The sequence below is a fragment of the Rattus rattus genome, chromosome 1 (genome assembly GCF_011064425.1).
Source record: "Rattus rattus isolate New Zealand chromosome 1, Rrattus_CSIRO_v1, whole genome shotgun sequence".
NCBI classification, from domain to species: Eukaryota; Metazoa; Chordata; class Mammalia; order Rodentia; family Muridae; genus Rattus; species Rattus rattus.
Genome location: NC_046154.1, coordinates 55,222,446 through 55,362,445, shown reverse-complemented (window position 1 = coordinate 55,362,445; position 140,000 = coordinate 55,222,446). Strand labels below are relative to the sequence as shown.

Sequence of the window (140,000 nt, the reverse complement as noted above, 5' to 3'; positions counted from 1 at the left end):
AGGCCCCAACTATCTTTAAACACCATTTTTAGAGACTCTAATCCTATACTAAAAAGAGTCCTTGAATCTGTAACCTATCCTCTTGGCCAGCCAGGGTGTTTCCGTTGTCTCTGTTGGCCCTGCATCCGGTATACTGTTCCAGTTTGCTCAGGGCAGAAACTCCAAGAAACTTCCTAGTAATGGCCTCATCTAGCAATGTGCTTATCTGTGCTTATTCATCTCCAGGGCAAAAGGAAGACTTCCAAATCCTAGCCAGGTAAAGTTAATTTTAGGATTTTTTTCTAAAAAGATCCAGACATAATTTTCCTCAGGAAAAAACATAAAAGGAATCAAAATGCAGAAAGTCCCCAATAATGCAACACACAGAAACCAAACCCCAAAAGTTAGAAAGCTAGGGGGACAGAGATTGTAGCAATGTACTCAGCTTTGCTGGAACTGTGTCACGCGCCCGTGCTGGCTTCACGACTCTCGCCATATCCAGTAGCTATGGCTGCACCACTTAGGGAAAGTCTGGCCTTTGTCGTCAGAATATCCAGCCATGCAGTAAACCAGCAAACCAGCAATGGGTGACAGGGGCAGCAGCAAGGGGAACAGTGGCTGCCTTCTTCTTCAGAGCCTCTGGGGGGGGGGGCTCTGGCATTTATAAACTCTCTGGAGTCCCCAGGATTAATCTATCTGCAGCTGGCAAAGATAATGTCCCTCCTATAGCATGAGACAACCCTCGTTCACAGCAGTGGATAAACTGAAGTAGCCCCATATCCCTTATCTGGGATTAAAACAAAACACATTCACATAACATAACTGGGTTTTTTAAAAAACCAAAAATCTCACTACAGAGAAATGTGGCTCTGTCATTTCCCAAGAACTAAAACTCCCAGGATCCCGAAAGTTATCTTGCCCTTGGGCAAGTGGGGCTTACACTACAGGTTGGCTTTGGCTCTTACATTTAGAGAGCAGCTGGTGCTCTTAACTACTGAACCATCTATGCCTCCCATATTAACACTTTAGTACTCAATTTAAGTCTAGATAACGGAAGACCAAGATCAATCTCTTATTACATTTTTTCCAATTTCCATGATATAAATATGCCCACTTCTGCTGTTTTCTTTTTACTTCCTCTGCCTCTCTTCATCCTCTCTTCCTTTCTCCAGTCTTGGGAAATGAACTCCATGTGCTACATCTCCAGTCCTTTTTCAAAGTTTTGCTTTGAGACAAAGTCTTGCTAAGATGCCCAGGCCGGCCTCAGTCATGACTCCCCTGCCGTATCCTTCCACATTGCTGGGATCATAGGTGTGCACATGTGTTTAACACACTCTGCCCGTCTCAGATATTTATATAACTTCTCTGAGTGTGGAGTCAGGGGAGCTTTACGGCGTCCCATCACAGAATATTCCAGCACAAAGACACAATCCATGTGAATAACCTTAAGGAAGCAGAAGGTAATAAGCTTTGAAATGATTAAGTAAAGGGTTTTGAAATGTTTACATCTGTTTTTATTGTTGGTTCTTTTTTTTTTTTTGGTTCTTTTTTTCGAGCTGGGGACCAACAGGGCCTTGAGCTTCCTAGGTAAGCGCTCTACCACTGAGCTAAATCCCCAGCCCCTACATCTGTTTTTAATAATCTTACTTTCTAGGTTATAAATTTATCTAATTTTTAATTGTCTTTGGACAACTGACTCAAAAAATTCCTGAACATGAAATAATCTATTTCCGTGAGTCAGTATGAGCTGGCTATTGTGTTGTTGGAAACATCTTGACATACTAACGTTTGTGCTTTTGCTTTTCTGTTCTTCCTTGTAATTTGTCTTCCCTGAATAACTCAGAAGTATTCAGGCTGCCTTGAGAAGTGTGACAGTTATAAAAAGCCAACAATAACAACTACGCTGTTATGGTCTGACCCCACCCCCCACCCCCCACCCCCAGCATACCTGTGGTCATTTTGTTCCACTCCTGCCAGCTATTTCGTGTTGTTGCTGTAACACGCTTGCCAGTCACTGACACAGAGAAGTGTGTCATAAGTTCTGTATGTTCTGAGATTTGTTAATCTTAAGAAATTCCACAAAGCTTTACATAGGACCGGTCAGACGGAAGGTCAGTGTGAACTGTCACGTCTGAAGTGGCTTAAGTCAGCGCTGATGACAGCAGTTCCTTCACCTGCGCATGAACTCACTGTGGTTTCCGTGGGTTTGTTTTCCTTTATAAGCTGACAGAGAAAGATGTTCAGTGTCTTAGTTCAGATAATTCTTTCTGAATTATGTCTCTGTTCTGACGAGTATTAAGGGTCTGTGTTTAATAAGCCATGCCTGTCTGACTGAGATCAGTATTCATGTGGTTTGTGGAGTGACTCCTAGACCACAACATATGCAAAAGAGTCTTCATTATAAACAGTGGATTAAATGTATGTGGCATCTTAAAATCCGTTTGGTCTCCATTGACACCAGGCATGCACATGATAACACACACACACACACATGCGCGCACACACACACACACACACACACACACACACACAGAGGCAAAGCACCCATACACATTAAATAAGTAAATAGAAACTAGCAACACTTCAAGTGGAAGCAGGTACAGAGATACCTTAGGAGGACAAGGAACAATGAGAACTACAAATGCAGTGGAAACACTGCGGCTGTGAGGCATGAAATTTAGAAGTAGAAGAGGAAAAACTGTGCACTACTTTAAAAAGAAAACACAACTATTTATGTGTGCGATGACATGTATACAAAATGCACACATCCTAATATTGAAATAATTTTCAAAGGTTATTCCAGATGGCAAGCTATTGTGATAAAGAATAATAGAATAATGCAAAATGTGGATAGCTTGGAAAAAAAAGAAACAAGACGAACAAACAGCAAAAAAAAAACCCCAGAAAACCCCAGTGGGTTCAAAGGAAGTAAAAAAACAGCAGGGGACTCAATAAATCCATAAAATCAAAGTAGAAAATATACAATTATTTGACATTTAAAACCTCAGAAATATAGTGGATATATATATCCACTATAATATATATTATATATATTGTAATATGTATAATATATATATTGGTGGCCTGTGTGGAAGGGTAGCCCGTCTGTCTGGCAGGAATGAATACAGCTGAGGAAATGCTGGGTTCCAGTCTACTGTAATAGACTAGTGGAAGAAAGGACACTGAGAAGGTAGCAGGTACGCAGGACTCTCCTGCTGGGAAAGGAAAGGGTGAGGCACCGAGGGCTTCCAGAGGGTAAATTTATCTCCTGTAGAAAGATTTACAATTTATCTGATGGCCTTGCAGTCTAGGACATTGATTGATGGCCAGGGGACAGCTTAGCTGTGTCTGTTTCCTGCTTTTGATTTAAACCTTACCTTTATGTCAGGGCCCTCAAAGACAGGCTTAGGGGAATCCTGGATCACTGTACCTCTCTTCCCAGAGTGGCCACATTAGACATCTCTCTTTTTTTTCCCTGCTTTTCATTATTACTTTGCCCCTTTTAATTAGTTTATTGAAGACAAGTGGTTGAACTTGCTCTGGTAGCAGTACCTGTAACATAAGGGATAGCGTGAGGATACCGTGGACACAGGCTGAGCACGCAATCTCATCTGAGGCTTACAGAGGGTTCCCATACAGAGGCTTAGTGTACCCAGAGACATGATATAAACACCATTTCAGCACAGAGGTGACAAACAAAAAGAGGAAAAGTATCAGTAAGGATGCTGAGAGAAACTTTTTCTATCAAAGATGATCTGCCTGCCGAGGGCATTCTATCAACCTTTCCTATCTCATGATATAGCTTTGCCCAACCCCTGGATGCTGGACACTCCTGGGAGTTGACCCTGTCACACACTTCGTCTTTGCAGAGAACATGAATTTTTCACCTAGTCAGGTTGTGAGATCGAGCTCCCACCAATGCAGTGAGACACCGTCACCACTCGGCATTAGAAAAGAGGCTAAATTGAACTTTCTACCCCAGCGGACTTGCTTGTTTGCCCAGATTGGGTCCTTCCAAAACCTTGAAAAGCTAAATTGGCTTGCCGGATTACTTTGGCTTTGGTGTGTCCCTTGGTGTGACACTGGGAATAATACTCTTTTTCCAGCAACACTGAGAACACAAGCAGGGTCACTGAGCCCGGCCTGGGAGGTGCAGCAAGGACCTAGAGAAGAGAGCAGCCAAGACTGCGGGGCAGAAAGGATGAAGGGTGCTGCTTCAGAAAGGTTCTGAGTCTTCACGTGAACAGGTTGGAAAATACTGTAAGCCAACAGTTTAACATTTGTCTGTATCTATTTGCCTATTTATTTTCAAGCCTACAACTTAACATATTGATTGATTGATTGATTGATTGATAATTGAATGAACACAGGGTCTCATTCATGCTCCCATGTTCTGTCATTGAGTTGCAACTTCAGTCCTTTATATCTGGCTGAATATTTTAATAACACTTAATAGATTTGGTGTAAAAAGGGAGAAATAGGTCTAATTATATAACACACACATATACACACACACACTATATAAGTGAGCGAATGGGATTTGGATTTTTTTTTTTATGGGTTTTTTGTTGTTGTTGTTTGGTTGGTTAAGTCTGGTTTGCTTGTTTGTTTCTGTTTCATTTTGCTTTGTTTTGTTGAGGCAAGGTTTTCTGTGTAGCCCTGTCTTGTCCTGGAACTTGCTCTGTAGGTCAATCTGGCCTCAAACCCAGAAATATACTGGCCTCTACTTTGGTAAAGAGCACAATACCTGACTGATATAAATATTTTTTAAGATTTTTATTTATATTACGTATGTGAGTACACTGTAGCTGTCTTCAGACACACCAGAAGAAGGTTTCAGATACCATTACAGATGGTTGTGAGCCACCATGTGGTTGCTGGGAATTGAACTCAGGACCTCTGGAAGAGCAGTCGGCGCTCTTAACCACTGAGCCATCTCTCCAGCCCCCATAAATTTTTTTTTAAAGAACTTTAGAAAAATTTTTTTACTAGGATTGCATCATAATCTTGCAACTGCTATTCCTCCATGTCTTATATTGGGCACACAGAACTTCAGGAGATGCCGCATTCCACACTTTGGGGGTTTTCTGAAACATTATCTCCATTTCACTCAGTTTTATAATGTTAATAAATGCATTATTCACTAACAAATGTTTAATATTTTATGTACTACTACCATTGCAGAAACTTGAAAATCATTCCAATTTGATTAAAAGGGACATAAAATATTATCTTTCTTTTGCTGTTACAACTCGAAGTATGTTCAAAAATAACATCTTTAACAGTTAAAACATTTTTACGTTTATTTATTTATTGTGTGGACGCACATGCATGAACATGAGTAGAGAGGTCAGAGGATAACCTGTCTGAGTTGGTTCTTGCTTTCCACCATGTAGGCCCTGCCATTAAACTCAGGCTGTGAGGTCAAGCATCTTTATGGGCTGAAGCATCTCAGTAGTGTGACGGCTAAAGTTAAGTTTTAAGTGTAAATTACTGTACTTAGGAGATCTATAAAACGAAAATGCCTCTAAGCCGTAAGCTCCGCTTGCCCAAGGACAGATAACTGCCTGGAACACTGGGGGCTGTTGTTCCTGTGAGACAACCCATGTGTTTTCGCTTCTGTAAACAAGCTTGGTTGCCTCAGCTGCACCGGATGTGCTTGATCACAGTCAGGTGAGTGGTACTTCGGCAGGAAGTGCATCAGGGTGCATGCTTACCTCCGACTGGATGAACGTGGGAAGTCATAGGTGTGGTTCTGTCTTTTCACTTCTTCCCTTGTGATGTCTAAGACTACTGCAGACCAAGTAGGGAAGGATGGAGCGAAGCTGAGTTCCATGGTCCACAGCTTCCCTTGGGGTGTCTAGACCCGGATGCACACCTCGTGGGAAAGGATGAAGGAAAGTCCAGAATGGGTAGGTAGGTCAGCAGGATCCTGGTTGGGCAGTGGATACCGGGGGAGGAGGCCTCCTGTGAAGATCTCAGTGTTACGGCTGTTTAATGTTACCGGTCTTTTAGACAACATTCAAAGCAGCTCACTCAGATAGTACCCAACGAAACAGGCTGCAGACATAGCCTTTATTCATGGTGAGTGAACCTTGGAGAGTGGGTGAAGTTCCATTGGCTGGCTCTGGAAATCGCCATAATCGCTCCTCCAGACCCAAGTGTGCTTGTTTAATCTCTAAATGTCCCGTGTCAGTCAGGACACCCAACTTTGTGACAGGGATGAGAGCAAAAGAAAAAAACGGCAAAAAAAAAAAAAAAAAAAAAAAAAAAAAAAGGACAATTGGTTTCATTTAACTGCCTAAAACTTTTTCTAAGATATAAACTGTTGTAGATTTGGGCTAACACGTATATTATGTTAAGTGAGTTCCCAAAACTGCATGAGGATCTGCAGGTAAGATGCTGAGGGTCCTTGCCAAAGTTGGTGTTGATTGGTAAATAAAGTTGCCGGAGGCCAACGGTTGGACTGAGAGACAGAGGTGGGACTTTAAGATTTGTGGACAAGGGGACCAAGAGAGGAAGGAGGATTTAGAACTACCATGCCAGGAAAGGCGTAAAGACCATACATGAGAAGGACAGGACAGAAAGACAGCTTAACATATAAAAGTCTGGGATCATGACCCAGGAGGGCTGCAGGCCTGTGTCCAGGGCAGCCAGGATGAAATACAGGTTTTAGTAGTAGTAATTCAGGAATATTGGGGGGGGGGGGAGTGTGTTAGCCACGTGGAAGTTTGTGAGTGGCCCAGCCTTTGAGCTGTTCAAGGCATATTAAAATAGAAGGTTGTATGTGTGTAATCTTTCATTCAGGAACCCAGAACACTGGGGCAGGTAGCGAGGAATGCACTGCCAATGGGGTGATTTGAGTAGCATTAATTGCCCACAGCAACATAAACCTTATCTCAAGATTTGTAAGACTATTATGTGAACTTTCTGCACCTCAAGATTTTGTAAGTTTATGGTTATGATTAAAAAGCTGTAATTAAAAAGCTAACTTAGCACAGGGTTGATAGTAAAAAACATCTCTATGTAAGTAATCCTATAGTAACCAGGCGGTCTGATGCTTCCTTGGGATATAAACAACATGTAGTTTGCTGCCGTCTTAGCTGTTTAGCCTATCAGGATGGAGGCAGCCATGTGGCTAGAACCCTTCTTTGTAAGGTTTTGAGCTGCACTTCCATGTGTTCATACACAAAAATGTACCTCATGCTGGTAGCCGAACTTTTAAGACCAATAACCCATGTGGTGTTGCAGGAAATTTGATCTCACTGAGAACCTGGAGATTGTGTTGTTTACTGAAAAACCGTGTTCTAGTTATGGTGTGGCTCAGCCTTAGACACACCTTTAATCCCAAACAATAAAGGTAAACTTAGTCTGTAGAAGGAAGCACTCAGAGTGATGTCTAATTGAGTGGCAGACGGAGTGATGAATCACAGTAAGATTTAACAGAGTATGGGGCTGGAGAGATGGCTCAGTGGTTAAGAGCACTGACTGCTCTTCCAGAGGTCCTGAGTTCAATTCCCAGCAACCACATGGTGGCTCACAACCATCTGTAATAAGATCTGATGTCCTCTTCTGGTGTGTCTGAAGACAGCTACAGTGTACTTAATAAATAAAACAAATAAATAAATCTTTAAAAAAAAGATTTAACAGAGTAGGATCTGCCCAACTCTCATGAGATGAGAAGAGAGAAGAAAAGGAAGCTACTTAAGAGAGAACAATGCGGGGTTGGGGATTTAGCTCAGTGGTAGAGCGCTTGCCTAGCAAGCGCAAGGCCCTGGGTTCGGTCCCCAGCTCCGAAAAAAAGAAAAGAAAAAAAAGAGAGAGAGAGAGAGAGAGAGAACAATGCAGGGACAGATGGGGAGAGAAGGAGGCAGTTTTACCAGGAAAGTTTTACAGAGACAGATTGAAGACACAGGTAAAGACAGAATGAGCCAGGGAATGAGGAAGAGCCAGAAGATTAGAACAGATTCCTAGAGTTAGTTTGAGCAATTCAGTGAGAGGCCAAGAGAAGCCAGATTGAATCAGTCAGCTCAGAGAGGAGTTTGAGCTAGAACAGCTGAGTTGAACCAGCCAACCAGAGCTCAGAAAGATTTAGAAAGGGTGAGCTTATTCAACTGTAGGTCACAGAGGCTGAAAACACTCTAGACCGAGATAAGATTGTATGGAAACTAGAAGCTTCCAGCACTAGGCCTAGGTTAGCAGAGGAGGCAGTAAATCTTGGAGGTGACAATTACATCAGGCGAGCATGTTACATTTACAAGGTTTTAGAAGCAGGAAGGTCTTAGAGAGCAACTGAGACTTGGCACTGAGTAGCAAAGATGGAGTTCCTGAAGAGAAACTAGGGGAGGGACATTAGCAGGGTTGGAGATGCTGGTGACCTGTGATAGCTCAGAAGCCACAGCCACAGTGAAGTGGAGCTGGCTGGAGCCTAGAAGATGGCTGTATGTGTTACCAAGGGCAGAGACGGAGAGGGGACCCAAGTCCCTTGGGAAACAGAATTGTGAGTAAATATCAGATATTAAATACTGAATCATTTCCACCTTCGAAGTTTTGTTTTTCCTTGTTTAGATTATGGCTGTTTCTCCCCTCTTGAAGTTAAAATTGGTACTTTACTCTTGATATTGTAGGCACCCACAGTTGAGAGATCTTAAACTTCTTTAAAAAGAAATTTTTGAGTTTTATAAAAAAGTTAAATGGGAAAAAAAACCTAGATATTTTCTTTAAATATTTAGATTTATAGGGCTATGGGACATTTTAAGTTTATAAAATGCTTTATATTATGTTGTCTTTAAATATATGTAATCTTAAAGAAAATAAAGTCAGTGCCACAGCTCTGAGTATCAAACTCTAAACTAGAGAAACTGGGATATTCCTATCTTACAATGTAGCAAGACAGTGACCTAAGCACATGTAAGAGAATGTCTCTCCTTACCACAGGTCTATTCTACATAGCAGAGACTGACTTAAGAATATACGTCTAGCCTCCTTGTCTTTGCAACTTTAAGCTTTAGCTATTTTGATGAACTGAGTCATAGAAGAAACGGCAACATTCTGTAATGGTGTCAGGACCAGGAAAGTGAAGTTGCTTGTCTCTTTAGAGACTGTATTTATGACTTAAGGTTTTATTTTGATATGAAAAGAGCTTTAATTGAGAAATTGTTATTTTTTTTTAGTCTAAACCTACCAGGGATAATTTTTATCCCTGGCAAAACTAATGTTATAAAGTTACTAAGTTACTATAAACTGCTAAAGATGATTAAGATGCAAGTTAATAGTCACCTTATAAATGATAACACTCTTTAATGAGTTCAGAAGTATACTTGTAGTCATTCTGAGTACTAATGTGATTTATTACAAGAGTAAGCTTTATTTCACCTCCTACATATGCAAGAGGTGAAATACAAGTACAGTTTATTTAAAATCAGATATACTTTATCGTCATCTTCAAACTCTTCAGATATCTGCTGAATATAGCACTTACATGGTTAATGAAAAAGGATTCCTGTGATATTTTCTTTAAATATTTAAATTTATAAGGCAGTGTGATTGCTAACAGGCTTCTTATTAAGGGATAAACAGATTTCAGACGTAACTTTTTACTATTCATTATTTAAAGGAACTTGTTTTGCAATGACTGCTCTCATTAATTAACCACTCAATCTTATGGTAAGTGATTAGATAGAAATAAAAGATTTAAAGTTTATGTAAGTTATGAGGGTCTAAGAAAGTAATTTCCAAGGGTGTGAAAGCTTGGATAATTTCTGGAGGTCTGAGAAACTGACTTACAGTGTATAAATACAAGTTGTTTAGGTTTAAGAAAATGACCTAGAATGAAAGAAGTTTCAGACTTCCTTTCCCTCTATGTTCCTGTTAGACTGGATATTTCAAATGTTCATAGTCTTAACATTGGTCAATGGAGTTTTGATAAGTTGATAAAGTTATAAGCTCTAGGTTTTAAATCTCCTTTGTTTGTTGTTGTGATTTGAATATGCTTGGTCCAGGGAGTGGCACTATTAGGAGGTGTGGCCTTGTTGGAGGAAGTGTGTCATTGTGGTGGTGGGCAATGAGACCTCCTCCTAATCACATGGGAGCCAGGCTTTTCCTAGCAGCCTTCAGATGAAGATATAGAACTCTTGGCTCCTCCTGCACCATGCCTGCCTGGGTGCTGTCACAAACCCACCTTACTGTGCTCAGGAGACTTATAAAACGTAAACGCCTCTAAGCTGTAAGCCCTGCTTGCCCAAGGACAGATAACTGCCTGGAATGCTGGGGGACTGTTGTTCCTGTGAGACAACCCATGTGTTTTCCCTTCTGTAAACAAGCTTGGTTGTCTCAATTGCATAGGATATCCCCAACACGTATGTATACAGGAAATATATTACGAGGTATGCTTGTTCCTGATTGGATGAAGATGAGAAATACACAGCCTAGAGGGGTTTGTCCTTATATGCCTCTGACTAATGTAATTTGGTGTCATACTCTGGGAATCCCAGGTATGGACCTGGTCCTGACCACCACTGAATAAAGCTTGCTTCAATTTGGCTCAAAAGTTGTGCTAGTGGTCTTACTTTCCTGCCTATCGGGGCTAACAATAGCCCAACCGTCAACTCTTTTAACATAATTCAGATAGGGGCTGGGGATTTAGCTCAGTGGTAGAGCGCTTACCTAGGAAGCGCAAGGCCCTGGGTTGGTCCCCAGCTCGAAAAAAGAACCAAAAAAAAAAAAAAAAAAAACATAATTCAGATAATGCTAAGCAGCGGTGGTGCACACCCTTAATCCTGGCTCTGAGAGGCACAGGCAAATGGATCTCTGAATTCCAGTTCAGTCTGGTCTACAGAGGGAGTCTCCCAACCACTGTGACTGCACAGAAAAATCCTGCCTCAAAAACTTTTAAAAAGAAAAAGGGGGGTTGGGGATTTAGCTCAGTGGTAGAGTGCTTGCCTAGCATGCGCAAGGCCCTGAGTTGGTCCCCAGCTCCGGAAAAAAAAAAAAAAAAAAAAAAAAACAAAAAAAAAAAAAACATGAAAAAAAAAAAAGGAAGAAAGAAAGAAAAAAAAAACCAAAGAGAAAATTCAGATGATAAAGCTGTTTTAAATAGGTAATTTAGATGATAAAAGTTTTAATAAAAGCCTTTCTCACAAGCTTAATAAAATGTGCACATGGTAAATTTGATTATTTTAGTATCTCTGACACTCTAAAGTACTCTGGTTCTCAGAGTTGAGTCCCAACAGCTCCTAGCTAGTGAAGAAAGCAGTTAGTCCTGTCTAGCCATTGTCCAGGGCTCTCTAGGTTTGCTCCAGCTGGGATCCTCCACCAGCTCCCAGTCTAACAGCACTTGGTCTCTGCTTCTTCTGGCCTCCTGCTGTAGTCCCTTGGTCTGATAACATTAGTCCTCTCCACTTTGACCTCTCCTGACCCCGTGCAGGACTAGAAAAAGGAATGTTATTCTGCTGATCAGATTTGCTTTGAGACATTCTTCACAGCATGGGAAAACACACTATGCTTGTCACAGTATATGGAAAAACATAGCATGCTGATATTGCTTGTTTCAGGGGTGGGCGCTGGGGAAAGGGCGTATTTATATGGTCCAGGTTGACCTAGAACTCCTTTCTCCAGTGCTGAACTACCTGTGTGCCCGCCATACCAGCCTTCCGCTAGACGTTCTTCTTACTGGGAAACTCAGCGACTTCCACTTTTTCTTATTCTAATTTTCCTGTAGTAAACAAAAGCAAGAATAACAAACCAAATCTGTAAGACTTCTGCTTTTTAATTCCTCTCTACAGAACAGCTCAGTTTTCTGTTTTATTTTTAACTTTCATAGTATTAATTTATTTTTTATTAACATGAAGTATTTCTGTATGTCAGTGGGGTCCAGTATGGTATTCTGACACATGTGTAGTATACTGACCCACTCAGGGTAATTAATATGGCGTCTCCTTGTGACTTTGCTTTGGGAACCTTCAGGATCCTGTCTTCTAGTTCCTCATAAGATCTATAACAGGTTATTATGAACTGTGGTCACCTGCTGTGTTTTGGATCATAAATATTTATGGTTCAAACCGAGAATTCAGCATTGCAGTTTCTGGTGGTTGCTGAACGTTAAGTACACAGAATCATCTCCTTGTGTAGCCCTGATTAGTCTGGAACTCATATATAGACCAGTCTGGGCTGAAAATAAAGAGATCTTCTTGCCTCTGCCTCCATAGCACTGGAATTAAAGATACATGCCACCATGCCTGGGTCCAAATGAATTTTTAAAAATGTTCATTTTATTTTTGTTTATGTGTATGTGTGTATATTTACATAGATAGGGGTGTCTTTAGTGGCCAGAAAATGTTGCATTCCTTGGACCTGGAGTTACAGGAGGTTGTGGGCCATCGGACGTGGGGGTTCAAAAGCAACTCTTGTCCTCTGCAGAAACTGTACAGAGCTGCCTTTCCAGACCCCCAGCTGGATATTTCACATCTAAAACCTTTACATTTCTTTTTCTTTCTTTTTTTTTTTTTTTTCGGAGCTGGGAACCGAACCCAGGGCCTTGCGCTTGCTAGGCAAGTGCTCTACCACTGAGCTAAATCCCCAACCCCTACCTTTACATTTCTTGTAAGTCTGCTGTACCTACCAGTATGAAATCACCGTATTTGGGCATTAGTTGTTCCAGCCCTAGTGCTGTGATGGTCATCTTCTTAAAAGCAGAAATTGTACTTGGGGGTTGGGGAGGTGGCTCAGTGGTTAAGAACAGTTATTACTCCTGTCAAGGACTTGGGTTCAGTTTTCAGCATCCGCATGGCAGCTTATCCTTGTCTGTGAGTTCAGTTCCAGGGGGTCTGACGCCTGTCCATCCTCTGGGGACACGCAGTTGGTGTACTTAGGGTTAGTGCAGCCAAACACCCCTAAACATAAAATAAAATGAATCTAAAAACTGTTTTTAAAGCATAACTTGTAATTTAGCCACAGATTTCTATCCAAATAAACTAATTTATTTATAGGAAAAAAATCATCCTAGGGTATGAAAGTCAAATGCCAGCAAAGGAATGACCTTAGCTATGGAAAAACAAAGAGAGAAAGAAATCAGATCTGTTCTGATAAATCTAGGACAGCAAGTTGTTAGGCGTGACATGTGCCTTTTCCCTCCGGACATAGGTCACTGTCAGTGTTTGCCAAGGCATTGGGTCAGCCAGCTCCGGAGAAAGCTGCCCGGCTGTGTTTTAGTAAATGTAATCAAACGCTCTGCTCCTGTTTTATCAGGTGTCTCACTTTAACTACGGAACATTTCTCCCGAGGATGGCAGTGGGGAAGCAGTCATTGCTTACTGGTTATTATTGATCCATGTGTACAGTTGTCTTAATGTACTAATGATTCTGATTAGAGATCTAAGGACTGGGGAAACAAAGGTTTTATATGAATAATAAATGAACTGTTCATCTGTTTTTAGAAAAAAATCTGGAGACTGGGGTACATGGAAGACACAAACGGACACACATATACATGCATATGTACACACACACACACACACACACACACACACACACTTACTTCCCTGAGCAATGAAGTGGGAGGGAGTCGTCAGTAAGTCTCAGGCCAATCCCTCAAGGCAGCAATTTCCTCTCTGACTTGCTGCACCAGTTCTAGCTATCTTTACCTCCCCAGATCTTGAGCTCAGTGAAAACACGAAACGGGGTGATCATGAGGCTCACATGTTGTTTTCTCTGCCTAGAGATTAGTGACCACTGACCACTTCGTGATCAGGGTCTGAGACCCATTCGTTCTCATCTTTTGTATGGTTTTAAAATTACTTTATGTGGACTCGTAAAGCTGGCCCGTCATGGTACCTTCAAGTCAAGTCTCTGGGCCAACAATAAGCCGGAGCCTGGAGGTCACGTGCCAGGCACCTGAGATGTGGGCTTTCTCGGAGCACGTGATCGGGTTACAGAAAGATCAGCAACAGATCTGGACACAGGGATGGCAGGATCTAGGATAGAAATGATTGATACCTGTCAACGACGTTCCCGTGACCCTCTCCTTTCTGAGTATGTTTCTTCAGTGATTTTTATTTTTAATATTTCACACTGATGTGATGTATTTTGACTAAATCCACACACCCCCATTCCCTTCCCTCCAATTACCTTCCTAACCCTCCTCCCACTACTCCTTACCAATGTCATGTGCATGGGTGAAGGGCAACTTATCGGAGCATGGCTGTCCTCTCCAGGGTGCAACCCTGAAGGAAACTGACCTCCCTACCCCCACGAGTAGACATCAACTACCAAAGCTACTCAGACTTAGGCAGGATTTCACGGTCCCCGGTTCATCCACGCTGGATTTTTCAGCTGGCTTAATCTTGGGTTCCTGTGAGTATGTTCTGATCCTGGGGATTGACTCCAGGCCTCACACATGCTGGGTCAGTGCTCTGTAACTGCTCGATCCTCCTAGCCTGCGGCTTTTTTTCCTCAGTTTCAAAATGAGAAATGTTTAGAAAGGAACTCTATGCCCCTCAACTGCCCAAATGCCATATTGAACTGCTGTGATTAGCAGAGTGAGGAGGTTGAACGGACTTCTGGGATCTCTAGCCAGAAAGGGCCACAGGGGAATTGTTTGGGCCAGTTTCTATCACTTCAAAAACGACTTGAAAATAATTTCAAACTTGACTGTGTTCACCAATGGTTAGTCTTGAGTCAGCTTTGTCTACTACAGTGCGCAAAGAAGCTAATGTAGACATGAACGTGATGTTTGAAGGAGTGTGGCAGAGAAAAGCAGAATGTCATAGCAGGAAGCCTAAGAGCCTCCACAGGAACCAGAGAGAGGGCTTCAGGTTAGTTTAGCCAATGCTGTTAAAAAAAAAACCCACGCCAGAACATCTGAAAACATTTAGGCTAACCCTGTCAGCCTGGAAGAAGAAACTCCCATTTTGGAGTCATCTATGGTTGGTATAGACTTTTGAAGCTTCCTAGCCAGGGAGGCATCAAGCACCATCCACCTGCCTGTGAGCAGCATCCAAGTCTGGCCCTACCTGAACTCTACTCACTTCTTGCCCAGGGCTTGGCCATCTCTCACTGGGCTTGTGTCAAAAATCTTCTGGCTTCGACCCCAGCGTTGACTTCTGTAGCGGACGTTATGTTTGCTGTCCTGAATCTATTTTTGATCCTTGTGTCAATTCTGTCAATGTTCATTCATGAGACAGCCTTTCCTAATTTCAGTCGTGGATTATACTCAGCTCCGGAAGTGGGTCCCGGGAAGACTACCTTCAGTGGGCATTGATTTCCTCCATTTGCCAGATCACTGGGTGCATTTACCTTGACCTTGTAATCATTTTAGACTAATTAGACACGAAAGAGTATATGTTGGGGGCTTGTGGGAAGACAACTTCTTGCTCCAAAAGATGTCTTTCTCCTCTTGCGTATGGAGGAAAACAGAAAGATGGGTGGCCATCATATGAGCCAGCTTTAAGGACAACAGAAAAAAGACCAAATAAAAGAAAACAAGAGAAGTCTTAGCAAGTTCATTCCACCTCTGAACTCAGTTATATTGGACAGAGAGAGAGAGAGAGAGAGAGAGAGAGAGAGAGAGAGAGAGAGAGAGAGAGAGAGAGAATGAATCTGAAGATCTTAGGTTGAGTTATAACTTTGATCAGGCTAAGCGTAGACAGGTGAATGAAGTCTGAGAACCCAAGAATTGTGCCTGTAAAGTCAAATTGGACTGTATTTTTCTTACAAACTCCAAATCTATGCCCAGGCACCGTTTTATCGTTTTGCATTTTTATTAATTCAGTAAGAACTTACTAATTAAGTTCATTTTTGCATTGCTAACGATGTGAGATAGGATGGATAAAGTAGGTCTCCGAAGGGATTGACAGTCTAGTTAGAGAGGTGTGAAAACAAATGGCTTATGACACCGACATTTGACAAGCGCAGGAGGCCGAAAACAGTGCCCAGGGCTTTCTTCAGGCAGCTTGAGCGCTAACCAGGAGTCTCGGTTGCTAGGGACAGATCCCCAATTTCTGAGAGTCTATATGTAGAAAATGGAATTAAAAATTCCATGGCAAAGCTGACTGCCGGGCTCCAGTGAGGTTGGTTTTAGTATTTCTTTCCAGCTTAATTTCTTCTCCTTGGATCTCATTGTCTTCTTCAAAAACCTGTCTGAAATGGAGTTAATGGCGCGCTAGCCAGCCAGCATCTAGAGTAGTAGGTGTGGCTTCCTCAGCTCTTGGATTGCTGGCCCCAAGTTCAGCCTCCCTGTGAGAATTGTCTTGGTGCCTCACTCCAGGCTCTGTGACCTCCCTGAGGGCAGCCTGCATCCAAAGACCCATGAAAGGGTACAAGTGCCTGAACGCTTGTCTTGATGTTTGAAGGGATACCCAAGATTTAGGGTCACCTATGGATTAAGTGTATGGGCAGTGGGGTCCAAGGATCTAGAGTCTGACTCTTGGTAGAACTTTTATGGAAATGAGATCGAATTCACCTCCCCCTCTGCAGCCTCCCTCTCAGCGCTTCCACCACATGTTAGATAAGATAGGATAGAGAAACAAAAGACAGTTCTGAAGAGTGAAGGGCCAGGTGATTGCACGGTGCCCTGAGACCCTTTGTGCAAAGACAGTGAAGAGTCTGGCCTTTGCCTTGGGCTGGCCTGGAAATGGGGATCCATCTGCAAACACAGTCATGCCTGGAGGCGTAGAGACCTCCACATGACAAAATAAGTCCTACAAGTTTTCAGAAGCACATCTAGGTAGAATTGGTAGATGTGGCTGTTTTTTGTGTAGCCACAGATACCTTGGCAAGTGGTGGATATTTAAATGGTAAATAACTCCCGTGTCTGAGGAGTTAGCAGTAAAGCTAATAGTCACCAGGGAAGAGTCAACCTCAATTGAGAAAATTCCTTCATAAGACTGGGCTGTAGGGAAGCCTGTAGACATTTTCTTAGTGATCGTTGGGGAGGACCCAGCCTATTGCGGGGTGTGGTTCTGAGCGCCGTGGTCCTGGGGTCTATAAGAAAGCAGGCTGAGCAATTCACGAGGAACCCGAAAATAACAGTACTCCCTTATGGTCTCTGAACCAGTTCCTGCCTCCAGGTTCCTGCCCAGTTTGAGTTCTTAGCCCGGCTTCCCTCAGTGGACTATGACTCGGGATACAGAAGGCAAATAAACCAGTTCCTCCCGAGCCGCCTTGCTCATGGCGTTTCATCACGTCTTTTTGTTTGTCTGTACATTATCACAGAGCTTTATGATATAGAGAAAAATGGTGAGAAGAGGCAGCCAGATCTAAAGTTACACAGAAATGATGATGAGAAGGAATAGAAATTATTGTCTATTAAACATAGAACAGTTTGGTTTGGTGTCACAGAGTCACGACTTGTGAGTTGAACTATGATGAAAGAGGAAGACTCTGACGCCAGCCTGGGCCAGCCTGGGCTACGTAGCAAGTCCAAGGACAAGCTAAGCTCACGGTGAGAATCTGTCTCAAAAGGGCTACACATGCACCCTGGTGATACAGCATTTGGTTTGCATGTGTGGGGCCCCGGGTCTGAATTCAAACACTGTATACACACACACACACACACACACACACACACACACACACACACACTTCATTTATGACAGACAAAACAATTGAAATTCTAGATCAAAATTTTATTAACTATTACAATATTAAGTTTAAAATACGGAGATTTTGGCAGAACAGACAACTCTATATGTAAATTTATTATTGTGGGTGTTAAGTCTTATTCGAATATAGGCTAACTCATCCCACAATTCCTGTGGGAGTAGGTCTACCCCGTGTTTTTTTTTAAAAAGTGTTCTTTTAAACATAGAAGGAACTGAAAATCAAATAACAAGTTACTATCGCCATCTACTGGCCACAGGATGAACTATGTTTAATTCATTATGTTTTTATCCAGAAATGGGGACTGAGCAAAACTTCTGGGGGAAGCTTGGTCCACGGAAACAACGTGGCACTATGCTTCATAATTAGGGAGGGTGTCATTAATACATGAGGAGTTCCCAACTTATAACAATTACTTTCATGCTTGGGATTTGCTTGAAAGAAAAATCTGTGACAGTTAAAACTAGAAAACCAATTAGCTTCTATCCTCTCATGGCTTGGGTGTCCTCGGCTGCTTTCTGTCCATCCTCATCATCCGACACTGCCCATGCTTGTTCTCCTTCCTCAATGTTCTCCTGTAGTCCCATGCACAGCAGCATACGCTCCCTCCCTCCCTCCCCCGCTCTCGCTCACACACACACACACACACACACACACACACAAAACTAGGAACTGTATATGAAGAACAGGTGACTTTACCTCAATTAATATTGTACAGTCTAACTCCATCCATTTTTCCTGCAATCTTTTCCTAAATGTTACATTATTTTAAAATTTTTATTAGATTTATTCATTTTTTATGTGTGTGTTTTGCTTGTATGCACGTATGTATACTACTTGCATGCCTGGGGCCAGCGGAGGTCAGAAGAGGGTACCTTGGAACTGGAACTACAGATGTAAATGAACCACCATGTGGGCATTAGGAATCCAGGTCCTCTGGAAGAACAGCGTGTGCTTTAATTGTTGAGCCATCTCTCCAGTCTTGAAATCCTCTCAGTTCCTCTTGTTTGTATTTTGTTTTTTGGTCCTTTTTTTAAAGATTTGTTTTATTTATATGACTATAGCTGTCTTCAGACACATAAGAAGAGGGTATGAGATCCCATTATAGATGGTTGTGAGCCACCATGTGGTTGCTGGGAATTGAACTCAGGACCTCTGGAAGAGCAGTCAACTGCTCTTAACCTCTAAGCCATCTCTCCAGCCCTGTTTTTTGTTGAGGCAGGGTCTCAGTATGGAGGTTTGCCTGGCCTGGAGCTCACTGTGTGGTCAAACTGGCCTCACTCACTCACTGTTTAGACCGCCTGCTTCCCTACCTGCTGAGATTAAAGGTGTGTGCTACTATGCCTGCCCTGGATCGCTTCTCGTTAGAGCTGAATGATGCTCTGTTTTGTAACTGTAGCAGGTTTTCATTATCCAGTCATCTGATGATAGACATTTAATTCATCCCGCTGCCTTGCTGTAGTGAACAGAACAGTAGCAAACCTTGATGTGCAAAGGTCTCTATGGTAGGATATAGAGTTCTCCGGACAACTCCAGGAGTGGGCTGTCTGGGTCACATGGTAGTTGTACTTTTAAAATTCAGAGGACCCTCCATGCTGACCTCCCTAGTGGCTATATTATTAACTTGCACCCCATCAGCAGTGAATACATTTCCTCTTTCTGCGTGTCTTGTTTGACATCTCTTGTCAGACTTCCTGATGACAGCCATTCTGCCTGGGGTGAGGTGGTATCTCAAAGTAGCTTTAATTTTCGTTTCTCCACTGACAAGTTATTTTGAACTTTAGAAAAAGTTATTTGATATTTCTATTTCTCCTTATGGAAACTGTATTTGGTTCATTAGTCTACTTCATTGATTAGCAGTTTTATTTTCTTGGTATTTAATTTCTGCAGCTGTTTTTATGACCATTTTGTGATCATTGGTTTATGTTGAAATAGAATGTTAGAAAAGACCAATGATTAGACTCTGGTTTATTGGTTTTTTTTTTTTCCTATTCTTTTTTTTGGAGCTGGGGACTGAACCCAGGGTCTTGCGCTTGCTAGGCAAGCACTTTACCATTGAGCCAAATCCCCAACCCCTGGTTTATTGTTTTTATTTAGTGATTTACCTAAAGCACTGTTTGGACTGAATGTCTGCCAAGCACGACTTTACTTGCTACCTGTAGCAGAAAGACCTGGAAAAATAGCAGAAACAATGGGTCATTGCCCCTAACACCCTGCCGACCGTCACGTATGCTTCTGTAAAATCTCGCTTGCTTGCCCATCCCTCCTTGTGATTTTAAAGTGTAAAATGAGAATTCGAACTGGACCTGGGATCAAAGCATTCCAGGAGCTGTCCTGGCTTTGGTCCACCATGACTTTCCTCTCTTCCGTCCCACTGGTGTGGGAGTGCTTATTTCAGAAAGACTCCCATACAGTGTCTTTAATGATTAGCCAGGTGGAGGGTAAACCTCAGATGGCGGCAACAGCAGTCCTGTGCCAACCCTTTTCCTGCTTCTGGCTCTCAAGACCATGAACAGAAGTCCTCTGGTCCATTCTGGGTGATTCTGAGTGGTGCCTCGGGGGTATCTGGTCCCATGGCATGCTGCAGTGCTGTAGAGAATACTGTCAGAAGAATGCCTCCCATTCCTGGGGGCAGGAAGGGTCCAGCAGCTTGTCCAGAAAGAGCATGACGCCTTGCACATGAAGCCACCCCAAACGCTTTGGTGTAGAATTTATAACCCATTGGTGATTTTCTGGGAAGGAATATCCATCAAGTAGCACTCATTAATGACCTACATGGACCCTAGTACTGACTTTTGCTTCAAACTACCAAAATGAGCCTTTGACAAATTGAATTTTAAAGTACGACTGGTGGACTCTGGATGTGGCCTCTGTGAACCAATCCCTACGACTGATCCCAGAGCCACATGACTGAGTGTGGTGCTGCACGCCTGTAGGCCCAATCTCAGGAGGTAGAGGCAGGAGGATCAGAAGTTCTGTCTTAAAAACAGAACAAAACAAAACAAACCAACCAACCAACCAACCAAACAAACAAACCCAGACAACCATACACAGTTGGGCAAAATTTAACCTGTCCCTAGAATTCCTGAAATAAAAGGTTTAGGAAGCTACTTTAGTTTTGAAATTTTAAAATCTCACATTGTGTGCACGTAAGTTGCTATTCTTGACATGCTTAATTTTAAACATTTTTTTCCTAGTGTGTGTATGTTCCTTAATATGACATCCTCATGATGATTCTTGGCCTACAGTTATCTCAGCCATTCCTAGCTGAAATTCAAATTTTATTTTAATTCAAGGGTTAAGTTTAGGGACTTGAGAGATGGCAAAGGGGTTTACAACTGTCTGTAGGCACTCAACATTCAAGCGGTGCACAGACACGCATGTAGACAAAGCACCCATACACATACAATATAGATAAAACATATTTTTTGAACTCACTCTGTAGACCTGAACTCAGAGTTACGCCTGCCTCTGCCTCCTGAGTACTGAGATTGAAGGCATGCAGTACCACTACCACCACCTGACATGAATAAATATGTTTTTTAAAGTTAATTTTTTTCCAAGACAGGTTTTTTTTTTTTATTTTAATGTAAAATGCCCTGTCTATCCTGGAACTCTCTTTATAGACCAGGCTGACCTTGAACTCATAAATATCCACCTCCCTCTGCCTCCCAAGTGCTGGAATTAAAGGTGTGTGCCACCAGCCCTGCTAAAAGGTTAATTTTTGGGGCTGGAGAGATGGCTCAGTGGTTAAGAGCATTGGCTGCTCTTCTAGAGGTCCTGAGTTCAAATTCCAGCAGTCACATGATAGCTCTGTAATGAGATCTGATGACCTCTTCTGGTGTGTCTGAAGACAGCTACAGTGTGCTTATATATAATAAATAAATAGATCTTTTAAAAAAAAGAAGATTGCTTTAAAAAAATTTAATTTTTAAACTTGGGTTTGAAGGGAAAAAGGGTGAGGGATGACTTTAAAATTCAATGGCAGAATATATTTTTTCCATGAAAATTAAAAGGACTCAGATAAAATTTAATATTAAAAGCATTACATAACCTTTTAAAAACATTTTAGAAAGGCCAGACAATTTTAATGTTTATTTTATTTTTACTTTGGTTTTGTGATGGGAATACAGAATGTCACATATGCAAGGTAAGTGTTCCCCTGCACAGTTTGCCTGCCAGCCAGTTACCGTGGCTAATTTTCAAAGCCTGTCTTATTGCCCATGTAAAGAACTGGTGTCTTACTTCATAACTTATCACATATATCTATATAAATGTGTATATGTACTATTTAGTATTATAAATACCTCAGTCACACTGTAGTTATGTATTCTGCATAGCGAACTTCCTCAATTCTTTGTGGCTTGGAAAAACATTTATTATTTCATAACTTTTTATTAGAATCTGGGTATGGCCTCTGCTTCAGGTCTTTAACATGGCTACACCATAGTATAGACCAAGGCCTTTGCTCTCACTTGAAGGTATGGGTAGGGGAGGACTGCATCTCCATACTATCCAAGTGTTCACAGGATTTAGTTCCTTGGGGTGACTGGACTGAGAGTTTTAGTTCCTCCTTGGCTATTGGCCATAAATCACTCTCGGTTCACTGCTACCCAGTTTCTCCAACAATAGCAACTGGCTTCATGGAAAAACATGTGACCCAAAAAGCTCATAGTGTTGGTTAACAAGATAGAAGCCACAGTTTTATGCAACCTCATCATGGGCCTGGCAGCCAGCACTTTTTTTATGTTTTAGTAGTTGGACACTATCCACGAGGCCTTAGTCATGTTCAAGGGAAGGTGATTGCACAATGAAGCAAATGCAAGGCAGCCAGTGTCACTAGAGGCCAGTTCTGAAGACTGCTCACCACAGTCAGCATATCCATCTGTGCAAACATGCCAGTTCAGATAGGAACACAAACAGAATCAAGAAAGTAGCTACTTGGTTCTCCTAAGCAATGGTCTAAATGTTCATCCAGCTGTTTATGCTCATCCTGACAGCCTATTTCCATGTTATTATAAGTTATTTATAAACATTTTTTAAAAATTCATGACACTTTTTAATACTTTCCATTAATTTCCAAGGAAAGTCAGATACGTCCTTTAGAATCTTTAGGGTTTTAAATATATAATCACACTGTCTATAAACAGGAATAGGTTTGACTTCTTACTTTCTCATTTGTAGCTCTTTTATTTCTCTCTCTTGCTGTATTAGTCTGGTGAGGGGTTAAAGCCCTGAAGAGTAGAGAGAGAGTGGACACCCTTGTCTTATTCCTGACTTTAGAAGAAGCACTTAGAAGCACATTTCCTAGTTGGGAGTTTGTTGGCAAGACACTTGTTGTACATAAACTATTATGTTGAGGTTTGCTCCTTTCTTTCTTTCTTTGAGTGTATATACATATATACATACATGTTCAGTGGATACATGTATATGAGTGTACATGCCCATGTGTGTGGAGGCTTGAAAGTGACATCTACTGTCTTCTCAATAGTTCTCTGTTTTATTTATTTTGGTAGGGACCTTCACTGAACCCAGAACTTTCCAGTTAAGACTAGTCTAGCAAGCCAGCATGCCCTGGGGAGCCTCATGAAAGTCAAGATTCTATGTCACAGCCACACCTGGCTGGCTTCTCCCCCTGTGGATCCAAACTCCAATATCCACGTGATCCACTAAGCCCTAATTTTAGTTTCTTGAGGGTTTTTAATCATGATTTTCAGAAAGGCCTTTTCTGCATTGATTGAGATGGTCACGTGATTTGTTCTTGGTTCTACTTTTGTGCTACCTCACATCTCCTGATCTGCCTGTGTTTAGTCTTCATTACCCGGGAATAAAAGCAACTTAATCATGGTGTACGATTCTTCACTGTTTTATTGAATTTGCTTTGTGTTTTGTTGAAGATTTCCATTCATTAGGAAAATTAGTCTCTCTCTGTGTTTTCCTCTCTGTGGTTTTGGTATCAAGAAAATTTTGGCTTCATAGAAATAGTTTAGAAGCATTTCTTTTGTTTCTATTTTATAGAACAGTTTTATGGGCATTGGAAATAGATCTTTAAAGGTACAGTAGAGCTCAACAGTAAGTTTATCTGATCTTGGGCACACAAATAAACTTAAAGCAACAATATTTAAAAATCCACCTAATCCTACAGTTTTGTTTGTGGGGTTTTGCTTCACTCTTATTGAAAACCTAAGCCCTTTTCTTTACTTTTGTGGATTTATGTCTTTCATTATTTCAGTTTAATTAAGTTCACTCATCTTCTAAAATAAACAAATCCTCTTTTCATAAATCTTTTGCCCTTTTTGCCCCTACTTTACTTATTTCAACCCTGATTTTTTATTACTTTCCCCTAATTCTGGGTCTGGCTTATTCTCTAGAGCCTTGAGGTGCAGCATGAGGTTATTTATTTGAGGTCTCCTTGCTATTGTTGTTTACATTGGGACCGGGTCTCCTTATGCAGCCTAGGCAGCCTGTACACATGGGATCCTTCTGCGTCAGCCTGCCGAGTGCTGGCACTGCAGGCTGGCATGACAGGTGGTGCCACCATGCCTGGTTCATGATTCCAAATATGGGCCTAACCATCAGACGTCTTAGAACTTCCGTATCTGTATCCCAAAGGTTTTACCAAATGATCTCTTCCTTTCCCTTTGACTCTAAGAGCTTCTCATTGCCCTTATTGATTGATCCAATGACCCACCAAGCATTCAAAAGCGTTTTGTTCAATCTCCATGTGTTTGCATATTTCCTGTAATTCCACAGACTGTTTTCATATCTGCTGGGAAAAATGTGTATTTTGCAGATGTTTGAATATTTTTGTGTTTGTGTGCATGTATGTATTCATATGGGTGTGTATGTGTGGGTATACACGCATGTGGAGGCCAGAGGTTACCTTTTTTCCTCATTGTTTAACACCTTATTGTTTTCTGAGGCGGAAGGCTCTCCCCGAGCTCATTAATTCAGCGAGGTCTGCTGGCCAGTGAGCTCCTGGGGGCTTCCTGTCTGCTCCTGGCTGCTCCAGCACAGGAGTAGACATGCAGTGCCGTTCTGGCTTTTATGTGGATGCTGGGGACCAGATTCAGGTCCCCGCGTTGCATGGCGGATACTTTACCAAATGAGCAATCCCAGCCCCAGTAGATTGCTCTTTCATGGTTATCAAAGGTGGCATTCTGATTAATAAAGTATTCTGGTTAGAATCATTATTTCATTATGTAACTTGGATCACTAATGAGAAGAAATGCCTGAGCATTAGAAATAACCTATATTAGCCAGGTGTGGTGGCACACACCTTTAAGCCAAGCATTTGGGAGGCAGAGGGCAGGTGGATTTCTGTATCAGGTCAGCCAGGACTACACAGTTAAGACCTTGTCTCAAATAATTAAACAAATAAACAAATAAACCAACACAACAACATTCCTCAAAACAAAATCAAAAACTAATGCTACTTTAAAGTTAGACCTGGTAACATAGGGCTGTAATCGATACTCGGGCACCTGAGGCAGGCCGATTGCAAGCAGCAGGCCTGCCTAGGCTACAGAGTTAAGTTCAAGGCCTGAGGAACCCAACAAGACCTATATAAAAACAAACAAACCCAAATAGTTGTCTAGGTATATAGTTTAAATGAAATACCATACATTAAAAGTACTTGGAATTTAGAGGCAGGAGCATAAGGAGTTTAAGGTCATTCTCTGACGCTCTGTGAGTTGGAGACATGCTTGGCCCCTGGGAAGCTGTGAATCTCAGTCCAGTGCAGGAGGGACCCTCCTCCTGGCTGCCTGCAGAAGAAGACTCCCCTCTGTCTGCCTTTGGATCAAGATGTAGAAATCAGCCACTCCTGCACCATGTGTGCCTGACTGCTGTTGTGCTTCCTGCCATGAGGATAATGGACTGAACGTCTGAAACTGTAAGCCATCCCCAAGCAAATCTTTTATAAGCACTGCCTTGGTCATGGTGTCTCTTCACAGCAATGAAACACTAAAACAGAGGACTATCCTGTACTACAGAAAACCCTGCCCCTAAACAAAACAACACTAAAACCCACACATTAACAAGAGTCAATAGTACTAATGAGAAGGATGCTGGAGAACCTCTGCATCACTGTGCATACGAAGAAACTCTGGGACGCTTTTTGGTTTGCACCAAATGTAGTGTTTGGAGTCTGAGGAACACACAGGTTCAAAAGGCATTTTTTGGGGTTGGGGATTTAGCTCAGTGGTAGAGCGCTTGCCCAGCTCCGGAAAAAAAAAAAAAAAAGGCATTTTTTGCCTTTTAGAAGGTAGATCAGCTAATAGATAGTTACAATTTAATAAATGTTAAGTGATTGTGCAGTCAGGGTTATATACATTTTTCTTTTTTTTACTTTATAAAAGCTGAAGGTTTCTTCTCTGTCCTTTCCTCTTGACATTTCTCCTAATCATCTCCCAATTATCAAATCCACCCCTGCCCTGGGGACAGCTAATAAGTGCTTTGTCCCTAACCTGTCTGTCTGTCCAGTTTTGACTCTTGTGTATATGGCAACTGGCTGAAGTAGACAAGGACACGTCTACAGGAGAGACTACTGCTGGGAGCCGCAGCTCTAAGAACCTCTTAAAAAGCAGTCCGTTAATTAAGTTATGCTTTTTTTAACCTTCCCTCTGTGTCCATTTACACAAAATAACATTCAAACTGCTTTAGAAATAAGTCTACCAGAAATGCAGCATCTTTCAAAAGCTTCCTTAATATCACTGTAACTTCGTGTTTATTTAGCCACAAACACCAGTGACTCCCATTCCTCCTAACTCTAGCACATCAGCATTCCCACCCAGTCGCTCCTGGAAATGTTCTCCCCCCACTGCAGCTCCCATTTGGTGTATGAGTCTGAAAAGCAGCAGACTCTTTTCCATGATCATAGATTTTAAATATTTACTTGCTTGTACTGCATAATTTAGCACGCCGGGTTGGAAAGCGGTTTATATGGTAGCTGACTCCTTGCCAGTGTTAGAGAATAGAAAGTCCCTCTGTGGCTCCTGTGTGAAGTTGTAAAGATGTAAGGCATTCTCATTTCCTTTCTTAGTCAATTAAAGTTAGTTTTACCACAAATCTACAGAAAGTCTCTGCTTGTGGTGTACATATAATATACCATAATTTTCTGTGGTTACCATAGAAATCCAAGCCCTGGTTCTCATGGTTCGTTAATATAGTATGCCAAAAAATTAAAATACAGCCTTTTTGGTAGTACACCTGTGATGGTAAACCTTGGTGGTCAATTTGTCTACATCTAGAATTACTTCAGACTAAAATTGCTGGGCACTGTGGTGAGTTTTCTTTTTTTATTTATTTATTATATACGAGTACACTGTAGCTGTCTTCAGACACACCAGAAGAGGGCATCAGATCTCATTACAGATTGTTGTGAGCCACCATGTGGTTGCTGGGAATTGAACTCACAACCTTTGGAAGAGCAGTTAGTGCTCTTAACCACTGAGCCATCTACCTCTCCAGCCTGTGAGGGCTTTTCTTAATCAGATTATTTGAAGTAGAAAGACCCACCCTAAATTTAGACCACTATTATTTTGGTCGCCGCCCAAATAAAAAGGAAGGAAGCTGTTCTATGTCCATCCCCCCCACCCCACTCTGTTTGCTGGCAAGTTCATTTATCCTGTAGCTGCCAGTACTAAATCCAACTTCTTTGGAACTGAAAGGAAGACAGCACTCCAGCAATCTTCTAGGATCCCAGTGCTAGACTGGGACTTCTGAGACCTCTAGCCTCATGGACCAAGTAACTACCAGAGTCTCGGCCTTTCCAATATGAGACAGCCATTGTTGAATGACTTGGACGACATCCTGTAAGCAAGTCTAATAAATACCCTTCTAATATATACTCATTCTATCAGTTCTGTTCCTTTAGAGAACCCTCATATAAGTCCTTACAGAAGTTATGAAAAGGCACGGCACAGCTTGTGAGATTTGTGTTATCTTGTCTAAGTCATCAGAAAGTGTTCTGCATTTCAAAATATAAAACAAACTATTCAAGCAGACAAAGGAGCAGATACGTTGTTATCTTGCTAATAAATGCTGGTCCTGTCTTGTCATACCCCTCTATTGATTATTTAGACTGTCTCACGTGGCTGGTGAATAACTTGCTCTAGTAATTATAGGCAACTGTTTTCATGAGAATAACGGTAAAAATAATTTTCCCAGTGTCATAGCACAGATCTCCTTTTCCAACATTAGGTGGTTGAGAAAAGATAGAGTTCTGAGCCAGCCTGGCCATATTGCAAGATCCTATCTTAAAACAAAACACCACTCAATTCTTGTCGTGAAGCACAGTTAAAATTCAAAGAACATATTTTGTATTCCAGAAGGCTTTCATTCTCTCGCTGTTTAACTGTCGGGTAGCAGAGATTGTTGATCTTTTTCCTTGTAGTTTCTGCTCTTATTTCTTATGCATTGCTCCAACAGTCTGCATTACTGAAAACGATATATTAGTAGAATTACATTTTGTTAGCATTTGCTATTTCTCTCCCCATTTCTTTTTTTTTTTCTCTTTTTTTTTTCGGAGCTGGGGACCGAACCCAGGGCCTTGCGCTTGCTAGGCAAGCGCTCTACCACTAAGCTAAATCCCCAACCCCTCTCTCCCCATTTCTTAAAAGGCAGGTCCTGTACTACAATTCTTGACAAAAATTTGAATGTGAAAACTGAATGCACACGTCCCTAGATGCTCCACCTGGATGTAATCAATACCCCTACCACAGCTTGCCTCGGAGTAGATGTGGGTTTGGTCCTAAGGACCCAGAGCTCTGTGCATGCTGGATCTTGTAGTCCGAGACCGCAGGCGCTCACGGTGCGTGGCGGCTGGTAGCTGAAGTGCAGTAGTTACAGCTACGAGGGACAGCTGTAACACAGGCCTGCCGCTCACAAATACACGGCGCTAGGCTCTGAGTTTGCAGCCTGGGAGCTTAGGGTCTCGGACAGGGCTGTCTTCAGGACCGCGGCCTACGGAGGCTTCGGAGTCCTGTGCTACGGTGGCCGCGCAGGGCCGCGTGCCGCAGGTCCCGCGGTGCGTACGCGCTGTTCCGAGCGGCTGCTGGAGCCTGAGCGTGTGCTGGTGTGCGGACTCCTGCGTAGCAGTACAGTTATTCAGTCCTGTGTCGCCGAGGGGATCGCTTGAGGCTGGCGGAGTGGAGAAGGTTGGAGCTTGGTGTTTGTAGTCTCCGAATGGCCGGTTCTGGGGGGGCCCTGCCCTAGGTGCAGACTCGTGGCCAACCGTCTAGGTTCCTGGAGGGTTTTGGAGCTTCCTCCTGCGGGTTATCTTCTGACTCCTCCTCGCCCTTTGAACTGTTAAGCCTTCCAGTGGCCAGCTGTTCTGTCCTTCTTGACCAGGAGAGGTTTCTCCCAAGCTGCCTTATCCCATTGACTCTTCCTGTGCCACTGATCTTCACTGCTCAGTTTCTCTTCATTTAAAACAAAAAGTGTATGTGTGTGGGAAATGTTAGATCTCAATCTGTTCATTTGTAGCCCCATTGCCCCTTTGGTTGTTTGTAACCGCAATCTGTAGCACTAGATACCGTGGCTGTACTAATACTGCTGACTTCATAGTCTGGCTTTTGCTCATTCTCACACCCACATCTGAGGGATTTTGAAATTGGAAACTCAGAATTCAATCTTCCGTGCGATGACCCGACGTCACTGGGGTCAGCTAAGCGTGACTCTGCTTGAGTTTATATTTCTCAGGGTTTTTGTCTTATATTTTTGTTTTTTATTGATTACTTTACCACATGGGGTTCGTCGCGACCTCGGAGCTAAGTATTGTGTTATGGCTTTTTAATATTTGAATTACTTAGGTGAAGATTTCCTTCTGTTTGTTTACCTTTCCTGACCTTACATTCCCTCAGGAGTTGGGAATTGATTTCGTGTCAGCTGATAGCAGATAGACACAAAGGAGAGATCTTTGCTGCCCTGTTTTTGTGGTTTTTAATTAGATTATGAGTCTTTTGAAGTGCCCAGAGGGATTGGAAAGGCTTTGAAATGTATTTTCTGAGTTTCAAATTATAAAGCTTTTATTTTTCCAAACAGGGAAGAGTCCAAATTAGTGTAGTGTCATAAGCTAATTGACTGGTTCACCTGCCGTAAGAATTTGACAACTGAAGTTACCAACCGGGCATTGTGAGTAAAATGAGTTTAAGGGCACTTAATTAATTAATCTATAAAATGGAATGCATATATGTTTTTAAAAGAATGTTTTGCTATGTGAGTGTTTTTCTACACATATGTCTGTTCATTGTGTGTGTGCCTGGTGCCCCCTGAAGTCAGAAGAGGGCACCTGATCCTAGGAACTGGAGTTGCAGATGATTGTGAGCCACCATGTGGGTGCTGGGAATCGAACCAAGGTCATCTATAAAAATACAAAATTAGCCAATGCTGGTAACCACTGAGCCAACTCTTCAGCCCCAATGCTGATATGTTGAAAAATGTTTTGTGAAACTCTTTTTTTGAAGCTTTGTTCTTAATAGTTTGATAGCATTGGTAAACATTTTTATATTACTATTTACTAGTTATACACAGAGATATTTTGTGTCTTATTTTCTGGGAACCCTATAATTTAAGTAATTTAAGTGACTTTCACAGCTCCCCTTCTAATTATGGTGTTACAGTGTTTCGAATGCTGTTTTGCTTTGCTTTAAAACTGTCTAACTGCAACCTGAGCTGACTGCAACTGTCTTCCCTCCTCAGTGTCCAGAGTGCTGGGTTTATAGGCCTGTGTCTAGTGTCATTCTTCTTTAAGAGATACAATTTATAACTATCAAAAAGATTAAAACATATACTCCTGAGTTAGGATTATTTCTAATCAATCTGAAATACTTTCAGTTATGTTTATAGATGTATATTATTTTAGAACTGGTGCATGCCTGTAATTCCGCCTTTCAGGAGGCTGAGGAAGGAGGGGTTCCATGGATTTGAGGCCAGGCTGGGGTACATAGTTTGTTCTAGGTCAGCTTGGGCCATAGAGTGAAACTCTGCCTCCGACCATAACAAAACAATTAAACCCTAAACCGCCAAACCAAAAGAGAAAAAAAAAATGACCTCCACAAAAAACCAAAACCCAACAAAATTCATTTTCAGAATTCATCCATTCATAAAATTCTTTATTGGAAAAAAGGTAAGAAGCTACACAACTACATAATTTTAAAAATCTGTTTTTCTGAGAGTTTTGAGTTTCAAGTTGACGTTTTCCTGAGACTTCAGTCATTTCCTAGGCAGTTATTGGGTTCTTACTATTTAATGAAATGATGACATTTATTGGTCAGATCGCCTTGCCTCCATGGCTCATCTATTGTATGATTTCAAAGCATTATCGCCACATTCTGTGAGCTCAGTGAGCTATCATTTTTGATGTCTTGCAAATGGAGAAACTAAAGCTCAAAGAGTTTAAGTCCAATTCTTTTTATTTTTATTTTTTATTTTTTAAATATGTATGTGTACACTATAGCTGTCTTCGGACACACCAGAAGAGGGCATCAGATCCCATTACAGATCCCATGTGGTTGCTGGGGATTGAACTCAGGACCTTTGGAACAATAGTCAGTGCTCTTAACCACTGAGCCATCTCTCCAGCCCCAAGTCCAGTTCTTTTTGATGCTTCTCAATGCACCAAAGCTGCAAAGACTTGTTCGTTATCTTGGGATGCACAAAGAGCATTGGTTCAGCAAATATGTGCTCAGTGGTCATTCTATATCTATCCATTTCTATCTTTCTGTTTATATATTCATTTATCTGTTATGTATCTCTTCATCCATATTTAACTCCATGTATCCTTCCATCTATATAGCTATCATCTACCATCCTGTGACAGGGTTTCATCTATCTTAAGTAGTGGGCAGAGATTGCTTTAAGTTATGAGGAGAGTGATTTCAGGTGGAAGCATTAAGTGAACAAATCTTTAGAGATTTTAGCTGAATTGTGGAGGCTAGAGATTCGAAAGACACCAGTGTCGACCGCCTTGTGTCGTCAGCTGTCATGCACGTAGCAGGTACACAATGTCTGCATTCAAAGAAAACTCTTTTCAGTGAGTGAGAGACAAGACTCAGATGTGAAGTGCTGAGCTGCACACTTCCCAAGGATTACATCGAGAATGGAAGGAATCCGAGAGCTGTTGGTGACCTGCACCGTGTGTTTGCCATTGAGTTGTGGGCTGGGCTAGCAGCTTACAGACCAGGATGGCTGGTTGGCAGCTTTGAAGACGTAGACCAGGAAGGTGGCTTGGAGATTCACCTGTTTCTGATCAAATCATAGGATTTACATAATTGTCAGAATTTACTATTTTATGAGTTACCGTCAATTAAACAGGCTATGATTGTCGACTATATGATATGTTTTGGTTTCAGAGTTAAGTTGCAAGATTCTGTTACCAGAATTTATGTCATTAGGTATTTCTTATGTTGGAAAGTGAGCTGAGCCTTATAACCACTTTATTTTTATTTTTAGGACTATTTATGAATCCATTGTAGTCTTTATCTCACATATAGCTTTTATTTATTAACTAGGCATTCTTCTAGGTCACAGTGTAGCGAGTGCCTAGTTTCTATTGCTGTGACAAAACACCATGACCAGAAGCAAGTTGGAGAGGAAAGGGCTTACCTGACTTACAGTTCTACATTGTTGTCTATCTTTAGCAGAATCTGGAGGCAGGAAATGATGCAGAGGCCATGAAGGAGTGCTGCTTTCTGCGGTGCTCATTATACCTGGTCCAGTCGGCTTCCTTGTAGAACCAAGGACCCCTAACCTCGGGATGGCACCACCCACGGTGGACTGGGACCTCCCCCATCAGTTACTAATTAAGAAAATGCCTCGTAGCGGGATCTTATGGAGGCATCTTCTCAATTGAGGTCCCCTCTCTTCAGATAACTCCAGCTTGTGTCAAGTTGACATAAAACCAGCCAGCACAGTGAGTAGTCTATCAAAATCAAAATGTCTGTGTAATAGAGAGGGCAGGCGTACACCAGAGAGTCACATTTGAAGTTACAGCTGTGTCAAGTGCTCTTACAAAAGGACCTGAAGGTGGGAGAGCCCAGTAAGGAGAGAGTTGGGATAGCCTACTTGCGGATGAGACAACCTGGAGAAGGGTAGTCAGGGCAGAAGCCAGTGGATGTGAGAGGTGAGGGAGACGATGACGTCAGTGACTACCCCTTGGCAGTTAGCTATAAGACAAAGGTCTTGTGCACGGTGGGCGGTGGTGAATTCTTTGAGATAGAGATCAGTGAAAGATCGGGTTTTTAGGAATAAACCTTTGCTATTGATATTTTTATTGTGACAGTGATGTTATAGATTAATGTTTTTACTTAAATGTTTTTCTTGTATGTCATTGCTTTTGTGTGTGTGTGTGTGTGTGTGTGTGTGTGTGTGTGTGTGTGTGTGTGTGTGTGTAAGATAATGTCTCACTATGTAGCCTGGAATTTACTGTGTAAACTGGAATCGCTTCAAGCCCATACAGATCGGCCTGCCTCTGCTTCCTGAGTTTAGTATATTAGAATAATGGAATGTCACTCAGATTCTTTTGGTATTTTTATCCTTGAAGGCAAAAGCGGGGAGCTATAGATGAAAGAATCTGGAAATATGTCAGCACCTGTTTTGAATTTGCATGTGACATAGTAAAACCATTTACAATAGTTTGAGTGCAGTGGTTTGAATGTAAATCCCCTCCCTCAGCACTCCCCTCCCCGCCAAGGCTTATAGGGAGTGCATCATTTGAAAGGATTAGACACAAGGCCTTGTTAAAGTAGGTGTGGCCTCATTAGAGGATTTGTGTCCCTGAGGGTAGGCTTTGAGGTTTCCAATGCTCAAGCCTGGCCTGGTGTTTCTCTCTCTGCCTGAGGATCCAGATGTAGAACTCTCAGCTACCTCTCAGTACCATGTCTGCCTGTGTGTCGCCATGCTTCCCACATGAAAATAATGGATCAAACCTCTGAAAACATAGGCCATCCCCAATTAACTGTTTTTGTTTATAAAAGTTGCTGTGGTCATGGTGTCTCTTCCCAACAATAAATCCTAACTAAGACACTGAGTGGTACCTTATTAAATAACCTTTTTACTTTTTTGTGTTGAGATTTGGCAGTAAATAGGGCATCTGGCTAAATTCTGACTTCACTTTGGTTCTTATATGAATACACATGTACATAGAACCTTTTTCCTTCAGGACCTCTCAAGTGTGTGCTTTTTGATGGGTCCTGAGTCAGTACAGTCAGTTTTGAGTTCATATTTCGCATCGTGGTAATGTAGAGGGGTAGTGTGGAGTATATTACAGAGTAATTGGGCTTGGAGTCAGTATAGTTGAATTGAGCGTCTCTTGTTACGTACCAGAGTACAGCCATACAGAGTTGTGCAGAAGAGCTTAGACACTGAGACTAGTAGAGCTGGCCTTATCCTTGTCATAAGGTCAGGAGAGCTGCTGTGCGCCCAGGCTCCCCAGCGTCCCTGGTGCAGTTTTGGTGATTGTTATTAGCGTGCATATTCTGAGATCATGTGACTTTGGTGACAGTGCTTCAGCTGTATTGCTTGGCAGTTGGTATTTGGCTTTGGAGAAAACGTTATCTAATTTAGCCTTTTCTATTCATTATGGTCCTGAGATGACTTAGCACAGGGTTCTCAGGCAAGTGTTGGATTGGTTTGTGATTACTTATCAATTGTTAGAATTGTCATTCCCGTAAGTCCTCATGGGTAGTGGAGGAAGCAGTTAAGCCGCTGTAAGGTCAACCTAACGTCTACCTTTTCCTCGAAGCCCAGGCTTAGGTTGTTAGCTTGAGCACTAGCCCTCACTGGAGCTTTGTTATTGTGGATTCGCTTTCAGTATTTCCACATTCACAGATGCTCCTTTCTTACTGGGCTGTTCGGAAGTAAGATGACACCATTATGACACATCCCTTCTAAATGTTTCCTCAGGCAGATTTGATAATGAGGTCATTTTCTTATGACCAAGCCACCATTAATACACCACAGAACCTTAACCTTCATGTTATCTATCGTATCATCAATATTCAAAACCCCGACTTTTCCCAAACAGGACAACAATATTACTATACCTTAATCTAGTTATACTTCATGGAATATATTGAGTTGTCATATTTCTGTTTTCTTTTCTCTTTGTCCTTTACTTTTGCAGTGCTAGAACCCAGACCTAGGGCATCTGGCCTGCTCGTGTGGGCAGTTGCTCTTCCATTAGCTTCTCCTCTCTCTTTTTTTCTTTTGCAGAGAACATCTCCTCCTCTCCTGCTCCCTCCCTCCTTCCCTCTGTCCTTACCTTAAAAGGCAATTGGTATTTTTTGAATACAAACCAAATTATTTTTGCAGAGTACCTCACAGAATCAATAGGTCTGATCCCCTCCAATCAATTAGGTTCTGGGTGTCTTGGTTAGTTTTATTGTGGCCTGGGAAGAGGAACCTCAGTTGAGTTGCCGTCAACAGACTGCCCTATGGGCACGTGTAGGAGGTATATCTTTGATTGATGACTGATGTGGGAGGCCATCCCACTGGGCAGTGCTACTGTGGGCGGGTATTTGTGTGTTGTGTAGAGAAGCAAGCCAGTACTCACTGTTCCTTCATGATTTCTGCTTTAGTTCCCACCTCCAGGTTTCGCTCCCACCTGCCCTTAGCTGCTGATTTGACTTCCCTCCATGATTTAAGAATTCTTAAAAACATTTTTGCAGCGCATTATAATCTGTTGCCGTCATTCTGTTTTTGTTTTTGTTTTCATTTTTTTTTTTTAGGTTTTTTAAACGAGTGCTTATTTGCATGTATGTCTGTGCACCATGTGCATGCAGTGTCTTCTGAGGCCAGGACAGGGTGTCAGGTCCAGTATCAGGTGTCATTCCTGACACTGGAGTTACAGATGGTTGAGAGCCATCATGTGGATGCTGGGAACCTGGCTCCTCTGGAAGAGCAGTCAGTGCTCTCTTAACCACTGAGCCATCTCTCTAGCCCCACCACCTTTTTGTTTGTTTTGATGATAAATTATCTCCGATTTGGTCCATGGCAGCCTTCAAGCTTGTTCCCATTTCCTTTGGATATGTTCTCATCGGGTGTTGAACATTTTCTTATACTTTTGCACTGTAAGATGTTCTGTGCTCATCTGGTCCAGTTTCTGCTGGAGATCTGGAATCAGCTATTTAACCATAAAGTCCTGGATTATTTACTGTGAGTTGATACTTAAGAAACCAAGATCTGGGCATTGAATATGCTACTGGTATTTTTGTTTCTAAACCTTTTAAACAGCCACTCATCTGTACTCTTTTACAATTTTTTTTTTTTTGCAGTTTTTTTTTTCTTTCCTTTTTTTTTCGGAGCTGGGGACCGAACCCAGGGCCTTGCGCTTGCTAGGCAAGTGCTCTACCACTGAGCTAAATCCCCAACCCCTCATCTGTACTCTTTTAAAAAGAAACCATGAGTTCATAGAATAGTTTCTGTTCAAGTTCAGCAAGGAAGAGTTTTCTTCACTTCTTCAGTTCATCTCTTTCTCCCATATGTTCTCGTGTGTGTGTGTGTGTGTGTGTGTGTGTGTATTTTACTATAGGGAGAATTGGGCTTCTCAACCGTATCAACATATTTGCTTATCCATTCTATTCTGTAACACACACATAAGGTTTTAAGATTACTAGCTCATCATTGTGCCCAACAACACATCTAGGAAATAAAGGTTACTTTGCCATTTTATGACCCTAGACTATTGTCTTCAAAGTTATATTCTCAATTTAAAATAGGTATCTAGTAAACTACTTTTTAATAGATTATCAAATCAGTCATTTACAAAACTACTAAAGTAGACGTTATAATGTAAACTTTATCATAGTATGTAGTTCTAGAGAATTCAGGAGCAGTTATATCCACTAAGAACATATAGCTTATAGTTGTTTTTACCTTTGTAAGGATTCAAAATTGTGGGTATCTTTCACAATTGCTGCAATATTATTTAAAAATAAGAATCATTTAAAAAACCCAGCTGTTTCTATTTGAAAGGCAAAGCGATTGAAACAATGTTCTTCTTTGGAGAGATGACACAATTCAGGCAACACTCTTTAACAATGGACACAATTGTTGAGAATACTAACACATTCCTGAGTGTTATGTGTTTTCCTGCATTATGTTCAGAATAGAAAGATGCATTTGTATGTCTTTGGTTTTTGTATCTGAACAGTGCAGTTGTAACTGTGTTTGTCCTGTGATACTGTTTGTGTGATGCTCTCACTGAGAAGGGGAAATATTTCTGCCCTGTTACACTTTGTATCCCTGTGTGATACATGACCATTTAGTATATTACCATCTAAGGAGGCAGGAGCTGAGTTTCACGGCTTGAATTATTCCCTTAGTGCTTTGCTTCTCAAATTGATTGGTGAATGAGTGAGATATTTTGTATATAAATGGTATGTAGTTACTGCCCTCAACACCTGTGAAGCTTTTCTGGGTAAAAGTGACCAATGAAAGATAATATGGGAAAGAGTATATCCATATTTCTTACAAATTTCAAACTCAATGTCTTATTTCATTAAAATTTTATTTATCATCTCTATCTATCTATCTATCTATCTATCTATCTATCTATCTATCTACGAATGAGTGTTTTGCTTGCATGCTAATCTGTGCCCTACATACATGGCTGGTGCCTTGGGAGGCCAGAATATGATGTTGGATTCCTGGGATTAGAGTTATGGATGGTCGTGAGCTGCCATGTAGCTCCTGGGTCCTCTGCAAGAGCAGCCAGTGCTCCTAACCATTGAGCTATGTCCCCAGATCCTTACTATATCTTGTTTTAAACTTAGCCTCCTCCATTTGGTTTCTTGTTTCTGTTAGTGTGAGCATTGTCCTCCTAGATGTCAGATCTTTGTGTTATTTAGGAATCTGTCTTATGTGTGCGTACCTTCGTGACCCATTCTAGCTGTATGGTCAGTTCCACCATTTCAGCTTTCTGCTAGCATCCCGTTTCTAACCCTTCATCAGTACTTTGGTCAGGCCTTCATTATTTACAGCCTTCTGATCTGTTGAAGGAACTGGGGCTCATCCATGTGGAAAAGAGAAGATTGGATGGGATTAGGTAGGGTGTTTTAAAATAATCAGCTGGAGACTGCATGTGGGGGCAGAGGCAGGTGGGGATCCTTGTGAGTAAGAGGCCAGCCTGGTCTACATAGCAAGTTCCCAGGGCAGCCAGGATTACATAGACCCTGCCTCAAAGACAGAAAACCCACCACCACCCACACAGACAACAAAACAACAAAACAAATAACCAACCCACACTAGCTGGGATTTCGAGTTGAAGAAGAATTAGTTTCTAAGGGCTGAAGCATGACCAGTTATTGGAAATCATAGGGGAGAATTCTGGTGCCATATTATGTGGTTTCTGGAGACTGAATTTGTGTTCTCATACTTGCCAGGCAAGCAATTTATGAATGGAGTCATCACCCTAGCCTACCATATACTAACTATCTTTCAAGGAAATGTAGTTGTTAAACATGAGCAAATATCCTGAAGTTAACATGAATTCTCTAGAACAGTTCACAGGAGAATGAACAGTTTAAAACAGCGTTGGGCCTTTACGGTTATAACTGTATATTGGGTTTTGTACTCATGAAGTACCTTGATCTGGAAGTTCAGTCAGAGGCTAAGGAGGTTTGGCTGGCAAGGGTGTTGCAAAGGAGGGCTCATTTCTGTGGGTTAATGCTGGGTTCTTGATTAGGGTAATGACTTGTGATAGGTGAGTGTGAACCAGAAAGCAGATTGAGGGGCTTTGCAATTTGAACGGGATCCATTTAAAGCCTTTTAGACTTCCACATTTTCTCTTTTGCTACTCCTTTCTACCAAGCATCATTGGTTAAGAGAAGTCACTGATGGGCTGGAGTGTATCACACAAGGACCAGTGATTGAGAGCTACTCATGATTTCAACGCTGTCTGGTTATTAGCTATTCTGTAAGTTCTTTTTGAGTCTGGATATTTGTGTAAGCCTCAGTTCTTACAGTGTTGATTTTTATGTACAGACTGAATATTTAACAGCTCAGCAAGCTGCATTTTAAGTATAAAATCTTCAAGTGTTTGTAGTTGACTCGAATTGATCAGAAGTTACTGAGATCCTGACATAACATTTATTAATCAAAGTGTAGCAAATACTAAGTATATATTGGAGATAAAATCAAGACAATAAGGCTATCTTCAGATAGTCCAGATATTAATAACTTCTTTTTGAGGCAGGGCTTCTCTGCATAGCCTTGGGTGTCTTTTTAATGTTTTGAAGGAAAGACGACTACTTATTCTTTTCCTTTTTAGGGTTTCTGTTATTTTCATTTTACATATATGAGTGTTTGCCTATATGTATGTATGTTTACCATGTGTGTGTGTGTGTGTGTGTGTGTGTGTGTGTGCCTCGTACTCTCAAAGGCAAAAAGAGAGCACTGGATCCCCTGGACCTTGAGTTATAGATGCCTATGAGCTGTCATGTAGGTGCTAGGAATCCAACCCAGGTCCTTTGCAAGAGCAGTGAGTGTTCTTAACTGCTGAGGCATCTCTCTAACCCCTAAGAACCCTTTACAAAGTTATTTATTTGTATTTTATGTGTATGTGTGTGTCTGCTTGTCTGTATGTGTACCACATGCACATGGCTGTAGAAGCCAGAAGAGAGCGCCATAGTCCCAGGGACTTGAGTTACAGGGTCTGGAGCTGTCCAGTGTGTGCTGGGAGCTAAGCCTGGGTGCTCTGCAAGAGCAACAAGTGCTCTTAACCACTGAGCCACCTCTTCAGCTTCCTCATTGATGTTCTTACAACAGCCTTCAAGTAAACCATTGGGTTCATTTCAGCCCATGTGTTCCACGCAGGGTGGTTATGATGAAGACTTTGCACAGTCTGTGAGCATGACGTGGACAGTGCAGCACAGGTGTGCACCTGAGCCATGACACAGGTGTGTGTGTGTGTGTGTGTGTGTGTGTGTGTGTGTGTGTGTGTGTACAGCACAGCACAGGTGTGCACCTGAGCCATGACACAGGTGTGTGTGTGTGTGTGTGTGTGTGTGTACAGCACAGCACAGGTGTGCACCTCAGCCACAAGACAGGTGTGGAAAATGAGCTTCTGCTTAGGACTCAGATTCCTCTCTACCATTTGGATTTAAGATGATGTTTGAGTATTGCATTTCATTTAGGCAATCATTATGAAAGAACTGTATCAACAAAATGTTTTTGCATGGAAGATATGAGGAACCCTCACAGTATTTACTAGATGCATTCTCGGGGCAAAGCTCTTATACTATTCATTTTGCTATTGGTCCTTCATTGTTTTCTAAGCGTGTTCTGAGAATACAGGTACTCTCTATCTTGTGTTTGGAATTTTTTCTTTTTCTTTTCTTTTAAAGTTTTGTTTTAGTGCCTTCATCTTGTCCATTAGCTCTAAGAGGAGACAGCTGCAGTAGCTATTAACACCCCTGCCTCTTTTGTGCTAAGTGTGCTGGACTCTTAGGTGTCATTTCAGGAGGATTTGCATTTTCTTGAGTTTAAGCTCAGAGCATAAAAATAGCTGACTGGCAGGTGTGGGAGGGAGTAGATGTGGGTGCAGTGTGAGTATCTCTATAAATAAAAAACGGAGATGAAGAGAGAGATCAGGGCACAGAGGTGATAGCTGAGAAGGGATTTCTGTTTATTAATAAAATACATGAGCATGAAGAGGTGGCTTCAGAGAGGAGAGCATAGACTGGCCTCGCAGAGCACTCAAGTTCTGTTCCACCACCCACCTTGGCTCACAGTCGCCTGGAACTGCAGCTCCAGGAAGATCTGGTGCCTCTGGCCTCCGCAGGCTCCTGCACCCATGTATGTGCATGCTTCCCCATATAGGCATGGGGACGGTGCTCAGTCATGTACGCATGCGCACTGGGACTGAGGTGTATTTTGCAGTCATCCAGCAATTGAGAAGTGGTTGTTATTTTGATGCTTTTTCAGACTGAGTATTTAACATCAATTGTTTAGAATAAAAATCAGTCTGACACAGGGCCAGTCAGGCCAGGCATTACACACTGGAGGGAATGAAATACACCAGAAAGGGTCTATTATCTATGCTTTCTAGGCTAATGAAATGATTTCCCCCTTCTTTAAATCAGTGTTTTAAGTAGACCAGGCCGGCCTTGAACTTAACCCAGGTGGCCTTTCTGCTTCAGCCGTCAGAGAGGCTGGCCCTCTACATGCATGAAGTTTGCACAGACTAGTTTAATTAATTTTTAAAATTGTGTCCAGACAGGGTGGCACACGCCTGTCCTCCCAGTACTCAGAAGGAGGGTGGTACATTCCAGGCTGGTTGGGCTTCCATAGTGGGACTCTTGAAACAAACAAAACCTAGGGAAGTTGCTGGGAAGGGAAATGGGGATGGCAAGAGAGTTCAGAATCTTACAATAAGACAAATATTCAATGTTTTCCTGAAAATAAAGTGTGTGTGTGTGTGTGTGTGTGTGTGTGTGCGCGCGCGCGCGCACGCGCGTGCTGAGAGTGCAGGTGACAGAAGACAACTTTGGGGAGTTGGCCTTGCGGCCTGGAGGTGAAACTTAGGTCCCCTGCTCTGCCCAGTAAGCCTCTGTACTCACTCAGCTGTCTCCTGGGCTCGGCTACCCTTATTTGAAGGTGAAACTACATTAGTGAATTAACAAAAAGATCTCAGTAATTTCCTTGAGTCTTGCCTTCCTAAATGGAAAGCACCATGTGGAAGCCAAGAGTTGGTGCTGGATTCCCTGGAACTGGAGTTAGAGATGGCTGTGAGCCACCGTGTGGGTGCTGGGAACTGCTTCACAGTAGCAGACAGTGCTCTGGAGTGCTGGAGTCATCTGTCCAACTCCTGACTGGACTAATCTTAAGAAAACTAATCGTAATAAAATGTTTAGAAAAATGAAAGAGCGGCTCTCAAGTCCTCTTACTTCAGAAGAGGGGGTTAGGAGAACATTTTTAGAGGGGAACACCTGGAGTTTGGTCTCATAAAGTTATGCCTATTTTCAAATCACAGGTATTAAATCCGTGCATATTCTGGTATGTAAAAAGAAAGAAAACAAATCTCAGTCCTCATCTCTGATGAGCGGCTGACCCAGAGTAAGGTGTGCTCAGCACATCAACGACTGCCTCTGTTGCCATAGCAGACCTTTGGGGTGTCACAGGTCCACTCAGATCAGGAGCATGAACTTAGTTTGCCCTGCTAGCAGGATGGAGAAGCTGTCCCTCAGATGGCTGGACAGACAACTGTCTCCTGACAGCAGAAACTAATCAGTTATCGGGAAGTCCCAGGTCTGCGAGGGCCTGGGGACTTAGACTTAGTCTCCCCCTGTGAGTAAATGGAGACTGAAAACACAATGATAGTACTGAGGACAAGTTCCTAAGTAACTCAGTGCTGTTGGGTCTAGAGATTAGAACTATTTATTTGCACATGAAAGCAAACCATTTATTCAGTTAATCTTAACCAGAGTATATCAAGAAGGAAGCACATTTAAATATCTTAAATATTTTTTACTTTAAACATGGTCCGTGTTCAACTATAATTTTTTCTTAGGTTCTGACCATGCTTCTACTTTAGGAAGAAGTTATTTCTAATGGCGTGAAATGCAAGATTTATAAAGAGCGAGCACAGAATTGTAAGAATAATTAGTGGGAAATGACTGAAGGTCCTAAAGTATATGACACTAGCTATACATCAGCTTCCGGTATTCTGTTTCTTCCCAAGTTCATATAGGGAGACCTTGGGAAATCCTCAGCAGGATACTTTGCAAAAACCACCTATATATACATAGTGTTTAGCTTTTACTGTTCTTGATTCAATTTGGAACTCAAATTCTCTCCAATCCATTATTACCATTTTTTTTTTTTTTTTGAGGCAGGGTCTCTTTATGTAGTCCTGGTTATCCTAGACCTCACCATGTTGATCAAGCTGGCCTCGAACTCACAGAGATCTGCCTACCTCCACCTCCTCCTCCTCCCCCTCCCGTGTGCCATCATGCCATCACCAGCAGTTGTATGCAGTTTTGTAAAGCTGTAGTATACCAGCAGGCAAGGCCAGCCACACCTGTTCAACAACGTATTATCTCCCACTATGTGCCCTGTGCGGGTCCAGCCCGGGCTCTGATCATGGACTGTGTGGACATGTCTCCAGAGGTTTTGCACAGCTTGCCTTTGCCTCTTTGAAGCTGAAGATTTTGTAATTTGATTGCCAGGTTCATGGTTTTTGGGTTCAAAGATGACTGAACGACAATTCATTTCACCAGGTTTCAAAGTCAGCAAGGTGCTGATGTGTGCGCGCGCGCGCGCGCGTGTGTGTGTGTGTGTGTGTGTGTGTGTGTGTGTGTGTGCACGTGTGTGCGTTTGTGTGTGTGTGAGTGTGTGTGTGTGTGTGTGTGCGCGAGTGTGCGCCTGCACGCATGCGTGCGTTTATGCTTGTGCTTTTAGTTGGGTTTCTTATCAATCTTTTGCCCTATTCACAGTCTGCAGGATGGCTTGCAGCTCACTACCCTAGCCCAAGCTAAACCCCAACAGGGCTGCATCCTGACCTCGGGGTTTCTTCATTTTCCCTTTGAGTGTCTTTTCAGTTGCTCGAAGACAGGTTTCTTTGACTCTAACTCACAGAGCCGGTAGGAGCAACCTCAGTCTGACATTGTAGCTTCCAGTAGGTGTCCTTTGGAATTGCCCACCACCGGGATTTATAACTTGCTTTTCAAAGCAACTGAACCTCTGTCAGCCAGCCCTGGACCTCGTTCTTCCGGACAGACTCTTTATAAGTAAGGGTTTTATTAATAGAGAAGCAGCTGTGAATTTTTAGTTTTTGAAAAAAACTTATGCATGTGGGAGTTTTGCCTCCACCACATGTGTGTAGCTGCGGCAGAGCCAGAAGAGGATGTCTGGTCCCCTGGGTTTAGAGTTAGAGATGCTTGCGAGCCACCACACGGGTGCTGGGATGCGCACCGGGTCCCCTGCGAGAGCAGCCAGCAGCTCTGCCGCGCCGCGCCGTTGTGAGGTTTTACCTCATTGATACCACCTGTCTCAGGCCAGGTTTCTCGAAGCATTTTCTAGCATCACCACTTTCAGAGGCCTCAGACCTTATTAATTTGGGTGATAACATGTGGCAGAACACGGTAGAGCACGTGGTGAGCGAGGCTACCCATGTCATGGTTTCACTCCAAGCTACTTCAGTGGGGGCAGTTTTGGTCGTCTCCTTAAAGTTTAATACTGAACCAGGGGTCGTGCTTGTATTTCATGTATTAACTTTTCGTGTCAACAGTTTGTGTTTGAATTTGGTTTTTCATTTGTTTATTTATTTTGCTTATGTGTGTATAGTACATGTGTAGAGGTCACAGGAAAATTCTCAGATGATTTTTGTTCATTAACGAGGTGGATTCTGGGAGTCAAGTTGAGGTTGTCGGTAGCAAATTCCTTTTACCTGCTGAACGTCTCACTAATTTTGTTATTTTGAAAGAGACCCAGCTAAGCATTTCGCCTTATGCCTACAATCCCGGATGAAACTGAAAGAAGATTATGAATTTTTTTTTTAAGTCATCTGGGGGTCAACAACTTAAATAATAAAAATAAATTACAAAGGTAGAGTTTTTATTTCGTAGAGATTTCACATAAAATATTACTGGCATTTTGTATATGGTTGACTTCCACCGTTTGAATATATAGTTATTACTGATTCTTTTCCTTCTTTTTGAGAAGTTGTAACTCAGCTCTTTCCGGTCTCTCCTCCAGGCTGCCGTGCTGCTATAGTTAAGCAAACAAACCCCCACAGAATCTGTCCCCCCTGACTCAGCTGCTCCTGGGCTTCAGGGCCTTCGTACCCGCCCCTTTAACCCTTTAACTTCACCCCGGAGTCACAGTTTTATATTTCTTGTTCTGTTGACACATTTGTTTTTTGCATGTTCCTTGTACCTCAGGGTGTGTAGTTAGTAACTTTTAATTGATACAGTGAAATAGGATGGCGATGAAGAATGATTGCCAGTGTTTTCCAGAAGATACTTAGGATCCCCAAAGCACAATGGGCTGTGAAGCAGGCTTTCCTTGAAAGCTAAAATGCAAGCTATTGTGGATAAACACAAACATTTCCTGTTGTAATTTGCTCACCTCTCAGATCGTATCCCGAATCTCAACTTTCCTTTCAGGTTCCATTCATTCTTACTTAAAACCAAAAGCACTTTCTGTTGTCAATTTAAGCCATTCTTCTTCCTTTTAAAGGCTTCAGTATTGACACAGGAAGAATTGTTACCTAAAAAAATGTAACAATTTCAAAAGCAAAACAATTAGACATCATTACACGGAAGCAAGGACTACTTAGTCAGTGTAAGTGGAAGTTACTGAAGGCAGCCAGCCTGGGTAGGGACCCAAGCAGCTTCTGTAATTACAGCGAAGGCTTGGGTGCGTTTGCAAGCTTTAGAGCGGAGCTCTGCTCTTCAGGCACTTTGTGAGCGCCTGAATGAATACATTCACTGGTGAGCTATTGGGGCCCTATTGTTTGGCTTTATGTTAATTCTAATTTACATACGTTACTTATATACTTTCTGTAGTTAAAATATTTGTAAACTGTCATATTCTAGAAAAAATATGAAATGAAAAAATCTTCTCTCCCTCCCCCCTTCCCTTTCTTTCTTCCTTCCTTTTTTGATGAGGCCATTGTAGCTCAGATTCAAACTCACTACACAGCTAAGGACAAACTTGAACTTCTGATCTTTTACTCTTTCCCTCCAGAATTCTGGGATTTCAGATATGCACCCCTGTATTTATGTGGTGCTTGGAATTAGATCCACATTTTGTGCATTCTAGCAAGTATTCAACCAATGGAGCTATAGCCTCAGCTGGTTTTGCTTATTTCAGTTTAAATTATATTTGATAGTTTAAGTATCTTCAGCAGTGTGGTGCCATCTAATGTGTATTGATTACTTATTTGCTTATTTTTTCTTTCAGTACATTGGATTTTCTAAAAGAATGGAATCAAGTGATGGCTTTTTCTTTAGAATTTGAATATGGAGGCTTCAGGAACAGATGAAGTTGACAAGCTAAAAACTAAATTTATATCTGCTTGGAACAACATGAAATATAGTAAGTATTGTGATTTAGGTGTTGTGTAAACTTACCTGAGACGGAATAGTTTATTATGTCTGGAATAGTCATGGACTAGGGAAATGTAAGCAGGGCTGATGAGAATCTCTTGAAGACAGTGGAATATACTCACAAGATTATATTCTAATCTTGAGATCAGAGACTCAAATATTCTGTATTGAAATGTGGGCATGGTAGGATCTACCCATACACCCAACATTCTGGAGGTGGAGACAGGAGTTCCAGGCTGGCCTGGTCTGCCTAGTGAGTTATCTACGTAAACAAATACTGTATGTATTCCTAAGAGACCCCTTCAGTCCCAGGTCTTTCCCCTTTTGAGATAAGGTCTCATCTAACTTTAGTGTCCCTAACAACCTGGCTTGGGTTAGTTTTGAACTCATGACCTTCCTCAGGCAGCTTAGCACTAAGGTTCCATGTGAGGTTCCTTTTTATATGTATGTAATCTTTCATCGGTGTCTGTACCCGACATTTTGATGCTGTTTTCATCAGTTAATGTTGAGTTTCTGTGAACAATGTTGCTGTGGATGGTCTTGTACAGATTTTGTGTGACTACATCTTTTTTTTCTTCTCCATCTTTATTAAATTGGGTATTTCTTATTTACATTTCAATTGTTATTCCCTTTCCCAGTTTCCAGGCCAACATCCCCCTAACCCCTCACCCTCCCCTTCTATATGGGTGCTCCTCTCCCCATCCTCCCCCCATTACCGCCCTCCCCACAAGAATCCCGTTCACTGGGCGTCCAGTCTTAGCAGGACCAAGGGCTTCCCCTTCCACTGGTGCTCTTACTAGGCTATTCATTGCTACCTATGCAGTTGGAGCCCAAGGTCAGTCCATGTACAGTCTTTGGGTAGTGGCTTAGTCCCCTGGAAGCTCTGGTTGGTTGGCATTGTTGTTCATATGGGTCTCAGGCCCCTTCAAAGTCTTTCAGTCCTTTCTCTGATTCCTTCTACGGGGGGGGGGGTCCGTTCTCAGTTCAGTGGTTTGCTGCTGGCATTTGCCTATGTATTTGCTGTATTCTGGCTGTGTCTCTCAGGAGAGATCTACATCTGGTTCCTGTCGGCCTGCACTTCTTTGCTTCATCCATCTTATCTAGTTTGGTGGCTGTATATGTATGGGCCACATGTGGGGCAGGCTCTGAATGGGTGTTCCTTCTACTTCTGTTCTAAACTTTGCCTCCCTGTTCCCTCCCAAGGGTATTCTTGTTCCCCTTTTAAAGAAGGAGTGAAGCATCTGCATTTTGTGTGACCACATCTCTAAGGCTGAGTCAGGACCAGCTGAGGAAACGTTAATGCTGAGTCATGCCGGGCAGTGAATGTAACTTTTCGAAGAATTGCCAGACTGCTTTCCAGAATAGCTGCGTCATTTCACACCCCCGCCAACATGTCTAAGGTCTGAGTTTTCCGAGGTCCTTGTCAGCTGATCAGCATGGTTTATCTCTGCCCCTCTCAGTCTGGTTTCACTTACCATACGTCAGTCTGTATTGCCAGCGTCTCAGCGCTGCCATTTTTGTAGGTTTATCATCAAGTGTAGAACTGGAGGCTCAGTTTTCCAACTTTATTTTTCTTTTTCAAGGTTGCTTTGCTTATTCTAGAACATTTGTGCTTCCATAACAATTTGATAGTTTTTCTTCTGCTCCATCCAATCCATTGGTAATAGTGTCTATGTGATTTATTGAGAAAACCGACTCTACCAAGAGTCCTCTGTCTTTTACAGGTGCCGTGGCATGTGTGTCCCACTCACATATCCACACACAAATAATAATTAATTATTAATAATTAATAGTAATGCATTAAGTAAGAGATTGTTATTTATGGCTCTTATCCGTTGGCTCCCTGCTTTTGTTTTCGTTTGTTTTTTTGATATAGGGTCTGGTCTGTCTGCGCAGCCCTGGAACTCACCGTGTAGACCACCCTGGCCTCAAACTCACAGACGTCTGTCTACCTCTGCCTCTCAAGTGCTGGGATTAGAGGTGTATGAGCCCACACACCTGGTTGTATAATTTTTCTGAACATGATATTTTTATTTCTTCTTTGAGAATTTCATACACGTGTATAATATATTTTGATCTGGTTCACCTCTCCAACTCTCTGGTTACTTATCTCTCCATCCCACTCCCAGTTTTGTTACATGATCCACGGAGTCCAGTTAGTGTTGTGCTGCCTCTGTATGCACAGATGTGCATCCACTGGAGCACGGCCAGCCTATGAGGAATCACAGCTCTGAAACAAACAAACCCAAAACAACCTTTGCCTATCAGCTGTAAACTGCTTAGCTAGGGGTGAGGGCTGTGAGCCCCTCCATGCTGGAGTGGGGACTGCTGTGATCTTGTGAGAGGTCACGAGTGCAGTGGTTCCGCCATGTTTAAAAGATACTATCTTGCCCTAGTCCTTCCCAGTCTTTCCCGACTTCTCTTACCATCTTTCTGCTCCTTCTTTAGTGATGATTCCTGGGTGTTAAGGGGAAGGTTTGAGAGAGAGAGAGAGAGTGTGTGTGTGTGTGTGTGTGTGTGTGTGTGTGTGAAGAAAATTTATAAAATATTAGGTTTCCATATGGCTTTTTCAAACATGTGTTAGTGCTAATTCCTGCTCTTCCTCCAAGCTTCCCGGCTTCCCCATGGCTCTGTATTTTGTATCTTCAGTTTTTTACTGTCTGCCCCATAGTATCCTGATTTAGCATCAGTAAGCTGAAGCAAAGATAGGCAAGGAGTTTCATACAGTGAACGCATTTATAAAGATGAGTGGAAAATGGTCAACCAAAACTAAATAGTTAAAAGAGAAAGTCCAGTGTACGGGTTAATCTTTTGCTGTGTTCAACTATGCAAGTTCTCATGAGCTTGTAGGAAAAGAGAAAATGTCAGGGTCCTTTGAGAAGCACTGGACTGTCTTCTGTACTGAGCATAGAGCAAATCAGTCAGCTGTGAGGTCTCACAGGGAAGAGAAGGGCAGGGGAGAATGTGTGTCCTGTGATTGATGTGGGACAGTGAAACACTGTGACCCTAAGTTCTTGTTAGATGTGAGCTCATGCAGTGCCTCAGATCGCATTTTCTTCCTCTTCTGAGGAAAGATTGGAGAGCGGTCAGTCAGAAGATGGAGGTGGACAGTAAACCACAGGGAGGGAGACGGTAAGAGGTTTCTTTTTAAAGATTGGTTCTTGAGCGTGTCTTTACTGAATTCTCAGAAACCTGTTGCTTTTTGAGAGAAAAGATGGCTGCTGTGGTGGGGCTTTGATCTAATATTTATAAAAGATAATACATGGGAAACCCAAGCCTGGTTCCTGGTATACACAGCAGGTACATACCCGTGTCAGTGAGTTTAGAAGAGAACCAGATCTAAGTGGAAAGCGGGGAGGTCGTCCCCAGTGACGACTCTGAGAGGAGTAGAACTTCGATGGACTGACATTCTGGGAGACATTTTTATCAAGTAGTGAGGCACACACAGTAGGGATGGAGAATAGAGATCTAATTTGTACCCCAGTCTTCACTGAGACTGAGAAGTCTAAGTCTGATACATAGTAACAGGATGGTTTTAACGTTTTTATTTATTTTTAAATTCTTTTATATTTTAATGATAAGTATGCATGTATGTCTGAGTGTGGTTTTGTGAACCCGAAGGCCAGAAGAGGGCAACAGATGCCCTGGAGTTGGGGTAACAGGCAGTCGGGAGCCATTTGACATGGGAGTGGGAAACTGAACTTGAGCTCTCTGGAAGAGTAGCAACTGCTCTTAACCTCCAGCTGTTTCTCTGTCCCCTTAGCGTTTTTAGTGTGTGTGTGTGTGTGCATGCGTGTGTATGTGTGCGTGTGTGGTGTGTATGTGTGTGTGTGTGTGTGTGTGGTGTGTGTGCGCCGGGCACACATATGGAAGTCAGTGGACGGCCGTGGGCCTTGTTTCCTCCTTTCACCGTGTGGGTTCTGGTCAGAGGTCAGGCTTGGCAGAAGGCTTTTCATTGAGCCGTCTCGCTGGTCCAATCACATGCTTCTGAACAGAAAATCTGTCAAGGCCGAGCCACCGGGGTTTAACTTGGTAGTGATAGGGGAAGGGGAAAGACTGTGAGCAGGGAAACTTTTTTTAGCACCTTACCGTAAATCAAGTGAAGCCCAACGAAGGCTGAACAGTGTCTGACTTCCTGTCTGTCTCCTTGTCTAGCAGAGAACTCTTCTTGAATCATTGTAACTTTTAGTTCATATTTTTCTTTATTTGTATAAGTGCTTTAGGGAATATAAAAACCGAGTTTTAAACTTTTGTTAATAACTCTGTATAATGTAGACACAAATAGTCTGTTAGACCTATGTCTGCTAACTTTAATTCTGTCTGTACATGCCCTTGTGTTTAGAAAACCATCCACTCTGCTTTTTTTCTAGAGTCTCTCTGTGTAGACCAAGATGGCCTTGAATTTGTGATTCTCCTGCCTCAGGCTCCCGAGTCCAGGCCTTACTGACACATGCCACTGTGACATATTCAACCCCACTCTTAGCATTCAGGGTTTCCATAGGCTTGGCAGTCAGTGTTCAGCACTGTAGGGCACCACTGCTCTTCACCAAAGATTCAGAAGGGTCCCTGCCATCATGGATGCCAAGGAGAACACCACCTCTCTCTTCCATTTTGATAATTAGAGTTTGTGACTTCAGTTGGGGCTTAGGACAGGGGATTGAAAGCCCAGAAGGGATGACTGAGTACGTGTGTACATCAGACAGTTACATCAGAGGCTGATTTTACCAGGTGGGCCAGCCTATTTCGTGCTTTCCTCAACTTCCTCTCCAGGGCTTTCAACTACTTTGCACCTTTAAAATGCCTGAGATGGAAGACAATTCAAACAGTTGATAATCAGAGTTCCAGCCTTTCTAGTTTGTGTCAGGAGAGCATTGTGACCTGCCAAAATATATCAAAATCACTTTTTCCTCTTCCATGTTTAATAAGGAGGAGATTATGGTTAAGAGACTGGAATTTGTTTAAACTAACAAGTTTATTTACTTAAAACATTTTTAAAGAATTTATTTATTTTATGTATTCATGTACAGTGTAGCTGTCTTCAGACACACCAGAAGAAGGCATCAGATCCCATTACAGATGGTTGTGAGTCACCATGTGATTGCTGGGAATTGAACTCAGGACCTCTGGAAGAGCAGTCGGTGCTCTTAACCACTGAGCCATCTCTCCAGCCCAGTTTGTAACTTCCAAACATCCATATTCATACCTTGCAGTCAGCTACAAGGAAAGAGATACTATAGGGCTTTTTCTTTAATTTTAACTCCAGAACTTTCTTTCTCTCCTTGCAGGTTGGGTGTTGAAAACAAAGACATATTTTAGTAGAAACTCACCTGTTTTATTGCTTGGAAAATGTTATCATTTTAAATATGAAGGTAAGTGATAAACGTGTAAAGCATTAACAAAATCTTTGAAGACTTTCATTGCTAAATGTTTTGTTACTTTATTTCCATATTAAACTGCCGTGACACGTTAAGCACCTACACATGTGCTCCCGTTCTTTGTTAAGTTCCCTGGGAACTCGAGTGTGTGATGGTAAAGGAAAGGGTCTCCCCAGTGACGTCACCAAGCATCCGCCCAGTGGTCACATTCCAGCCTCTCCACTGAACTCCTGTCAGTCAAGCAGGCTCTGTGGGTGCAGACTTTCCAGAACTTTCTCTGTACCTTCCCTTCCCCATCCTCCATTTCCCCCCTTGCTGTCAGGCTTCACACACTGCTTTCATGGCACACATACCCACGTCCTTCTCGTAAATGGTGTCAGTACATCCCAGAAGCTCTGAGCTGTTATGTTTTCATTTTCATTTGGTTCTAGGAGTTCTGAAAACTCCTTCCATCCAGTGGAACAACCCTCTGTCTTCGAGAGTTTCTTGTTCATTTTCCACCTATTTGTATAGGTTTTGTAGTTCTTGATATTTCTTAGTATTGTGTAGTCAGCCTCGACTCAGCCTCCAGTAATCAATGATTTTCTTTCTTTTCTATGTTTGTTTGCTTCCTTCCCCCCACTTTTTATTATGTGGGTTCTTGAAATATTTCTTATTTTTCTTAAAGCTCTTGGAACAAAGTTCACTCAGTACTGACGATTTCCCCATAGGATTTAGTGTTGTCTGGGTCTGAAGAGGTTAAATGACTTGACTTCCAGAGAGGAGATTGGAGCTCTGCGTGTGTAGGATGAGGCATGAGAGTCAGGAACTATCGTAGCACATTTAAAACAAATACACATGTCGAAGGGGCCTATTTAGACATATTGTAGTGCCATGTTTGATTCCCAGTCACTTTTATTTGTGACTCACTTTAAGTTCTGTATAATATTGAGAGAAAGTCATGCCAACGGAGGCTTGGAATTCATTTGTTTATTACCATCTGCTGAATATAGGTGAAGGTTGAATGATGGGAACTTTTCGGAAGGAGCAGAAGGGATGGGTGAAGGAAGAATGAAGACAGACCGTATTGTAAAGCTCGGCCTTTCACATCCCACAGAAAGGCTTTGTTCAGATGCTGCACCTCGTGCGATTGAGGGCTGTAGTTAGATGTGTTTCCGCACTTGTGTGTCCACACCTCCGGGCCAGCCAGCACTGATGATGCTCACAAGACGCTCCTAACACAGAGAGTGTCTCTGGCTGCAGGGAAAGGTGAAGTGCTTTCTCTGGGAATAAGTGAGGAATGGCAGGTCACTGAGAATAGTGTTCCATGAATTATTCGGCAAACAATGGCTTTTTCATAGTAACCGTGTTAGAGATAATCAGTTTGCAAAGGCCTTTAAAATGATTTGTGTGCATAGCAACAAATTCTGAAGAAATGGTATTTGAACATAAAGGACATTTATGTTTTAAACTTTTTATATTTTACTCTGTAGCTTATTAGTTTTGACTTTAAAATTTGAGTATAAATATCCACAACAATACAATGTGTACTACATGTGACTGCATACGTTGTTACATACTGACAAGCCATGGCATCTTATTTGCTTGTCACTTTTCACAGAGCTGGAATGTGTGTGTCCTGAGCCAACGGAGGTAAAAAGAAGGTGTATATTACCCTCTTGTCCAAGAAGTGATTCACAGAGGTGCAGATGTCACTGTGAAAAGCAGTGTTTTTCTCCAGGGTCCAAACCACCTCGGGGTTCCTTCTCATTTGATAAGACAGCAGAGGGCTTACAGTCCTCCTAAGTGAGATGGCACAGTAATGACAGACACACATACCTACCATTATGCACACTTGGTCACCTACCTTTATCCTATATAACTTATGTTTTAAACATTTTGTAGATGAAAGCAAGGTGTTGCCCGCAAGATCAGGATGTGCCATTGAAGATCATGTAATTGCAGGCAATGTGGAAGAGTTCCGTAAGGATTTCATTTCTAGAATATGGCTGACCTACAGGGAAGAATTTCCTCAAATAGAAGCTTCAGCCTTGACGACAGACTGTGGCTGGGGCTGTACACTGCGGACCGGCCAGATGCTGCTGGCTCAGGGACTCATACTACATTTTCTCGGTAGAGGTAAATCAAGTCTCTGTTTCTGGCTGCTGCTGTTTTACTCTGGGTATCGGTTTGTATCCACCTTGCTCAGGTCAAGGTGTTCACTGACCTAAGAGCATCTGTTCCGCCTGTACGAGCTGAGCTGAATGTCTTACACATCCGTGCTCCTCACTCTCTGAAAACTGTAGACTCAGCATGCTCACCACAGCGAGTTTCCTTCACGTTTTATTGTTGTGGTTGAATTCTCTAGCGTACCCCATTAAGTTCATTAAGCCCTGGGCAGAAGAATTTTTACTCTGTTTTTCCTTTGTACATGTCAGTAGTATTTTGAAATTTTCATCATAAATAATTTTATTTATAATTATTTCATATTCTATTTATATATTATACTATTTAACAGTATATATGAATTATATATTATAAATTATGGCATATGCAGATTATGTCACATAATTATAGATTAATTATTTTATATAATATAGTAATATATTATATAGAAATTATATGTTATATAATAAAATTATATATTTAATAGACAATATAAATATATAATTATATCATTATATTTGTAAATTATATTATCTCTATATTATCATATATAATCATCACAAATGATCTATAATTCTCTACTAATTAAATTATTATTTTATTTTTAGAGACAAGGTCTCACTGTGTAGCCTTAACTGGCCTAGAGCTCACAATAGACTAGGCTGGCCTTGAGTTCACAGAGGCCCACCTTCTTGTCTCTTGCATGTTAGGATTATAACCACACCTGGCTATAATTCTTTATATTAAAATTTTAGTCTAATTAATGAGAACATTATGTTTAGAGTTTTAAAAAGATTTATTAAAATAAATAAGTGTGTATCTGTGTGAAGGCCAGACGATGTCAGATCGTCTGGGGCTGGAGTTAGAGGAAGTTATAAGCTCCCGAACATGGGTACTGTTGATTCATGTCCCCAACCCCAGTGCTTAGACATATATTTACTTATCTGTCTGTCTGTCCGTCCATCTGTCTGTCCATCCGTCCATCCATCCATCCATCTATTTGAGACAGGAGTTCTCTGACTGTCCTGGAAAACTCTCTAGAGACCAGGTGGCCTCAAACTCGGATATCTGCTTGTCTCTGCCTCCTGAGTCCTGGGATTAAAGGACTTGTGTTTAGACTTTTAAACCCTCAGAAAATCGCTTCTCGGCTTTTTGGCTAAGATCAAGTGTAAACCCTCAGAAATCTCATCGATAGTCAACTTACTTGTATTTACTTTCTCATGTCATTTCCCTATCAGTCAGTTTTTTAATAATGTGTACATTTGTAAGAGAGTTTTGTTTTACCATTTTCAGGCTGTCATCAAAGATAATACTAAATATTATCAGATTTCTCTAAAGTGCTAGACAGCATCCTGTACTCTAGAGACTTCTATAGAGTCATTTAGCAAGCAAGTGTGCGAGTAGAGTGACTAATACAAAGAACAAGGTGGGTTTTTTTTTTTTAATTTTTAAAAGTTTTATACATTGGATATTAATCTCAGGGCCTTGGCTGTATGCCAGAAAAGTGTTCTAACCACTAAACTCAACTAAGACTCAGTTTACACAGGTTTTCTGGGGGTGATTTATCTGTGGTCCTGTGTACTCATGAACAGGGATGGGAATGTTGATTCCTGAGCAGATCTGAACCCAGGACTTAATCTAACTGGAAGATGATTCGCTTCATTGACTTATAAATGCCGTTTGAAGATTGCGGCATAATTAAACAGTAAAATAACGGTTCTATTTGCTGCGTTTAGGTCTGATCTCTTCTCTGACTGTATTCATTAGGTTTTAATTTGCTAGAGAACCGCTACTATTATTCTCTAACAAACCATCATAGTATTCTGAAGGAAGATATCTGGAAAATATCTTGAACAAAAGATATTTAAAAAATATTTTTTAAAAAATTTAAAAATATTTTTAAAAACTACTGAAAGTTAAAATCTCAGCAGTTTTGCTTCTTTTTTTCTTCCTTTTTTCTTTATTTTATGTGTATGAGCACACTGTAGCTGTCTTCAGACACACCAGAAGAGGGCATCAGATCTCTTTACAGATGGTTGTGAGCCACCATGTGGTTGCTGGGACTTGAACTCAGGACCTCAGGAAGAGCAGTCAGTGCTCTTAACCACTGAGCCATCTCTCCAGCCCTTCTTTTTCCTTTTAAAACATGTAATCAAAATGAACCCCCTCCTAAAGGCATCTACTCAGAGTACTATGAATGTTAATAAATACTTTCTATTTACTTAATTTTTATTGTGCCTTTGGGAAGCCTAGAGGTCTGACAGACTAGGAGTAGAGTATAGGAGTCTTTATTTCAACTGAAGAGTAACAAGAAGAAAGGAAGAAAGGAAAGAAAGAAAGAAAGGAAGAAAGGAAGGAAGGAAGGGAGAAAACCATATTGAAGGACCGTCCATTTGTACTAGAGTTTAGCAGCTTTTATTTTTTTTGTGATTTTCCCTTAATTATGTGTAGTACAGTACCAGTTTGTTAAAGTTAGAAATCATAGAGTAGTTCTGAGACAGTCAGATCTAAGCATATCATCAATTTATCGTATTGGTTTGCTTATATGTTTATTGTTTTATTTTATAAGCACATCTCATCTTTGTCCCAGTCTGGTCCTGCCCCTACCCCAACCCCTGCCTGGGTCTCCTGAGCACTGCTCCTGCCCCTCCTCCTCCCCCAACCCTTACTTCCTCTTTTGTTCCTCTTTCCTCTATTTTCCCTTCTGTTTTTCTTCCCCTTTCAGTACAGGGATGGGTTGCAGGGCTTTGAGTTGTTAGACAAACACTAATCTATGCCCCCATCCCACTGCTTTTGCCTTTTTCTTGAGGCAGGCTCTCCCTGTGTAGGCTAGTCTGGCCTCTGTACCTTAGCCTAGCATGTGCTGGGCTTAGGGCCTTGAGTCACGTGCTGGGCTTGCTAGATTTGTTTCCTTTTCTTTGTTTTGTTTTTGAAACAGGGTCTCACTGCATATCAGGCTGGCCTTGAACTCCAGAGATCAGCCTTCCTCAGTTTCCCAAATCCTGGGACTAAAGGAGTGTGCCTCCATGCCTGGCCGACATTTTTTTCTTCTTCTTTCAAAGCTGCTTTTTACAAGTGTTCAGCCCTGAAATCATACACATACAAGTGATACTTCATGTAATGAACAGGTTATACTTAGATCTTTAAAAGCACACACACACACACACACACACACACACACACACACACACACACAAACGCACGCACACACACACACAAAACAACAATAAAAAAAAAAGAGGCCATGAATTTGAGAGAGAGCCAAGAACTAGGTACAAGAGAGTAGTTGGAGGGAGGAAGGGGAAAGGAGGTAATTATGTAATTATATTTTAATTTCAAAAAAATTATTAAAGCAGCTTTATTGGGATATAACCTATTTCATTTAAATTACTTTTATTAAATAAATGTACTCATTTAAAGTGACCAGTTCAGTGGTTCTTAGTATTCTTACTGAGTTCTGTAGCCGTGAGAATAACCAATTTTAGAGTTTTTAATTATCGCACAGAGAACCCTTTGACAGCCATCCTACCATGCTCGTCGCCGTTAGCAACCGTCACTCTAGTTTCTGCCTGTGCACAGCCTTGAGTGTCTGTTTTGGTTCAGAAACCTGGTTGGCTTTACACACCGCATACTGTCTAGCGCGGTCGCCAAGGTCTGTGTCTGAAAGTCTGAGTCTTGCTTGGATCTGCCGCAGCCTGGACCTGGCCCGACGCACTGCACATTGAGAGTTCGGACTCCGACTCATGGACCTCCAACACCATCAGCAAGTTCACTGCGTCCTTCGAAGCCTCCCTTTCAGGGGAGAGAGAACTCCGGACCCCAGCAGTCTCTCTGAAGGGAACGTCCGGGAAGCATCCCGACGACCATGCAGTACAGAGTGAGATTTACCACAGGCAGATCATCTCTTGGTTTGGAGACTCCCCTGTGGCTGTCTTCGGCTTACATCGCCTGATAGAGTTTGGGAAGAAGTCTGGGAAGAAAGCTGGTGACTGGTATGGACCAGCAGTGGTTGCTCACATTTTAAGGTATGGTTGTTCTCAACCCCTCTGTTCTGTGCTTGGAAATACCAACTTTGACAGGGAGGGTTCACAGCCGAAGCTCTTACGAGCAGCGACATGGAAGCCTGCTTTTCTTAGCTAATGGAGGGTGGGGTCAAGACAGAGGGGCTACAGCTGCCTTTACCTACAGACAGGTTCCTGCTCTTGGTTACAGGTACAGACATCCAGGGTCTCTTCGTAGGTAGGTTCTCCTTAGATTGTACTGTTGTATGTTCTGAGAGCTGCCATCTCTTTCAGCCTGACACTGGAAGGCAGGCCATAATAGGTTTTTTTTTTTTTTTGTAGTAACCAATTTATTGATGTCTAATGAGATGTCAGGGGCTAACATCATCGTTTCAGCATTTTCATGCACACTTCACGTTCCTATGAGTGGCAGGTCATGAAGCAAACATTTATAGAAGCATAATCACAAAAGCATAGTTCCTAACCTCCGAGATGTCCCTAGGCTCCGTGTGCTTTCCTGTAGGGAGATGGCAAACACTTGGGACTTTGCAGATCGACACGTTTCTGTTGTTATTCTTTTTCCCGTTCAATATTTGAACCTGTCAGAACTGTTCTTAGCTTACATATAAGAACAGGCCGCATATTTAGACATAGTTATCTAGTGTTTCTTCTAAACTAATATACAGGAGCATACGTGGTAAAGATATAGGCAGATTAAATATTTTAGTTGCCACATCTGCATAAGTCCTTTTTCAGCTGTGGGCTTTGTCATAACACATGTCACTGAGAACGCTCTTGCTGAGAAGTGCCTTTTAGTTTGCAGCTTTGCTTACAGAATTCCAACTCGTTAAATTAGGAAAGTCATTTGCTCAGGTCGAATAGTTGTCCCGTTCCTCCCCTGTCCCGTGATGCTAGGATCAAACCCAGGGTCTCTGGTTGCTAGGCAAGTGTTCTACCACTGAGCTCTGCTCTCACCCTTCATACTGATTTTTGTAAGTGTGAACTAACTGTTGTTCAGAGGGGGAGGGGCGAGTTGCCAAGTGTAGTTGGGGACAAGCCCCGTAATACATCCTTTGCAGTGGATGTTTACTGTGAAGCAAACCTTGAAGCTCTGTGACTCACTGCTCAGAAAGCATTCTGTGCAGCCAGGGAGCTGATGAAGAAGGGAAGTCCTTTGAGGGCTGCGAGATTAGTTTATACCCAGGGATTCTAAGGTATATTTTGTGGCTTCGTTTAGAGCCTTCGGGTAACTTAGTGTCATGTTCAGCTTTGCAAAGTGCAGCTGATTCCCGACACTCTTCAGGTGATGGGTTTGACAGCAGGCATCCAGGGTACATAGGGCAGGCAGGGCAGCTAAGGATTGCCCTCCTTTTAAAGCTAAGTCCTTAGGTGACAACAGGAAATTGTAGGTAGGATTTTAAGGATGTTTATTATTTTCCTAGAAAAGCAGTTGAAGAAGCAAGGCATCCGGATTTGCAAGGGCTAACAATTTATGTTGCCCAGGACTGTACAGGTATGGAGTGTTTGACATTCTAGCCATGTATTGTGTTGGCTCAGACCCTTTATGTGTACAGAGCTTATCTCTTCCTGGTTATATTGCAAATGGTTTTGAAGATGATAGTCTTAGCTAATTCATTGTTGTTCCTATATAACATCCCTCATGTCATAGGAATTAGTATATTTTGAAAAAATGCCTTAATTGCTAATTTAAATATATTTGCCAGAAAAAATTTGAGCATTTAAAACGATTATTTTGCTATTATTTTTACCCTGAGAGAGGCCATCACTATTTAGGCTGGTCAAGTCTTGACTTTATAATTCTAGTTCAATCTACCCCATCACCCCTGCAGGCAGGGATGAGAGTGTATCAACACACTGGGTCTAAACTGGTTAGCCAGTTTAAGCTGGTTAAGATGACTCTTGCTTGTAAGCCTGATCCAGGGAGGCCAGGGCAGGAAGGTCAGACATCTGAGGATAGATAATTTCCCTTAGAAGCATGGTTCCCCCTAAGGTGCCAGTAAATCATCTCATGATTGTTTGGGGTCTTCTGTTGATACCCAGTATCTATAGTCATCTTGAAACCAGAGAACAGAAATAGAGCCCCTATTTACTTCCTGAAATACAGCCATCCCATGCTGTAAGTTAATTTTTTGTAGAAAAGCTATTAAGACAAAAATTATTGTTTTAGGAGAGTAAGAAATATGTCTGTCGGGTTTAATATGAATATATCTACAAACCGGGCAACCATCGAGGGCTCAGACTGTGGAAAGACTGGTCTGCTTGGCATTTTGTATTTCCTAAAACACGTACTTACTGTGTGTGGGAGTCGTGAGCATGCACAAGGCAGAGGACAACTGCAGGAATTTGTTCTCCCTTCTGGCATCTGGCGGTGGAGCTCAGGGTGTCAGGCTCGGGGACCAGCGCCTCCCTGCTTAGCCAGTGTTTGTCATCTAACCAAGCTAAACACTCTCTGACTTATCCTACGCTTGTGCCTGCCATAGTTTCCTGGCCAGAGCATATGCTTGGGGAGACCAAGACTTTGTTTTACTACTGTTGAGTTTCCAGGGGCCATGAGTATGGAAATTTAAACTTGTTGATACTTTGATGGTGAAACCAGAGACAGATGACCAATCAGTGGAGGGGTGGAATTAGAGTAAGAATGTGTATACAGCCACCTTTATGACATTTAATACATATTCATTATGTTTCTCCCAGTTTACAATTCTGATGTAATTGATAAGCAGACTGATTCTGTGACGGCTGGAGATGCACGTGACAAGGCTGTTATTATTTTAGTTCCTGTTAGGCTTGGTGGAGAAAGAACCAACATCGACTATCTGGAGTTTGTGAAGGTAAGAAGTGCTCAGTTCTTTTTGTTTTTATGTTCAAAGCAGTAGCACCTAATATAAAAAACAGAGAAGAGGGGTTGGGGATTTAGCTCAGTGGTAGAGCGCTTGCCTAGCAAGTGCAAGGCTCTGGGTTTGGTCCCCAGCTCCGAAAAAAAGAAAAAAGAAAAAACAAAACAAAACAAACAAACAAAAAAACCAGAGAAGAGTTGCAGTCTCCTTTTCCACAAGTGAGTTGTGACCCTACAGTTATACGTTGTGAAGTTTGGCATCAGGTATTTTTAATGTCAGCATTGAGAGATCCTGTGTGAGTCTGAAGAGCATCTTCTGTGAGGAGTGAAAGCCTTTCAGTCTTTGTGCTAATTGATAGGCTACAGAAGTGAGGTTTGCAATATGGCTCCTAATTAGTATCCTTTTCTGATTAAAAATATATTTATCTTAGTTACTCTTAAAACTAACAACCCATGTCAACCTAACTGTTAAAAAACTTTTAAAATTGCTACCATATTTTATAATTTGCTATTGTGGCACTATGGTGCCAGTGAGACATTGATTGTATAAGCAGAAGTGAGAGAGCATGGAGAGCCAGCCTCGCTCTCTTCTGAGCCAGTCTAAAGTCTCTCCAGCCCCATTGCATATAGGTGTGCTTCTCGAACCAAAAGAGCCTGTCTGTTCACACCCATTGTGTTGCGATAGGCACTAGACATTCAGTTTTAAAGCAATGCCTTTAAAGTTATTTGGTTAAGTTTGTACCCTTACTATTTCAGTTTTAATAAATGACTTTTCTCCTTGCTGCGATGAAACACTTGGCAGAATAAACTTTAGGGGGTTGAAGTTTGTTTTGACTCCCAGTGCAGAGATGTTCAGTCCTTAACCTGCAGGTGACATGTAGCCCAGGATAGCTGTGAATGCTAACCTACACAAGACTGGAAATGTACTTAAGACAGCATGAGATGTTTTTCTTTCCCTTCCCTCTCTGCTTTGGTAACTGCATTTTGTGGTCCTTTAGTGTGAACTTTGGTGATGACAATGTCGTGTTGCAGTGTCACACAGAACAGATGTGGGTGCACATGACCTTCTACTTGCATGTCTGTGTGTCTTCCAAGTGCAGACAGTCCGGTTACAACACCAGACAATGTGTGTGCTCATGGTGACTGGAAGCCCAAGTCACCACCAAAGCTTTAAACAGCCACCGCAGATAACGGCATTTAGAGTTCCTTAGAAGACAGCGTAGGGTTCATATCTGATGACGAAGGTTGCTTCCACTCCTCAGCTGTGTCTCCTGCACTGCCTACCACGCCTCACAGCTGGCTTCCCTGTGCACTACAGCAGCAGCTGGGATACAGAAGGACCCCGACCTTGCTTTTTACTTTCCCACCAGTTACTTTTTATGGTCAAAGTAAATATAATCCCCTACGTGTTACTGTGTTTTAGTCTTAGCACTGCTTTTACAGTGTCTCAAAGGAAAACAGAACTGGGGCTAGGGAGACAGACAGCTTAGCTAGTCACGTCCCATGAGGACCTGAGTTTGAACCCCACATGCCCACAGAAAGTTGGGCATGGTGGTGTGTTCCTGAAGTCCCAGTACCAGGGATGTGGACTTGGACTTGATGGCCAGGCAGCCTAGCCAGTCAGTGAGTAAGGTCTAGTGAGAGACTCTGTTTCAGGAAATAAGGTGGAGAGCAACTGAGGAAGGATCTTCATGTCATCCTTTGGCTTCTATGTGCATACCCGGACGGACACATGTGCACACTCATACACTCCTGGATGGGGGAGGAGAAAGGAAGCTCACAAGAAGAGACATTAAGGATAGAGAAAGAATGTTCAATGGTCAGATGACTAGTTTTCTAGGTGAGGTAAATAGTAAAGGCGTCTGCCTAGCTTGTTTGGAATTTACGTAAGTTGTCAAAGACTATAATTTGCAAAGTTGTCACATGTGATACATTTGTCAAATTCGATGTGCATCAGATGTGTTGTTTGTGATGAGAACAAAATAGTGGAGTCAAACAAAAGACTGTTCTCAACAAAATTGGCTTTTGAAAGTTATGATATGGACAGATTCTTGTTACATAGCAGCATTTTAAATAAGATTTATTTATTTTATGTATATGAGTACACTGTAGCTGCCTTCAAACACACCAGAAGAGAGGACCAGATCTCATTCCAGATGGTTGTGAGCCACCATGTGGTTGCTGGGACTTGAACTCAGGACCTCTGGAAGAGCAGTCAGTGCTCTTAACCACTGAGCCATCCTCTTCAGCCCTAGCAGAATGTTTAATAGCCAAAAATCAAAACCACTTACTGGTGGCGAATTTATTCACTGTTGTATGTAGAGTGAGGCAGGTGTAATGTTACATGCTTTGAGAAAGGGGACATAATGTCTAAAGTCAGTTTGTTTCACCTGACCACAGCCACAGAAACTGAAGAAATCAGAGAATCTATTGAAAGGAGCTTGCAGAGCAGAGCCACTAACTGTAAGATTCCTAGTCGGACTCTAGGTTACAGCTGGACCACAGATAGATACAGCTCAGCTGGCCACCTATAGTGAAGGTGTGGACATCGAGTCTGAAGCTATGGCTTCCTTAGTGCCATTAAAAGGCACACCTAGTCAAGGGTTTTCTATACAGGAGTAAGAAGAAAAGGCATTTGTCACTGTGCTTGTAGTAATTACCAATGGTAACTACTGGTCTTGGCGGGGGAAGAGAAAGGCCTTGTACAGACGATTTCACCACTGCCTAGAACTTGTATTGAGTGAAGTATTGCATAATACAGCACGAAAATATGTGTGCACGGCATTAAGACTGGAAACGACAAAAAGTCCTCACTAGGACTGAAGTTTTAAGGACCAAGGATTTAGTCCTCACCAATTCCAGGAATTCCTTAAGAATGTTGATGCCGACCGTGGCACCATCCGTAACATTTTTGGAATTGAGAGGCTAAGTCAGGGCCAGATGTTGAGATTTTACCATTTGCAAACATTATCAAGTCCTTTCTGATAGCAAAACCAAAATTTGTATCAGAAATTGACAGTGAAAACTGGCTAACAGCATCTAACCATCCCTTTTAATGGTTGGACAATGTGTCTTCAAGGTTAAAACCAATTGATCAACACCACTTTTCAAATCATCTCATTTTAAGCGAAGCTAAAATTGTGGTGGCTTAAATTCAGGCTCTTCAAACAGTTCTATACATTTCATCACGCCAGCTAAACACAGCCCCAAGGAGACCGAGAAATAGTGACAGAACTTGAAAACAGGTTTCAAGAACTTTGAGTAAATAATATTTGTGATTCCAGTTTTAGTTGCCATAAATTTATTACCCGCCAATATCCACACAATGACTAGCACTGCACTCTGGCTTTCATCTTAAAGAAGCTGATGTCTCTTACTAGACTTCCAGGGGCCTCAGTCTTCCAGAGACAAACACTGCTGGCCTCCCCTCACACCTTACTCACACCACTGCCCTTTTGCCTTTTGCAGCACCCATATTCATGAGCCACTAGAGGAACAACTAGGGCCAGCACAACCCAGGTGCACCTGGGTGACCCATTGAGAATCCCATCCCTTCCACCAACCAGCCACTGACACGTTACTTTCTCAAGCACGATGCCAAAGACCCTGCTAGTTTTATGTTATATAATAAAACTACTTTTAAAATATTCGTAAATCCTTGTTTCTTAGATATCTTCATTTTCTCGATCCACACTTAGCAGCTGCCCAGGGATTTCTAGAGGCCATCTCAGTGGAGTGCTGCATAAGCAGGGTTATAGCGCGGGGACTTTGCATTTGCTGGCAGATGGCTTGGAAGTGACACACAGGCCTTCTTTAGTGCATCAATGTTTGCTTGTGTATTGAATGTGTGACCCGTGGCTGTTCTCCTTCATCAGAGAAGCTAACAAGTTGGGTACCCCTGGTGTGGAGGTTAAGGCACGGAAGGCACACCGTCAAGATTGGCTGCTGCCTGTGGTGGTGGGAGCATAAAGAGCCTTGCCCACATCTTGGAGCATCAGGAAACATACTGTTCAAAGTGGAAAGGCGGCCAGGCTGTACCCTTCAGAGGCCTGTTGCTAGGCCCTCAACTTCTAGCAGTCATCCCCCTCACCTGTCGGTGCCAGCACCGACATGGTACCAAGAATCGGCTAAAGCCCACGGGATGAAACACAACACACACACACACACACACACACACACACACACACACACACACACACACACACACACACACACACACACGTTATCATGTCAAGCCAGGAGAGGAGGAGAGGGAGAGAGAGAGGGTGGGGGGGGGAGAGCGGGAGAAGAGTGAGAGTCTCCTGTAGCTTTATTCACCACTTATATACCCAAGTTCTCCAGGTAGAAAATATCTGGGAAGCACAGTGGGAAAGCCTGGCTCGTGACTACCTGGCTCGTGACTTCGGTAACAAAGACCCACTACGAGACCTGAATTAATTCAGGAGAAATCCGAGAAGACCAGCCTTAATCTCAAGGATAAAGGCTGAGGAAGCAAAAGGCAGAAGTAAATTGACCACCACCCAGGTGTGGTCCAGGTGTGTCGGTTCCACATGCATCAGCAGAGGTCATGCAGTGGAGACACCCGGTGTTTACTACTTGGTCTTTTCTTCCTGTGCTGTAAATACACGGGAGAGGCCTCTGTCCAACAAGTCCATGACTTCTTAACTGTGGCCATGCAGTTACAAAGTGGCCAGGCCCAAATCCAATATGGCTCACTACACTCACCCAATGCGTCCATCGCCTCCCCAGACAGCACCAGTGGCTGAGAGCCAAGTGAGCCTGTGGAGGACACGTCGCATGCCAACAATACAGGGCCCTGAGTCACAGCTTTTTCTTTGTGGAGGAAGTTGCCAGGGCCTTCTAGGTGCGTTTGATTTGGCAGACAGTTCTGTTATTTGGTAGCACTGCCGATGCCATTCTGATGTTCCTGAACGAGCGAAACAAGAGCTGTTAGTGTGACAGGCTCTACCCTCATGCGGGAGGTACACGATCAGTCTTTAACACATTTTTGTTGTACTTCCCAATATAATTTATCCTCTTTGCACTCACGGTAGCCAAGTACATTGCCTTCATAAACTAGGAAAGGTCCAGAGAAATCAAGTGGTAGGTTCAAGTTCAAATATTGAACTGAGGATAAAACCATCACTTTTTTATTTTAAAATCCCTCCCAATAAAGAATGTTCATCTCCTTGACCAAGCTAGTCGGCTTGACACTAGTTCACTAAAACAAGAGCACTTTTGTGGGTTGAAACATTATCAGATAAAAACGCCTGAAGTGGTTGTGTGAGGATTATACGGATTGGCCAGAGGGAGTTTGTGAAGGGCTGCCCACCTATGGTGAAAAGGCAGGGTGCCTGGAAGCCCTGAGAGAAGGGCACCCCTGGAGCCTCCCTCCCCTACCCCTCCTGTTCTCTCTCTGCTCACCCTTTTGTATTTGTGATCAGCAGTTTTATCCCCACCCCCAATCAGTGTACGGCATGGTCTAACATGCACGGTGCAGTTTTGTGATTTAGGTGTATTATCCGAGGCTGTTCTACACCATCCTAGAGAGAGTACCATCCACAGAGCCCTACTGCATTCCACGAGAGGGACATCTGCGGTGTCATCGTCCCTTGCCACAAGAAGCTCATTTAATTAGTTTTATTTCTGTAAGGAGTTACAGCGAGGAGAACTCAAAGTTCTTTCTTCCACAAGACAAATTAGGACTTTGGTTTCTGATGGGTTAGCTTCAGTTTTAGCTATTGCTTTGTGGATTCAGCTCAGTAAATCCTCACACTGGCTAATGGTGGAGCAGCACCGTGAGGAGCTGAAAGTGTCTAAGTCTCTAAAAATACAGCCTCTTCCACAGTGTGGGGTTCAAGCTCCTAGTCACTAAGTGTGCATTGCAGGGTCTGCTCTGGGCTGAAGTGGAGGAAAAACAGATGTCAGGACGGAAGGCTCTCCCTTTCAGGGCCACACTCTTTTTCTGAGAAGAGTAGGTAATGATTCCTGGTATAGATAGGTCTCTTTCTTTTCTCAGTGTTAGGTTTTAAGTAAAAGTTAGGGTTTTACTTCTGTGAACAGACATCATGACCAAGGCAACTCCTATAAAGACAACATTTAATTGGGGCTGGCTTACAGGTTCAGAGGTTCAGTCCATTATCATCAAGGCGGGAGCGTGGCAGCATCCAGGCAGGCATGGCGCAGGAGGAGCTGAGAGTTCTGCATCTTCATCTGAAGGCTGCTAGTAGAAGACTCACTTCCAGGCAGCTAGGACTAGGGTAGTAAAGCCCACTCCCACAGTGACACATCTACTCCAGCAGGGCCACACCTACTCCAACAGGGCCACACCTACTCCAACAGGGCCACACCTACTCCAACAAGGCCACACCTACTCCAACAGGGCCACACCTCCTAATTGTACCACTCCCTGGGCCAAGCATATACAAACCATGACACTCAGCTATGAGACACTTAGAATCTTCACTTCATTTGTCCCTAGGACATAAACATTTCAACCAGCTGGTTCGGTTTCCTTGTGAAACTAAGACAGTTTTTATTTAAAGAGAAAGAAATAGAAACCTCACTGTTTAAAAAAAACAAAAACAAAAACAAACAAAACCCCATTGCTGTTAAATGCTTCTCTTTTATAGGATAAAGATTACTTTTATTTGTTTTTTTATTTTTTTTTGGTTCTTTTTTCGGAGCTGGGGACCGAACCCAGGGCCTTGCGCTTGCTAGGCAAGCACTCTACCACTGAGCTAAATCCACAACCCTAAGGACTTCTTTTTAAAGATTTATGTCTGTTTTATCTGCACACTGTACGTGTGCGTGGTGCCTGAGAAGGGTGGCAGATCACTGGGACTGGAGTTACAGACAGTCGTGAGCCTCCAGTTGGGTGGTGGGGACTGAACCTGGGTCCTCTGCAGGGGTAACAAATGCCCCAAACCACTGATCTGTCTCTCCAGCGTCATGAGGCTGTTCTTTAGAGCCTGATATAGTGTGTTTCGTGCTCCTGTAACAGAGTACTTGAGTTTGGGCAATTTATAAAGACCAGAGATCCATTCTCTTGTGTTCTGGATGATCCTGACCCAGGGTCAAGGGCCTGGCTTCCGATGCAAACAAGCAAGACAGAGGCACCTATCCCTCAGGCCTATTTTAGAGCGTGGTGAAATCCATTCAGAAGGGCGGAGCCATTAGGATCTGAATATCCCCCAAGGGCTAGCCTCTTACCATTGTTTTGCTATGAATTAAGTTTCTAGCATGTGAATTTTAGAGGAAATAAAAATATTTGAACTATTGCAAATATTTATAATAGGAAGTGCCTAGACCAATTAAAATATTATGAGGGTTTATAACCATAGACTATAACTATTAGTTATCAAAGAGATTTATGTATTTGTTGATATGAAAATTGGTCGTGGCGTAATGAGTGCCAAAAATGTGGAGTAGCATGGGGCTGGAGAGCTGGTGTAGTGGTTAAGAACACTTACTGCTCCAGCAGGGCCTCAGGTTTGGTTCCCAGCACTCACATCAAGGGGCTCACGCTTTTCTGTATCTCCAGCCCCATGGAGTCTAATGCCCTCCCGCTTTTGTAGGCACTTACACGGATAAAGTGTACGTAAACTTACACAGGCATACATATACATGTAGATTTTTTTTTAAATCCAAAGAAAGAAAGTGGCTACAGTATTTAGCTACATAATATTGTACTAGTAAATCTGGATATGTAACATTGGCAGATGTCAAGGAGACATTCCCCCAGATTTTAATAATAACGAGCTCTAAGCTAGGTGTGGTGGCACACACCTGTAATACCAGCACCTGGGAAAGCGGAGGTAGGGAGGGAGGGAGGGAGGGAGGGAGGGAGGGAGGTTAGTTCAGGGTCATCCTCAGCTATGTAGTAAGCTTGTGGTTGTTCTGGATAACACGAGACACTGTTTCAAAAATGAAAAAACAATGGTCCTTTGGGTATTCTAATTTTTTGTGTTACGTACCACATATTGTTATGTATAAATAGATAAATATATTTTAAGTGACCACATATTATTTTTAAGAAAACAAGTTAAATTAGAAAATACTTTCTCCATGAGGTAATTTGAAGACTGTATGGTGAATAAACTCAGCACATTTATATAAGTGCTCGATGGGGAAAAAAAGAAAGAAACCACTTTCTCAGGGTAGCACTTGCCTAGCAAGCTCAAGGTTTGGTCCTTAACTCTGGGAACAAACAAACAAAAACAACAACAAAAACCCACCTTTCTCTGAGCCGGTTTATTTGCTAAAGGAAGAACATCATGTATACACAGATGTGTTGATGTGTTAGTTACCTACCTCAGTGCTGTGACAAAATGCCTGCTGCTCATCCCAGCAGGGGTGTGAGGTAGCAGGGGTGTGAGGTGGCTGGGGTGTGAGGTGGCTGGGGTGAGTGTGAGGTGGCTGGGGTGTGAGGTGGCTGGGGTGTGAGGTGGCTGGGGTGTGAGGTGGCTGGGGTGTGAGGTGGCTGGGGTGTGAGGTGGGGGTGTGAGGTGGCTGGGGTGAGTGTGAGGTGGCGGGGGTGAGTGTGAGGTGACTGGGGTGTGAGGTGGCTGGGGTGTGAGGTGGCTGGGGTGTGAGGTGGCTGGGGTGTGAGGTGGCTGGGGTGTGAGGGGGCTGGGGTGAGAGATGAGTTCTGGTAATCTATTTGTTGGCTCCTCTGTATTCAGGCCAGGACCCTAACCGACAGGATGGTGTCACCCATATTCAGTTAAGCCTCCCTGGCGACATCCTCATAGCTATGCCCAGAGCTGTGTTTCTTAGGTTATTCAAGTTCTGTCAAGTTGACAGTTGTCTTAGGATTCCTGTGACTGTGATAAAGCACCGTGACCTAAAGCAGCCTGGGGAGGAAGGGGTTAATGTTTTATATCTCCTGGGTCACAGTCTCAAGGGAGACAGAGTCATGCAGAGGCTGAAGAACTGTGCTGCTTACTGGCTTGCTCAGCCTGCTTTCTTTTTTTTTTTTTTTATTTCTAAATTTTATTAGTAAGATAGTTAAAAAGCTCAGAATATTCTTTTCTTTCTTTCCTTTCTTTTCTTTTCTTTTTTTTTTTTTTTTTTTATTAACTTGAGTATTTCTTATATACATTTCGAGTGTTATTCCCATTCCCGGTTTCCGGGCAAACATCCCCCTCCCCCTCCCCTTCCTTATGGGTGTTCCCCTCCCAACCCTCCCCCCATTGCCGCCCTCCCCCCAACAGTCTAGTTCACTGGGGGTTCAGTCTTAGCAGGACCCAGGTCAGCCTGCTTTCTTACACCGCACAGGACCACCTGCCCAGGGTGGCACCCCCCACAGAGGGCCGGAAGCCCCTTCATCAGTCATTAATGAAGAAAGTGCACTACAGACTTGCCTACTGGCCATCTGCTGGAGGCATCTTCTCAACTGAGCTCCCTTTCCCCAAAACCTTCTAGCTTGTGTCAAGTTGATAAAACAAAAACCAAGCAAACAAACCCAACCAGGACCCTAATCGGGATTAACCATCCCAAACGCCACTGATCCAGACAATGTCAGTGGTCTGGCAACCACAAGCAAGTTATTGTTGGTTCAAATACCTCCTCCTCCTCCCCCTCCTCCTCCCCTCCTCCTCCCCTCCTCCCCTCCCCTCCTCCTCCCCCTCCCCTCATCTATTTTCTTTACAAGATGTTGTGGTTTGCCCTGGAGTTACCTGTATTTTGATGCTAATTCGCTCCTTCAAGAACAACTGTCTAGTCATGTACACAAGACTCCTGTGACCTCACCCAAACTTTCTCCCCATTTAATTTGTAAAATACAGGTGAGGGGCAGGTACAGGATAGAAGGAGGCCTGTCATTGGAGGAGAGGAAGGATGGGCGGGAGAGAAGTTTGAAGGAAGAGGAGGAGACTGGAACAGAAAGGAGGAGAGACAGGAGGGAGAGGATGAGAAGCCATGGCAGGTGACGTTAAGATTCCACTCTGTGTATTTACAGGTTGTTATTAATGTTCTTAAGGGATGGATGGTACTGGGCTCTGTATGTTTAGGTGGGCAATTATATCTTATCAATTGGGCCAAAGGTTATTGTGTTGTGTGTTCTTTCATGTGTAGATTTAAGTGTAATGGAGTGTGGGGCGGCTGTCTGGGCTATCACAGAGTTGGGATGTGTGTTTCTGGCATGGAAACCTGCCTTGGGAACTAGATAGGTAGAGAGATGGCTGCCAGGCTCAGAGAGAGGCCTTCAGCAGTGTGATATAGGATGGAGCAGAGCGGGTGAGACGCTTTGCTGACTGAGAATTAAGACATCCAGCAGACATCTTGGGAGCACTGCGGTGCTGAACCTAGCAAGATAAAAGACAACCATACTTTTTTTATTCTTTATATTTTTACGACAATATGAGATATGTTTTGGGTTAAAAGTAATGATGTTATTCTCAGTTCTTCAAATATCAAGACTCATAGGATACTTATAGAGACCTATGAGTTTGTGGAATCCAATCCTCATAGGGTCTGTACACATCGTGAAGAGGTTGAGATTATGAGTGGAATATGTCAACCTACCACACCCTGATAGACCGACTGACTGCATCTATGTCAACCTACCACACCCTGACCGACCGACTGACTGCATCTATGTCAACCTACCACACCCTGACCAACTGACTGACTGCATCAGAGTGCGTTCTTCATATCTTCCCAGGACCTGATAGGCAGGCTCCCAACTGATAGACGAGAATGTATCAGAATGTCACCAAACAACCTGCAGTCAGAACACAAGGGACACAGGACACAGGCCTCCAACACCCTTAGTCTCCTCGGTCCTGCTGAAGAATTTGGCAATTGCGATGATAGGCTGCTTAGGAATTTTTTTCCTCCCTCAGAACTCTATAGTAGTCTCGCCACAGCACCTCAGGGATGGGAGCAGCTCCTGTTGTTTTTTTCAGCAGTGACCCGTGTCTGCTCACTCACCAGTGTCCACAGTTTATCTGGGTTGACGGTTGGGCAGAAGCCCTGGTTCTTCTCTAAGTGATAATACCTCATCCCGACCCTCCTAGACTCACCTCATGGTATCTGTGGAAGTTAATCCTGTGCAGATGCATGCCTCCAGCACTCCCCTGGCCTCTTGGCTACGTCTTGTGCTTCCTAATGAGGTGGTGTGGCTCAGTGGCCCCTGAGTTTCCAGGGCTCCCTTAGTGAGGACAGCACAGCAGTGGCCGCCTGCCTGAGCACACTACCCTGTCAAGCATTGTAGCTTAGCAATCGTTACACACTTTCCCTAGGAAGATGTGTGATAACGCCTATTCACCCCAGGTAGGACACCAGCAGACCAGAGAACTTACTCTAGTTAAGAGCAGCTTGGCGAGCCCATGGGGTCACCTGGGATCTCACAGGAACATGGTTGAGTTGGGTGACTGTCACTGCAAATCCTTACCCTAGCATGCGGTGACTTACAATAGCTGTGCTGCCAGAGTCTATTTCCTGTCAGCCTTTCACCTCCTGTGCACTCTAACAGAGTCTATTTCCTGTCAGCCTTTCACCTCCTGTGCACTCTAACAGCTGGGATACAGGAAGCGGGGCAGGGGGGAGGACGGAACCGGAAGGAACAAGCACCTGGAATCCCTGCCCTCTGCTAGGGAGCGTTCTGAGGCTGTTTGTGTGGGTCCCATTCAAGCGGTCACCGCTAGTCTGATTTAAAGATGGCAGGCCTGTGTCATAGCAGGGGATAGAATCGTACAGCTACAGAGTTTCTGTTGCTTACCCTCCTGATTGCTTGCCTGGTGGGAACCTGCACATCACTCACCACCACTGCCTACCTCAAAAGATGACTCCACATTTGTTCATTATTAGCTTAGGAAAGATCAAAATCCAAGATTCAGAGTTTTTTTTTTTTTTTTTTGAGACTAGTTTTGCTTCGTGGCCCAGGCTAGCTTTGAACTACTACCTTCTGCCTGCTTCAGTCTCTCGAATCCGAGGATGGTGCATCCATACCGTTCACCTCCAAGTACGCCCTCTGATGAATGTACAACGCTTTTGCATTGTAATAAACAGTCGAGAACTGGATGGTGTTAAGGTGGGGAGGTGGGGGCCATCTGAGCCTTTATTTGATCCTCAAGATCAGTGGATCTTAACTTAATGCTGCGACCCTTTAATACAGTTCCTCATGTTGTGACCCCCAACCCTAAAATTATTTTCGTTGCTACTTCTATAATGTTAATTTTGCTACTATTACAAAGTACAGTGTAAATATCCAATATGCAGGATGGCCTTAGGTGACCCCATGAATGGGGTCATTTGACCCCCAAAGGGGTTGCGACCCACGGGTTGAGAACCGCTGTTCTAGATGGTAGAGAATGTTCTCATTAGGAGAAGGACAAGAGCTTTGCTTTGGTTGAACTTCTTGTGCTTCTTGATGCTAGTTTTTCTGACACACCGTGGCCTGTCCATGTTGTCGAGCAACATCCTGATAAAAATATTTGATGTGAATTAATACTGAGTGGTGATAAGAAGAGGGAGGTAGTTTGGAAGACAAGGATTCCAGGACACCGAGCAAACGTAAAAACAGTAGTAACTGTTGGCAGGAAGTTGGGGCACTTGTAAAATCAGCAGTGCGGGCTCGGCTGTTTCCGGTCCTCTCCACCTGTCCCCTGATCTAAATCTGTGGATTTCCTTTGACAGGGTGTTTTAAGCCTTGAGTATTGTGTTGGTATCATTGGCGGCAAACCGAAACAGTCGTACTACTTTGCTGGATTTCAAGGTCAGTGACTAAGTATGATTATTTTTTAATTATTTTCTTTTAAAAGTGGAAAGTAATTATGAGATTTTTGGAGACAAGCTGCTTAATGGAGACCAACGAGTCCCTCATTCTGTGGGCCGTCCCTGTCAGCCACTCGCGCTGGTCATTTGGTCCACAGTGTAATTGGATTCCTTAAAATTTGTGCTTAATTTCTGTTAGTGCCCAAACAAAGCACAATCTATTGGTTTCCATGAATTGCAGAAGACCCCGCTGCATTCTGCAGCTGATATTTACATACTTCCTTTTCCCCGGTCTTTAGCGGTGTTAGTTGATTAAATGACAAGCAATATGTTCTTGCTGTCAGCACAGAGAAGCCAATGCATTTTTCATATGCAAACTGTAGAGTATAATTGTGTGTTTGTGAAAGTAATTTCATCACCAAAAATTAAATGACAGTCTCATCGCTTTATAAAATTCTGCTTATACAAGCATATTTGATTATGCAAAGTTAATCTATGCCGTGCAGACCTGCGTTTCCGTTGGCGAGCCTCAGGCCGGCAGGCTGTTACACCTAGCCCTTTTTTTCAGCTGCTCTACATAGAAATTGGATTGTAAGCAGTGTCATAATAAGGTGTTTTGTGAATTACTTGTCTTCTGTTTTGTCCTTGCAGATGACAGTTTGATTTACATGGATCCTCATTACTGCCAGTCTTTTGTAGATGTCAGCATAAAGGATTTCCCTCTCGAGGTACTGTACGTGGAGAGCTGGTATTGTTCTCTGACTGTACGAGGCAGACTGTTATCTAGAGGTGTGCTAGGCAGCCATGCTTTTGCAGTATTACAACCACAAGTTACTATTTCGCTAGTCTGTAAAACCATAGTCAACGCTGGTCACAGGCTGCGAGCTCGGCTGCTGAAGTTTCATTTGTGATCTGCTATCTTCTTCATTCATGTCCGTCCCTCACTCCTTAGAGACCTTGATCTGAAATAAATGATCAAGGCTCTGAGTACTTGTGTAGCCAGCTGTCTAAGCCAAGAAGACTTTAGAGGGTTAGGTCTGTCCCGGAAGGAGAGGAGACAAAAGGACAGTTTCCCAAAGAAAAGTGGACCGCTTGGTGTGGAGCGGTGGGGTGAGATCTTGGAGCCCTGCCTCTGCGTACATCCTCAGGGGTTTATTTGGACTTCTAGCAGTCACTGGTCCTCATTTCATAGACTCTTCTGTCCCTGTCATTTATCATCCAGTGTTATAGTCAGAGGAGTTTGAATTTGAAAGGGAGACGGGTAACTATTCTGTCAGACCAGGACGATTTTGGTCAGGATTGGCAAGGGCAGTGGTTATAAAGGGAGGTGCTGGTGCGAAATATGTTAAATGTTCTGCTTCAGAAATGACTTTTGAGCTGATATTAACACTAGTATTCAAGGGGGTCAATATGAAAACGAACTGCAAGATTAAATAAAGTCTGGTTTAGGAAGATATATTATAGAACAGCCTAGCCTCTTCTGTAAGTTATGTGTTCCTCAGTTCGTAGAATGCCGCATGTGAGCCTTAACAAACCTTAGGAGGTCCACTGGGCAGCTATGCCCTAGCTGTCTAGGTCAGAGCACTGCCACAGGGCCCTCACATCTCACCTCTGCTTCACTCATACCACATGAGGATGTCAAACCGCTGTACATCCCAAGCAGCCTTGCTGCGATCTGTGCACACGCTACTGAAGCCTTGCACAGACGAATAACATTCATACTCTAAAACCTCTTTTATACTTTAATGCCAAAAATCAGTTTTGTAGATTTTTTTAGTGGATGAAGAAATTTAAATTGCAAACCTTTTTATCCAATTCCATGTAAATAATTACTTGCAATCCTGATGTTTTAAATGAGTGATCTAAGTCTAACAGGGTTGTGAAATCTGAACGAGATTTAAGATAGAGAATATATTTAAATATATTCTTGCTATTATTCTTCTTGTTGATCTCTTACATTTTTACAGTTGAACTTTTAACATTTTGAAATTAAGTTAGGCCAACTTCTTTCTGAACTGTCATTTATTAAATATTCTAGATGAAAGTCTGTAGACCTCTCTTGAACTCTTCCGTGTATCACCAAGTGCTTTTGTTATGTCTTTAACTAATTTTCATCTTTGTGACACTGCCTCAAATACGTTAGGATATATTGTTGATTTAGCTCATGTAATTGAGTAGAGTCTTCCCCGTCTTTAGTTATCTTCATTGAGGGTTTTTGTTTGTTTTTTAAGACAAGGTTTCTCTCTCTCTAGCCCTGGCTGGCCTAGAACTTGCTATGTAGCTCAGGTTGGGCTTAGACTCATGGGGACTTACTTGCCTCTGCCCCAATCAGCACAGGGATTAAAGGTGTGCATCACCACGTCCATCTGAGGGCAGCTATTAGTGTGTAAACCACACATGTGATTTTCCGAGGAGACAGTGGGGTTCAGAGGAGCTGTTTAACAAACTTAGAGAAAATGCTGTGAAAAGATGGTGAAAAAGCAGAAGAGAATGAGGGTAACGTGGGGCCTTAGCAGCGAGTGCAGACTGAGTTGCAGTTTTCATTGTTAGTGACCAGAATAAGACAGAGTCTTAGTTGTTGGAGTGGGAGGAGGACGCACATGTATGCATTCATGTGTGGGTATGTATTTATACATATGCCCATGTGTATAGCTTACAAATATAATTTACGTGCACATGTTTTTGTGTACTCACATGAAATGTATATACAATGTTTTTCCTACTCAGCTTCAACTCAAGGTTGGGGGGATTGCTTCCACCAGCCTGGCCTGCTGGCACGTCTGTAGGGCATTTTCTTCATTGCTAGTTGGCATAGGAAGGCTGTGGCTGGTGTCACACTTAGGCAGGATCCTGGGCTGTAAGAAAGTTGGCTGAGCTGAAGCTAGGCTGTGGGGCAGTGAGCAGCACTCCTCCATGGTTTCTGCTGTGAGCTCCTGCCTTGAGTTCTGCCCTGGCACCCCTCATTTGTGAACTGTGACCCAAAAGCTGAAATAAACTTCTTTCCAAGTTACGTTTGGCCCTGCTGTTATCAGGCAACAGAACCCAGACTAGGGCAATATTATATAAATATTATTAGTGAAGTAAGGCTTCCTAAACCAGACACTGCGAGTTCTTATTTCATATGCTTCCAGAATCATAGACTGTGTTCTTTAAGATGATATTTTAATTTTTTATTATTATGTTTTGAGATGGGGGTCTCACTGTGTCACCCTGGCTGGCCTAGAACTCACTTTGTAGACCAAGCTGGCCTTGAACTCACAGAGACCCATGGCCTTCCAAGTGCTGAGATTACTGGCATGTGTCAACACTGCTGGCAAATGCTAAGTTCTTAAAGGAAAGAAAAGTCCTGTTAATGGGCATGTGTATCTGTTCCAATTCCTAGGTCCCCTATTCCAACTTCCAGACCCTAGAAGGACCAATCACCACCAATAAATTAAGAGAAATAGTGGCATTGAAGTTATTAGACAGACAGACAGACAAGTGAGGAAGGTGAATTTGTCAGGCAGAGATACATTCTTTATGACTCACACATGTGAACTGCAGTTAGCAGGCATGTTCTCTCACATGTGAACTGCAGTTAGAAGGCATGTTCTCTCACATGTGAACTGCAGTTAGAAGGCATGATCTCTCACATGTGAACTGCAGTTAGAAGGTATGTTCTCTCACATGTGAACTGCAGTTAGCAGGCATGTTCTCTCACATGTGAACTGCAGTTAGCAGGCATGATCTCTCACATGTGAACTGCAGTTAGCAGGCATGTCCTCTCACATGTGAACTGCAGTTAGCAGGCATGTTCTCTCACATGTGAACTGCAGTTAGCAGGCATGTTCTCTCACATGTGAACTGCAGTTAGAAGGCATGTTCTCACATGTGAACTGCAGTTAGCAGGCATATTCTCTCACATGTGAACTGCAGTTAGCAGGCATGTTCTCTCACATGTGAACTGCAGTTAGCAGGCATGTCCTCTCACATGTGAACTGCAGTTAGCAGGCATGATCTCTCACATGTGAACTGCAGTTAGCAGGCATGTTCTCTCACACGTGAACTGCAGTTAGAAGGCATGTCCTCTCACATGTGAACTGCAGTTAGCAGGCATGTCCTCTCACATGTGAACTGCAGTTAGCAGGCATGTTCTCTCACATGTGAACTGCAGTTAGAAGGCATGATCTCTCACATGTGAACTGCAGTTAGCAGGCATGTTCTCTCACATGTGAACTGCAGTTAGAAGGCATGTCCTCTCACATGTGAACTGCAGTTAGCAGGTGTGTTCTTTCACATGTGAACTGCAGTTAGCAGGCATGATCTCTCACATGTGAACTGCAGTTAGCAGGCATGTTCTCTCACATGTGAACTGCAGTTAGCAGGCATGTTCTCTCACATGTGAACTGCAGTTAGCAGGCATGTTCTCTCACATGTGAACTGCAGTTAGCAGGCATGTTCTCTCACACGTGAACTGCAGTTAGCAGGCATGTTCTCTCACACGTGAACTGCAGTTAGCAGGCATTCTCTCACATGTGAACTGCAGTTAGAAGGCATGTTCTCTCACACGTGAACTGCAGTTAGAAGGCATGTCCTCTCACATGTGAACTGCAGTTAGCAGGCATGTCCTCTCACATGTGAACTGCAGTTAGCAGGCATGTTCTCTCACATGTGAACTGCAGTTAGCAGGCATGTTAGAAGGCTCTCTCACATGTGAACTGCAGTTAGCAGGCATGTTCTCTCACATGTGAACTGCAGTTAGAAGGCATGTCCTCTCACATGTGAACTGCAGTTAGAAGGCATGTCCTCTCACATGTGAACTGCAGTTAGAAGGTATGTTCTCTCACATGTGAACTGCAGTTAGAAGGCATGATCTCTCACATGTGAACTGCAGTTAGAAGGATGTTCTCTCACATGTGAACTGCAGTTAGCAGGCATGTTCTCTCACATGTGAACTGCAGTTAGAAGGCATGATCTCTCACATGTGAACTGCAGTTAGCAGGCATGTTCTCTCACATGTGAACTGCAGTTAGAAGGCATGTTCTCTCACATGTGAACTGCAGTTAGAAGGCATGTTCTCTCACATGTGAACTGCAGTTAGAAGGCATGTTCTCTCACATGTGAACTGCAGTTAGAAGGCATGTTCTCTCACATGTGAACTGCAGTTAGCAGGCATGATCTCTCACATGTGAACTGCAGTTAGAAGGTATGTTCTCTCACATGTGAACTGCAGTTAGAAGGCATGATCTCTCACATGTGAACTGCAGTTAGAAGGCATGTTCTCTCACATGTGAACTGCAGTTAGCAGGCATGTTTTCTCACATGTGAACTGCAGTTAGCAGGTGTGTTCTTTCACATGCGAACTGCAGTTAGTAGGTATGTTCTCTCACATGTGAACTGCAGTTAGTAGGCATGTTCTTTACTACTTAGGAAGCTTCATCCCAAGCTCCACAATAGCATAAGCATACCTAAATATAATTGTTCTGGTATCGTTTATATGTTTAGGTAATAAAATCCATTATGACAATAATTATTATTCTTAGAGCATATATAAAGAGTATGGATCCACCATATCTCTTTTAGAAATGAAATCTTAATTAAACATGTAATCATGTCTGGAATTTAATAGGTGCCTAATAATTATTTGTTCAGGCAATGAATAAATGATGCATTAAAACGAAATAAATAGGAGTTGATTCTTCTTTTTCCAGAAATATATTTCATTGTTACAGAAGGAAGTATACATAGTTATTACTCCCTAAATTGTGTATGTAGGTAGAGGCTGTTATTACCAGACATCAGAATTTTAAAATTATACACGCATAGCTTAAAGAGTTATCATAAAATGAACCTAGACCAGCAGCACCACTTTGGAGTATATTTAAAAGGCGGACTTATTTCACAATGAGTAAAAATGATTCGAAATTTAAATTAATATTGTTTTGACTTCAGAATCTTAGGTAAACACAAAACAATGTGACTTAAACAGAAATGGACCTGAGGTGCCCTTCAGAGTCCTCCTCCTCATGCAGGGACAGCCAGGAGCAGCTTCACTGTTGAGTGAAATCAGGGACTTGTAGCTGTGCTTTGTGGGTAATGAACAAGTTCGTTTTAGACATCAAGGAAAGCACAAGTTACAGGTCAGTGTTTGTGGCTCTTGTCTATGGACACTGTGGTGGAGCAGGCACATGCTAGTCTAGTTACTGATTTAGGAAAGGCTCTAGTCAGTGCTTTGTGGAGAGACGGACATGGTTACAGGTGAGATAAACCTGTACCACTGGACCTTGTACCGACTTTCTGACTGCCTTCCTTACCAGGTAGTAAGAACTGAAGAATCAGTTCTTGTTACCGGGTTTCAACAAATCGGGCTATTTTTAGATATGCTCTATGTAAGATAATTTATTTTCTTATAAATATGACCTAGAACTGTGCCTTGTACCCCAACACACTCCTCCATATTGCAACTTACAGTTTTCTTAGCTATTCTGTGCTTCAGATCTGTTTCTTAGTCTCTTTAAAATAAAATAATTGAAACCGTAGTAGGGAAAGTCCAGTGAAACAGCGCTTGTATTGGGTAGTGCCGGAGAGATCTACGTTAGCTATCGTGGACCCCACTAATTGAAGAAGGCATTAGCTAGGCGCTTTGTACAGGTCAGGGTTGGTGCGTGTTTACTGTGTGCTGTCGACTCAGACACGTATGCCCTTTGCAGAGCTCCCCATGGGCGAGTTTCACCTGCCTCATCTCATGCTCTTTATGGGAATGAATATTAGAAAAGAAAATTGGAAAAATGGAACAATAATTTTACACTCAGGAGGCCGAGGCTGGTGGGTTCCTGTGAGTTGGAGGCCAGCCTGGTCTACATTGCCAAGTCTATGCTAGCCAGGGCTACACAGTGACAGCCTGTATCAAAGAATAGACGAACAAAACCACAAGAATGGCAAAATCAAACAAACAGAACCCTGAAGCTGTTTGTGTCAGTGCAGGGCATTTGCACAAGCCTGTGGTTTGGGTGTTATAGACTAGTCTTATTAAAAGAGTTAAGCATTAGGAGGAACCTTCATATATCCATGTGCACACACAAGACTAAAGTGAACCCTCATCCACATGCACATGAAAGGTATTTGTTCTACTTTAATTCCAAACAACTATGGTACGACTTGAATCTTTATTTTAAAAAAGACTTATATATTTTATATTAGGTGTGTGATATGTGCCTTTCGTGTGTGCAGTGCCCATGGAGGCCAGAAGGGGGCATTGGATCCCTTGGCACTGGAGTTACTGGCAGTTGGGAACCACTTTGGTGGGGGTGGGGGGGGTGGGGGCTGGGTCCTCTGCAACAGTAGCCAGTACTCTTAACCACCAAGTCGTCTTTCCGGCCCCTGAACATAACAGTTTTAATTCAGCAGCCTGTAGGTATTTGGTTCATTTCTCACCTTTAGCTATATGATAAAACTGCTATGAATTCATAAACAATGAAGAATCTCTAATAAAACAGACTGAACTCAGCCTCGCAGAGATGGCTGGCTAACAGGGCTGGTTCTGGATTGGACCATACACGCTGACTCTGGTGGTCTGTGTTTCTTCCTTTCTTCGAGTATCAGAAATGTGTCCCGTGTTTGGTGAACTGGCTTTATTTTGCTGAACAGTATAGTGTCATGAGGCTGAAGGTTTGGTTAAAAATACACAAGGCTGGTTCTTGTGTTTTGCATCTTTATAGAGAATGGTAAGGGGTAAAATGCTCCTTAGAAAATGTGTTTATTATATTTTTAGAAAAAGTCCATCAAGTAAGGGAAAATTAATTCCAAACTGTTTTAAAAATTACAGACATTCCACTGTCCATCTCCTAAAAAGATGTCATTTCGAAAAATGGATCCTAGTTGCACGATAGGATTTTACTGTCGAAATGTCCAGGACTTTGAACGAGCATCTGAAGAAATCACTAAGGTACCTTATTAAAAGCACTGCGTAATAATGTTCGTAAATTATATGATTTCTATTCCATGACAATAAGTGTGTAAACTGTTACGTGTACATACATGTACATTCCTCCTTGAATGTTACCAACTTTGGGGAGCCAGCATTTCTGTCTGATGGAGCCAGTGACTAGTTAAAAGTCTTGTCCACTAGGTGGCAGTGTTGAAATAAAAATCCTGTCATCTGTGGCCCTGGGCAAGCAATTAGGTTACATCCTATTTGAAGAGGATTTTAAAGGGCACTCCCTTAGGGGTAGAAAAAAAATTAATGAAGTATTTGATCAAGTCAAATTTCATTTCTTTTTAGTCCAAGTGGTTCTTTTATTTATTTTTTTAAAAGAGAAGTGATATTTTTGGGTTTCTTAGAACCGCTTTAATAAACCCTTGCAGTCACTGTGTCTTGTCTGGTCTGGTTTACTTAAGGGCTTGTTGAAGTAGTTACTCAGCCAGCCCCTCGCTACATTTAAGCGTGCTTTTGGTACACGGGTACTGCTGAGCCACACAGAGCTTTAAAGCCTCCTGTATTCAGTACGAGTAACTGGACGGCTGTCTTTATCGGGGCCAGGGGTTACGTAGGCTGCCCTTTCACGGCAAGTCAGAGCAGACGAGAATCACTGTGAGGCACGCAGAAGTCATAGGAATTTCGGAACTGTTTGGCATCCAGTTACTTTTATTCATTCAGGAAGGTAGACATAGGTTAACATTTTACTTCAACAATGTAAACATAGTATGAAAATGCTAAATACAGTGTCTCAAGTGGGAATTTTAGTTTACTTGACCTGCCAAGAGAAAAAGGGAAATTTAACAGGATTGTGACAGAAAAAATGAGCAAGGAGAGGGTGAGCCCTTGAGCCCCTCCTCTGTCCACCACAGACCTCACCTCCTCACCTTCCCTGGCCACAGGGAGGCCAGCGAGCAGAGCAGAGCACGGGGCTCTCATTGCTTCCTCTCCTGAAATCATGGTTGACAGTTCGTATTCTGGGTTGATAATCCTTTGTCTTCGTAAAATACCATGTATGTCCTAAAATAAATAAATCCAGGCAATCTAGTGATAGATGCTGATATTGATAAATATTTCCCACAGAAAGGCGAATTTCTCTGTTTTCTTTGGCTTACTTTCTGTTTGGAGTAGAATAAGTGTGTTTGAAACGGAGTGCAATACTGTGGCCGAGGTCAACCGAAGCATTTACCGAGGAGTTGCATGTGACTTTCTGATCGAAAATAGTCACCATGGCGTCTTCACCAGAAATGCAATTAGAACTGGAGAAGAACTGCGAAACTGCCGAGATGTCTTCTGGAAGTACCGAGAATTTTTAAGAACCAGTAAACCGTTGTCTTAAGCCAATGGCCGTGGAGTAGCATCAAAGTAGCTTTGTCACTCACTGTTGCTTGGGCAGTTCTGAGTGAAGCACATACCCCCAACACCAGAACTCGGCATTTTCAGTCAGCCCAACCGTTTTCTCTCTTTTTTTCTAATAGGATTTATCTTTTGTTTTCTTATGTTGAAAATGAAGCCAGGCAGTCTAGAGTACCCTGTTTAGTTGTAATGTTCTATGCTGTGTGATTGAACAGTGTTAATAAAAATTATTAAGGTAATAATCAGATGGAGCCTAGTCTCCAGGTATGTACATAACCAGTGCACACAGAGCGTAAAATGACTGGGATGCAGTTCCTGCTTCGAATAAGACACGGAGCCTCTAGACCGGAGTAACAGCTGAAGGAGGGAATACGGCAAGCAGACATATATTACAGCGAATCTGATAGGCATCCTTTGGAATCTAGAAATAAATTGACGAGGAAGGAAGTGAGTTGAACCCAGAGAGACAGCATATCCAAGTCAAAGTATTTTATTGTGCTGATGATATTTAAGCCGAGCCCGAAAGTGTACGCATAATTTCCATTGCTTAGTAAGAAGGGAATGTACTTAAAGCCAAGGGAACGATCCAGGAGAAGGCCAAGAGAAGGGCCACTGGGGGCACACCCAGGCAGGGGCACAGCTGGGCAGGGGCACAGCCGGGCAGGGTTCACTTTGACGGAAGCCCAGTGTATATATGGGACAGGGTCTCTGTCCTCTGACCATCTGAGCAGAACCCTGAAGGGTGTGCTCTGGAGAGTTCAATTCTACCAAAGCGATCTTTTACATCAGCCTTGGAAAACTACTTGTAAATTAATCCAGGGTGTGTTACCTTATATTTTCATGTGGCACTAAAGACAAACACATACACACACACACACACACACACACACACACACACACACACACACAAAATACCCTTCATATTAGAAAACATTGTGGGTATAGTGATCATGATTTCCCCTTTCACTTATTTGTACAAAATTGTTTAAGTTATAAGCGATGAAAAGAAACGTGTTCGTTAATGGTGCAGCAGTCACACACGTGGGAAGCAGTGAAGACCATGCAGGAATGTCTGTGGCTTAGGAAACACTGCGCTAGGAAGTAGCACAGCCTGAGTGACACTAGGGACGTACGCTGACATAATATTGTAGAGAGGCATGAATGTCAGGCTGGAGCAGCACATTAATAATGTATTTTATGCCATTAAAATTTAAATTTCAGGCATATAGACATGAAAAAACTGCCTGTATTCTAGCACCGAGCTTATGAAAAATTACACATATACTATAATTGGTCATAAACCCCGTGTAAGTGGCTCCTTCCCCAGCTGCCTTCCTTTCCTACTTGTTTCTGGTAACTTACATACTGGGTCAGTCCATCACACCCATTTTGATACATCTATAAACATCATACGCTACTTTGTTACCTAAGTTCTCAGTCTTTCTTTTGTTGATGGTCATTTAGCTTGTTTCTAAAACCTAGAATTGTTTATTTCAAGTTTTAGTTAAAAATAACATCCTATTGTATTTTCTTTTTAAAAGTTATTTATTTATTTGTTCATCTTTTTTCAGGATAGGGTTTCTTTTGTGTAGCCCTGGCAGTCCTGGAACTAGCTCTGTAGACCAGGCTGGCCTTGACCTCACAGAGATCTGCCTGCCTCTGCCTCCTGAGTGCTGGGATTAAGGGCGTGCACCACCACCTCCTGGCTAGAGTTATTTATTTTTGTGTGTGGGTGTTTTATCTGCAACCATTAAGCATATCACATGTACTGCAGTTCCTATGAAGACCAGAAGAGGGCGCAGATCCCCTGGGAGTGGAGTTACAGATGGCGCTCCCCTGTGGGTGCTAGGGATTGAACCGAGGTTCTGTGCAAGTGCTTTAATCACCGAGCCATCTGTTGATCCCTACAAACAGTGTTTTAAAGAATATTCCTATGCATACCTAATTCTTCACAATTGCATTAGACATTCTCTGTACATCGGAGTAGAAATGCTGGACACAGGGCTGCGACGTTCTATTTGCCTCCTGTTGTCGGATGCTGTCCAGAGTAATCCTAAAAGCAGTATGCAAGAATTCCCAACACCTCATGGGCTGGCACTTGAGACTGCCTGACTTAAAACTTATAAACAGTCTACTAGATAGAGTTAGTATGTTTGTATTTTTTTTAAAGATTTATTCATTTATTATATATAAGTACACTGTAGCTGACTTCAGACACACCAGAAGAGGGCATCAGATTTCTTAACAGATGGTTGTGAGCCACCATGTGGTTGCTGGGAATTGAACTCAGGACCTCTGGAAGAGCAGTTGGGGCTCTTAACCACTGAGCCATCTCTCCAGCCCAGTATGTTTGTATTTTAATCTGTATTTCTCTGACTGAAGGTGACGCTGACCACTTGGATGATGGTGAATCCATCTAGTCAAGAATCGTTCGAATGCTTTACGCCTCCCGTTCTACAGAGCTCCTCAAAGGCTGTGATCTCTTATAGCCACACCCACTGATCTAGTCCTGTTTTTCCTCTTCATGTCCTGACAGGAATTTAACACCCGGTTTCCTTTGCACAGCCAGGTTTGCTGAGGATGAATTCGCAGTGGCTGCTGACTTCTCAAGACTTGAGGGAGTAGCTCTCTTCAGCCCTGTCCCTCGTCTTTCTGTCATCCACGGTCCCTCCTTCCTTTCCTCCCTCACATTTTGTATGTCCTTTATTTCCCTCCATGCTTTTTAGCTTAGTATTGAGGGCTAAGTGACTGCTGTGGTTCAAATCTGAGGTGTTCCTCACAGGCTCGCGTGCATGTGCATCTGATCCTTAGCTGGTGAGCTTTAGGAGATGAGCCCTGGCGTGTGGGGAGGGGTCACCAGGGGCAGAGCTGTTGATACCTCCATGCCTTCCCACCATGATGAACTGAAACAAACCCAAGTCAGTCTTACAGTGTGTTTTATTTAATGTTTGCATTGCTGTGAAGAGACACCATGACCAAAGCAACTCTTACAAGGACAACATTTAATTGGGGCTGGCTTACAGGTTCAGAGGGTCAGTCCATTATCATCAAGGCAGGAGCATGGCAGCATCCAGGCAGACATGGTGCAGGAGGAGCTGAAAGTTCTACATCTTCATCTGAAGGCTGCTAGGAGAAGACTGACTCTCACACGGTTAGGAGGGGGTCTCATTGCCCAGCCCCACAGTGACACACTTCCTCCAACAAGGCCACACCCACTCCGAGAAGGCCACACCTCCTGATAGTGCCATCCCTGGGCCAAGCACATTCAAACCGCCACACAGTGCTTTTGCCAGCTCTTTGTTACAGCCATGAGCTGTGCAAGAGAATCAGGACACTGGGCCATCACGATGGCTCAGGAGATAAGGGGGCTGCTGCCAGGACTGACAGCCCCGATTGTGGGATAAGTTCCCACCTGCGGGGATAGAATTCTCTTTCTTCTTTATATTTTCTTCCACTTAGTTTTATATATTTTGTGGCATATCATTAATTATGTACAATTATGATTATTAGGTCTTACTCTCCAATTGAACCTATTAAGTTTTTTCTATTGATTGATTACAGTTTTTTATTAGATTTATTTACTTTATCTTAGTGTGACACTTTTGCCTGCACGATGCATGATGTCTGTTTCCCCTGGACATGTTTGGTGCCTGAGAAGGTCAGAAGAGGGCATCAGATGCCCCGGAACTGAAGTCACAGATGGTTGTGAGTCCCATATGGGTACTGGACACCAAACTTGGCTCCTGGAAGAGCAACAGATGCTCTAAAGCACTGGGCCATTTCTTTACCCCTGGATTGGTTTGTTTGTTTGTTTTCTTTTTAGACAGACCCTAGTACAGCCCAGCTAGCCCTGAAAACTGTGTAGCTGAGGCTAGCTTGGTGTTTATTCTTTCTCTCTCAAAATTATTGTATTTATTATTTGCATGAGATTTATTATTCGTGTGTGTGTGTGTGTGTGTGTGTGTGTGTATGCGTGCACACATCTGTGTGTAGGGATCACTCTTCCCTTCTCCCATATGGATTCCCATAACCTAACTCACCATCAGACTTGGCCGCAGGCCCCTTACCCCACTGAGCCATTTCGAAGGCCCAAGTCTCTGATCCTCTGGCTTCTGCATCACAGGTGTTGGGATTACAGGCCTGCCCCACCTCGCCTGGCCCAGCTGAATCCTTTACAGTTATGTAATTACAGTAGCTTCCTCTATCTCTAGTGGCATCTCCTGCCTTACATTCTGTTTCTGCGACTTCGCTGTCCAGAATCTGAGTCTTGTAGGATTCTGAATTCCTTGTGTTGTAGTGAGGGGTGCCTTCCTGACACCTCTGTTCCTTTTTCTCACGCTGCTTCTGTCCGGGTCATTTTGTGTGGCTCTTAATTGTTTCCCTGGTTACTTCTCGTAGTGCCTTTTGTTGATGAACAAATACTGTTATTTGTTTCACATCCATTTAGAAGAAGTCTTAAAGTTAGAAGTCTTAAAGAAGAGTTGAGAACGTAATAACAGTTAACTTTGCTCTAGACCCGTGTGAGAGTCGTTGCTAACCTTGGCCCATTCTGCTTGGAGAACTGAGTGTGCACTGCTTACAGATAAGGATCTTCTGCACATGCTCAGTTCAGCTGCTCCCGTCAGGGACGTGACACTGTTCATCACGTTAGCATCTGAGCTTCAGAAGGTGCCACGTAGCATCTATGAATCTTGAACCTGCTTTAGTCCAGAGGAGTTTACCATCTTCCACGAGTCTCACTTTATCTTGTGCTTTTAAAGATGACCAGATTTTCTTAAAAAACAAAAGAAAACCAAAACCAACCAACCAAAAACCAATGACATGTTTGGTAATTCTATGGCTTGTCCCTAATGGTGGGTTCACCTGTTTCCTCACGATTCTCAGGCTCCCCTCTCAGGTCGTACACCTTCCAGGTCAGGTGTCTTACAGCAGGTGACGCAGAACACTGTCTTCCTACTGACTTTTAGTGGCTGGCGCATGATTTCAGTTTGTCCCCTTGCTGATACCTAACTTCCATCGCCTCAGTGCGCTTAGTAGGCCAGAGACACACTGCTCCTGACTGTGTGGAAACCTGCTTTGCCCAGCCCCGCCTACTGGCTTTGGAAGTGAAGGTATCTTCATGGGACCCAGGGCTCTAAGTTTCGGCCTCTGGCATCTGCTCCACTCTGTCCTCCCAGGCTCTCCCCACACAGTGCCCTCTGCTCGCTTCCTTCCAGAAGCGTGTGAACGGGACTTTTATCTATTCTACCCGTGCTTATGGTTGCTCTTGGTGATGGAGTTATCTTGACACACGCTGTTTTATCCGCTCTCCCAACAAGCATATTTATAAAGTGGCTTTTAGCTATTTTTTTTTTAAAGCGGTAAGACTTGACTATAAAATAAAAAGATCCATTTTAAAAATTGTAAAATTATTTTTATGTTTTTATTTCACTAGAATTCGGCCACAGGTATCATGTATGGGAGGAGACCTGTTACCTTTTATCTGCTACCCATCCAAAGGAATGTGGGTGCTAAAGTCAGTGATAAAAAGTGCTAAAGAGGGTTGGGGATTTAGCTCAGTGGTAGAGCGCTTGCCTAGCAAGCGCAAGGCCCTGGGTTCGGTCCCCAGCTCCGAAAAAAAGAAAAAAGAAAAAAAAAAAAGAGAAAAAGAAAAAAGTGCTAAAGAGAAGCAGAGCAATCCACAGGGGATTTGCTTGCTCTGTGCGTCAGCAATGCGTTTTCACGGGCCCTGCACTCAAACTGGGCCCTTCTCCCCTCACCCCATCATCTCCCACCCAGCGTGATTGGTGCCTGCTGACCTTTCTCATCATGCTGGCCCATCACGACACCTAGACAGGTCTGCTCCAGTCACTTAACAGTCACTTGCTACAGTCTGTTGCCAACACAGCCGCCACAGTGGTTTTGTTTAACATGTGGAGGGGCTGGCGAGGTAGCTCCACGGTGGAGAACTCTGGCTGCTCTTCTATAGGAGCCGGGTCTGAGTCCAGCACCCATGAGGTGGCCCAGAGCCCTTTGCAACTCCAGTTCCCAGGGATCTTATGTCATCTTTCGGCTTCCATAGCCACTGTGTGCATGCAGTGCACAGACAGACATACAGGCGAAAACCCATTCCTATAAATTAATGAAATGAATTAAAAATGAGATTAAGATTGTGCTAGGAACTTCTCATTCTACCTTCATAGTTTCTTTCCAACCTTTCAGAGTCAACACTCAAACCTCTACTAACTCATAAGGCTTTATAGGCCCAAGAGGGATCCCTGCTTCCTCCACCACCAGCCCTGGACCTCCTTCTGCCCTCTTCTCCCAGCTCTCTTGTCCAACCACGGTTGACCGGCCATGTTCCTGCTTTGCTCTGTGCATAGAATTCCCTCCCGATAGATGCACTCATGTTCTTTCCTTTGCTTCGTCCAGGTCTTTATTCATGCTCTCTGCTTAGATCTCTGGCTGGCTGTGTGCAGCTGCCTCCTTCCTGTTTGTCTCCTTTCTGCCTGCCGTTCATTTTACACGCGTGTAACTTGTCTTGTGCATTCTGCCACTTCAGGCATGCCCATGTCCTTTCCACTGCAACGTTACCTTGGCAAAGTTAAGGAAAGTGGTTGAGTTTGTGGTTGAATTGCCAGTGCTACGGAGTGCTGTCACATTCTAGGGGTCAGTATTTGTTGAATGAAAGACTGAATTAAAGAGGCTCTGTACAAAGACTTTCTTGTAAGTCATCAAAGAGCTCAACGATTGAGGTACATAGCGAGTCTTCAGGATGCGTTCACCTATTCAGGGTTATTTTCCTTAAATTGCTGTGGCCTTATCTTAAAATTTACAGTACTCTATTGATTTAGTACTATTAATATGTGTAACTTAAGGTACACTTTTCCAAAAGCTAATTTCTCTCTGTAATTATATATGTGTGTTTGTAAAGGTAATACGTATATATATATCTTAAAAAAAATCTGTTGATTGTGCCCAAGCTTCTCCATTCAGGAACAAAGTGATGACTGGAGTGGGGTTAAAACCAAGCTTGGCTGACTCTGGCCTTCCCATTCCTGTTTCCCTGGGGCTCCTCCGTCCCCTTCCGAGTCTCCAGGTCTTTCCCGGGAATGATGAGCCCAACTTCAAATTATCTGTCTTTCCTCTCCTCTTCTGCTCTGGGGGTCTGCACTCCTGGAGGGAATTGGCTGCTGACAAGTTTGATGTTGTTGCAAACTATTGTTCCCCCAATGGGAGCATCTTTCTTTGGAAGTTCTCAGGTTTGAACTCTTAACTGCTACAACCTAAGATCTGATATGCTGTGCATCTGTGACCACACTCTTTGCCTCTCTGATGTGCTGTGTTTCTCTCTCATTGGTGCATTCTGAAGACTGGGACTGAGTCAGTGAGGTTTGTGAAGTGTGCGCGGCCTGGTTTACTGTTTTACTGTAAGTTGGCAACTGCGATGGCTTCACACATCCTCGTTTGGGATCCTGTTCACTGGGTGTCCAGTTTTCTCTGTTTAAGGAATTTATCTTGAGATTGAGAACATACTTTGTTTTCATTTTGTTTCTTCTGCTTTTTTGTGTTGTCTCTTTGCATCTGTATCTTGTTTCTCTCTGAGTTCCACAGGACGGACTTCAGAGAACAAACAAGCAGGACAAACAAGACAAAATGAAGTAAGATTTTCCTTTTGTTGGCAAGCATATTACCTGATAGTGCTTCTGTTTGAGGGCAGAAGTCACACAAAACAAGAATTATAAGAAATTAATCACTGTGGCTGGAGAGATGGCTGAGTACTTAAGAACACTGGCTGTGCTTCCACGGGACCTGGGTTCAATTCCCAGCACTCACATGGCAACTTACAGCTCTAGGGGATCTGGCACCCTCTTCTGCTCCAAGGAATCAGAAGACATAGAACTCAAAGAAGCACACGCACACATACACACAAATAAATGATAAATCAGTAAAAATAAAAAAGAAATTAATTCATTATAGAATAGGGATTAACAAAAAATTCTATGTCTAGTTATCCTCTGGCTGCAGAAGAAAGTTACATTCATGGACTTTTGAGATCAGAGGGGCAGTTCAGTGCATATCTATCTAGTGTTTGTTGGGTCTTTTGCTAAGCACCCTACATATCTCACTGTAATTGAACTCTCTGAGGTAAATACTGTTACATCCCTTACACAGCTAAGGAAGTTCTAGGAAGCTCAGCAACTTTCACAAAATCATAATTACTGGTGCCGAGAGCTGGCTTGCAGAGGACCCCAGTTCGATTCCCAGAACCCACGTGACAGCTAGCGTCTGTCTGTAACTCCAGATTCAGGGGCTGACCTCTATCCTCTGTGAGCACCAGGCATGTGTGTGGTGCATAGCCTTATACACAGGCAAAACACTCATACACATAAATAAGTCTTTAGAAAAAATGGTGATAGCTACTGAGTGGTAGTGCTGAGCCAAGCCCCTTGCAGCCGCTGAAGACTGCTCACCGTCTCTGTCCAGTCTTCTGTTTTCCTGAGAACCCACCTTGCCTGGGGTAGTCTTATTTCCAGTAGCAGAAGCACATTCTTTTTTTTTTTTTTTTTTTTTTTTTGGTTCTTTTTTTTCGAGCTGGGGACCGAACTCCAGGGCCTTATGCTTCCTAGGCAAGAGCTCTACAACTGAGCTAAATCCCCAGCCCCAGAAGGCACATTCTTTTTTTTTTTTTTTTTTTTAAAGATTTATTCATTTATTATGTATAAGTACACTGTAGCTGTCTTCAGATACGCCAGAAGAGCGCATCGGATATCTTTACAGATCGTTGTGAGCCACCATGTGGTTGCTGGGAATTGAACTCATGACCTCTGGAAGAGCAGTCGGGTGCTCTTAACTGCTGAGCCATCTCTCCAGCCCCAGAAGGCACATTCTTGAAAGTCTTTTCAATTTTCAGGTAGATCCTGTTGTTTGCTCTTGGTTGCTTGTTTTATATTGGGTTGGAACCCACCTCTGTGTGTCCTCAGAGTCAGAGTGAGAGAGTTAATCTGCTTTCTCTTCTCAGGTCAGCATCCGGCCTCCTCCAGCAGCTGTTTCCTTCTCTCCGCCATTCCCTCACCCATCGCTGTCTGGGAAAATGCCTTTGTGAAATCACTCTTGTGTTTCAGGCGCATGTTTACAATTGTATTTCCCAGAGATGCTCCTTTCTTTAGCTCCGTGCTCTCCAACTGCATCCTTTTCCCTTCCGGATCTGGTGATGAGAACTCTTGATTTCTTGTGTAATCTTCAGGGGTTTATAGTTTCAGTAAAAAGACAAGAATGGACATTAACAACAAATGACTATATGTTTAATAAATGCCAGCAGACTAATATTGTGATAATAATGGCAATAACAGTATAGAGCCGGGGCTGGAGAGACGGCTCAGTGGTTAAGAGCACTGACTGCTCTTCCAGAGGTCCTGAGTTCAAATCCCAGCAACCACATGGTGGCTCACAACCATCTGTAATGAGATCTGATGCCCTTTTTTGGTGTGTCTGAGGATAATGTACTCATATATAGTAAAGAAATAAATCTTTAAAAAAAAACAAAAACAAAAACAAAAAACAGTATAGAGCCACCACATCAGGCACCGGTCTTGCAAGGTGGCGGATTCAGTCCGCACAGGAGCTCTGTGGGTCGATGCTGGCAGCGCTGGCATTTACGCCTGAGTGAGGCGAGATGGTCTGGTCAGGCAGCTCACTCAGGCCCACACACTTCTTAGGTATCTGGTTTTGAGCTGAGTCTGCCCAGCCACAGCCAATGTTAGTCATCTTTGTGCTCTACTGACGAGTCTGTGGGCCTTGGAGGAGCCGTCAGTGTGGGCTGAGATAGTAGAATCTGAGGGAACTGGAAGACTGGTTGGCGTGCGGTCAAGAAAGAAGTGTGAAGAAGAATCAGAAGACACTGTGGGGAGAAACCCTAGGAAGAGCATTGTGAGAAAATTGTGGTAGAGTGGTTATGAGTTGAGTGTTTAAGCAAACAATGAAACCCAAACCACCTTCTCATCTGACTTAGCAGGACCTGTGAGATCTGCTCTCGAGGACCATGTTCTCTGTTCTGTCGTCTGTCTGTCCAGATGTGCTAAGAATGTACTAAGAATGTAGTCTCCGATCCATCTGCTGACAGTGCTAGTTACCTTAGTGTCCTTCGGGTCTCAGCCTAGCCCTCTCTGACCACAGGCTTGAAGATGTCCTTAGCACATGGCCTTGCTTGATTTATCCGTGAATGGCACACTTGTTTAATTCCCATCTCTTCTTTTTTCTTTTATAAGAAGGAACCTGATTGTATTTATGGTGTTAATGTGCCCTCTGGATCCTGGGGTCTCAGTCATGCAGATACACTTTGAGTGGTGAAGCCAGGGGGTGTGGACTAGGACTTTCTAGGATGTTTCACTGAGGAAATGGGATATAGATGCAATGTTGTTTCTCTTCTGTCCACTTCCCCCATCCTGAAGGCAAACTAAAAAGGGACATTAGTAATCTCACTGTAATTAGGAGAGGGAGGCCAGGGAATTATAGAGACTGTCTTTTAATGTAAACTGAACAATCCAAGTTTTCTTTAAAGACTTCTTGTAGATAAAACAGTTCCTATAATTTAAAACCTTTGTTAATTGTTTTCTTTAATTTGCCATTTGCAATAACTCCACTACTAATTAATATAAAAGATATCACTATTGATAGAAATTCTTGATGAGAACTAATTTGGGGAGAAAGAAATTGTTCTACTCTATTATGATTGATTGGATCTGATGTTGCAATGAGCCTTCATTTGCTGTTGAAGGCTGTATAGAATATTAGCTATATTAGAATTAAGCTGCCATGGTCAAAACCTGGCTTTATCAACTCCCCATAGCCTTGAAACCACAGAGACGTCACCTGCTCCTCCATTGTTCACCACCTCATCTGCACACAGTGAATGGCAACAATGCTTGACGGAGAAATAGCTGAAGCTGAGGACAGATAATATATATTTTTAAAGATTTATTTATTATGTATATAGTGTTCTGCCTGCATGCATGCCTGCACACCAGACAAGACACCACATTTCATTATAGATGGTTGTTAGCCACCATGTAGTTGCTGAGAATTGAACTCAGCACTCATCGGGTGTTCTTAACCTCTGAGCCACACCCCCACCCCCCAGCCTGCAGGTAATATTTTTAAGGGGGTGAATGTAGAATGACCTAATATATAGGGGAGATGAAGGATCGATTTTCTGTCTGTGTTTTGGGATTTGGAACCAGATAGAGACAATAAGTGAATAAAGAGTTGTTCTAAATGTTAAATGAGATGCTGTAGGACCAAAGGAAGTAGTGCTTCAGAAAGAAAAGCCCTAGGTGTTCATTGTCATGGAAACAAGGTGAGACTAGGAGCTAATAACAGGGTTTTCCTCTGAGATCTAGAAGAATGGGTGGGACTTAAGATTGAGTATGGAGGAGACGTAGGGGAGTTAACAGCACCTGCAGCGTTAATGCAGTTCAACCACGAGGCTCTAAGAATTCATGTTACATATGTATCTGTTTGTTTTCTTTTATGTGTGTGGGCGTTTCACCTGCATATAACTGTGTATCATGTGTGCTTGCTGCCTGGAGAAGCCAGAGAGGTATCAGGAGTTACAGATGGTAGTGAGCCACTCTGTGGATGCTGGGGATTAATCCCTGACCTTCTCTAAGTGCAGCCAGTGCTTCTAACCACTGAACCATCTCTCCAGCCACTCTTTAATGTCTGTCTGTCTATCATCTATCTATCTTCCATCTATTATTATTTTTTTTAAAGATCTATTTATTTTTACTTATCTGAGTACACTGTAGCTGTCTTCAGACACACCAGAAGAGGGCATCAGATCTCATTACAGATGGGTATGAGCCACTATGTGGTTGCTGGGAATTGAACTCAGGACCTCTGGAAGAGCAGTCAGTGCTCTTAACCTCTAAGCCATCTCTCCAGCCCCCATCTATTACTATTTATTAATTCATCTATCTACCATCTATTATTACGTTTTATGAATTTATCTATTATCTATCTACATCTATTCATCTGTCTGTCTGTCTATCTTCCATCTTGTTATTATTTATTCATCTATATATCATCTATTATTTTTCATCTATTATCTACCACCTGTTCATCTGTCTGTCTGTCTGTCTGCCTGTCTATACCTGTATGTGTGTGTTCATAGGTACATGGATTTAGTTTTAGTTGTGGCATTTTAAGGCAGTATGCTGATGTATTTAGTCCAGGCTAGCATCCAACTCCTGATCCTCCTGGGTACTTGGGCGTGCGCCACACTTACGGATTGGTGTCACCATTTCTGACTCACAGTATATGGTAGTCCATGTTGTAAGTTTACACATGTCACTGAAAAGGGCATGCATATAGTATTAAGACTGACATACTTTAAACAATTGAAAGGCTTTTCAAGGTGATTTTGACATTTTATTTTTCATGGTTTTGGCTGGCTTTGGAATGTGACCAATGCATATGCCATAGCACATACAGTGACCATGGAGAGTATCACCCAAGTGCTGTGGACTAGCACGGTTTTACGTGTTTGGTGGCAGCTGTAGTAGCAAGGGCTTTGGCATGGGGAAAGGGATCATTCCCCTGTTTTACTTACGTCCTCCTAACTAGCTTTATGATGACATAAGCTACTCAACTTTGTCCTTAGGCTTTCCATGTCTAAATTCTGTCCTTACCCGTCACCCCAGTGCACAGATAAAGTATGATCGTATTTCTTTCCTGTAAAGAAGTCTATGACTTGCTTTTCAGGTAATAAAGCAGTGCCAGCATGCATTTAGCTATGCTGTGAAAACAGAGTAGAGTTTAGAGCACTCAAGTCCCATTTTAAAATTATGCTTTTGTAAGCTAAGTTATCTTAAAAGTTTAAAAATGAAATTTTTCTTAATTTATGGACAAAGTACATGATTAAAAGTTTAGAAAATTTCTCTCACTCTCTCTCTCTCTCTCTCTCTCTCTCACACACACACACACACACACACAAACACACGCACACACACACAACACACACACACCAACGAAGAAAAGCTCATTGTTAATATTCCCATCCACAGACGTGTTAGTGTTTTCATTACATTTGCTTCTAGAGTTTTATAAATAGATTTATATCTTGTCTTTAAAGATATAGGATAGGGCTGGGAGATGGCCCAGCAGGTGAAAGTGTCTTCAAGAGACCCTGATGATTTGAATTCCATCTTTAGTATCCACGTAGCTGGAGGAAAGAATCAATCCTGCTAGTTTTCTTCTGACCCACATAGGTGCATGCACAATAACGTATGATAAAAAGTTTGTAAAAAGGCTTGCCTAGGAAGCGCAAGGCCCCGGTTCGGTCCCCAGCTCCGAAAAAAAAGAACCAAAAAAAAAAAAAAAAAAAAAAAGTTTGTAAAAGGTTGTATAATAAACCTGTGGGTCCTGGAGAGATGGCTCAGTGGTTAGGATGCTTGCTGCTCTTCCAGAGAACCTGAGTTCTCGCCGTTCGCAACCACTAGTAACTCCAGCTTCAGGGATCCAGTGCCCTCTTCTGTCCCCTACCTGCACTGTACACACATGGCATATACATGCACACACATGGCATACCCCACACAGCATACACATGTGTACACTCAACACACACAACATATACACACACATACATACATATAAAAGCAAATCTAAGAAAGATTATAGAATAAACATTTCCCTAAATCATCATTCAATTGGCATGTATTTTACCTTGAATGGTGTTAAGTCAGTGATACTTTGTCTCTAATTTGGAACTTTTAAATGTAGGTTTTGTATTATACGCTTAGGAAAATCCCGAGATTTTTGACATTGCCATTGTTCTAATTAGGATGCCAGATGTTCCTTTTTTTGAAAAAAAATTCAGGATTGATTTTCTTTTAAAAAATGTATTTGTATTCTTTATTTATGTACCTGTGTTTGTCTGCGTGGGTGCCCACAGAGGACAAGAGGGCGTTGGATCCCCTGGAGTTGGGTGTATAGGTGGTTGTGAGCCACCTGACGTGAGTGCTGGGGACCAAGCCTGGGTCCCCTGGAAGACAAGCAAGTGCTTTCAACCACTGAGCCACCTGTCCAGCCCCAAGTTTTAAGCTAGAGTTCCTCGTATTCTTAAAGATGTCTTGCCGTGGTGCTCCTCGCTATGGAAAGTGTCTGGAAAGTCTGTTGACAGGTCGCTGGACAAGCACGTACCCATCATGAATTGTCGATGTAATTGTAATAACGGAATTGTTGATGCCTTGTGGTTGTAATCATTTGAGTCCTGAATTTGTTGATTTAGAAAAGAGTGAGCTAGACAATTCACAAAGCCCCCTTTGGCATCCAGCTTTTATTTGTCTTGAAATGACATCTTAGCTGCTCTAGCACGTGGCTGTGCTGGGAAGTTTTCCCTTGGCTTCATCTTCTAGTCAGCTGTCCATTATCGTGTGTTGAATAATCTTTAACAGTTAGATTCAGCTTCACATCAAAACTGACCAGGGACCTTCCCACACGCCTCCCCCCCAACTATCAGTCTCCCCTCTCGGGGAGTGCATTTGTTACCGGGCAGCTCAGATTGACAGTGCTATTGTCCCAGTTCTGGAGTTTCAAGATCGACTCTGTACACTGTATATTCTGTGGCTTTTGACAGACATATTGGGACACATGTCATTATGACATCATAAACAATAGTGTAAGTGTCAGAACATCCTCTCAGCTATGCCTGTCCATCCTCTGTCCTCTTAGACACTGATCTTTGTACAGTGCCCATCATTTTGCCTTTTCCAAAACGCCTTATAGCGGAGGCCATCCAGTGTACCGTCTCTTTAGACTGGCCTTTTCCACGTGGGAGCATGCATTTGAAGTTTTTATATGTGCTTTCATAGCTCACTTCTTTTAGTGTTCCATTTTCTGGGTCAGCACAGTTTGTTCTCTCACTGAGAAACAACAGCAGCATTTTGATTACCTTCAAGTTTTGACACTGTCAGAAGGAACCTGCTATAAACATGTGTACAGGGCTTTTAAAGAAGTGCATTTATTTCTGTCCATGAGTGCTTCTCTGCATGGATGTTTGTGCCAGACATGTGTTCCTGGTGCCTGTGGAAGTGAAAGGGTGTAGGAGCCTGTGAAACTTGAGTTACCTGTGGTTGAAGATGCTGTGTGGGTATTGGGAACTAAACTCGAGGCTTCTACCAGAGCAGCCAGTGCCCTTAGCTGCTGAGACACCGCTCCAGTCATACGATGCAGGTTTTATGTAGACACTGAATTTCAACTAATTTGGATAAACCTTCATTTTTAATTTTAATGTGTATGGGTGTTTCCCCACACGTGTGCCCAGTGGAAGGCAGAAAGGGGGCTTCAGATCTGGAACTGGAGTTATGGATGGTTCTGAGCTGCCATGTGGTCCAGTGTTCTTAACTGCCGAGACTTCTCCAGCCCCCTGGATAAACCTCTGTCTTCTTTTGAGATGTCCTGTTCTCCTTTGAGTCTTTAGTGTTATTTTAAATAAACTCAGGAAGATTTGCCACTTATAGTTCTCAAAGCTGGAATCAACAGGTTTTATAAAGGAGGCCTTAGATTCAGGAGGGGCGATGCATTTTATAAAGGGTAAAGGTTTTCTTTCTGACTCTTCCCCTGGGAAGCAGATTTAACTCTGATAGTTGATGAGCATCTCAGTCATAGCTAACAAACCCGAATGACTCCTTTCTGATCTTGAAAGGGAAGTTGGAAGATTCTGTGCTGTGTTGCTCTGACGGCACTATGATATGGACACTTGCCTGTGGGACTCTGGACTCTACAAGTGACAGGAGATGGGTGTGAAGTGACAGGCGTGTCTGGTGTGTATCCCAGCTGGTGGCTTGTGGAGGATGATTCCTCAGATGCAATCCTTTCTGCCTCTTGTTCTTTATTTTGATTTTTTTTTTTTTTTTGCCCATCTCCTCTTTTTTTGTAGAATGCAAGTCAAATAAATTAGAGCAATGAAAAAAAAATGCCTGAAACAAGTTATAAGAACTGGTTTTATCCACTAATGTTTTTAGTACTTGGTTGTTTTAAAAATGGTTTGTTTCCACTTAACCACAAAGAAAAAAATGTGAATTATGTTAAATGTCTCATTGAAATGTTTTAAACATTGTTTCTTTTGCAAGAGCTACTTATTTAAGCCACGTTTCAAGAGAATCTACAAATGTAATGTGTGCATGCATGTGTGCTTGTGTGTGTGTGCTTGTGTGTGTGTGTTTGTGTGTGTGAGTGTGTGTGTGCTTGTGTGTGTGTTTGAGACAGAGAGAGAGAGAGAGAGAGAGAGAGTGTGTGTGTGTTGTGTGTGGTGTGTGTGCTGTTGGGGGGGGGGTCTCTGTGTTGTGTGTGTCTATGGTGTGTGTGTGCTGTGTGTGTGTGTGTGTGTGTGTGTGTGTGTGTGTGTGTGTGTGTGTGTTGTGGCCCTACGTGCATGGGCGCATCGTGTTCTAAATCTCCGGGTGATGAAAGCCATGTTTAACTGATGATCAGTGGTATGTTGTAGTTGATATTCTCGCAGCCTTTGCTCTGTAGCTTGAACTTCGCTGAGTTTTACTGTCCTTATTTACAACAAAATTTTGGTTTCTGCTTGGCCTCTTGGCACAGGCCATATACAACATAACCCCAACTTTTGGGAGGCAGAGGCAGTGAGACTGTGGCAAGTCTGGGGACATAGTTATATCTTGTCTTCAAAACAAAAGAGAGAAACAAATTTTTGGCCAAAAATTCTAAAGAGAGTTTTCATTTTTATGAACATGGTTTACATTTTAATAGAACTTATTTAACAGAAAGAGTTAAAAACGTTCACATACGCTTGGGTCAGCAATTTACAAACATGTATATTACATAATAGTCGCAGGTCTCCCACAAGATTTTAGGGGCTGCTTTTTTTTGTAAGGAGACAATTTGTCATCACTGGACAGGAGATCACTCTTTCATGTTGACTAGATGAAGAGGTGCTTCAGTCAAAAATTTTAGTATAGAAATCTTTGAAAAGACAGCCTATGTTTTAAATTTTTATACATTTTAAAAATTGTGAGTATGCATTGTATACATGTATACATGCCATTGTATACATGTGGAAATCAGGACAACTAGTAAGAATTAATTCTCTCTCCACCACACTGGTGCCGGGTATTGAACTCAGTTTGCCAGGCTTGGTGGCAGGCGTCTTTACCCACTGAGCCATCTCAGGGCCCTCAAACTTAATAGTTAAAAAAGCTTTATATTGCTGCTTCTCATCTTTTAAAAACAAGTCTCTGAGGTAGGGAAATTGGCTGATTTAGGCTGTGTCATAGAGAATAAGGGAGAGTCATTACCCAAAGTCACTTGGAGGTAGTTGCAGACGAGATAGGACTGGGCCTTCTGACTCGGTATTACATTGCTTTTATGTGTGTTATCTTACCATCCAATCTTTCCCAACATTTCACCGCCATTTTGTCACATTCTAGTTACTTGCAAAAGGAAGATTAAATATGAGTTAGTTCTTTGGCCTGACTTGAAGACTGTGGGATACCTCGGGGTGAAGGGGACTGATAATCCATCTTGTATGTTTCTGGGTAAACTGTGGTGCCGATCAGCTTTAGGCCTGTAGGCAGGACGGTTAAAACAGCGGCACAGGATAAGAAAGGAACAGGGCAAGGTCAGGGCTGAAACGTGTATCCTAGCTGTGTCACTCAGCCCTACTATGCGCATTTGCGTCTGGTGAATGATTCATTGTGCTGTCTCTTACAGATGTTGAAAATTTCCTCTAAGGAGAAATATCCATTATTTACTTTTGTAAATGGCCATTCCAGAGACTTTGATTTTACATCCACTGCAGCCAGTGAGGAAGACCTTTTCTTAGAAGATGAAAAGAAGAATTTCAAAAGATTTAGCACAGAAGAGTTTGTCCTCCTTTAAAGGTGAAGACATTTGTGCTTCTGAGAAGTGCTTGAGCACAGTGGAGTCGAAAGACCGACGAGTGAGCTGGAGATCCTCACTAAGCACATCCCTTTAACAGTGCACATTCAGAGACACCTTTTCTAAATGACTTGATGGCTCTTGCTTTCCAGTGATAAATAACAAGCTATTCTGGTTGCATTCCTGTTTCCCAAAGATGTGCTAATGGAACACTACATTAACTGCAAGCCTTTCGGTTCCCAGCATTTTCTACCTGAGCCCATTGGTCCCCTGAAGGTTTTATGATATATGTTTCCTCCAAGATTCAGATCACCAAGTTACTTTTAAAAGCCTCACTTTGTATTAATGACAGGAGACTGGATCTTCAGCGCTACCCAACCTCCTGCTCTCAGTGTAACCAGAGGATGTTTTGGGTTTATGTATCTGGATAATAAAATGGACACATAAAATTATATAAGCAGGATTTTAAGGCAGTACTTAACAATATGATTTTATAGCAGCTACTCTTTCTGTGTTTCACAGAGTCTTCCATGAGGAACAAATATAAAGCATTTGTTTTCCTTTCACTTCTCCCTTTCCTTCCTTCCTTCCTTCCTTCCTTCCTTCCTTCCTTCCTTCCTTCCTTCCTTCCTTCCCCCTTTTCCTTTCCTCTTTCTTTCAAGACTGGGACTCAGGATTGAACCCAGGGCCTTGTATATGATAGGCAAGTGTTCTATCTTTGATTTTCTCCACATATTTAAAAGTTAAGTTTTCGGTTGTATCTATATTTATTTTAATTAGGTAAAGGAAATTACAGAATTGTAGTATTTGTTTCCTATCTTAGAAGTGAAGTTTTATGGAAATCCAATGTACTACTTAATTTTTAATCTAATGATGAATGCAAGAGAAATATGGATGCTTTCTGATTTTACTGTTTGTATAAAATGATGTCATGGCATTTCGGAGCTGAGACTATGTACAGGTTAAATCTGCCTTAAGTGTGCTGTGAGTTTACTTTAAAGACAAACTTGTGATATAAGAGTATAAGAGTTATTAGCACGTCAGGATTATAAAAAAATACTTTAATTAAAAACATGAGAATATAAGACACTCTTGTTTTTGTTTTAATGTTGGGATTATTTTAATTCATTGAGAAGTTGTTATCTTGGATAGATTTTCTGTTTATTTCTGATGAGTGGAAATGAAGCTGTTGCTCAGGATGCAGGCTCTAACTGTTTATGAAGCTCTGTGTTTCTGTCAATGATGACTTACAAAGACACAGAAGTTTGTGTCATGTGTAGACATTGACCTCCTTTACCAGAAAATTCTTTTGTTCTCAGATGCAAGCAAATCCACAACAGAGGCTTCAGTAAGCCTGAAGAATGAAAACAGGTTTGACAGTTCCCATTGACGATGGTTTATTGAATTGAGGCAGTCTAAAATCTAAATTTTTCCCTTTGCCATAGATAAATCTGGACAAATTAAGTTCAATACTAATTTTCCTAAAATGTCAAAGCAGCAGAAGAACGAGAGGCCTCGAGTTTGCTGGGTTTTGTGTGCTTCACTCTCCTGAGATAGGCCACTGCTCCCAGCAGCCACAGGAGGATGTAGACTCAGACCTTCATGTGGATCAGTACTGGCTGTGAGTGTTCCCATGTAAGAACTCTAATAAAAACGTGTTACAGTTGAAGCTCAACACTTTCCTAGCTTTTTAAAAGATAATATCAAAGTAGAATATTGGAATGAAACAAAATCCTACCTGGAGAATGGTAAGGAGAGAGGGGCTAGCACGCTTTTGACATTGAATTCTGTTTTAAAATACTGTTTCAGGATTGTGTAGTCAAAAGAAACACATCTTACAACACAGTCATCCATCTGGCAGAGACTAAGTGTCTAGACTCAGAAACTTTGAGGTAATGATATGCATCTACAGTGTATTCAGTGGTGTGTGGGGGTGAGTAGATGTGTGGGTGGGAGGTAAGAGCAGTACTGATTTGCCCTCATCTGAGGACCAGCAGAAGCTAGGTTACACTTTCACCATGGAAGCAGCTGAACCGTTAGGATCAGGACGGAAGCCCTGTGCATCCTGTCCTCACACTTTGCATTGAACACAGACTTAAAGTTCCGTAAGACAGGAAGCACAGCCAAGCAGGGAGGCTTGGGAGTGCTCTCCTCCAAGGAACATTCTAAGATTCTAAGTTAGAGTCCTGATGGGAGAGAGTCTCCTGTTAAGGATACTAGATTTCACCAGTTATATTTCAGAGAGGACCTTCCTACAAAGCCAAATTTTGATACCATGTTTAACAAAGGTTTCCTTTTTTTTTTTTTTTAAAGGCTTGATGTTATGAATTGATTTATTTTTTTATTTTTGGTTTTTATTTTTGTCAGTGTGTTAACCACCAGCAGGCAATTTTGAAAGTCCTACTTTACGGACTGAATGAATGAATAAGTAAATGAAAAGATCTTTTACAATATATTTCCAAAAATTTACTCCAAGGTGTTCTTTTTCCTTGTGTTGCATTAAACCAATCCCATTAAATCTGTATTAGTGAGAAGGTAATCTCAGAAGATTGAAACTCAGATCACTTTAGAGTGTGTTAACCTTGGGATTTGCCACTATTGTGTGTGGCAAACACAACCTTGCATGCGAACTCTGACTCTAGAGTGGTTGATGTTAAAACAGAAAGCAACAAAATGACTTACCTGTGCAATCCATCCAATTTTGGGTAAGAAACCTGCTTTTTAGTGATCTCTATTAATAGATTTAACCTAATAATAGAGTTAACCTCTATTATTCCTTGCCAGAAAGCACTTTATTCTAGTCAGAACCGCAGTTTCCCCCTTCTACCTCAGAGAAGTCTCACTGCCATGGTTTATTACAGATCACCAAGAGTAGCTTGGGTTTGACATAGAGGTGTTTTCATGTGGAAGCTTTAAAAGAAAAGAAAAAAAACTATAAAGGATTTTCCACAACCAGGAAACAAGAGGGAGGACAGATAATGAAGAAACAGTTTGTAAAAATAGAATCACTAAATGTGTTATTAAAGCAGACACACGCTGAGGCAGAAACTACATTTAAAGAACGGCTAGGATAGAAACTAGGCAAGAGACTTCAAGGCAGCAGGGGCGGGAGCTGGCTCACGGTAAGAGGGCTTGCTGTACAGTCCCTAGTAGCTGAGTTTGCATCCCCAAATCCCACGTGCTAGACGGAAGTGGAGACAGAGGATTCCTGAGACTTACTGGCTAGCACTAAGAGAGCAGGCTTCAGGTTTAGTGAGAAACCCTGTCTGAGACTGGCTGAGAGAGACAGGGAGAGCAGGGCGCCTAGTGTCTTTTGGTCTTTGCATGCTTATGCAAGGGCATAGGTGACCTGTAAGGCTGGCTCCCTCCCCGACAACAGAGAATACACAAGAAGAGCAGTTCCTTGGAAAGAAGAGATTCTTGTTTTCCATGAGAGTGAAAGCATACCTCTTCCCCCCAAGGCCATGTTGGGCAGAGGCGTTAGGATTAGAGGCCCCCTGCTCCCTGGCATGAGCACTGTGCTTACACAGGGCCTGCTTTTCTCTTGGCAATGTTGAGATCAGTTTGCTTGCACTAGAACACAGCAAAAGGATGCAGGGATCAGGGCTGGGTGGGAAAGCCTGCTGTGGAGAGGAATTTGCACAGCAGTTTCAGTGGGGAGCGACTGCGCATGTGCATTCATTTACTGTATTTAATAGATAACGCAAGAGAAAACACACCCACCCCTGGCTGCCTAAACATGTTCCTTCCATCTTCGTATGTCACGTTCACTGTATCACAGAAGCATATCCAGTCGCTTGAACTTGGATTTTTATTCGATTAATCTGTTTATTCTTGGTGAAGGGGCCACCATGTGCTCAACCTCTCGTGTTTATTTCCTTGGTAGCGTTATTTTAACCTTCGGCTTGCATGCTGTTCATTCCTGTAACCTGTGACCTGTGACCGCTTCCTAGCCACAGCCCTTCTGGCTGCTAGCCCATGTCTACACTCAGAGACACTCCTATTTTTGCATAAAATTTGTTCCCATAAAGACTTGAGACAGTTGAATCTGAAGGGCCTGAGTAATAGATGTTTTAAAATAATAGTTTAAGAAGATTTAAAATATTGTAAAAGGGAATTTACAATATTTAAAAATATTTGAAACTCAAATTATTTTTAATCATATAGGCTTGACACGATCTTGATACAGCGGTAACTCATTCTCTTCTCATTCTTTTGCACAGGGGCACGAATACTTGTCTGCTTTAAGGTAGATATACATTCGCCTGAGCATTTCACAGAGGACGATTATTTCTGTCTGTGCATTAATTAGATTTGTGAGATCTGCATTTCTTACCAGTAGTTTTATCACTCCTATTTTTCTGTCTTCATGACATAGTTACAAAATAACTGGTAATAAAATCCAGAAATTGTGTAGTCTGTGATTTAAGGTGGTTACGGGGGTGGAGACGGTGGGGGGCGGTGCAGCTGGCAACATATAGCCAAAGTGCATCTAAGTCCCAGGTAAGAGTTTTCATTGAACTCATTTGAGTTTGCAGTTCATTGCTGTCACAAAATACCCGGGACAATCAACTTAAAAAGTGGAAAGGCCTATTTTAGCTCATAGTTCGGGAGGTTTCTATTCACAGCTGCCCCTGTTGCTTTTAGACCTGTGATCAAGTAAACGTATCAGGGCAGGGGTGCATGGTGGGGGCAAAGAGAAGGGAAGAGGGTCACACCATAATATCCTCTTCAAAGTAATTTCTCTCCGCTGGACCCCGCCTCCTAAAGATTGCAGTGCCTCCCAAGAGTGGCTGGGACCAAGTGGACACTTGTCCTATGGGGCTAGTTCCCCAACCAGAGTGTCATCACAGTGACGTGAGATGCCATCTCGGGGCTCACAGGTGGTTTTCTTTTTTAAACAACAGCCCCCTCCACCCGCCCCACACCTCTTTTTTTTTTTATAGCCAGGTTCTCACTCTGTTGCCCTGGCTGACCTAGAACCGGCTGTGTGGAGCAGGCTGGCTTAGAACACTCACAGATCTGCCTGGTCCTGCCTCCTAAGTACTGGGATTAAAGGTGTGGGTTTAAACCACAGCTTTGTTGTGTTTAACTTGTGTGTTGACACTCATTGGTTTTTTAAATGCACAGTTCTATGGGTTTAAAGTTTTGTTAGCATTATCTCTGTGTGCCTTTGTGTGTGTGCATGTACGTGTGTATGTACATGTTGTATGTGTGTGATTACATGAGGCCAACTGTACACGGGTGGATGTCAGAGGACAACTTACAGGAGTTGGTTTGTTTCTTCTATCTTGTGAGCTCTAGGGATCAAACCCAGGCAGTCACCTTGGTGACCACTGAGCCATCTCACCGGCCACCTCGTTTGTTTTTTTTAATGTAGTCACAGAGCTGTGATGATCAGCAGTGTGGACGCCAGCTCGTGCTCATTATCCTGAGAAGGAGCTCTGGGCCTGCTCTTACTCTGTTCTCTGTCGCCCAGCCTGACAGCTGCCAATTTATATGAATTTACCTCTTTTGGGTATTTCTTCTGATTTCTTCGTTTAGCCCGACTTTTTCTTCTTTTTTTATACATGCTCATGCACTGCCTTCCTTTTGTGATTGGATAATATTCCTGTAGACCAATAAATCACATTTTGCTTATTCACGGACTGATTGACGTTTGTATTATTTATACTTCTTGGCCTCTATCAATATGGTGCAACGACCAACCATGCCCATGATTTTATGTAGGCGTATATTTTGATTCTCCTGGGCATATGCTTAGGAGTTGAAATTGCTAATAATGTGGGGAAATGTGTGTTTAACTATTTGAAGAATTACCAAAATGCTTTCCGGGATAGGTACAGCGATGTTTGAGGTAGGGGCCTTCCAGCTTTCCCCTACCTCGCCCTCCTGGATTTTCCCAGTTAGTGACAGCGTTGGGCATCCTGCTGTGTGCTTTTCAGTTCTCCTACGCCACAGAGGAAATCCATGTTGATTGCTCATTTCTAAGCTAGGTCATTTGTCACTGTGTTACTGAGTGGTAAGGGCTCTTTCCATGTCCTGGGTCTAAGTTATTTACCAGTTGTATGATTTCTGGACTTCTCCTCTCAATCTACGATTGTCTTATTTTCCTGATAAAGGTTTCTGCCCATGGTCAGTTGGCCCCGTTGCTTTGGGTCCCGTGACAAAGGACCGAATGGAGGGGGGGCATAGCAGAGGAAGAACACAAAATAGTTCCACTTGTAATCCAAGTCTCATTTCTCTGTGTTCTGTCTAACCCTCCGTCTGTGCTATTGGGGTCCTATTTCTTAACCTGTGGTAAAAAGAGTGGTTTTATAATTTTATTACATTGTATTCATTTTGAGCTGATTTTTGTTTGCTCTGAAGTAGACATCTGGATTCATCCTTGGCCTCTGGCTGTGGCGTGTGTGAGCCCCACTGTTGAAAGGACTCTTCAAGATTGTCCATGTTCTTTCTTCCTTCCTTTATTGTTTTACTCTCTTCGCCCTCCCCCCTTCCTTCCTCTCCCTGTCCCCACCCCTACTCCTCCTGTCTCTTGTCTCACTACGTAACTTATGCTGGCCTAGGGCATGCCACTGTTACCCAGGCTCCATCTCTGCTCAGGCTGAGTCTGTGATTATAGACACGCCCACCACACCCAGCTGCCTTGACAATTCTTAATCCTTATATTTTCCTAGTTTAGGAGTTTGCCGATTTCTGCCAAAATTTCCTCATTTTTTTCCCAATATCTACTTTAAAAACATAGAATATTATTGAGCTTTTTCATAATATAAAAGTGATCCCAAACACTAAAGGCAGATGCTTAGAAAGTAAAACGTATTGCACAAGGACACCATAGTCTGGTAGATTACACTGTCAGAGAGCATTTGCTTAGAACCAAGCTTCACAAGTGTTGCTTTCTTAATTGACTTAGTGCTGTTAGTATGATTTTTTTTTAAAGGAATATTTACTTATTTGTCATTCATTCATTCATTCATTCATTTTGCTAAGCTTTCAGCATTCCACAGGAGAGATGGCAGAGCGGCCCGTGACACACTGGCTCATTCAGCTGTCTCTTCGACACTTAGTAGAAGCATGGCCGCGAGCCAGCTGTTTAACGTGTATTAACTGGAATATTAACAGCTGCAGAAGCAGGCACAGTCACAGCCAGGGGTGTGTGAAGTTTCAGTGCGGAAAATGCCTGGCCAAGCTGATCGATAAGTGCTAAACATGTGATCCACCGTCGTTAATGTCTGACTTCAGTTTTGAAAGGACTGAAGTGATTTATTTTGAATTGGTGTCGGGATACAGGCGTTAGAAATGTACTTAAGGGTGGACACTAGACACACGGAACTGGACCCCCAAAACAGGCATATTAGAAATTCTATAGGGTAAGACGATGGTTTGTCCCAAAATAGAGCTAACATATGTTATAGAATTAGAAAAACCTTCATGGAAGGAGTGACCTTTGATATAAATTAAAAAAAATCAAATATGGCTGTTTGTAGGCAGAAATGAGTTAATTGTTAGCACAGAGGCTGGAGAAGATGGCTTTGTGGTTAAGAATGCCCTCTTACACAGGACCAGAGTTTGGCGCCTGCCCCCACATTGACAGGTAGCTCCCAACAGCTTCTAAGTCTGGCTGTGGGATCTGATGCCCTCTTTTGGCCTCCATGGTCACTGCATTCATGTGCACAAGCCCCTCCCACACATATATACAGACAGTCAAATAAAAATAAAAATCTTTTTAAAAATGTAGTGTAAATACCCAGACTCAGGGTCCATAGGCATGCTTTCTAAATGGCAGTGAGGCTGGGAAGAGTCATCCCATAGGATCTTTGGAGGTGTGTGTGGCCGCTTTGACACTGGCTGGGAATGGACAGTCACAGGGAACCGCTGTGGCGTCAGTAAGTGATGAGGCAGGCAGTTATGTGCAGTGAGGGAGGCCAGACGACTGGGGCTGTGAGGCCCGGGCTGCAGTATGGGCTTAGAGGGCAGAAGACACAGAGGGAAGGGTACTGTGAAGAAACAACGGATGGAAATCAGAACTGAAGTTTAGTCTCCACACATTAACCCAGAAAACTGAAAACTGGAAGAGTCCGCAGCCCTTCTCTATGGTTTTACGTAGGTGTAAGTCTACAGATTCTGTGGGCTCTCTTACTGAATGTATACAGGTCACTAAATGCATTTCATTCTTAATGAACCTCCAAATAGTCCCCAGGGATCTGCATCTATATTTCCATTAACATGCACTTGAGACATAGAATTTATTTTATTTTGCAAATTTCCTTATTAGGAATGTCAGAAGCAAAGTACAGTGTCATCAGCTTAACTCTAACCTTGTCACAGATGGGAATCCGATGTTTTCATGTTAATGCATGAAATAATTGATATCTTTGAAATTAAGGTAAGGCTGTTGCTTGGATTTATTGATGTGTTAGTAAAGAAGCAGATATTTTACTATATATCACACTTTTAAAGTACTGAGCAGCTTGCTTTAATCATACATTTATTTTCATTTGAACTGAAATGTTTTCTGGGGGCATCCCATAGGAAGTTTTGAGAAGTGGAAGCCATTGAAAGTGTCATCCTGGAAGAGCAGACTTGAGGCTGGTGGGCAGAGCTAGGGTGTGGTAGGTGGTAGGGTGTTATTGTAAAAATATAAAAAATAAAAAATGTATGGTTGTCTTTTATCCCCCACTAGGTCCGGCACCACAGTGCCCCAGGTATCTGCTAGATATCTTGGCGGAAACACATCCCAACTCCGCGGCGGTGGCCCAGTGTTTCCAGCCGCTGTACACTTTCCTACACTCAAACCATCACATAAAAGAACACACGACACAATAACCTTAGATCCAATTGATAAAATATAATTGCCCATTTAAACATACAAAGCCCAGTACCATCCATCCCTTAAGAAGATTTACTTAATAACAACCTGTAAATGAGCAGAATCTTAACGTCAGCCTCCGCTGTTGTCTCTCGGGTCCTCTCCCTCTCCCTCCTGTCTCTTCCTTCTTTCCATTCCAGTCTCCTCCTCTTCCTTCAAACTTCTCTCCCGCACATCCTTCCTCTCATCCAATGACAGGCCTCCTTCTATCCTGTACCTGCCCCTCACCTGTATTTTACAAATTCAATGGGGAGAAGGTTCTGGTGAAGTCACCTGAGTCCTGAGCATGTGACTAGGCAGCAGTCCTTGGGGCAGTGGAATTAGCATCAAAATGCAGATGACTCCAGGGCAAACCACAAGAGTAGGGTGTCATGAGCTCCACAGGAAAAGGCACAGAGTGATGGTGGAGCCAGCAGCCTCTGGAGATGGATATGCAAAGCCATGCTCACCCGAGGGACTTAACGCTAGGAGGAATCTGTTGGGTAAGTTTGGGAAGGACTTAGCATCCTCAGACAAAGGAAACGTTGGAATCAGCCTGAAGAGATAGAATATGAAGTGAAGGACTGTGGCCCCGGCACGATTTGCCGTGCACTGTGTGTTATAAAACCCACACCCACTTCATTCTTCACAAATGCAGATCACTTCATCTCCATTCTCATAGACAAAGTGGAATGCCTTCAAATGCCTGTTCCTTTGCAGACCTGGAATTTAAACCCTCCTGATTCCACCACTGAGTCTAGGTGTCCCCACACCATAGTGAGTTAGACATGCCGAGGGATGGAGGAGCAACCTAGAGAGAGCAAGTGGCACTGAGAGATGGCGTCTTAAGGCAGATAAGAAAATTAAAAATTCCAGGGCATCAGGTACTGACTCATTCACCGGCCCTCCGAATGACTCCGGAAGTGAGTAAACGAGTAATGAGCCCTGTAATAAACCTCACCTTTTGTGTATTACATTCAAGATCGGTCTCCCGTGTGTCTGGGGTCCTCAACTTCTCGATACTTGAGGGAGGGTCTCCCTACGGAGATCTTTCATTTTTTTGCTATCAACCAACAAGCCCTACCCCTGTGATGTTTGTCCAAGTCCTTATTGTATACTGCTCTAGTCTTTGTGTCCTGCAGATAGAGTTCCGGGGAGACGGAGCCAAGCCTATCCAGATGTTTATCAGGTGCTGGAGCTTCATCAACTCTAACAAACTTTTACCCCAAAAGGACAAAGAAAAGGCCTGCTTTGGGAACAATGAGGAGACCTGACCTTCCTCCAGCCTCAATAGCCCTGCTCCAGGAACTAGCTGACCATAAAACACTATCATGAGGACAATCCTGTGACTTTGAGAGTTTCCCCTTGTGACATTTTTGGCATTTCCTTCTGACATCCCCCCATCTCCTGGAGCTTGTGACTTCTTCCTTTAAAAAGCCCTTCTCCCAGCCACTCAGGGTCGACACCTCTGAGTCCTGCGTGGGATACGTGTCGGCCCGGAGATCTCCATAATAGATCTCCGTAATAAACCTCGCCTTTGCATATTACATCCAAAATGGTCTCTCTGTGTCTGGGGTCCGAGACTTCCCAAGACTTGAGTAAGGGTCTCTCTTCAGGGATCTTTCAGCATATGGGTGGTGGAGGAGGACTACACCAGATGGGGTAAAGAACTTGGTGGTGGAGAATAGTCTTGGGCCTAAGCTAGGGGGATCGTGAGTTAAAGAGCAGGCAGTGTGAGCAGTTGGCTGGGATGGATGGACTGGATGAGGTGCTCTTGAGAGAATTGTTTCTCTCTATGCAGCATTGAGAACCCAACCCCTGTTTTGGGAAAGCAAGTTGTGTGCTAAGGGGCGGGGTTTACATTGCAAGTTCCTTTCTCCCCTTTTCCATGGCCCATCTTGCCCACCCTGAGGTAAGGGTCTGATCCTAACAGCCTTAGGAAGAAACATTTGTGCTTTCTCGTCTGTGGCTGGCTCTCAGACCCCAGTTTTCCAGACACTGGTAAAGGGAAGACCTTTTGTTACTGTACAAAGTGAGGAAACACCCGGTGTCACAAAACAGACCCAGGGCTTTGCAAAATTTAGCAAGTTCATGTCTGCTAATACGTTAAGCCATTTGGCCTTCCTTGTCTAAGTAGCAATTTGTTGTTTTCTATGCTAATACAAATTCTTGTATTAATAGAAGCATGGCCCTGGGTTTCTTCATCCGCCTGGGAAAAAATTACTTGTTTGATGGTAAACAAAGAACAGAAGAACCAATTCACCGTCCTCGGTTAAAAAAAGACGCTATGAAGCAATAGCAGAGTCATTTTAATTGTGGCCGTCTAACACTTGCAATGAGTAAGATCGCTTGTGTTCTGTTTTTAGGAAATGAAGTATTGAAGAGTACATAGTACATTAGAAATGCAAAACATGACCACATGTTCTCAGGGTTTTGTCAGAGTTACATGAAAGCGCACTTGTGTTGGGATGCCCAGCTCTGAGGGTATTCTCTGTTTCAGCTTGTATTTACAGAGATGTATGAATATTTGATTAATGAGTCATGGTCTCTGGAGAAATTTAATAACTGTATTGCTGTACAAAGCCAGGCCCTTAGCTGTTAACACAGATGCCGATAGTGTCATCAACACTGAGGCCCCTTCTGAACCGAACATATTCTGTGGGGCGAATTCCTCGCCTTAAAGAAAAGAATCTTTGAGAGGCATTCTGGTATCTGTTTTGAACTTCGTTCAATTCACAGGCTAAGGTTTGTAAAGATTTTTCCAGTGAATACAAGCAGTGCTGGGAAAACTTCGAAATGATTTCGGTATTTTAATGATTACTTTTCCCAGAAATTAGTTGTAAAAAATCACTAATAAATTAAAAAAATTTTTCTCTTTGGAATTATCTGTTAGAGTTCGGTTAAAATTTTGTCTTCATCTTTTAAAAGATATCCACAAGAAGGGGGAGTATGAGGAGGCACAGGTCTGATTTACGTATGTAGATTCGATGTCCATTTGAACGCCACATCATTAAAGAAGGGAATGATTGTGGGGGCAGTAATTGATGGCTAACTTATCCTTTCTCCATCCTTCACGCTCTCCCACCCCCTCTCTTTTTGTTTTGTTTTAAATGGCTGTGGAGAAATCAATTGTAACTTTTAAAGTTTGGTAGGTGTTTTAGTGATGTTACCTCAGTTTAACTGCTCAAGTAACAGAGAGAAATGTCAAAAAAAGATAAATTCAGTGTGGGAGCTTTGGCTGGAAGCTGTAACCTCGGGTTAGAATTATCCATGCTATGCAGAATTTCCTGCGACACCTCTCCTTAGGGCCACAATGCATTATGGCAGACGTGTAATGAAGCCGCTATAAAGTCTCTGGTAATTAAGGGGGATTTGACAGTAATTGCAACAGTGAATCAACTTAATTATTACCTGCTTCAAAGAGAGCTAACCTGATGTTATAATCTAACCTTTTCTACTTTTAAAATGGGAGATTAAACAAGTATATGTAGCATTTAAGAATTAAATGTGTTGAATTAGAGTTGTATTAATATACTTCTAATATACACTTTAATGCCTGTATACATATCAAGTTCTGAAGAACTATGATCTATTAAAATTGTCTGATATGCAATGAAAATGGAACCAAACTCATATCTCTTACTCAAATTAGCTTTTTTCCCAAGCTACAGACAGACCTTGATGGCTCTGGTGACCCTGCTTGTCACAAGAATCAAGGATACATTCTTAATGTGTTTATCTTACAAGGAAAAGGCACTGAAGCTGTTATAATTGTTTGCATCTTGGCAGAGTGTCTTTTAGAATCTCAAAAAACTCATTAAAGCCACAAGCTCACCAAAGGTGAAGATTTAGAACTGTGGAAGCTCTTAGGTCACTCAGTCCATCTAACCTCAGAACAAAAGCAAGACACTCAAGTTTCAGCCCAGACTAGGCCTGTGACAGTGCTAGTGGATGGCCTCTGTGCACTTCTTATCTTGTTGCTTGCAGAAGTAGGAGTGGAAAAAGATGACAGAGACAGCATGGCTCCGATGCGGTCATGTCACGTGTGTGTTCTTAGCTCCTGAGAAAATGTCCTTCATAGCAGTTTCATGTGTGGTTCAGCCTCCTCTATGCAACTTTTCTCAAAATGGCTCCTGCCCCTTCCTTACTTGGCATTAGCTCTGCTAATAGCCATGGTGACTACGGTGACGGTGATAGCAATTACAATTGGATAAAGTCTGATCTACAGGGGTTGGGGATTTAGCTCAGTGGTAGAGCCCTTGCCTAGGAAGCGCAAGGCCCTGGGTTCAGTCCCCAGCTCCGGGGGGAAAAAAAAAAAAGTCTGCTCTACAGTAGTCTTATTTTGGAGCACAGGTGTTTTTGTTTGGTTTTGTGTTATTGTATGAGGAGACCAACTGAACTGGCTGACTTGGCTGGTGAGGACTTGTCAGATACAATTAGAGCTGGAGTAGGATCACCCTTAGCAGTTGTCCACAGCACCGCATGTGCAATCCTATGGAAGTGAACCTGACTTAAGTCTTCAACATGGGCTGCAGTGTTTTGCTGGCCAAGGTTACGGGCCTTTGATCATGGATCTTCTGGTGTATTCCAAAATCAATTTGAATTCCTTGAAGAAAGCATGAAACGATGTGTTATAAACCTTGTTTTCTAATAATGCTTTATAACACTGACTACATTTTTTTCTTAATGTGAGAGACGAATGTGTGTAATAATGGAATATATGGTAAATAATGGAACAATGAATGAAGAACTGTAGAAGTGTGAATTCTGAGGGGCTTGGTTTTTGTTATTGTTTGTTTTGTTTTGTTTGTCACTGACTGACCTGTCGTAAGTAGACCAGAACCTCTCTTAGTTTTTCTCTTTACCAAACTGAGTTATAACAACTCCACAGGTCTCTTAAAACACAAGGTCTTTGGTTCTATAAGAAAGCTTTTGCAAAGTCTGTTGCCAAGGTAGTAGCTTTGACGAGTCCAGCTTCCAAAACTGCCTTCTTTCTAAGTCTCCTGTCCCATTAGTTCATGCTCATAGGATTTAACTTACTGTCAGCCTGTGTACATCCCCACCCCTCTTTTAGGTGACTTATTGCCTATTAGTATGAGCAGATGAGGTAAAAAGATATAAAGCTCAAACTAAGCGATTTCTGTGAGATAAACAGTGTAACACTGTTAAAATAATGTAGAGACACTGGCTAGAGTAAGAATCTTTCTTTAGATATCATGTCTGTGTGCTTGAGGAAAAAAATGAATCAGACAGGGCTCCTGCTCTGCTGATGCTCATATCCTAATTATTTAATCGTACAGTTATTACATAGTGTATAATCTGTTCTGTTCTTGCTGATCTGGGCTCCGTACTGAGTGTTTAACCTAGGCACTTTGTCATGTTACACTATCTGTGCTTTCTAAGGAAGAACATGGAGGCTTAGGTTAAGAAGATTACCGAATGGGCTGGAGAGATGGCTCAGAGGCTAAGAGCACTGGCTGCTCTTCCAGGGGTCTTGAGTTCAATTCCCAGCAACCACATGGTGGCTCACAACCATCTGTAATGAGATCTAGTGCCCTCTTCTGGCCTGCAGACATACATGCAGGCAAAAAGCTGCATACTTAATAAATAAACCAATCTTTAAAAAAAAAGAAGAAGATTGCCCAAGAATACTTGGCTGGGGAATAACACATGCAGGGTTCAGTCCCACATCTGGTGACTCCACCTGTGGCTGAAATGACCACATTGAGGTTTTCTGGAATCAGTGAACCACATTGTTCCTTTCCTAGACACAGGTGGATATTTTCAGTGTTTTGCCCAGACACCCTGAAGTTCAGACTCACTTCCAGCGCCAGCATTTTCAGTATCAGACACAACACGGAACAAGTGGGTTTGCAGCCGTCACCTTTTCTCAGTTCCTCTCGGGGTCTTTCCCACGAGCAAAGTGTGGACTAACTTGCCGTGAACTCTTGGAGACCTCACGGTAAAGACAAACGGTCATAGTTCTTGTAGCCTCTTGTGGCACAGAGGAGTGAAAAGGGTCACGATTATGCTTCCTCACAGGAAGAGTCTCACACAATCATCTTGGTTTTTGAATATTAGATTATTAGAGCTAAAATATTAGATTAAGGATATATTCATTTCTGCCTTTGGGCAATAGAGAAGGAATTTTGGATTAGTACCAAGGTGATTGCAATAAGGGATTAATTAGGGCAGCTGGAAACACAATGGCATGCCTTTGAGAGTGGCAGAGTTTTAAAGGAATTTTAAAAATTATTCAACTCGCTCAGTCCCCAACGGTAAAATTATTCTTGTTGAAGTTATGCACCTGTTTATGACAGGGCTGCTCTGTTGGTCTATGTTGTCCATGTAGCTCACAGAAAATTTATTTTAATGAGTAGTTTCTGGAGCTGGAGAGACGGCCCAGCAGTTAAGAACATTTGCTATTCTTGCAGAGGACACAGGTTTGGTTCCCAGCCACTTGCATTGTGACTCACAACCATCTGTAACTCTACCACCAGGGAATCCAGTACCATCTCCTAGCTTCTGTGGGCATCAGGTGTGCCACTGACATGCATGCATACGTGTACCAAAACACCAATACAAATACAACAAAAATATCTTTTAAAAAGGGATTAGTTTTCCTCTTCTCCTCCCCTCTACCACCGCACACCATACACCTGACTCTGCTTCTCACAAGACTTTCAGAATCCAGCGATTCCAGGCCAAGAAACAAAAGCAAACCTGTCCTATTCGTCAATGGATTTGAATGAAAACTGTTTACAAAATCAGGTACAAGTCCCTGTGAAGACTCTGGAGGAGAACAAAGTTGGGTCTGGAAGGATTCACTCTGCAAGTCTGAAGGTTTATAGTTAATCATGGTCATTGATCAATCGTACCGGATGGAGTTCAACAGTTTTAACCTGCAGACTTGGTCACATTTCAGTTGGGTATGTGGTTTGCCCAGAAATAAAATGCAGAACCTTTCAAGACAATAACAGCAAGAAGAACAATTTAGTTCTTGTTTGGCAATTTTAATATTACCAGCACAAATAGCCACCAATTTGCTAGCATCTCAGAAAAAGGCTATTCTTTTTAAGTAAAGTGGGTCGTTGGTTGACTTTCAAGCCCACACTCCTGAGAGTGGATGGTATTCTTGTTTCAGAAACTCCTTTCTTTGGTACCCAGTTGGAGCGTTGATGTAGAGTTGGGGAATTGAGCATGGAGAGTGAGCCCATAGAAGAGAGAATTAACCTAAGCATCTTTTCAAAAGCATCCCTGCCCTCCTCCCCGCCAGTTTGCATCTTGACTTCCAGTTCTTGTTGGGTTCTTATTTCAAGAGGCATAGGAGTGTGGGTGTCGGTTTCCAGCCACCACACTTTCAAAAGGAACATGGGATTTGAGAAAGAATGGAAGTTTCAGTTATTGATTGTGTGAAACAAAACTCCCCTAAACTTACTGTCTTCTGTCTTTCTTTTTTTTTTTTCTTTTAATACCCATGACAGTGTTAGGACATCTGTATTTGTAGAATAAATCAAAATGAAGTATAACATATTGTGTAATTTCCGAACACATTAGTTATTCCCTGTCAACATCTGAGGGATTGCGTGAGGAATGTAAAAGTCTGTGACTCACCAGCCCTATGCCTTCTTACAAATGCACTCTGTTAACCTTACAAGTTGCTCCTCTTCATGATCCTGTGGGCTGGGTGGGCTCAGTTATGAGGCTTTGCTGCTGTGGTTACTCATCCAGCTGTCTTCTTTGGGAAGTGTGGGTGCTTGGACTTGCAAAGTGGTCTCATCATTTCCAAGTGACCTCTCTTCAGGTGATAGTCCACCTAGATGTTTCTCCAGCTTAACAGTTGGCTCTGAAAAATGCCAAAACAGTAGCTTCCAGGACTTTAAAGGTTTGGGCTAGGATAAGCATAATGCCTCTTTCGCTGTAAAACAGTTTGGGAAAACAATTCTAAAGGCCAGACTCAGGTGTAAGGGAAGGGATGGCACTCACTGTTGGGAGAAGCGGCCATCTTTAATCTTCTGAAACCTTGAGTTTAGGGGAATCTTAATGTTTCTTTTACGACAACGCCTTAACTTTGTTGACTCTTCAGTGTCCCCATAAAATACTCAACAAATGACAGGATCTCTTTAGTACAACGTAAGCAAGAGTGTTTTCCCTCAGTTTCCCTCAAAGTCTCAGAGGTACATTACTCAGGAAAACTGCTTGTATTATGACTTCACGAATCCTTCATTTCGGAGATTACAGAGGATTCCTAATTGCCTGTGTCAGAGCTGGGGTGCAGGTTCCCGCCTCTTTTTCTTTCAGGTGTGTAAAAATGAGTTTCGAGTCCTAGGAAATTTAAATTTCAGTATAAAAAGAAACGCGAGCACATGATTGCTCCAGAAAAAGAATTTTGGCTGGGACTTTAGATGGGTAATTTTGTTCTGCAAAAAAGACCCTATCCATTTTCTCCTTGGCTGCTTCATTCTCATTTCTCTATTAGAGTCTGGATTTAGAGAGTCATCTCTGACTAGGTCCTGCTCTGCCAAAACAACAGAAAGTGCCAAGCTGCTGGAGCCATGATGGCCAATTTGACATGGAGGCATTGTAAAAACAGGACTGAGAGCTCCGCTTTGAATTCCCTAAACTTTTTTTTGTAAATACTTACAAAGGATTTACACACAGGCACCATGCCGGCTTCTCTCTGCAAACGCAGTCATTGCCCAGCCAACCAAGCCTCCTGCCGAAAGCCTGCAGACAATGGTGGGAACTGCGTTATGGGGTGGATTGCTGGAAAGACAGCCATGTGATTCTCAATCCCCCTTTCCCTGAAGGCAGCAGCAGAATCACCAAGAGACGTCTGTCCCCCCGCCCCCCCAAATGAGATACAGCAGTTCATCATGTCAGACTCCGCCACGGAGGGTTAAGGCTATGGGGCTTCTGGCAGTCGGGAACAAGGATTTCATCTTGGGGCCCCTCAGGTCATAGAGAGGAAGCCTAAAAAGTTCCCCCTGCCATTTCTATTGTCCGGCATCTTGTCTCCACCACCCCAGTGGCCTCTTGACCAGCCTTGCAAACAAAATCATGTTTATGTTCAAGAAATTAGCACCCTGAGACTTCCCTTCTCTTCAGTCAGAGAAGACTCCAGCTCTAACAGAAATATAAAAAGGACTGGCTTATTTTAACATGGAAATATTAATACATGTCTACAAACTTAGAGAACCGTCTTTTAATATTTAGAGTCATTCTGCGAAGAGAATTTGAAATTATTTCAACGGAGTATAAATGTACTGTACAGGCAGAATTATGAAGGAAAACCACAAGCAGTTCTTCAGCGGAGTTACAAGGTTGAGATTCTGCTCAGAGTTCCTGTAGACTCCGTCAGGACTCAGGTTGGATTTTGCACACAGCAATTGTTTCATTGTAGAGATCTTTTGTGTCTTTTTTTGGGAATTGCTACATTGTCTATAAATATTTAGCGATAACCCCTGATTGGGTTGTATTTACCCCTGTAGTTCTGTATTACAAATGCATCTGCTGAAATGAAAAGTGGCCACATTTTCACTAGTGCTTAATTAAATGCCAAAATTTATCTACATTAACAACAAAGTCGTGAAATTTATTGATCAATTCACATGATGTAAGTTGACAAATGGCTTAAGCAATTTCCATAATTTTCTACACGTGTTAAAATTTGTAATGAAAAAAGAACACTATATTCACATTAAATGAGAGCTGAGAGGGAGGCTTTGTCCCAGGGCCAGTGCCCTGGAGCAGTGTACGTTGTCTCCCCGCCCTGTCCAGGCTGTTGGAGCTGTGTACAGATGGGGCTCTGACAGTCCTACAGCTGGTCTCCTAATTGTCCATTAAGCGTTCTATTGATTCTCTGATTCAAAGTACATGTCTTTCAACTCAAGCTGTCCTGTGAAGTGGCAGACACATTCCTTGTAGAATGACAGAGCTGCTCGAAAGCTAAAAATGTGCCCTGCCAGTTTCAATTGAGGGTGCTGCTTTGAAAGAGAAGGCTTGGTTAAAGGCGCTCTGTGATCGAGGGTTAGGATGTATTTTCTAAACTTTTAGCATCAATCAATTAAAGTAGCAGCAGCGTAGAGTTTTAATTCCTGGTTAAGAGTGTACGGATCACACCTGACCGATACCGGTTAGGACGAAGGGATCGGTATCAGCCCCTGATCAGGTGGCCGGGCTATCTGCAGATGCTCCCCCGAACGCCCCTGCATGCACAGTCATTTTCCTTTCTCCCGAGAGTTCGCTTTTAGCACTTAAAAAAAAATTGAGATCATCTGCAATTCCACATTACGCCAATCAGGAGCGTGTTCAGGATCGACTCTCTTGAATCCGGAAAGTAAGAGATAAGATGCATATCTGTTTCAAGGCCCATAAATCTTCAGAGGAACAAGGGGTCCTAGATAAAAGTGCGAAGGGTCTTCAGATCCGGAAGGGGGGTTGTCCTTTGACATAACACTTCCGGTCCACAGTGTTGCAATCAGCATAGCACTCGATCTCATTTTGCCCAACTGTGCCTCAAGCCATGAACTACTCTCTTGAGAGTGGATCCGCTGTGTAGTCTGTTATAGATCAGGTTTTAGAACTGAAACAAAGCTCTCATTCCCCTCCTCTCGCCACGGTTTAGATTGCTCTGAATAGCATTTGCTTTTTTAGCTTCATGACCGTACACAGCCTAATGTCCTTTGGTTCTTAATTACTGTCTAACACTACATTTTGTTGGAACACACAGTCTTGTTACCCAGTGATCTTTCATCTGTAAATGAGATGAACAAACAATGTTTGTTGCCACCTGTGTCTCATTAATTTAATTAGGAGCAGCCCTCACGGCCTTCATTACAGTGGAGGTTCTCCGGTGTGATTTTTAACTATCGAATAAGTTTTTTGACATTTATCTAAAATTTCAAAGGGGGAAAAAAGATTACCAAACACATCTATGTGTGTTTTAAGTACTAAGGATATCTAACTGTGTAAAAAAACGAGAAGCAGACAACAGGAAGGGAAATCACTTTAAAGGAAGAGTTAACTAAAAGCTATTTCTCACAATTTCTTCATCATATGCCACATTCTCATCTGTTCGTCTTCTCACGAAAGCCTCTCTTGAGCAATGCCTGCCTTTCTTCTCCACTTGCTTTTGTTAGGTAGAGGGGTATTGTCCTTTTGCACAGTGCTATCTGAAGTGTGGCTCCTGGGACCCTGGCCTCTTGGTCCTGAATCCCTATCCTGCAGCATAAGGAGGCAGACGTGAGCTGTCTGCAGAGAACGGACCAGCATGTCGGTGAGCAGGGGACCAGCATGTCGGTGAGTTCACCAGAACGTCTTTGGGGTTTAGAAGTAGAAGTTGCTCAGTCTATTTTCCTTCAAAACATTTGTTTTAAAATTTACAAGTATGTGAACAAATGAGATATCGTGACAGGTGCTCCCGAGTCTAATCCCAGTGCAGGGTTTTATAGATTTTTGGAATGTGGACACTTTGACCAAAAGCCCCCTTCCCCTCACCGAAGGATGATAAATTCTCTCTATCTGCTTTTTCCCTCGGAAAACAAGAGGGAAAATCCATTTTGAGCACTGTAATACAGTATATATTGATACCTGCAAAACATTATGTGAGTCTACTTAGAGCCCGGCACTTTCAATTACACCGTTAGCCAGTTTTTAAAGGAGATTTTTAGAAGCTTTCGACTGTAGACTTTTGTCTTGTTGAATGAACTTCAGCCACACTAAATTTTAAGTAAATTTGTGATGACTGAGCAATATACATTGGCTGAGCTAGAATCCAATAACCCACAGGACAAATTAATTTTCAACAAAAAGGGCAGAAACCTCAAGTGCCATGAGTATATGGGGCCTCATTCTTTCTCTCTGGAGCCATTTTTGCAAATCACTACAGCTATTCATAATCTAAATCAGTCTCCTTTAGCAGCAGAAAGATCTTTTCTCATGACAAAACAGAGGATGGCATTCATTACCGCTAACTTGCGTAAGCTACCTTAAATTTATTGGTGCTTCTCCACTTACCTGGATAAGAATCCCTTTGTCTCCGGCTATAGGGAAATTTCAGCGCCACCACTTAGAAATATCAATTGTCACTTTTATCAGAACTTTTGGCAGTTTACTTTATTTTAGAAGTAAAACTGGTGGTTAAGGTTTTTAGGACTTCCAATGGGCGTTCTTTCAATCATATTTAATGGGTGTCTAGGATAATAATATGATTATGTTTCAGTTCTATGCTGCACAAAAAAAAAAAAAAATCCCTATTTCCATCCGTGTACTGCTGGGGAGGTACTGGGGAAACCAGCCTTTTCGCGGTAGATGTGGCATTACCTGCCAGCCATGGGCAGACTATAAACCACCCAGGACTGGGCACTTGTTATATTCAAAGGTTGATTAAAAGGGGGAGGGGGCTATCAGATGGAACATTGAAATGTTCTGGAAACTACCAAAGCCTTTCTTTCCATCAGTGGAACACAGTCTCATGTATGCCCAGAGCCTCCTGATGGAGTCTTTCTTTTGTGGATGAGCACTCTTCCCAGGTTTTTAAAAAACTGGCCTAGGGGCTTGGTGCGGAGTAGCAACATGGCGGCCCCTGGAGCTGGTGACCCTCTGGATGCTAAGAATGGAAATGCTCCGTTCGCTCAGCGCATCGACAGTCCCGGGAGAAATTGACCCCTGCGCAGTTGCAGTTTATGCGGCAGGTGCAACTTGCCCAGTGGCAGAAAACATTGCCACAGCAGCAGACCTGGAACATCGTGACCAGCCTGGGCATCGGAGCCCTGGTGTTAGCTATTTATGGTTACACTTTCTACTCAATGTCCCAGGAGCGTTTCCTTGATGAGCTGGAAGGTGAAGCCAAAACTGCCCTAGCCCGAGCTTTGGAGAGAGGGAGAGGGGAGGGAGACAGGGGAGGGAGGGGGAGGGGAGGGAGGGGAAGGGGAAGGGGAGGGAGGAGAAGGAGAGGGACAGCGGGAGCGCATCAGGACCCTAACTCTACGGACCATTTTCAAACTGCTGGAGCCCCTGTACATGTTGACTGATGCCCGGTGGTTTCATGAGGTCACTGGCATACTGACTTCGGACTGTGATTGAGCTCAAGAATCCAGAGACTCTATATTTGGCCACTGTTGGGCGGGGTGGGGTGGGTTGCTCACCTCACATGCAGTTTGTACAGTTACTCAGCCCTTTGTATTTTCTTGTTGGAGAGGTATGCGACCTTGCCTACCCCCCCAAACTTTGTGGTTTACCCCTTTGCCTCCCAAGGGCCCAACTGTTAAGGGGAGGTGTGGTCTAACTGCCGAGTCAGAACCTAAGTGGGAAAAGATAGGGTCAAGTTAAAGTAAAAAAAAAAAAAAAAAAGAGTAAAAAAAAAGAAAAAAAAAAAAAAAGAAAAAGAAAGAAAAAGAGTAAATAAAAAAATAATAAAAAACTGGCCTAGAAAGCGGTCCGAGGAATCATATTACATCATTAGGACTAAGCTTTTGTTTTTTTAAGTCCCCCTCCCGCCCATCTATTTTGGCTAAAAAAGGAACAAGGAGAAACTGCGTATACAGACACTCAGTGATAAGTTGGTTGGTCTGTGTCTAACAGGCAGATCCGTGGCACAGTGGAGCAGTGGGGAGAACTAATCCCACAGATGTTATTTGTGGTACAATGTGATGTGTGGGGGAGTGTGACGTGACAGTACCCTGAGCCGGACAGAGTTGAGATGAGCCCCAGGTAGACATTGCACCAGGTAGAGCCTGGCATTGGGGGCATAGACCTTTGATCCCAGCACTCAGGAGGCAGAAGCAGGTAAATGTCTGTGAGTTCGAGGCCAGCCTGGTGATCCACAGAGCTAGTTACAGCAAAGCCAGAGTTTCAGAGAAACCTGGCTTTAAAAAAAAAAAAAAAGACAAACAAAAGACAAATATTTATTTTAGGACTTAAAACATAATTTCTTGATATTTGAAGGAACAGTAGTGTAAGATAGGCAAAAAAGTGTCATCTCCTAACACCCGTTCCCCTGTGGGCACATGGCGCACTGTTGATGTCTGAACTCCCACTTTCATTTCCCATCATCCTTGATCATAGGTAGTGACCTTGAGGTGAGCTTGCTGTGGCCTGGAACAGAAGGAGAGCAGAGTAGGACCCACAAGTTGCAAAGAACTCTTGTATTTTTTTTAACAGTTATTTTGGCTTTGGGAATTGTAGGATACTTGGGGTTTAAGAGAATTGAAAAAAAGAAAGCTAAGGATTTCTTTTCTTTCTTTTAATAACAGAGCTTCATAAGGAAGCCGAGGATACTCAGAACGTAATTTCTATTGTAACTATTTAACCACAGGTTGCCAGCTTTGCTCAGAATGTTATAAGTCAGCAATCGAGATGTAGAAGGAAAGTTAAAGCAAGTGCCCACATTCTATCAAACACTGGGCTCATAAATTCTCATCCCCTGTCGTAGCTCCACTGGAGCTGAGTTTGCCCACTAGATTCCACAGAGAGGCAGGTCCAGGCATGGCTGCTTCAGAAGGCTTGTTCTGAGCGAGGCCGGGGAAGTAAAATCGCTAACACCCGGGAGCTCTGAGATTTGCTTTCTTTTTGAGACAAAGTCTCTTTCTGTAGCCTTGACTGGCCTGGAACTCACTTTGCAGACCAGGCTGGTCTTGAACTCATAGAGATTCACCTGCTTCTGCTTCCTGAGCGTTGGGACTGAAGGGAGCGCCATCATGCCCAGCTCACCTGAAAGTTTCCAACACCTAGAATCAGCTGGTTGGCTATGTTACTAACAAGGTAATGTTCCCTGAAGGATAGAGTTGATTTCAACAGTTCTCGGTTTCTTTCCCGGGAGTTAGTCACAGCTCTGTTTAGGTAGCGGGTTTCCATCTTGGCTGATATTTTGTTTAGGTTTGGTATTTATCTGATGCCCCCCTTCCATTTTATAAAGAAAAGATCTGTACTCCCCCAAATCTAAGTATTTCTTTAAAGTTGGAGTTGTTGAGCATGCTGTTTCCTTATGTGAGCACATTGAACTATACCACCCATCAACACTAAGGGAGGAAACAGCATCTTTTCCTTGGGTGTGAGATGGTCTCACTATAGACCAGGGTGGTCTGGAACTTTCTGTATAGCCTGTGATAGACACACAGACATGAACTCTCTTTCTTCAGCTTCCTAATGGTGGCATTAAAGTGCGAGCTATCGTACCCAGCTTAAAGTTACTGAATAGGTAAGAGTACTTAATACCTTAGTAATAGAACACGGATTTTTTTTTCCTGTCAGGAGATAAATGGCCACATTGAATCTGCATGTTAGATATTTGTTCAGGACAAAACACTTAGCACATGTCCACAAGACAGAGCTGCTCTAACTCTGGCTGGCTTTTGGTGAGGAATGCACTTGTATCCCGGTATGAATCAGTCCACACAACTGAGTCACTCACACATAGCATACACCGGGTAAGCATCTATGACGTCATCTAAGAGCAGGATTCGAACATGTTTCTTGTGGCTAGCTGTACAGCAGACTGTGCTGAGAACAGGGACAGATAGAGTTCTGGTGTAATAGGTTAGAAACATCCCAGGGTCTTCCCTGACAGCCAGCCAACTTCCTGTAAAAGGTTTCTTCTGGTTTTTCTGATCCTCCCAGGCAAGGTGCACTTCTGAATTGCATGACCCTGCCAGGCAGGCCCTTGCTGTGTGGTCTATGCTGATACTCATCTTCCTGGACCTCTCTCTTCCATCTCTAGAAAATAGTCTGTATTGATCCTAGAGGCTTGTTGGGAATCCTAAGTGAGCCCCTCCTCTTAGCAGCATCAACCTGCTTCTCATATCTCTGTGTAGAATAATCAATTCTTAGTTGTTGTTGTTGTTGTTGTTGTTGTTGTTGTTGTTTTGCTTTTCACTTGGCCTACCTAGCCGGGTTGCCCTGCTTCATCCCTGCTTTGTCTACACTCCCTGGCTTGAGCTACCCCGATTCTTGGCTTTCTTCCTCAGGTGCACTTTCTCCTCCATGCTGTCAATGTGAGCTGCTCTGGATTTCGTGCTTAGGTTTTTCTTTCCTCATTGTGCTATCCTCTGTGGCGATTTCATCCAGGCTTGCAGTGGTGAAGACCTTCTTTCAGTAGCCACTGTAAACTAAGAACACCAACTTGGATGCTCCCCAACACTGCCAGCTAGCGGCAGCCGCTCCCCAATTGCATATCGGGTAGCATCTGGAACTCAGGAATATCGAGGACTTCTGACAGTGGATAACTGCCCTTCAGAAGAACTGAAATGCTATAACAGAGCCACGTAGAGAGCCACAGAGGGAGGAACAATGAACTCTGGAAGACGGTGTGGGCTGTGGAAGAGTTGTTTTATTTCAAAGCAAACTGAGAAATAAGGGAAAAAAGAAAGAAAAATTATACCCAGACAAAACTATTAACTGAAAATATACAAATAGGATTTCCCCTTCAACACCCTACTTTTCTAGGGTGGGGACTGGAGAAGGGGCAAGGGCATTCCAGACAATGAGAAGAGAATTTAAAAAGATATAGCTGGGAGTAGTGGTGTACACTTTTAGTCCCAGCACTCAGGAGGGAGGGAGGGAGGGAGGGAGGAGGGGAGGAGGAGGGAGGGAGGAGAGAGAGAGAGAGAGAGAGAGAGAGAGCCCACAGCATACCTTGTGCAGAAAATTACTCATAATTTGGCATTGTAGAAGCACAATGTGTGCCTGTGTGTGTGTGTGTGTGTGTGTGTGTGTGTGTGTGTGTGTGTGTGTGTGTGTGTGTGTTTGGGGTGGATATGTGAGAAGGCTCTTGGATTCTAGGACTTTCCATGCATCGAGAGCTGGTAGTTTGGACATGGTCAGTCGGGGAGGTATTAAACAAGGAGTGTGGCTCTGTAATGTCTGGGCCTGCCCTATACACAGTAACCCGGAGTGGACAGGTCTGTTAGGAAAACGTTGAGAAGAGTCTGTGGGTGAGATGAAGGTACCCTGAATTAAGGTAAGGGATGCAGAGATGAAAATGAAGAGAGGGCTTCTGGGACATTCTTGAGACTTAGGCAAAACTGATCTGATACCTGGGAGCATGAGGAAGACAAACTTTGTACCATAAAATTCATTTCCTGTTCTTAAGTCTAAATAATTGATGTTTCATCATTTGCTGGGATGGGGCTTTCATTCTCCAGTTCACAGGCCAGTGTAGGCCAGGGCTCTTTCTCCAGAACTGAATGGTTTATCAGGACAGAGCCCAGCTTAAGAGAATCTTGGAAGTCATTTTCCCCAAGCTCCCACTAACATTAGAATCATCTCTGGAGGTTTTTGAATGGAAGATCAGTCCCAGCTGAAATCTACCTTCAGTCATAGAGAACTCGACACCTGGTCTGCCCTTACCCAGGAGGTGGTAAGTTCTTTACACCCCGCCTTCTGTCTTACAAAACCATGAGAGTCTGACTCAGGAACTAAAGTTGACATTTGTGACTCCCCAGGTTACCACAGCTGAGTTCTCCCTTATGGGAAATGGTTTCTGGATTCCTCACCAGCTTGGTCAAACTCCTCCAACATGTTTGAAATACAATGTCAGACAGTGATGGCCCCCACCTTTAGTCCCAGCACTTGGGAGGCAAAAGCTATCAGATCTCTGTTAGTTCGAGGCCAGCCTGGTCTACAGATCATGTTCCAGGATAGCCAGAAGTACACAGAGAAACCCTGCCTCAAAATAGAAAACAAAAAAATACAAGTGTCTTTCTTACGATCCTTCCTGTGGTCCATCATAATACTGTTTATGAGGTCTGGCCAGAGTAGCCATGGTTTTCATGGGCATTTTCAACAGCATATCCCAGAGTGCTTTGTTTCTCAGCAGTTAGATGATACAGAGTCTTTGGCCACCAAACCCGAGACATTTTTTTTTTTTTTAAATCCTTTAGTTCTGTTCTGTTCAATTGACTTTTAGAATCTTTGAAAACATTTTTATATATGGTACTTTTAGTTCATGAACATCAGTTAAGGACGTTTACCAAGACTCAAGATGTGATTGTGTCAACTCTATTGTGTCAAGCTCTAATGTATCTGTTTGTTCTCCCTTCTTGCTAACCTTTTCCTGCTGGTAGAGTGGGCCAACTGATGCTCTCTGCTGCAGCCGCTGACGTGGACCCACAGGCCATGGCCCTTAGCCTCAGCTCTTGCGGTCAGGACCCTGCTGTGTCACTCTTGGCCGAGTTGGATATATTTTAGATTTGTCACTTCAGTCTCACTGTTTGCTTTTCATGCCAAGCATTTGATTTCCTTTGCACCAGCAGGTGCTGTGTTCAGATGAGGAAACCTCTGTTCCCCTAAATTCATATCCTACAGTGGCAGGGGCACAGACAGACAGAGACAGAGAATGTGTAAGCTTCTACTTATTATAGACCCTATTGATTTCATAATGGCTCAAGCCCTTGTCAAAAGACAATGCGAGCTATATAAAATGGTTGCGAGCCCTGTTGGGAGGTGGACACATGGTAGTCAACACCTCTAACAGTATTCCTGTCTTGAACTGGTGGCCTTTCATTACTTAAGATGACTTCCCTCTCGGCCACTGTTTATCATTTTATGGCATTCGATGTTGAAGAACAAACCTTGTTCCCTCCTTGCCCAGGAGTCGTTGCCTTGGAAGTATCCAGCCACTGCAACTCCTCTTTGCACTATTGCTTCTTCACATAGGATTTTCCCTGAGGACTCTGATGCTCACAGATTCAGAGGTGGGTTCAAGGCATCACAGGGCCAGAACTGCCCAATTTCATGGCAGGATGAGGCCTGAGGGGTCACTTGGCACAATCCTCCATTTTGCCAAGGAAGATGTGAGACCTGAGACTGCCAAGGTGCACATTTCCTCATCACACGAGGAGCTGCTTGGAAGTCACCATTCCACAGAGCAGCCAGGCAGCATTCAGAAAACCGGTCCCACCTCTCCCAAGATCAGGGAAACCACTGGCCTTTCTATAAAGTGGATTATTTTTAACCACGTTTCTTTGGCTTCCTCTGACTCATAGGCTCCTCCAAGACCCCTGTGTTTCCTTTAAGGAGTAGGATTTCCCAAGCAAACACAACCATGTTGTTTGTCTCTCAACAGCTCTGCTGTGCAGGGACTGAGGGCTGCACTCGTGATGAGCCCAGGGACTCCTGTGCCAAGCCTCTGATATATAGTGCGGGGACTGCAGGGCATCCGAGTTGTAACAAGAACAAGATGAGCTTGTGGCCTCGGGCTCCTAACCTGCTCCTCAACCCACACTTCAAAGAAAGTTATTACACAAGAGTTAGACTAAATCAAACCAAACTGCAATGTTTGCGCACTGTGGTCCATTTTCAGATCTCCGTGTATCTCACCACGAGTCCCTCGGAAACCCAGGCAGGAACAAAACAAAACGACCCAATGATAATTTAGTTGTAAGTCTTTAAAAAATGAGCCTGACTGATTTATTTTGAAATTTCGGTTAAGCACAATGTCAAGAAAATCTCTGTGGCTATTTGTCATTTTTGTCCTCTTAGCATAAGTCCAAGCAGCAGAATAAAATTAGAAACTGGCTGTTCATAGGCTCCTGAGTTCCCGTCGTAGGCTTGATTCCACTACTAGATGATCAGAGATGTTTTGGTGATAATCTCCTGTCAGAGCACTCGTCATAACAAGGAAGACCTCTATTATGCCATCGGCTCATTTTATTAGCCTTGTTATCCAGCTACTGGGAAGGAGCACAATAGATCACCTAAAAGACATATATTTCATTTTGGCTAGAACTACTACTCTCTTCTTTTAGCTTACCCACAACCTGAGAAGCATGAGAACTCAGATTTTTCCTTTTGTAGCTTTGAATAGGGGAAGGTTCGGGTTTTTGAATTGCAAAAGAAATAAGGCTTATATTCATTGCTATCTACTCTTATGTTTTAAAATTCTTTTATATTTATGTGTGTGCACACGCTTGTGTGTGTGAATGCGAATAGTACAGCACATTGTTTCCTTCTATCATGTGAGCCCTGAGAATGGAACCCAGGTCACCAGGCTAGGTGACAACCATAGTTATCCACGGAGCCACCTCTTTGGCCCCTATTAAATATACTAAGTATACACGACTTTGTGTGGTAGACGTGGCAACTTCTCATACTCTAATATTAGTTGAACTGTTAAAACCTATCCCCCAGGCCATTCCACAATATCTCTTGTGTTTCAGAAAAATCTTGTAGTTTCGACTATGAGTCATTATGGTCTCATGATCATCTAGGGTCAGTTCTGGGAGAGACCATGGAGTTGAGTGAAGAAGGATGCTGGGACTCTGAGGATAAGTGGTTTTTATCTCACATCTTTTGGTGGAACTGCTGCCTCTGCTTATCAATGGATGGTTCCTGCGGCCTCTGTGGCCTCAGCAAGAGATGCTCAGAGCTCCACAGCTGTCACACTGAGGGAGGCCAGTCTATGCCAGGGGTTAAGGGGTAGTAGTATCTTGAAACTGTGTCTATATACACGTTTAGGTAGGTGTATGTTGGTGTCTGGACCTGTAGAGAGGAAAGGGCAAGTGAGTCAGATTGTATGGAGAAGTAAGGGAGGATTTGAACCTAAATGTGCTCAGTAGAGCGTCTGTCATTTATTAGTAGCTTATGCTGTGCTTGGTCTCATGTCCTCTTCAGAGCGAGCTAAGGGTGTGGGGCATGTGGTGCTCCATGTCATGGGTGCAAACATTCAGAGACCAAGTGCCTTGTATGGAGGTAAGAAATTAAAGCCCACTTGATCATGATGGATGATCGTTTTGATGTGCTCTTGGATTCGGTTTGCAAGAATTTTATTGAGTATTTTTGTGTAAGGGAAATCGGTCTGAAGTTTTCTTTCTTTGTTGGATCTTTGTGTGGTTTAGGTTTAAGTGTAATTGTGGCTTCATAGAAGGAATTGGGTAGTGTTCCTTTTGTTTCTATTTTGTGGAATAGTTTGGACAGTATTGGTATTAGGTCTTCTATGAAGGTCTGATAGGATACATGGGATTATTTCAATCTTCTTGTATCTGTGAAGGTCTGAGAATTCTGCACTAAACCCATCTGGACCTGGTCTTTTTTTTTGGTTGGGAGACTTTTAATGACTGCTTCTATTTCTTTAGGGGTTATGGGACTGTTTAGATTGTTTATCTGATCCTGATTTAACTTTGGTACCTGGTATCTGTCTAGATAATTGTTCTTTTCCTCCAGATTTTCCAGTTTTGTTGAGCACAGGCTTTTGAAGTAGGATCTGGTGATGTTTTGAATTTCCTCAGTTTCTGTTGTTATGTTTCCCCCAGAGCTCCCAGGGACTAAACCTCCATCCCAAGAGAACACAGTGATGGACCTATGGCTCCAGCTGCATAGGTAGCAAAGGATGGCCTTGTTGGGCATCAATAGGAGGAGAGGCCCTTGATCCTGTCAAGGCTCAATGCCCCAGTGTAGGGGAATGTCAGGGTGGAGAGGTGGGAGGGAGTGGGTGAGTGGGGGAGCAGGGGGAGGGGAAATGGGATAGTGGGTTTCTAGAGGGGAAATCAGGAAAGGGGATAACATTTGATATGCAAATAAAAAATTCAATAAAAGAAATTAAAACTCATGTCACTTGGGCTCAAAACTGTTGCTCTCCTTTGCTACCCCATAGCTGTAGCACAAATAGTGTGTTAGAGGATCGAGCAGAACACGTAACGCATGGAGATCAGAGGGACAGGCCTTGTACAGTAATAGTAAGGCCAGTGTACTGGCAGGAATTTGGAGGGACTGTCATACACGAGTCACAGTGCCAGAGTCTATTTCATGTAATACTGAAACGATCCTATGACTGGGGACCATTGTTGTAGTGAGTTTGCTGGGGAGAACCTGAAGATCTAAGCGATCTGTGTAGCCCCCACAGACAATGGGAATGCTGAATTGGGATGAGCTGAAAATCAGATTTTGTCTGTTTGACCACAAAGACTGCACTCAAGTCAGACTAGAACATCAGCGTACAAATAAGCCAAAAGGACTTTATCTCCAAGAACTGCAGTCTGAAGAGGACAGATACACAGACAATAACTAAAATGTGTTTGTAGGCAAGTCCAGGGAAGGTGGTACCAGGGAGAGTGAATGCCTAACTCAGACTGGGACCAGAATGCCAGTGACATCTGGGGACAGTGTCCCAAGGAAAATAGTATTTCAGTTAAAGGTTAATCAACCTTTCTTTTTCCAGAACTGGGAATGAAGCCGTCGAGCCTGAATTTGCACAGACCAGGCAAGTGCTTGGCGGCTCATCTACCTCCCCAGACCCTGGTTTTTGTTTTTGTTTTTTGTTGTGTTTGTTTGCATTTGAGACAGGTTCTCACTGGCAGTCCAACACCACCTTGGATTTAACATGTATCCCTGGCTGGCTGGGAGTTCGAGATCCAGAGCCCCAGCCCTCTGAGCGCTGGAATCGCAGGTACGTTCCTCCACTGCCATCACCGGAATGATTGATTTTGACTGAGGTTTTCTTGTGTATGGTCTACTTTTTGTAAGTGGACATGCTGAAGCCGATGATGGTTCAAAATGGTGAATCGGTGGCCGTTTATTGCATTTTCTTTCTTACCCACACCTGGGTATTCTCACACTACTCACACAGACATTGCCCAACTGCTTTTTTGATCTTAAAAAGTCAACACGCAGGCCAGGGAGATGTTTCAGCTGGCAAAGGCTCTCGACACCGAGACTTATGAGACTTTATGATCCCTAAACCCATGGTAGAGAGAACTGACTCCACAAAGTTATCCCCTGACCTACATACATGCCCCCCACTGAATAAATAAATGTAAAAAAGAACCCAAAGGAACCCTTTTTAAAGAGTCAACAAAGAGTGATGTGTAGGCAACACTCCCTGCTTGCATGCGTTTGCTGACTGTGTGGGAGAAGACTCTGACCCTTTCTAGACCGCAGCAGCAAGCTCTGTTGATGAAGCCAAGAGCCAAGGTTATTTCTCATCACGTCACTCGTCCCCAGGGATATTCTCAAGCACTTCCCATGCTTAGTAGTTTTCAATTTCTACAAAACCCACTTTTAACATAACATTATTTATTATACAATATAATTAATAATATAATTTATTATAATATAATGTATCATGTAATTAGATTTTATTCAGTTGAAAGTGTATAGTTGATTCATTTTGATAAATGTATCCAGTTGTGTAATCACCATTACAGACAAGATACAGACTACTGTCAAAGCCTGAAGAAGTCCCTGTGCCCTTTTGGCGGTTACTGGAACCAGGCATGGTGGTGAGTGCCGTGGTGGGCAGCAAGTGGTGAGTGAGAGGCTGGGCAGAGCGAGGACCTAACACCCGTGGAGCCTTATCTAAGGACGGCTTCCCTGATTTATTCAGACCTCCTATCAACTCTGTGGAGTCTTCCATTCTGTACAAGAGGAAATTACAGCCAGGGGAATTCAAAAGCTAGCCCTGTGCTAGGCTCCATCCAACCCATGTTTCCCACATTGCTCTCTACGGCTAATATGGAGAGAAAAGATATAAAGAAACAGAAGGCAAGCATGCAACACTGGGTGCTGTATGAATCTAGTTATTCAAAGTACTAAAAAAGTAAAGCCAATGATCAAAGGCCAATAGATCTCTACCATGAGTAGGGAAGGGGTCCACTATACGAGCTGCCCCCACCCCCAGTCCTGGGATATTGACTAGAATGGTAATTGCTCAGCTGTATGAGTTTGCCAAAATTTATAAAACTGTATACCTAGCATTAAGTATTAGATGCAAATTATAATTCACTAATGCCATTTGAAAATGTTATAAGAAAGCGACGTGGAACGACATGGGAAATATCCTGTTCTAAACTCAAAACAGAAATGGTGAGGTGGCTTGCTGGACCAAAGAGCTTGCCGAGCAAACCTGATGACCTGAGCTTGATCACCAGATCTCACGTGAAAGGCAAGAGCTACCTCGTCAAGGTTGTGCCTTGGCTTCTGCATGTGTGAGTACACACACACACACACATACACACACACACACACATTCACACACACACACACTACACACACACATATATATACACACAATATATATATATACACACTATACACACAATATATACACACACACTACACACAACATATATACACACACACACCACACACATTCACACACACATACCACACACACACTACACATACTATATATATATATACACACACTACACACACAATATATATATATACACACCACACACACAATATACACACACTACACACACACACACACACACAATATATATACACATACACTACACACAATATATATATACACACACACACACACAATATATACACACACAATACACACAATATAAATATACACACACTACACACAATATATATACACATACACTACACACAATATATATATATACACACACTACACACACAATATATACACACACAGTACACACAATATATATACACACACACTACACACAATATATATATACACACACATACACCCATACACCACATACACACAAACACACACACACACACACACACACACACACAAATGATAAACACTTAAAAGCCACAACATCATCATCACATTCAGAAATATAGCTACTGTAGCCGGGAATACAGTGCAGGAATATTTTTATGTAACTTGGTGCTGAGAAAATTTTAAATCTGGCAAAAGATACATTAGGTGTCCACTGTGACTTGGAAATTAAACCAGTAAACTCAATTTTCTTGCGGTAAATGAACAATTCAATATACACGCTTCTAAATCTATTGCAAATGACTGCTGACCGAGGATCTGATTAAGCATGGTCCGGAAAGAGCTTGCAACTAGGAGTGTTTACTAACATTTCAATTTCTATGGCTCATTTATTAGACTCGGAATAAAAAGGTGAGAGGGCTGTTTGGGATTGTCTTTAACCTTGATGATATTTCCACTGAAGCAGCATAATGGCTCTTAATTGCTTAAGTGAAGAGAGCGTGTTGACGTGTCCTTCTTTGGGCTAAGAGCTTCGAGCCTAGACTATTATGCTAATTCAAGCATTATATACACCTAAGTATTTATGAGGCTGACACCAGTGATGTTGCAGGTAAAGGGCTGTGAAATGGTCTGTAAACAGAGAGAATTGATTTGAGGCCCAAAAGCAGTGCTGGTAAAAGTCACAGCCATTCAACAGCCAACCCTACAATTTCTATCCAGATTGTCAACCCAGGTCAGACGGTGTCAACAAGGCTGTCCTTAGAGATCAGATGGGTGGCTTGATAACGTGCAAACCAACCACACAGGAACTACCATGGTGGCAGTCTAGTCCTATCCGGTGTGGCTGTGTGCGTGTGCCTACTTGTAAATGAACTTTCATTATGGAAGCTTCACGGGGCTGAAGTCAGTGGGTGCTAACGTGTTGGTGCCTGTCAAAAGGACAGCTTTTCTCTGGTCAAGTTAGACAGAGGTGTGACTTATCCGAGGACTGTGCGGCATCAAGAGGCATAGGGAAGCAGACCTCAGAAACCTTCCATGGAATGAAGGAAGGGTGGCCAACACTGATGGCGGTGCCTGATGGTCTGCATCAGCTTCGTTTGCGTGTCACGTCTCTTCCCGCATCAGAACTGTACGAGCCAGGCTCGGGATAAGTGTGTGAAAGGCAAGGTCATCGTTTTTACTTAGATCGTCACAGGCTTTGCTAATGCAGCTTTCAAAGACTGTGTCAGGGATGGCCTAGCTCTGTCTTGGCTTTAAAGCAGAATTAACTGACTTTGGATGATGGGAGGGGACATTCCTTCTCATCCTAGTTTGCAGGCTGAAGGAAGAAAGGTCACGACTCTCTTTTCCGGTTGGAACAGAACAAAACGGGAATGTACGTTCAGTAGAGCAAGCTGCTGGAGGTCAGGGAGCACCTTGGGGTAAGTGTGCCACCCGCTGTGCTCCATTCTCTTCACTCCTGAGTGTCAGCCTTCCGGGATTATTGTGGGAAATGCTCAGAAAAGTGCCCAGCACCTAAGCATGCACTGGATGGTCAATATGAGGACACATATTTGACCTCATACATTTTTTAAGCAATCGTGTCTGAAGTCCAAGGTTTTTCTTCCTTATGGCTCATGGAGGTTACTCTGATTCTAGGAAATCTGTTCAAAATGTTTGGCATTTGAAAAATAAAATGATGGAACAGCAGAGTGGCGTATGCTTGTAATCTCGGCCCTCGGGAGGGAGGGGCAGGGAAAATCAACATCGAGGCCAACTTGTGCTACACAGCAAGAACCTGTCTAAGACAAACAAGCAAAAGCAAGCACGATCGGCTCCTTCCTCTCTGCCGGCGGGCTGGGCTGTACCTAGGAGCGTCCATCGTTCTCCTCAGGTTCCGAGGCTTGGGCGGAGTAAGCTTGCCTGCTCCCTGCTCCCTGAAGAACAGCGGCAGCAGCACGTGGACATTCACCCGACTTAGCTACACTCTGTGGACGCTCAGGACAACTCGCGGGAATCCGTTCTGGCCTCCCTCCCTGTGGGTTCCGGGGGATGAATGCAGCACTTCCGGGTTGGTCTGAGCACCTTCTCCCGCTTGCTCTGCCATCTGGCTGGCCTATGGGCTGGTGAAAGTCTTCAGCCTCTCTGTGCGTGGGAATCTGGATGCTCTTCCTTTTGTTCAAGTAGTCCCCGCGTTGTCGTTCCCATCCAGGCTGTTAGAGACGAGCTCTTGTACTGCTTAGCGGTTATGATTTAAACGTCTTTCAGTAGACACTTGGTCTGAATAATGACACTTATAGTGACACAGTGTGAAGCCAGGACAACATTTGACCATCGGGTGATTTTTTTTTTTTTTTCTGCTCGTTTAACAGTTTCCCTCCATTACGAACATTTATAAAAAGGCTTTGCTTTAATTTTAATCAGTGCATGGGGTCGATGGTATTGCATTGTCTAAAAGTTTGCCGTATGTGACCATATTAAGTATGGTGTAACCTATAGTTACCAAAAGTTCTGTTTCAGTATCCTGATACGCTATAAATGTTTACTTTAGGAATGCTTAACTAATCATGTACATGTGGCCTGCCTTGGTTGTAAGCAAAGAGGTTTCCCAATTTCTTCAACTACCAATTTGAAGTCAAGGTTTCTTTGAGTCTTAGAATGCACAGAGGTTTGTGCCAGAGATATTCTTCTTCTTAGCCCTGTGTGGGTAGAAAAGTCAGTTGTAGGACCCAGACCAGCTTTAGGATTATTTTGTTTCAAACTTTCCAGGGGCAAGGCTGTTTTAACTAATTCTGAGCAATAGTACCAAGGTTATTCATAAAAGTATCAAAGGGGGTTCACATCCTCTGAATAATACATTCAGGCCCCACAGGAAGGCCTCCATCAGAATGGTCCCAAAGAATAGCTTTAGAGATCACAGCCTCTTGAACTCTTAGAGTCAAAAAGTAAACAAACAGTTTAAAGTGGTTCCGGGTCCACAAGGGTCACAGAGGCAAGCCTTTATAATCCTTCAGGGGTGACAAGTAGATTTCAGTATCAATTCCGCTAAGTTCCTGGGAGTTGCTGGGTGCAAGGCACCCTAGGACACTGGAGGCCTTGTGTGGGATCAGCAGGGAAACTGCTGTGATCCATTAGCAATGCCTGACCTGGTGAAGTAGTGAAATACAGGGGCATTTCACTAGGGAGCATCATCTCAAGTCAGGATGCTGCATTTTTCTCAGTTGGAATAACTAAAGTTTAGCAAAGTTGAGCCAGTCTAGATCATTACATCCTGGGGGCTGTTTACACTCCTGTGTCTCTGTCTGTCTCTGTTTCTCTTCCTCTGCTTCTCTCTGTCCCTGTCTCTCTCTCTCTCCTCTCCCTCCCTCTCTGCCCCTTCGACCTACCTTCTTTCCACTCCCCTCTCTAGAAAAATAGAGAAGAGAGACTCCTGCAAACTATAAACGCTTACCTCCTTGAACAGATATACTGAATGCTTGTTACACACTAGGCTCTTGCCGGGTGTGTGAAGGATGGGCATAGGCCATTTGCTGAAAGCACCTTTGTTAAATAAGTTAAAATATAAAACTTCACTAAAATCCTTAGTGATGTTTTCTGCTCAGTAAATATGACTTTTCCTTGTATACCGATTTGGCTAATGGGTCAGGCTCAGAGTATTTCTTCACACCCTTCCCAAGAGGGAATGTAGAAAATACTCAACTTGGAAGTTAGAGACCCAGACACTGGTCCTGGGTACATTACCAGCAAGTTCAAGCACTAGGTTCTGTGCCTCCCTCTCCCACCCCTGAAGGCAATGCTGGTCCCTACTTCCCCTGACTATAATGGGCCCGGTCATATGGTACTTAGAATAAAAAAATAATGCAGGCCATTGCTTTGTATAGCATTTCAAGTCCTGTTTAAAATTAAATAAAGGAGAAATAGGAATTGAGACATATTATATTTTCAAATATTAAAATATTGAGGTTTGTGAGAGAAAGACAAGAATTTGGCCCATCTGGACATATGAAGAATGAAACAGGTCTGAGTTCTGATGTGGCCTCCGGCACCTAGAAATTCTGTGGAAAGACGGCGCAGTCAATCACTGTAAACACTGGTTTCCTTATCTGCTCATTGCGGGTGATAATAGTGTCACCTCAAAGGGCTGCATGTTGGGGTATATGACACATGACAAGCTTGTTACATTGGCTAGGATGGAGTGTAATTTTAATATACTAGCTACTGTGATAGTACTTGATGCTATTTTTAAAAAATATTTATTTACTTTTTATAGGTGTGAGTGCATGTGCTGTGTGCATGCCTGATGTCTACAGAGGCCAGAAGAGGGCACTCAATCTCCTGGAACTGGAGTTGTCGGTTGTGAGCTGCCATGGGGTACTAAGAACTGATCCCCCTCTGGAGGGCAGCAAGCATTCCTAGCCCCTGGGCCATCTCTCCAGCCTCACCCTGCTACTGTCTAGTCACAGGAATATGGTAATGTTTTGTATTTTGCCAATATAATCTCTCACACTTGTTAATGATTACCAAATGCCATAATACAGCATCATGATGCCTCATGCAGCATTTTGGGGAATCCCGATAGATAGGATCTTTAAATCAGTCTTTAGATTTAGATATGAGATATCTAAATGGTGGATATGAGAGCCACCAGGAAGGCCTCGGGGACCTAGCTAGAGAAGTTAGTCTGTTGTTATGGTTACAGGACTAAGACACAGCTAGTCCCAGAATAGGATTGGAGTACACAGCTCTGAATTCAAATTCCATTATGCATAAGGTAACATGTACACTATAGCATCGTTGCCCTGTTCTGTATGCTCTAGTGACATTTAAATGTGTGGTCTCTGTGCAGTACTCGGGATCAAATCTAGGGCCTCAGAGAAGCCAGGCTCTCACTGAGCTACATATCAATGCATATCAATACATAACAATACATATCAATGCATATCAATATATACCAATACATATCAATTCATATCAATATATAGCAATATATATCAGTGCATATCAATACACACCAATACATATCAATACATATCAATGCATATCAATGCATATCAACACACACCGATGCATAGCAATACATATCAATGCACATATCAATGCATATCAGTACAGACCAATACATGCCAATACATAATAATACATATCAATGCACATATCAATGCATATCAATACAGACCAATACATGCCAATGCATATCAATACATACCAATACATATCCATGCATATCAATACACATCTGCCTCCATACCGTTTCTTTCACCTTTTATCTCAACACAGGTCTTAAAGTTCTCCAGTGTCCTTGAACTTGCGATCTTTGAGAAGTGGGAATGCAGTCCTGAGCCAGCAGGCCTGACTTGTATATTTCTGAATGCTTCCTGTGTTAGCAGCTGTCACAGCTCAAGGAAAAGGGAAGCATGTGGTTAAAAATCAAAAAGAAAACAATCTCACACTAACCCAGTGAATTAAAACGTGTAACCATTTCCCTATCTTGCCGTAATTTTCTTGAAAGGATCATTTCAAATTTGACCTTAAAGTTAAGAAGAAACAAGCACAAGGAAAGCAGATGCGACTGCAGACACCCTCTACTCTCCTCCTTTACATGGGTTTCTGAATGCGGACCTAGCAGGAGCAGGTTTGGGTCTCACGCCCCACCCATCGCCCGCACAGTCACTGTTCCTTACCTTCTTTACAGCCATCTTCACACCAAATACACATGCAAGTGATTTCCGGCATGGAGGCAGACTGGGGTCTCCACCTTAGTTTTTCAAGGTTGGTAGGTAGCTTTGCTGGCCCCTGGAAAAGACCGCCCCGCGCCTCTGGTGTGGTGAGCAGCCTCACTCCCTCTACCCCGGCTCACCGATGTCCCTGTTGCTCAGGTCTCTGTCTGGGACCAGTCCTGCTGCCCAGATACTGTTTCTCCCATGAGTTCCATGGAAGTCATTTACAGCGGGGATGCAAATAAAGACGGAGTGAGGCGCCGGAGGCAAGCGAGGAGGTGTGGAAAATGCCAGCATCGAATCAGTTCATCTGCTTCATCTTCATTTGCTACCCACCTCCCCACCACGGCTGTTTCCATACTGGTCAAGAACACTTTTTTTTAAAGTCACAAACTGATAAAAGTATACTTTATCCAGAGCCCAAGGATTATGGATGTTTTGTGTGCTTGCATACATGTGTGTGGTGGCCAGAGGCCAGTCTTGGGTGCTGTTCCTCAGGACTCATTCACCCTGCTCCTTCTGATAGGTGGTCTAAAATCCAAGTAAGGAAGGCTGGCCGGCCGGCCAGAAGGTGCCAAGGATTCCATCCCCACCTCCCAGTGCTGGGATTACAAGTGTGTATCACTATACCTGGATTAAAAAAAATATACACACATACATCATATATATACATATATGCATGCATATACACATGTACATACATATTATATATCACACACATATACATATCTATACACCCACACACACATATAGTTTGATATATTTGTGTATAGAGCCATACATGTGACAGAGTTTGTGTGGAGGTCGAGGAGTCTATTCTCTCCTGTCACCTTGTGATGTGGCCCAGAGATTAAATGACCCAGGTGCTGCTCCAAGCCTGATTTTTTTTTACGTGTGATCTGGGGATCAAACGCAGGCCCTACTGCCTGTGTGGTAAACACTTTGAGAATTGAGGCACAGCTCTGAAACGTTACTGCATCTGTGGGTGCTGTTCTGGAACACTCTGGCTGGCTTTACGGAGATAGATGTAGGCTGTATCTGAGGAGGAGAAGTAGAAGGGTGGGATACTGGTTCTAACTGCTGCACCAGAGAAAAGAGTGGGTGAGCAAGTTAGGG

At 42.9% G+C, this 140,000-nt stretch overlaps 1 protein-coding gene, 1 long non-coding RNA gene and 1 pseudogene across 5 annotated transcripts in view; all 3 read left to right on the top strand.

The window, feature by feature from the left end:
* Positions 1-28,457: 28,457 nt before the first annotated feature.
* Atg4c (autophagy related 4C cysteine peptidase) lies at positions 28,458-101,002 on the top strand. Of its 4 annotated transcripts, XM_032901784.1 has the most exons (12): positions 28,461-28,732; positions 29,619-29,708; positions 45,480-45,614; positions 50,911-50,994; positions 52,885-53,118; positions 56,840-57,170; positions 58,589-58,659; positions 59,862-59,998; positions 72,646-72,724; positions 73,375-73,451; positions 80,528-80,647; positions 99,746-101,002. In XM_032901784.1, exons 3-12 carry the CDS (start codon positions 45,539-45,541, stop codon positions 99,911-99,913), a joined length of 1,377 nt encoding a protein of 458 aa, XP_032757675.1. In that variant the 5' UTR covers positions 28,461-28,732; positions 29,619-29,708; positions 45,480-45,538; the 3' UTR covers positions 99,914-101,002. The 4 variants fall into 4 exon arrangements, with proteins under 4 accessions (XP_032757677.1, XP_032757675.1, XP_032757674.1 ...); XM_032901786.1 differs by lacking the exon at positions 29,619-29,708 and having other exon boundaries at positions 28,458-28,732; positions 99,808-99,917; XM_032901783.1 differs by lacking the exon at positions 29,619-29,708.
* A 20,338-nt stretch (positions 101,003-121,340) lies between these two features.
* Positions 121,341-121,642, top strand: LOC116891687 (annotated as a pseudogene).
* Positions 121,643-137,480: 15,838 nt separating this feature from the next.
* The window catches only part of LOC116887706, a 4,532-nt gene continuing 2,012 nt past the window's right edge, over positions 137,481-140,000 (top strand). The window contains exon 1 of the long non-coding RNA XR_004386234.1: positions 137,481-137,637. This is a non-coding gene — a long non-coding RNA (uncharacterized LOC116887706). The remainder of the gene's footprint in view (positions 137,638-140,000) is intronic.

Coding starts and splice junctions, on each gene's coding strand:
- Atg4c (XM_032901783.1), top strand. CDS start 45,539: ATGGAGGCTTCAGGAACAGATGAAGTTGACAAGCTAAAAACTAAATTT. Junction 45,615..50,910: donor TTGGAACAACATGAAATATA/GTAAGTATTGTG, acceptor CTCTCCTTGCAG/GTTGGGTGTTGAAAACAAAG. Junction 80,648..99,745: donor CATCTGAAGAAATCACTAAG/GTACCTTATTAA, acceptor TGTCTCTTACAG/ATGTTGAAAATTTCCTCTAA.